This window comes from Budorcas taxicolor, chromosome 6, assembly GCF_023091745.1.
Source record: "Budorcas taxicolor isolate Tak-1 chromosome 6, Takin1.1, whole genome shotgun sequence".
NCBI classification, from domain to species: Eukaryota; Metazoa; Chordata; class Mammalia; order Artiodactyla; family Bovidae; genus Budorcas; species Budorcas taxicolor.
The window spans coordinates 65657453-65801631 of NC_068915.1; positions in this window are offsets into that span (position 1 = coordinate 65657453).

Consider the following 144179-nt stretch of genomic DNA (forward strand, 5'->3'; position numbering starts at 1 on the left):
AGACCCAGGAAAAAATTTTTTTTTTTCTGTCTACATAATTTAGCTGAAGGGTCTCTTTCAGAATAGAGCCATCACCAGAGATACCTGCAGAGAACGTGGTCTAGATGTGGTGGAGGAGACTTGGCAGGGTTCAAAGATCAGAGTCCACTCCCTTTCTCATTACCTCTGTATGGACCAACAAATATTTATTCACCAAACATTTGCTTTTCCATCAACATATCAAACCACCTTCTGCAGCATCCTTTTTTCTCTTTGGCTGAAGACAGTAAATAAGGTGAGAATTTTGGCTATTTGGGTGAGTAACCCAGTTTTCCTAGGTCTTTCCTGCAAATACACGCTATGAAACTTTTACTTTATTTTCTCCATTAACCTCATGTCAATTTAACTCTTAGATCTCATGTCAATTGAATTCTTAGATCAGCCCAAAGAACTTAGGCTGAGTGAAAGTCACTCAGTCGTGTTTAACTCTTTGGAGAATTCCATAGAATTCTCTAGGCCAGAATACTGGAGTGGGTAGACTTTCCCTTCCCCAGGGGATTTCCCAACCTGGGGATCAAACCCAGGTCTCCTGCATTAAAGGATTCTTCACCAACTAAGCCACCAGGGATGCAACTTAGAAGGGTAGAGGAAATTTTTTTCTCTCCAACAGATCCAAGGCACTTCTAATGTACTGAGTATGTATGATTTCTCCTGGGTAGTCCTGTCTACTTCTTTCCTTATGACATACTACCTCACTGCAGGAGGCATTTGGCTCCCTCCATGGGTTCTACATTTTGCCTCCTGTTACTTGCAATTTCATCAATTTATGTTTAAATTTTAATCCCATTCTCAAGAGGCCATTTATTTCCCTTCTGGTATTCCCTCTGTAATCTGGGTGCTTTGTCAGTGCATGAATCACCAGCTCTGTTTAGGGTGTTATGCCTCAGCCAATCTGGCTTCTTCTAAAAATGCTTCATTTGACTATAATATCCACCCAACCTTTATATTTTAACTCAACTGTGCAAGAATCCTTTCCATGTAGCATGTGCCCATATATTATCTAACCATAGATGTGACCATAGAGGAACAACTAGCAAACCATTGGCCCCAGATGATTTTATCCACAGGCTGGGCTACCCATTAGATTTCTTTCCTTGGAATTTGAAGTTTGAATATTTAGAGACACTGAGACATCAGTTTAGCGGGTAGGGGATGCAGATTCAGTAAGCAGAGATAAGTGAGCATAAAGTCAGAGAAACCAGAGTGAAGGCCTGCAAAATCTAGTTGGTGGGCTCCTGGAGATAACCCATTTTTTTCTTTTATTATATAAGGCCTATTTTTTCACCATTTGTAGATTTTTGTGAAGATGCAACCTCCCCCTTCACTTGAGTAAGCTTGAGTGGACGTCTGTTCCTTATCAACCGGAGATAACTGAAGGATCCAAAGAACCCAAATTATCACCCGTTCAATTATCCTGTTGTGTTTGTGTATGTGGTGTGTGGATTTTTTTGCTATACATTTTTGTATATTTTGAATACTTCTATACCTTACAAAAATAAAAATTATTATATGTATGTTTAATTAAATGAGCAGAAATACCAAATAGTACAATCATTGTAATAAATAATAAAATTTTACTCTTTATTTTTGTTGTTGCTCTGGGGTTTTTGTTCATTAGTTTATTTTTTATGCTTTAAAAATATAATGTCACTTGGTACCATTTATAGCATATTAAAATATTTTTTAGAAACCCTGAGCTTCTCCTAAGTTGACAGAATAGAGTTTGTTTTATATGTCAGTTCTTTTGTGTTTTATTAATACTTGTCTATTAAGTAATCAATGGCTAGAAACAACCTAACTGCAAAGCCTGCACCACCCTAAACAGGCATAAGTGATGGCCTATAATTGAAATCACAGTAATTAAAAAATGATAAAAGGAAAAAGAGATGTCCTATAACCAAATCCTAAAGTCAACAATTTCCTGATATCTATAAACCTTGAGCAGTTTCTTTTAAAACAAGAATATTCTAAAGCAAATATCTTTGGGTAGCATAGGATCTGTCAGTCTGACTAGTTTTAAATTATTATTTCAACACTTCAATTAAAAATACAATCTCACTCCCAGTAAGTTCATGTAAATAAATCTGTGTCAAAAGTAAAATGTAGAGTAATCAAAGCAATTGTCTACTTGATGCCATATATTTGGATACCTAAAGTTAGGTATAGAAAACATCTACCAGATAACCAACATTGTCACTTTATATTCAGAGTGTTATATAAAAGTATCTCCATGTATACTGAAATTGTAAAAAAGAAAAAAAAAATTAGTGTAAATGTAATTCTACTGCTTATCTCATTTATTCATTGGTATATTATTTCAACAATTACTATAATGAAAGGGATTCTCAGTGTGTGGTCCCTGGACCAACTGAATCAGTATCACTTAAAAACTCAGTTCAGTTCAGTCGCTCAATCGTGTCTGACTCTTCGCAACCCCATGAATTGCAGCACGCCAGGCCTCCCTGTCCGTCACCAACTCCCGGAGTTCACTCAGACTCATGTCCATCAAGTCAGTAATGCCATCCCATCATCTCATCCTCTGTCGTCCCCTTCTCCTCCTGCCCCCAATCCCTCCTAGCATCAGAGTCTTTTCCAATGAGTCAACTCTTCTCATGAGGTGGCCAAAGTACTGGAGTTTCAGCTTTAGCATCATTCCTTCCAAAGAAATCCCAGGGCTGATCTCCTTCAGAACTTAAAAACTAGTTCAAGATAAAAATTCTGTCTCTACCTCAAACTTAACTGAAGTAGAAACTGTGGGGTCAGAGTTCAGAAATGTTTTTTTTTTTTTAAACAAGCCTTTCAAACATTACTATGTAGCCAACATTTGTGAAGCATTGCTCTTGGAGAAAGATTGCTGAGTAATGCATATTGTACCAAAATATAGAACATCGCATAATTTACAATGATGCTAAAGCTGAAGCTCTAGTACTTTGGCCACCTCATGCGAAGAGTTCACTCACTGGAAAAGAGTCTGATGCTGTGAGGGATTGGGGGCAGGAGGAGAAGGGGATGACCGAGGATGAGATGGCTGGATGGCATCACCGACTCGAGGGACGTGAGTCTGAGTGAACTCCAGGAGATGGTGATGGACAAGGAGGCCTGGCATGCTGCGATTCATGGGGTCGCAAAGAGTCGGACACGACTAAGCGACTGAACTGAACTTAACTGAACTGATGAGGTCATCTCCCCCCAGAAAAACTCATTTTTTGGAGTTCATTTGATGTTTCTAGATTGAGTGCTGCTCTGATGGTGTACAGCTGCCCTTCACATCATGATCTGTGTGACTGGTCCCTCCACAGATGGAGAGATGGCACAGTTCAAATGACAAAACACTGAAGCTGGTGTGAGCAGCACTTCATGAGCTCCATTCTTCACCTCTCAGTGAGGCACAGTTTTCAACAACAACAACAAACTGTGACACACAGATGAGACATCATGTCATGTCTCAGTTTATTCTTGTTCAAAATTTTGATGCTAAGCCTGCTTCATGTTGGGCTTCCCTGACAGCTCAGATGGTAAAGAATCCACCTACAATGAAGGAGACCCCGTTGTGTTTTTTTTAATATAAATTTATTTATTTTAATTGGAGGCTAATTACTTTACAATATTGTATTGGTTTTGCCGTACATCGACACGAATCCACCACGAGTGTACCCATGTTCCCCATCCTGAACCCCTCTCCCACCTCCTTCCCCATCCCATCCCTCTGGGTCATCCCAGTGCACCAGCCCCAAGCATCCTATATCATGCATCGAGCCTAGACTGGCGATTCATTTCACATATGATATTATACAGGTTTCAATGCCATTCTCCCAAATCATCCCACCCTCGCCCTCTCCCACAGAGTCCAAAAGACTGTTCTTTACATCTGTGTCTCTTTTGCTGTCTCGCATATAGGGTTATCATTACCATCTTTCTAAATTCCATATATATGCGTTAGTATACTGTATTGGTGTTTTTCTTTCTGGCTTACTTCACTCTGTATAATTGGCTCCAGTTTCATCCACTTCATTAGAACTGATTCAAATGTATTCTTTTTAATGGCTGAGTAATACTCCATTGTGTATATGTACCACAGCTTTCTTATCCATTCATCTGTCGATGGACATCTAGGTTGCTTCCATGTCCTGGCTATTATAAACAGTGCTGCAATGAACGTTGGGGTACACATGTGTCTTTCAATTCTGGTTTCCTCAGTGTGTATGCCCAGCAGTAGGATTGCTGGGTCATATGGCAGTTCTAGTTCCAGTTTTTTAAGGAATAGGAGACCCCGTTTTGATTCCTGGGTCAGGAAGATCCCCTGGAGAAGGGATAGGCTACCCACGTCAGTATTCTTGGGCTTCCCTTGTGGCTCAGCTGGTAAAAAAATCCACCCGCAATGTGGGAGACCTAGGTTCAATCCCTGGGTTGGGAAGATCTCCTGGAGATCTTTGCTACCCACTCCAATACTCTGGCCTAGAGATTCCATGGACTATATAGGCCATGGGGTCGCAAAGAGTTGGACACAACTGAGGTCTTTCATTTTGAATCTATACACTCTTTCACTCTGAATCCATACATGTTAATTTGTGTTCAACTATCAGGTATATATGCTGTGTGTGTCTGTGATGTATGTATGTTCCTTATGTATGGATTTACTAAGAGTTCTTTTCTGTCTTAAACATTTGGTAAGATAAAAAAAAAATACTTCATGTGACTTTTCATTGTTTCTGTTTTGAGGATATTTTAGAATAATAATTAATTTAAGGGAGTGATTGAGTACATTACAATAATCTATAATAGCATTCAAATAAGCCTTGGAATTTCTACTTTCTCTCAATAACAGTTTGGTGAGGACAGGATTTGGCTGCAGATTCCAACACTCCATATGTTTGATTTAGAATATTTTCCATGTTGTCATTATTTTTTCACAGATGCACAGATGAAAGGCAAAGTAGATTAAGCTGCCATAAAATACTAAGCTGTATTTTACAACAACCACACAATGACTACCAATGAATCCCTGCTGAAAATTTTTATGGGCAGGCCCTTCCTTTCTGGCTCTCTATTTTGGTAGCATATAAAGAAAGTGTTGGCAGCCACCCAGAGAAATTTTTCAGCATCTTATCCTATCTCTAATAAAGCCTATACTTTGATCAACTCGACAAGAAAGTTAACTTATGCTTTTGCTTTGAAGCACACATAAAGTAAAACTTTATAACATTCCAGTTCAAAAGTACTTAATTTGCTTTCACACATATTGTTTGCCTATGCTGGATTTGTACAAAGGAACTGAAGTCACGGTCCTTGTTCTTAAAAATCTTATAAGGGTCCCAAATCAAAGTAAGAACAATGAATTCCAAATGCCTTATACATTAAAGGGAGCTTCACAACAATCCTGTAAGATAGGTGTTATTATTATCCTCATTTTAGAGAAGAGAAAATTAATTTTCCTAAATATATATAACTAACTTTGCAGAGTTGAGATTTCTATCCAAGTATTCTCATTTTAAGGCTCATTCTTTTTTCTCTACTCTACATTTCAACTTAACTGATGCCATCACTCTTCCTGTTTTTCACAGCACCAAAGATGAGCAGTGAGCTGGGTCTGGATACCAGCATGAGGTAGTAATAGTTCTTGGGTATGTCTGACTCTCCAAATGTTACTTCTGGAGGTATAGAGTCTAAAATATTCAATGAAAACATACACAATTATATAACTTAAGCATGATCTAATCCAGTCTACCTACTGAACTCACAGTGGACATTGTAATCAAGCCCAGCTTAATTAACTAGACAGGAAGACTTCTTTCACAAAGAACACATGTTTCAAATCATGATGTGCACTTTAAATATCTTACTATATTGTTCATCAATTCTATCTCAAAAAAGTTTTAAAAAACCCAGAAATTTATATCCTCAAATCCTTAATTCACAAGGAGATAATGGTGGTCTTTACCAGAGCTTCCAGGTTAACATATGAAATGAAAACTGCTATGCTTAGTCTAGTCTAAAGCTTATGTCCTCAGGTTTATGGTTAAACTGGGCTTCCCTGGTGGCTCAAATGGTAAAGAATCTGTCTGCAATACAGGAGAACCAGGTTTGATCTTTGGGTCCAAAAGATCCTCCGAAGAAGGAAATGATAACCCACTCCAGTATTCTTGCCTGGGAAATCCCATGGACAGAGGAGCCTGGTGGGCTACATACAGTCCATGGGGTCACAAAGAGTTGGACACAGCTGAGGGACTAACTCTTCACTTCATAGTTAAACTGAGTACACTACAAATCCATGGTAAAGCCTTTAGTATTATATGAATATTAAGTTATATGGCCTCTAGAATTTATTCTCAACTCACAGCTTCTTTGTTTTGTTGTAGAAGAAAATAATAATGGTATCATAAAATAAATTCTTTATGAGAATTTCCAAAAATAAGTCCTCCTCTGATTCAAGTAACCTTCCATCCTTCCTTGTCTTAGAGTAGAGAATTTCAACAAGAGATTAGAAGCAGAATTTAGGCCTCATCGGATTGAGCCATAAGTTGTGGTTTTGGGGATAGAAGTATTGAGTATGGACAATATTATTCTATTTAGATACTTTAATCAGAAACTTTATTTGGAGGTGAACACCCACAAAATAGGCATGAGTTTATTCAAGAATAATCAAATGTAAGAAATGTCACATTTTGAAACAAATTACCCTGGCTCACCACCTTTCACAGGCATTTTGCAGCTATCCCCCACTGAAATCCTGCCAAATTGCAGAGTATATTTGCATATAGGAAACTGATCGCCAGCATCCTTTAATCCTCACAGTCCAAGAATCTCATTTTTTTTGCCTAGATCAGGCTATCCACCTCTCTCATCTCTCTGCCTATAACCTAGTGCTGTGCTGTGTAGTATAATGACCATTATCTCCATACAAATATTAAGTGCTGGTAAGAATTAGGTGTTCTGTAAGAACAAACAAACAAGTTAAAAAAAAAAACAAAAACTTTCATTTCAAAAACATCCTACAGAAATTAGTCTTAAGTATGTCATTAAAATTTTTATATTGATCACATGTTGAAGCAATAATATTTTGATATATCAAGTTAACTGAAATCTATTATTAAAATTATGTTTACTCTTTCACTTTACTTTTTTAAAAAGATCATCACTAAAATATTTAAAACTACCTGTGTGATTCATATTACATTTCTGTTGGACAATGCTGCTCTAAGATAATTTCAGCTAAACTGTTGAAGAACTTGTAATGCCCTGGATTATTACTCATTTTAGAGTGTTACACTACACAAAGAGAATCAGTTATCACACATCCTCTCACCCCTAGAAGAACATAGAAAGACACAATTTCGGCTGTCCCAGGAGAGGCAAAGAGAGAAAAACACTTATCTCTCTTTTTTTCTTGAAGAACTGAGAGAAGTACACAGGATTTCTCAGTTAGAAGTGTCTCAGAACTATCAGCAACACTGTGAGACTGAAACAAGGATTCAAGGTAAGAAAACTAGTTTCTCCCTGTGTTACAATAAATTATGTGGCTTAGCATTTCTGTTCCAAGTGACTCTGGGTTTCAATTTCCATGTCTCAAACATGGAACAAGTCATTAAGCTGTTTCCTCTCCAGATCTCCCGTATTCAACGAAAACCATGACTTTAAACAGAGAAATAACCAGACTGTCATAAAGAGAACCAGGTTTTAATCTTATAACCTCAAAGAAAGTTTAACTTTCTATCCTATTTCTATTTCTAACAAGTTACCACACACCACATCTAGATATATTGGGTAGGTGGATTATGGCAAAACTAAATTAATAGACCATTGGTCATGACCCAGTTAGTTTCATTATCCATAAAAGGCTTCCTTCTGTTTCATTTACGTTTTAATCTCCTTCACATGAAAGAGGGCTCCGCTTTGTACCTGACTCACTGGATATCATTTCAACCCAGTGATCGTCACATCTCTGGTTCTACCTGTGAATTCTGTGCCCCCTTGGGTCTCACTGGAGAAAGCAATGGCACCCCACTCCAGTACTCTTGCCTGGAAAATCCCATGGATGGAGGAGCCTGGTAGGGTGCAGTCCATGGGGTCGCTAGAAGTTGGACACGACTGAGCGACTTCACTTTCACTTTTCACTTTCCTGCATTGGAGATGGAAATGGCAACCCACTCCAGTGTTCTCGCCTGGAGAATCCCAGGGACGGTGGAGCCTGATGGGCTGCCATCTATGGGGTTGCACAGAGTCGACATGACTGAAGCGACTTAGCAGCAGCAGCAGCAGCCTGGGTCTCATAAAATGGTATGATGTTTGTGATCTGGGTGTTGAGAAGCACAATGTTATGATCTGTGCCGAAGTTAAATAGTATGGAAAATGACTCTTCCCTGAGATGGATGCTTTTCTTTACAACTAAATCTGATGATAATTTTAATTGCCATCAATACAAAGTCAATACTCACTTTTTGAGAAACAGAAATGGCTTTTCATTATAATTAGAAATGCTTGAAAAGTTTGATCTTAATTGATGTCTACAGTCTTTTAACTTATGCCTGAAAAAATATGCCAGAAACCAATATCTTGACTACATTTCACAAGATCTAGGTAAAGGTTTTGATTTTAATTTGTTTTCAGTGCTTAATTTTCCAGAAAACATTACATTTTTAAACTGATATCCCATATTGAAAACTAAACCAAAATTGGCATGCTGCTGCTGCTGCTGCGGCGGCGGCGGCGGCGGCGGCGGCGGCGGCGGCGGCGCTTCAGTCATGTCCGACTCTGTGCGACGCCATAGACAGCAGCCAACCAGGCTCCTCCGTCCCTGGGATTCTCCAGGCAAGAACACTGGAGTGGGTTGCCATTTCTTTCTCCAATGACTTAGCTGCAATTCAACAAAGTAAGATGCTACCTAGAAATTTCCTACTCAGGATCTCTACAAAAGATATATGGCTCTCCATTAAATTAAACTGTCTTTTTATTTCTTCTGGCAAGTTTGTATAACTGGATAGTTGCATTAGTTTGTTTATTCATGTTTGATTTATCAACTCTAATGTAACTTTAATTCTAAAGATGTTTATTTTTAGATATTGCATTTTTCTATTAAAATATTAAGGTCAGAGGTTATTAGTATTTAATAATAAAGAGAGGTAGCACAAGAAAAATCTTCAATTTCAGGAGAGACTAATATCATCTTGAAAAAACTCTTCTGTCTTGGAGTATATTAGAGAATAGGAGTGATTATACAAAGGCCTCCTCTAGCTATATTTAAGAATCAGGTGGGTGATTGGGTTTAAGAATAATCTTGAAGAAAAATATTTTAAATCTGTCCTCCATTGCTCACATTCCATAGTTTTTTAATATCAAAAATATGAAAAATACACTATGCTGTGTCCAAACAAAAACTAACTAAACAGTATTTTAGTCAATAGATTGATGAATTATGCAATTTTATCTGAAACAAATAATATTTTTATTAAAGCTTCTAAATAGAATAATCTCTACTTTCTATTCAATATTTACTAACTGTTGCATCTGCCCCTAATCCTCTGATGAAATTATTTACAATAAGACCACCAAGTCACCATAACAGAAGTCTGGCTGCTCTTGATCCCCTTAAAGGTAGTATTCTCTGCAGAAATATCAGCAAGGTGAGTTTCTCTAGCTTCCTGACAATCAAGTTTAGAATGCCTTAGAATCTTAATAATTGCCAAAGCTTTTGGCAAAGTCTTGCATCCCCAAATTCCTGAGCACTGGAGCTATTTTTAATTTTATTTCTCCAGAAGATAAGAAAGCCATGCTGCTACCACAACATTCTAAAATCATGAGCTACTCTGAGAGAATACCTGCTCTCAGTATAAATACTGGCAGTTTTGTCTTCACCTGTGTCAGTTCAGTTCAGTTCAGTTGCTCAGTCGTGTCCGACTCTTTGCAACCCCATGAATCGCAGCACGCCAGGCCTCCCTGTCCATCACCAACTCCCGGAGTTCACTCAGACTCACGTCCATCCAGTCAGTGATGCCATCCTGCCATCTTATCCTCTGTCGTCCCCTTCTCCTCCTGCACCCAATTCCTCCCAGCATCAGAGTCTTTTCCAATCAGCCAACTCTTTGCATGAGGTGGCCAAAGTACTAGAGCTTCAGCTTTAGCATCATTCCTTCCAAAGAAATCCCAGGGTTGATTTCCTTCAGAATGGACTGGTTGGATCTCCTTGCAGTCCAAGGGACCCTCCAGAGTCTTCTCCAACACCACAGTTCAAAAGCATTAATTCTTCGGCGCTCAGCCTTCTTCACAGTCCAACTCTCACATCCATACATGACCACAGGAAAAACCATAGCCTTGACTAGACGGACCTTAGTTGGCAAAGTAATGTCTCTGCTTTTGAATATACTATGTAGGTTGGTTATAACTTTCCTTCCAAGGAGTAAATGTCTTTTAATTTCATGGCTACAGTCACCATCTGCAGTGATTTTGGAGCACAAAAAAATAAAGTCTGACACTGTTCCCACTGTTTCCCCATCTATTTCCCATGAAGTGATGGGACCGGATGCCATGATCTTCATTTTCTGAATGTTGAGATTTAAGCCAACTTTTTTGCTCTCCTCTTTCATTTTCATCAAGAGGCTTTTTAGCTCCTCTTCACTTTCTGCCATAAGGGTGGTGTCATCTGCATATCTGAGGTTATTGATATTTCTCCCGGCAATCATGATTCCAGCTTGTGCTTCTTCCAGTCCAGCATGTCTCATGATGTGCTCTGCATATAAGTTAAAAAAGCAGGGTGACAATATACAGCCTTGACATACTCCTTTTCTTATTTGGAACCAGTCTGTTATTCCATGTCCAGTTCTAACTGTTGCTTCCTGACCTGCATACAGATTTCTCAAGAGGCAGGTCAGGTGGTCTGGTATTCCCATCTCTTTCAGAATTTTCCACAGTTTAATGTGATCCACACAGTCAAAGGCTTTGGCATAGTCAATAAAGCAGAAATAGATGTTTTTCTGGAACTCTCTTGCTTTTTCGATGATCCAGCGGATGTTGGCAATTTGATCTCTGGTTCCTCTGCCTTTTCTAAAACCAAGTTGAACATCAGGGAGTTCACGGTTCATGTATTGCTGAAGCCTGGCTTGGAGAATTTTGAGCATGACTTTACTAGCATGTGAGATGAGTGCAATTGTGCGGTAGTTTGAGCATTCTTTGGCATTGCCTTTCTTTGGGATTGGAAGGAAAACTGACCTTTTCCAGTCCTGCGGCCACTGCTGAGTTTTCCAAATTTGCTGGCATACTGAGTGCAGCACTTTCACAGCATCATCTTTCAGGATTTGAAACAGCTCAACTGAAATTCCATCACCTCCACTAGCTTTGTTCATAGTGATGCTTTCGAAGGCCCACTTGACTTCACATTCCAGAATGTCTAGCTCTAGATTAGTGATCACATCATCATGATTATCTGGGTCGTGAAGATCTTTTTTGTACAGTTCTTCCGTGTATTCTTGCCACCTCTTCTTAATATCTTCTGCTTCTTTAGGTCCGTACCATTTCTGTCCTTTATCAAGCCCATCTTTGCATGAAATGTTCCCTTGGTATCTCTAATTTTCTTGACGAGATCTCTAGTCTTTCCCATTCTGTTCTTTTCCTCTATTTCTTTGCACTGATCGCTAAAGAAGGCTTTCTTATCTCTTCTTGCTATTCTTTGGAACTCTGCATTCAGATGCTTATATCTTTCCTTTTCTCCTTTGCTTTTTGCCTCTCTTCTTTTCACAGCTACTTGTAAGCCCTCCCCAGACAGCCACTTTGCTTTTTTGCATTTCTTTTCTACGGGGATGGTCTTGATCCCTGTCTCCTGTATAATGTCACAAACCTCATTCCATAGTTCATCAGGCACTCTATTTATCAGATCTAGGCCCTTAAATCTATTTCTCACTTCCACTGTATAATCATAAGGGATTTGATTTAGGTCATACCTGAATGGTCTAGTGGTTTTCCCTATTTTCTTCAATTTGAGTCTGAATTTGGCAATAAGGAACTCATGATCTGAGCCACAGTCAGCTCCTGGTCTTGTTTTTGTTGACTGTATAGAGCTTCTCCATCTTTGGTTGCACAGAATATAATCAGTCTGATTTCTGTGTTGATCATCTGGTGATGTCCATGTGTAGAGTCTTCTCTTGTGTTGTTGGAAGAGGGTGTTTGCTATGACCAGTGCATTTTCTTGGCAAAACTATTAGTCTTTGCCCTGCTTCATTCCGCATTCCAAGGCCAAATTTACCTGTTACTCCAGGTGTTTCTTGACTTCCTACTTTTGCATTCCAGTCCCCTGTAATGAAAAGGACATCTTTTTTGGGTGTTAGTTCTAAAAGTCTTGTAGGTCTTCATAAAACCACTCAACTTCAGTTTCTTCAGCGTTACTGGTTGGGGCATAGACTTGGATAACTGTGTAAGAGTGTATAATTCCACTTGTTGAACCTTTATCTATGGCTTTATCTAGCCATAGATAAAGATGTTGCCTCAACAACAATGTCAAAAGGATTTACTATAGTACACCCAGTACAATATTGCCATTGTCACCTTTTGAATAAGAACCATCAGTGAACAATGAGAAGTCAACTTTACCCAATGAAATTTCTGGTAGATCATTATGAAGAGTCAGGAAGTGATCCACCAGAGTTAAGCAGTTGTGATATACTCGTTTGGTGGCAGAGGAGAGAAAAGTAGCCAAGCTGAGGTTATTAAAATGTAAAATAGTTATCTGAGGATTGGTTAATAAGAAAAACTTCATGGGAGGTAAAGTGGCTGGCTGAGAAATGTTCAGTATGTTGAAAATTCAGGAGAGTTTCTACTGCATGAGGTACAAAAATGATTAAAGGGGACAGCAATTTTCTCTTTGGTCTTAACCAAAAGGGCAGGGGCTGTAATGTCTCTGAAGTAAGTGGAGTATCCCTGTACTACAGGGCCCAGTGATTGAGTATAATACCCTATGGACTGATAGTGGTCTCCTTTGTTTTAGGGTATGTACTCAAAAGTATTCCCTTTCTTTTAACATATAAAAAGGGAAAAGGTATCTAATAATTGGGATACCCAGGACAAGTGGGTTCATCAAACTCTCCTTTAAGGCCCTGTAGGCTATGTCATTCAATTCTTCCCATAAAATTGGATCAGACTTGTTATTGTTGAGTTAAACATATAGAGGTTTAACTGTAAGAGAAAAATTTGGAATCTAATTTTGGCAATAACCTACCAGCCTAACAAAAACTCACAGTTGGCATTGTTTTGAGTTTGGGGAAACAGGACACCATGAAGTCTATCTGGATCTAGGTGTAGACTTTGTTCTAAATTTGCCCTAAATATCAAACCTGGGTTTGGGCAAATAGCAATTTTTCCTTGGTGGTGTTTTAATTTTTAAGATTAAAAGTTAGCAAGTAGATGCAGCCTTCCTGTGAAGAAGTTTGAGAAGGAAAGCAAAAAAGCACAACAAAGTAGAACCTCTAAAGAACTCTTTGTCATCTGGGTTAGCCTTCAGGATTTGCAAGAAATAAGAACTCTCAGTAAAACCCTGAGGCACTACTGTTTCCTTCCAAAATGAAAGCAAAAAGGTATTATCTAGATTCATCAACTGGAATACTAAAGACTGCGCTGCATGAATCAATTTAAAGAATTTACTTCCAGTAGGAATGCATATTAGTAACATATAAGGATTAGGAATAACAGGCTATCAAAGGACAACAGTGTTACTCATTGCTTAGAGGTCCTGGACAAACCTCCATTATCAGCCCTTAGGTTTTCTCACAGGTAAAATGGGAGTGTGTGTGTGCGTAGGTGGGCAGTGATTTCATTTCAGAGCCTTCATTTATTGGAGTTGAAGAAAAAATATTTTTGTGATTTTCTTTGGCGATAACTCATTTAAAGCTCCAATAGATGCAAAGAGCCGACTCACTGGAAAAGGCCCTGATGCTGGGAAAGATTGACGGCAAGAGGAAAAGGGGGCGACAGAGGATGAGATGGTTGGATGGCATCACTGTCTCAATAGACATGAGATTGAGCAAACTCCAGGAGATAGTGAAGGACAGGGAAGGCTAGCATGCTGTAGTCCATGGGGTCATAAAGAATGGAACATGACTGACAGAGAAGGCAATGGCACCCCACTCCAGTGTTCTTGCCTGGAAAATCCATGGACGGAGGAGCCTGGCGTGTTGCAGTCCACGGGGTCGCAAAGAGTTGAACACGTCTCAACTATTGAACAACAACATCTAAAGTACAAGAGCGTTAGTTTACCAGATGAACTAAACCTGAAGTGGACATAATTTCCCATTTTACCCTGCTCCTTTTCAGTAAAGGGGGAAAGGTCCCAGTCCATTTCATTAATAAATATAGAGTTAAAAGTTACTTGGGTGGAATCAGCATTTGAAAGAAGATCAGAATTTTCTTTAAAAATAAACTGAGGTCAACTGTAACAATCATGACTATATTCATCAGACTTTTGTGTGCAGGCCTGAATTTTGTCCCAATCACCATGCTTTGGAAAAGCTCCAGGAATTTCTTGATGAAATCACTCAGTGCTTGCCTAAGCATGATTTTATAAGTTAGTCAGCTGGCCTCCCAGTTTTAATTCCAGAGACCTTTCAGAACTTTCCCAATTAGTGGTTTTCATTAAGTGCTAGGCTTGGTCTTACAGACTAATGTATGAATTAGTTGATATAAGTCTGAGAAAAGAAACTGATAAGTTTGAGTGACTGTGTTAAATTCCTCAGAAATCTGTGAGAATCTTCTATTACTTTGGGAAAATCTTTGACTATGGCTTATAGCTCAGCTTTAGTCTGGGAAATATAAGAAATTAAGAGTTTAGTCTCTGGAGCCTCAAAAGGATTAACTTTAAATGAATAGGTTCTGACAATTCAGGGAAAAGGGAATGGGGTAAGCTCCAAGAAAAGGAGAAGCTTGGTGAGATAGTTTGGAAGTCGTTATGGGACAATAATGAAGGCACAGGTGGTGTAGAAAGGAAAGAAGATGGTGTCAGTGATGGTTTCAGGCCGAGAGAGAGAAGATGCTGCTGGAGACAGAGCTTGAGACAAAGAAGCCACGAAAGGCCAATCTGAGGCATCAGGACTCATTTTACCTTTCTTTAATCATTTGTTTGCCTCAGTTAATATTAACACCTTATTTTGCAAAGAAGCAATTTTGGACTCTTGATAATGTTAAGAAGTCTCAAAATACCAATCACAATAAGCATTCTACTCAGTTCTGGAAATTTTTGAGTTACTGTGGTTCAATTTAGTATTAAAGAAATTAAGTTTGAGGATTACAAAATTCCCCATAGTGACCAGTGATATTCTAAATTGCATTTGGTCAGGTTGGTCCATTTAGTTAGAAATGCACATAAGGAAGGTTCACAGTTTTTAAGCATAATATTAGCCAGAGACTTTGTGGTGGGATGGGTGGGTGGGGTCCTCAAAATATTTAGATAACTGGGGCTCCATTTTCAGGGTTTTTTTCTTCTAGAGTAAAAACAATTTTCAAACAGCTCAAACAGCTTACAGCACAAATGATTCTGTTCCAACAGCTTGCAAGTCAACCCAAGCCAGTCCTAAGAAGACAGCTTGGTCCAGGAAGAGCCAAGGCGAAAGCTGTTTTGGTTTTTTTTTCTCAGTCTGCAGAGAATAGTCTTTCCAAAGGAATAGTCTGAAGGCTGAAATACTCAGCACAGTTTCTTTTGAAGCAGTTCCTTCCTAAAGGAATTGGGCCAACAGCAATTCCAACCACTATCAGTTGAAACAGTCTGATCTCAAAATCAGATGGAAATGCCAAACCAGTACTAGGACACAGAAAGTCAAAACCCTTAAATAGACCCCAAATAACACCTGGAGAGCTTCAAACACAAACAGGTTGTAAACTTAGATCCAGGAGAAACGCATACGTTTGAACCCCAGGGTTGGTAAGAAAAGCAATGAGTGACAAAGGGTTCAGATCTGCTCACCAATCCCAGGGCCCTCAGGGGTCTTCTCTAGTTCCCAAACGGGTGACCAAAGTGCTGACCTGAAACAAATAGACAGTCAGATTTTTCCCCAGCAATGGGGGGGTTTATGCAGGATCAGCAGAGAATTGTAATTCAGGTTCTGCAACGTGGCAAGCCACGTGCATGTTCCCACAGGGCAAGGGAAGGAGCACACTTTATAGAGGGAAAGAGGAAGTTCAGAGAGCTCTAGTAAATAAAGAGTCTGCGGTTTCACTGGCTGAGTCCTTGCCAGGAAAGAAGATGAGTCTTTCCTCTCCCTGTTGGGCTCTGCTTTCACAGCACATGAGAGCTCCCCCTTCTGCTTTTTTGACTCTGTTTAGTGAAGGTTTCTCATTATTATTATTTTCTTTTTATTTTCCTTTTTTCCTTCGTTTTATTTAACAGCAGACAGAAAATCAAGGATTTCTGGTTAAAGTTAACAGAATCAAAGAAAGAAAGTGAAGTTGTTCAGTCGTGTTCAACCTTTTGGGACCCCATGGACTGTAGCCTACCAGGCTCCTCTGTCCATGGGATTTTCCAGGCAAGAGTACTGAAGTGGGTTGCCATTTCTTTCTCCCTGAGATCTTCCCAACCCAGGGATCACACACACTGCTCTACTATTCATTTATCCCTAGAAATAAAGTACTGTCAAACTGGAAACTGTATACATATATATAAACTACTAAATTTTGAGTTGCCAAACTTTTCTAATTTGATAGATAAAGAATGGAATTTCATGTTAATGTTCATTTTGGAGTAAGGTTAAACACTATACTTTTTTTTTCTCCTGTAAAATATTTACTGGCTTACTTTTCCATGTTTGAAAAGAGTTGCTGATATTCCTTCTTATGAAAACATTTCATGATTAAATAAACCTTGTCAATTATGTTGGAAACACTCCATTCTGCCTGTTACCAGAACTAATCACTAGTTTTTTCTTACATATTCTTTCAGAAATCTTCTATCCTTATAGAACCAAATCTGTGTGTGCCAATTTCATATGAGATGTATACTCTTTAATATACAGAGGAGCTTACAATTCTTCAGTATTTGCTTATATCATCAAAAAAATTTTCATTTATAATAAATATATTTCAGAATATTTTTCCATGTCAAAACATATTGAAATCACTCTTTTTAAAAGCTGATAACATTGCCTTTGTATGCATGTAATATTTCATTTTAAAAGTTCCTTTATCCCTGATTGTTTCTGGTCTTTTAATATTGTACATATCACACTGTACTTATATTTTTTTAATGTATACAAGACATCTGTAGGAAATTATTGGGTTGAAAGATATGTACAGTTAGACTCTTGAGAGTTCTTATCAGGTGGTTAATCAAGAAAAAGTCCCAATTTACATTCCATTAACAGTAAGGGAGTACCTGTGTTAATCAAACATTTTCACTTTTGCCAACATAATAGACCAAAAATGGAACATCATCATAATGTTAATTTACACATCTTTGATTATGACTGAAGTTGGGCATGTTTCAAATTTTTATAAGGCATTTGTGTTTCTTTTCTTATAGACTATCTGTACATAAACTTTGCTGGTTTTATGTATATTTGTATATATGTATATGTGTTTCTATAAAATATACATTATAGTTTTATTTACATGCTTCATATTTCAAAACTTTTGTTCACTTGATCTTTTGTGGTGTGATAAATGTAGATAGATCAAAGGAACAGAATGGAGAGCGCAGAAATAGAAGCAAGTGCATGTGGGGATTTAGCGAATAGCTAAATGTGGCATTTCACTTCAATAGGAAAAAGATGGATTATTTTTCTTTCTTAAAGTGTTCAGAATGACTGCTAGTCACTAGGAACAAATAGAGCTATATTTCAACATTATCATTTTTAACAAAATATATTTTAGATATATCAAAGTAGAAAATATGACAATGTCATAGGAGATAGAAAAAGATGAGCATATTTATTCATTATATTAGAGTTGGTTATGACTTTCTTTATGAGAAACACTAGAGAGGAAAGGACTACAAAGGAAAATATTGTTAAATATTTTAATAATATTTAACAATTTAGAGAAAGCTATAGAGGAAAATGGGTTCCCTGGTGGCTCAGATGATAAAGAATCTGCCTGCAATTCAGGAGACCTGGGTTTGATCCCTGAGGCAGAAAGGTCCCCTGGAGAAGGGAATGGCTACCCACTACAGTATTCTTGCCTGGAGAATTCCATGGACAGAAGAGCCTGGTGGGTTACAGTCCATGGGATCGCAAAGAGTCAAACACATCTGGGTGACTAATGCTTTTACAGAGGAAAACATTGTTAAAGTTGTATATAACAAAATTATTAAATATCAGTCCAGGAAAAATATTATGAAAAGATAAACATAGCAAGTGATAAACTAAAAATAGGGCTATGTTTCCTAAAGATATAAAACATTTCTACACATTAGAAGAAAAACATATGTAAAGAACAGACTTTTGGACTCTGTGGGAGAGGGAGAGGGTGGGATGATTTGGGAGAATGGCATTGAAACATGTATACTATCGTGTAAGAAATGAATTGCTAGTCTAGGTTTGATACAGGATACAGGATGCTTGGGGCTGGTGCACTGGGATGACCCAGAGAGATGATACGGGGATGGAGGTGGGAGGGGGGTTCAGGGTTGGGAACTCATGTACACCTGTGGTGGATTCATGTCAGTGTATGGCAAAACCAATACAGTATTGTAAAGTAAAAAAATAAAAAAAATAACAACAAGAAAGAAAAACTCAGTAACCCTACAGATACATGTATAGATTACATAAAGAAGAAATACCACCAATTTATAAACCTCTTTCATAATCAATAGGATGCTCTTTAAAACAAAAATTTGATGCCATCATTATCTCCCAAGATTAAAAAAGTGAAAATATTTATGAACATTCATCTAAAAATTTCAAATCCTGGTGAAAATTGGCTACGTCTGTTTGCAGAACAATTTGGCAATCACAAAATTGTAAGGGCAGATATCTTCTGATTTAGAAATTTTACTTCTTGGAATTTATTCTTATGTATACATGTGCACACAAATGTATGCACTGACATTTATTAACAATGTTGTTTTCTTTCAATATGTTGTTAGTGAGGAAATTAAAGCATTGACCTATAGGCAGGGAAGATTCCTGTTTGTGTTGGTATGTGGGACTCAGACCTAAATTGGAATGGAAAACTTGTTTCATTGCATTATGTGTTCAAATGTTACCATTTGAATTTATTTAATTATCAATAATTCAGGTAATAATAGGACTTTTACTTTTTAATCCTGGTAATTCATATTATGATGGGGTTTCACCAGTATCAGTTGGACTGATAATCCAGGAGTACTGAAATTTTAGCCTATACTATATCACCCTTCTCATGAGGCTATACACAATGAACAATGACAAATGGGAGAAAGAAGCGTTGGGCAAAAGCTATCTTTGTTCTAAACCTCAAAGCTTGTAATCATTTTATATTGAGACTTCTGAAGTTTAACCTGTCAACTTCTCTATTTCAAACTCTCCTCCCACACATACCTCCTCAACCTAAGGCAGATTTTCAGTATTATCACATTCTAATTTCATGGCAGGAAGATGTAGAAGATATTCAAAGAAAGTAAAGTATCCTCCAGGGTTGTTGAAATGGCCAAGTTCCTGAACTCTGAGTCGAGGAGGCATAAGAGAGATTTCAAAGGGAGCTAGCCATTTAACCTGCAGATTAACTTCACTCATTGCTTGTTGTGGCCTTTTCAGTTTCTGACATCTGATAAGCAGATTTCTCCTCTAGAAGAAAAAGAAGAGTGTGAGAGTAGAATCATGAAATCTTCCTTTTCCCCCAGAAACGACAGAGCTAACAGCTCTTAAGTCTATATTGCAGATTCATTCCCATATTCAGAGGCCCAGACTACTTTTCTAACTCAGCTAAATTTCTTAGTTTGACTATCCCACCATCTCAAAATTAACTTGTCCCAAACTGAACCTATAATTTTCTCTTAAATCTTTTCCTCTTGCTATGATAATCCCTATCCTGGTTAAGAACCCGCCAGAAGCCTAGACACTTAAGGTAAAAATGTCATGGTGGTCCTCCAAGCATCACTGAACCAAGGCAAGAGAAACATCTATTCTGATCCATCCACTCCAGTATTCTTGCCTGGAAAATTCCATGGACAGCAGAGACTAGTGGGCAACAGTCCATAGGGTCACAAAGAGTCAGACACAACTGAGCGACTGAGTACACACATCTTTAAAAAAAATTCCGGGTTCTCTTTCTTATGCACAAATATTCTCTCTCTCTCTCTCAGGGAAGTCATGGGCATCTTGTCTTCCTGGGTCTGGCACACAGATTGGCACAAGGTGAATTGTTCCACTAATATCTTTTCTCTTGGCTAGTACCCTTCAGTTTCCATGACAATGTTTCACAGATCTTTTGCCCTATATTCTTGAAATCAAAGGGAATTACTTCTGAATGATGGGAAGGTGTGAGAACTGTGTCACTACTAACTTCAGAAAGGGGCCTTGCCAACGAGAATAATGAGGATTTAAGCTGTGGACATGCTAAGGTGAATGAAAAGACAAATTAATGAACTTGTCAAACTGTTCCTTCAGTAGGCATGGGTACAATGGATTCTTGCAATAACTTCTCAGGCTAAGCATCCATTTTCATGTTCTCTTCATGTTCCAATTTGTAGTTCCAGAGGTGCTCAAGCATTAGTATCATATTGCTAACTGTTCAGTGGAGACTGTGGAACATTTATCAATGTTAAGAATTCTTAGTATTAAATTTGTATGAGTTAAGGTCTGGAGGAAACAGGCATGAAATATGATATCGATTCTTCATATTGGCAACCAGGTAGACATTAAATGCTAGAATTGATCTTAAATAGAATATTCTCTATAATTTACGTTTCACATCTTAATTTTAATAGATGATTGGGTTGCTTTAGGTGAAAAAAATCTTTCCCGAAAATATGAAAAGTAATTTTTAAGTTTATAATTTTATCAAAAATATATTAAATTACATATACTTTGAGCACAATTACATTTTAGCTTTTAATCCCATAAGCCATTATTTTCTTGAAAAAATGCTGACAAAAACACTCAGATATGCACTATATAGTAATTAGTTATCATTGATATTTTACCAACATTATTATATAAAACTCATAGATTAGCCCTATAGTTAATCAGTCATTACAGATTTATATTTTTCAAGATGAGAGGACAGGATGTGTTTTAATTACTGGATTGTCAACTTAAATAAATTTTTAAAACTTGTGATTATGTTGACCTACATTGACTCATGAACTGGGACCTAAAGGTCAGAGGCCAGTCTGTTCTTTCTAGTCCCCTTCTATTCTCTCACTAACCCCTCATCAAGTCTTGCAGGTCCAACTCCTTATTGCTTCTTGAATCCTTCCTCTCTCTTTATCTACACACTCATGAATTTAACTTGGATGATAATAACAGTTCTTGACATTTCGTTTCTGCTACTCTCATCCTAATCAAATCTATTTTCCCCAATACCAAGAGTGTCTTTCCATACACACATCAAATAAGTGATGTCACTACTTTGCTTTAAATACTTAAACACCTTAAGACATTATGCTAAGTGAGCTGTCAGGTGAAGAAAGACAAATACTGTATGATATCACTTATACATGGCACAGAAAACAGCTGAACTTATAAAAACAGGGTAGAACAGTGGTGACCAGGGGTTGGGGAGTAGGGGAACATACTTGCAACTTGTGAACAAATGGGTCCTAGAGGTCTAATGCACAGCATAGTGATTACAGATAACAATGTTGTTGTTGTTGTTGTTTAGTTGCTAAGAATGCTGGAGTGGGTTGCACTCTAGAGCCTGGGAGCCATCATTACCAAGCCCACCTGCCACAACTACTGAGGCCTGACTGCCCATGCACCTTGACTAGATAAAAGCCCACACAGCAACAAAGATCCAACACAGTGGAAAATAAATAAAATGCAAAAATAAATAAAACTAAGTTAATAAACCTTTCTAAAAGACATCATGATTACTAGGAATCAGGTGCAAATAGATGTAAGAAAAAAATATGACAAACCTGTGTGGCGTGGCATGGTGTGCTCAGTCATGTCCATATCTGTGCAACCCCATGGACTATAACCCGCCAGGCTTCTCTGTCCATGGAATTCTCCAGGCAAGCCTACTGGAGTGGGTTGCCATGTCCTACTCCAGGGGATCTTCCTGATACAGGGACTGGGCCCGTGTCTCTTTCATCTCTTGCACTGGCAGATGGATTCTTTACCACTGTACCACACGGGAATCCCATGGCAAACATAGACAGTGTATTAAAAAACAAAGACATCAGTTTGCCAACAAAGGTACACATAGTCATAGCTATGGTTTTTCCAATAGTCATGTACAGATGTGAGTGTTGAACCATAAAGAAAACTGAGCACCAAAGAACTGATGCTTTCTAATTGTGGTGGTGGAGAAGATTCTTGAGAGTCCCTTGGACTGCATGGAGGTCAAACTAGTCAATCCTTAAGGAAAGCACCACTGAATATTCATTGGAAGGACTGATTCTGAAGCTGAAAATTGAGGGCAGGAGGAGAAGGGGGTGACAGAAGATGAGATGGTTGGATGGCATCATTGACTTAATGGACATGAGTTTAAGCAAACTCCAGGAGATAGCGAAGGACAGGAAGCCTGGCATGCTGCACGCCATGGGTCATAAAGAGTCAGTTATGACTTCGCAACTGAACAAAAACAAACCAATTTCCACTGTAGCAATTGTGGCTGTGGTCATAGTGGATGATGGAACTATCTTCTGTCATTTTTCTCATATTCATTATTCTTGATAATGCTAGATTCTGCCCCCAACCCCCAAAGTCTCTATTTTTTACAACAGTTTAGTTTCACAGCAAAGTTGAGCAGAAAGTACATTTCCTATATACTCCCTGACCACACACATGCATAGCCTCCCTAGTTATCAACAAACCTCACCAGAGTGGTACATTTGTTATAATCAGTGAATCTACATTGATATATTATTACCACCCAGAGTCCATAGTTTACATGAGAGCTCACTCTTGGTGTTGTACATTCTAGGGGGTTTACAAACATACAGTGAGAAGTATCCAGCTTTCTAGTATATGGAGTAATTTCATTATCTAAAAATCCTCTGTGCTTTGTCTCCTCTACACCGTCTCTTCCCGAATCCCTGGCAATAACTGATCTTTCTACTCTCTGCATTGCTTTGCCGTTATAGAATGTCATACAGTTGAAATCATACAGTATGTAGCCTTTTCTGATCGGCTTCTTTCATTTAGTAATATGTATTTAAGGTTCCTACATGTCTTTTCGTGGCTTGATTTCTTATTTCCTTTTTAGTCCTGAATAGTATTCCATTTTGTAGAATTACCATAGTTTTTAATCTGCCTGCAATGCAGGAGACCTGGGTTCGATTCCTGGGTTGGGAGGATTCCCCTAGAGAAGGGAAAGGCTATCCACTCCAATATGCTGTCCTGGAGAATCCCATGGACTGTGTAGTCCATGGGGTCACCAAGAGTTGGACACGACTGAGTGACTTTCACTCACCATAGTTTATTTATCCATTCACTTACTGAAAGACATTTTGGCTACTCCCAGGTTGTGAATAATGCTGCTATAAACATTTGTGTGCAAGTTTGTGTGAGCATGCTGTCATCTCATGTGGGCAGTAACCAAGGGATTGTGACTTCTGAATCATATGGTCACAGTAAGTTTAGTGTAAGGTTCCCCCTAAGTCTGGGTCTCCTTTCATTTCTAAATCTCAGGCTTGCTTCCACTGAAACTCTAGCATTTTGTCAATTACAGTTTAGATTTCTGCTCTAGTAAACTGTGATTTTCTGTGTCTTCTTGTCTATCCTTCTAATTTTGGGGGTAACAATTTGCCCTATGACCTCAGTTCTCTGATGGATCTAAGAGTAGTGGATATTCAGTTTCTTCAGCTTTTGATTTGTTTTTAGAACAGAGTGACAACTTCCATGTTCCTCAGATGCCAGACCTAAGTATTGATTTTCTTGATGTGTCCTAGTATCTCTTACCTTTACGCATTTATCCAAGTTCCACTATACATCTGGGCTTCTGTGCACTCACTGCTACCATCTGCATTAATCTACACTGGGTGACAAGGGTTTCTTTTTTTTGTTGTTCATTTCACTTGAAGAAGGAATCTACATACTCAGAGTCTGCATAAGGCATCAGGACACATTCCTTAACAACAACAACAACAACAACAACAACAAAAAACAGAAACTCAATCCCAATTAGCTTAAGCTAAAACAGAAACTTATTGGCTTATTTAATAAGCAAATATACATTGTGTTCTTGTTTTGGACTTGGCTGGATCCAAAGGTTCAAATATTTTCAAGAAGCTGCCGTCATTTCATCCTCAAATGGACTATTCATATCTTAACAAAGATGCATGGTCTGGTTTGCTGTCTCCTTATACCAAGCATTCCTGCCACAGAAATAGAATATTCCCTTCACTATTAACACCTATATTAATCCTTGAAAAGTTTTGGAGTAGTTAATGTTCCTAACAGTAAGGGCTATTCTTACAGGTCAACCTGAATTATTTTTTTCTTCTGTAGCCAGGAATCTCTTCATAAAGAAGAGGAACTCACCCAAAGGAAGGAATATAGGCAAGATATAAAGGTCACAGACAAAGTCCATGGTTTGTAACCAAGAGAGTCTCAAAAAATATTTATATAAAGACTTTTGGCAATAAAAATATATGACTGAAATGACCCCTAACTTCATTTTTTTAATTTAGTTTTTGCACATAGAGTTCAAATTCACTTAAAATTTATTTTCTCATACCTAGTTTGAAGTGTCTACAACAGCTTCTAGCAAATACAAATTCCATTAACAGTTAGGAAAATGGAATGTAAATTAACAACAGGTGCACTTGAAGCAATTTTCCCTGAATTATCTTTAATATGATTCTGATATTGTTTTTACAATTAAAAAGTTTCAAAGGAAAAAATTCTTGCCAAAAGAGAATAACTTTAAAACATTTTGAAGGTTGTTTATTGCTATAGAAACAATCATAACACCTGCTATTTAAAGAAACACTAACTTTTGCAAGCCTATCTGTCTCGAATGTGAATTAATACTCTTTCCATTATGTATGAAATCTTGATAAGAACTGCTTGTATTTGCCTAATTCTGTTTTAAAGCATTCAGACCACTTTTGAAAACATTATCAATAAATGCCTCACCTTGGAGTGTTGTGGATATGATTATTTTCACCAGTATAGAAAAACTGGAACAATAGGAGAATTCCTTATCAGCCTTTATACTTATCAAACCATAGAAAAGACTGAAAGGAGGAAGAGATACCATCCCCAGATGTGTCTTCAGTCCTCTGCTTGGCCGTACTTCACTGACTCATTCATTCACCAAATACGTATGTGGGGACAGCCTCTAAGCAGGCACTGCAGTAGATACTACACTTCTCTGCATACTTTGCAATTGTCTTCCCTATTTCTCCTGAGCTAGTAACGTAACTGGGCTTCTCTAATGGCTCAGGGGTAAAGAATCTGCCTGCAGTGCAAGAGATGTGGGTTCAATCCTTGGGTCAGGAAGATCGCCTGGGGAAGGAAGTGGCAACCCACAGTGGTACTCTTGCCTGGGAAATCCCATGGACTTGGCAGGAACCTGGCAGGCTACAGTCCTTGGTGTTGCAAAGAGTTGGGCATGACTTAGAGACTAAACAGCATTAATAATAAAAGTATTATTATCCTTGCCACAATTTTCTTTCCTTTATGCTTCTATTGTGTTTATGATTTCATTTTAAAATTTGGCAACATGCAAAACCATAAGTAGATAATTACAGTATTCACAGAAAGCTAAAAGTTGACTAGTCATTCTAGGCATGGTCTATACCACAAAATTTCTAAAACAAAACTAGTGGTATGTAGAAGTAGCTTTTATATGGAACACATCTTGATTTATTACAAAATTCTAAAATGCAACCGTTACATATCATGATTTCAAAAATCAGCAATGGAATCAAGCAGATAACTTATGAAAAAAGAAACAAAAATAGACAGATAAAATTTTAAAAATTCAACCTTGTTAATGATGAAAGGAAAGCCAAGTAAAATAAGATGCAGCTTGTATGTATGAAATTGGCATTTACAAAAAGTTAATGTCATGTTATGTGGAGACAATGGTGTGATAGGTCTCTTATATACTGCTGATGAATACATTTTTTGGTAAAACAATTTAGCACATGAATTGTGGAATTTAGTATTTTTATAGGCTTTGTTTCAGAAATTTTACTATGAAGATGAAATCCCAAGGAAACAATGAGGAATAGGGGCAAAGATTATGTAAAGAATTCTCACTGTAGCATTATTAGAGCAGTGATTAAGGTGAAGGTATTTTACACTGTCACCATGAGGGAATAGTAAATTATATTATGATATATTCATGTACACAATGGAGAATTTTTTCCCTCAAAATTTGTTTATGAGTAATTATTATGTACATGAAAAATCCTTACCATACAATATTGTGATCAAATTGGACCAAGGCTACAGTACAGCTATAGATACAGAAGTAAAAATACAGATTTGCAAAAAAAGTAGCAAAATGTCATTATAATTAATAATGAGATGATTCTTTATGGTTATTTCCTTCTTTATATGTTCCTGAGTATTACGAGTTTTCTTCAGTGATTGCTGTTGTTCAATCGCTAAGTCATGTCCAACTCTTTGTGACACCATGGACTACAGCACACCAGGCTTCCCTGTCCTTCACTATCTTCCAGAGTTGCTCAAACTCATGTACACTGTGTAAATGATGCCATCCAACCATCTCATCTTCTGTTGCCCTCACTCTTTCCCGGAATAAGGGTCTTTTCGAAAGGGTTGGCTCTTTGCTTCAGGTGGCCAAAGTATTAGAACTTCAGCTTCAGCATCAGCCCTTCCAATGAATATTCAGGGTTGATTTCCTATAAGATTAACTGGTTTGGTCTCCTTGTAGTCCAAGAGATATTCAAGAGTCTTCTCCAGCACCACAATTTGAAAGCATCAATTCTTCAGCTTTCAGCCTTCTTTATGGTCCACCTCTCACACCCATACATGACTGGAAAATCCATAGCTTTGATTATATGGACCTTTGTTGGCAAATGTTGTGCGTGTGTTAATTGCTCAATTACATCTGACTCTTTGCAACCCCATGGACTGTAGTTATATTATGTTCCTCTGCCCTTGGAATTCTACAGGCAAGAATACTGGAGTGCGTGGCTATTCCCTTCTCCAGGGGATCATCCCAACTCTGGCATCAAACCAGGGTCTCCTGGATTGCAGGCAGATTCTTTACCATCTGAGCCACAGTGCTTCCAAAGTGTGTTGGCAAAGTGATGTCTCTGCTTTTCAATACACTGTCTAGGTTTGTCATGGTGTTTCTTCCAAGTAACAAGTGCCTTTCAATATCATGGCTGCAGTCATCATCTGCAGTGATTTTAGAGCCCAAGAAAATATAATCTACCACTGTTTCCATTTCCATTGTTTCTCCATCTATTTGCTAAGAAGTGATGGGATTGAATGCCATAATCTTAGTTTTTTGAATGTTGAGTTTTAAGCCAGCTTTTTCTTCTATGATTACTTATTTGTTTTTAAAATAAAATGCAGTAAAATTTATTTTAAAGGTAACAAGATTTCCGGTTCAGGAGAGCTGATAAAATGCAAACACTTTTCTTCTCTTACCTTAAGATCTTCAACAAAGGTCAATAAAGAGTAAAAAATATATAGATGACTATAATAAAATGAGATAAGAGCTTCAGCAGACAGATTTACCAAACATGGACAAACAGAAGAGGACCCACCCACCCTAGAATTAAGGAAGAATCCAGAAAAGCAGGGAGCTGACCTTCTAAATACAATATCTCAGTGTTAATTTTTAGAAAAGTCAGAACAGTCCCCGTTTATCCTGACTTCTAAATAAAGCAAAATCACCCAAACTGTTGGGGTTAGGAAGAAGAGGACTTCATTCTAATGAAACTGAAGTGTCTGTGGGCAAACTGAGATAAGTGGGTATTTGCCTCAAAAGCAAAATTATTCAAATTCTACTATTCAGAAAAATTCCAGTTCTCTGCTCAATTATTCAAAACAAAGTCTGCCAGTTCACAGGCCCCAATCACACACCTTACATTGACAATCATTCTCACTATGAAAGAAATATGCTAGAAACTGAAGAAAAATCTGTAGCAAGGGAAAGATCAAGCTAAACAAATTTGAAAAAGTTACCAAAGGAAAAAGATCAGTTATCAGGGAATTGAAGTGAGCTTTTTAAAAAACAAAGAATTTTAACACTAGTACACAGATGTGAAAAGATTTTCTAATCCCCAAAATGAGAACAGAAAATATTGCTAGATACTCATTTATCATTCCCAGGTGACTTAGGGGTGAGGAATCCACCTGCCAATGCAGGAGACGCAGGAGATGTGGGTTTGATCCCTGGGTCGGGAAGATCCCCTGGAGGAGGAAGTGACAACCCACTCCAGGATTCTTCTCTGGAAAATCCCATGGGCAGAGGAGCCTGGTGGGCTACAGTCCATGGGGTCACAAAGAATTTGGGAAGACTGCGCATGCACAGCATCCATCATACAAAGATATGCAGAGACAAAGGCTGAAATAAATTAATCAAGAAATATCAATGCAAGTTTATGATGCAGAGCTACAAGAAAAATTAGCAAACAGAAAAGCAATAGAAAATAGTAAAAAGAAAGTTATGACCAACCTAGATCGCATATTGCAAAGCAGAGACATTACTTTGCCAACAAAGGTCCATCTAGTCAAGGGTATGGTTTTTCCAGTAGTCATGTATAGATGTGAGAGTTGGACTGTGAAGAAAGCTGAGCGCCGAAGAATTGATGCTTTTGAACTGTGGTGTTGGAGAAGACTCTTGAGAGTCCCTTGGACTGCAAGAAGATCCAACCAGTCCATTCTAAAGGAGATCAGTCCAGGGTGTTCTTCGGAAGGAATGATGCTAAAGCTGAAACTGCAATACTTTGGCCACCTCATGCAAAGAGGTGACTCATTGGAAAAGACTCTGATGCTGGGAGGGATTGGGGGCAGGAGGAGAAGGGGACGACAGAGGATGAGATGGCTGGATGGCATCACTGACTCGATGGACGTAAATTTGAGTGAACTCTGGGAGTTGGTGATGGGCAGGGAGGCTGGCGTGCTCCAATTCATGGGGTCGCAGAGTCAGACACGACTGAGCGACTGAACTGAACTGAAATGAAAACGGTTCTAATGAAAGAGAAACTGAATATGGAAGGAAATTGTGTGGGAGACTACTTTTTTTTTTTGCTAAGCCCTCTCCAGTACTCTTGCCTGGAAAATCCCATGGATGGAGGAGCCTGGTGGGCTGCAGTCCATGGGGTCTCGAAGAGTTGGACACGACTGAGCGACTTCACTTTCACTTTTCACTTTCATGCGTTGGAGAAGGCAATGGCAACCCACTCCAGTGTTCTTGCCTGGAGAATCCCAGGGATGGGGGAGCCTGGTGGGCTGCTGTCTATGGGGTCACACAGAGTCGGACACGATTGAAGTGACTTAGCAGCAGCAGCAGCAGCAGCTACATGGCTAGAGTTTTAAAAACCATGTAATTGTACTACTTTGTTACAAATAAAAAATAATGTTAAAAACAGGGAGAAATCTGTTTCAAAATGTTCCTTCTCAAAATAACAAGATTTCCAAACAACAGTCAGGTTTCTAAATTCACACTTGTTTTAACTCTCATTCTGAGTAGTGAAAACTACTCAGAAATGAAGAATCATCTCTGAAGTTTTAATGGAAATGATTAATTTTGTTGTTGTCACTGAAATTCTTTAGCCAAATATGTACTTGGTGTGAGTTAAATATTGGGATTTAACTTTGGAATTTCAGTGCTTTAGATAAAGCTATGTCTTTGAATGAAAATCTTGAAGCATCTTGCTAAATATCTCCTCTGCCATCGTTAAAGACATGGTATGTGGTGAGGTCTGGCTGCTCGCTGCTCAAAATGCCAATAGACAGGCCAAGCTGGTTGAAATGAAAGTTTGCTTTATTTCAAGTGCTGGCAACTCAGCTGGGAGGGGGAGGGCGAACATCTATCTAAAGGCAGCGGGGGGGAAAGAGGGGGGGACTGCATGCAGAAACAGCACAGTCATCTGTAATAGTCATCTTCCAATTGGTCATCAGCTGTCTGACCAGTGTCATCTTCGTTTTAGGTACAGTCAATCTTCAGTTCCAGGGTCTATTTGTTCCCATTTCTTGTGGCCAGTTCTCAGAATCGTGGCAGCTCATGTCCTGGGTATAGTCTAGTCAACATGTAGTTAACTTCTCCATTTGGTGTTTTAGTGTCTACAGGATAGCTCACAGGATATGGTTCAGAATATTATCTAAAGGTCTTTGACTACGCTTAATGACTACATTATTATTACTTAGTCTCCTTTGACTGTTTTCCTTTGTTTCCTCATTTCTCACTTCTCTGATTAAACTTTTTCTTTAACTAGTTTACCACAGACAAAAGGAAGACAGCAGACATGGGGCAGGTTAGAGGGTCAAGGACCATAGGATCCTGCTTCATTTCAGCAGTGCCAACAAAAATTAAAACTTGCTTTGAAATGTTGATTTTTTTCCATTATTTCTCCTCTGTCTTTTCTACAAAGAACCTATTTGCATCCAAACCAAGTGTTCACACTGAAAGGCATTGGTGATTCTCTCCTCTCAAGCTGCCTTCCCTAGCCTTTAGACTAATAATGTTCCTTGGCTCAACGCCAGGAACTTCCTGCTGAGATCAGGTACTTTGACAGCCAGGATTCTTCAACCAATCCAGACTACAAAACAGCCTTAGAACAAGTTGGTCCAGCTCTGCACTGCCTAGAGAGCAGGTGTTACAGCAACATTTTCCCAGCCTAAACTGGAAAAGAGCTTGGTGGGGTCAAGGTTCTGAAAGGAAGTCAGTTGACTAGAGCATTTGGGGCAAAGGGGAGAATAGTGGCTCAAAACCTAACCAATTAGTGCACAAGTCTGTGAATGTTTCTCTGATGTGATCCCCAAAGACTGTCCAGGTGAAAAAGCTCATTGGAAAAGGTAAAAGGAAATGATTGATTAAATGATTACATCAAAATTGAAAAAAATCACCTGTCAGAAATATCGTGAACAAATACAAAGAGCAAACGCTAAAGTAAGAAAATAGTTGCAGGACATAGGACTGAAAATAACTGGTATTTTATGATTATCAGAAGTCTTAGATTTTAAAAAGATAAGAATGTCAGTCAAACAAACAGAGGCTTCCCTGGGAGCTGGGTAGTAAAGCATCTTTCTGTCCATGCAGGAGACAGGGGTTCCATCCCTCATCTGGGAAGATCCCTCATGCTGAGGAGCAATTAATTGCATATGCCACAACTACTGAGCCTGTGCTCTAGAGCCCAAGAGCCGCGTCTACTGAACCCACAGGCAGCAAATACTGAAGCCAGCACTCCCTACATCCTGTGACCCACAACAAGAGAAGCCACCATAACAAGAACCCCACACACCACAAGTAGAGAGCAGCCCCTGCTCGCTGCAACTAGAGAGAAGCCCATGCAGCAACTAAGACTCAGCATGACCAAAAATAAAAATATCTTTATATTTAAAAAAACAGATGAAGGAAACTAACGGACAATACATATGTACACATAGTCATATAATACAAAATTATCTTACTTTAAAATGTCTTATACTATTAACAATCAAAGAAATGAAAATTAACATACAAATGGCATGAAACCTCTCAGGTTTCAACTGTGCTTTTTAAAAAATGAGATTACTAAGTGGAACTCAAGTGTATTGAACTCCACATAATACTGGAACTGATATGTAAAACTGGTGGAAGCTGACAAAGTTTTTCTGGAAAAGGATTATTAATATACATATCAATATATAACTAAAGTTTCAAATTTTTATACCTAGTAAATTTTTTCTTTTAAGATTCTTCTTAAAAATACCAAAAGTGAAGCTTCAAGATTTGTGTATAAGATTTCCTCATACAGTATTATTTCTAATAGGAACAAATGAGGAATTTATAGGTCTAACAGAAGATAAATGTTTAAATTGATTCTGCATAGGAGATCCTGAAATCACACAAGCTTTCCAAGCATGAGAAAATGCATTTAGCTAATAAAAGTTTTACTTCTTAGAATAGTCAAAGGTGTCAAATAAATACTCAAAGTCCTTAGAACAGTGCCTGGTACATAATGATAACGAACAACCATTATTATTTAATAATTATGGCAACCCACTCCAGTGTTCTTGCCTGGAGAATCCCAGGGATGGGGAGCCTGGTGGGCTGCCATCTATGGGGTCACACAGAGCTGGACACTACTAAAGTGACTTAGCAGTAGCAGTAGCAGTAAATATTAGTATTAAAAGAACTTATTCACTGACAAACTTGAAACAGAAATTTTCACCACCTTTTACCACTAATTAGATAGAATGGCAGAGAAGCAAATAGTTGTGAGGATAAAGGCTTTGAAATCAGGCATAATGGAAATACTTTTACAGAGATCACATATTTACTGGGGAAATTTAAGAAATAAAGCATTTAAAGTACATTTAAGCATCACAGTTCTCAAATGAAATGTTCATTGTCATTATTATTAATCACTATGATTACCAGCAAAAGATACTATAAATAAACACACTAAATGTATTTAGTTTTAATTTTGAAAAATGTAGAAAATAATATATAAATATACAAATAGAATAAGAAAATGAACTCCTATGCACACAATTTTAAGTTTTAAGAGTTTCAACAAGTGGCCATTTTCATTTCACTTATGCCTCCCTGCTCCCAATATGCACACTGGATTATTTTGAAGCAAGTTCTAAGTAGCAGTTTACTTAAAAGTGTCTCAGGGTATATTTCTAAATTACGAGCATTCTCTTACTTGCAATACAACCAAAATATCATTGTTATATCTAAAACAAAATTCCTTAAAATCATCACATGTTCAGGCCAGTCAGTGTTCAAATTCCCAATTGTCTCGTATATATATTTTTTGAATCAAAATCCAAGGAAGGTCCATACATTGCAATTTGCAATTATTTTGTCTCAAGTTTCACTTTATATGTTCCCACCCACTCCCTCTTTTTTTTCTCCATCTCTCTTTTTTTTTTCCTTGTCAATTATTTGCAGAGGAAACTGGATATTTGTCCAAGAGTTTCCCAGTCTTGATTTTGCTTAGCGCATATCCATGGTGTTGTCCAAAACGTTTCTCTCATTATTTTTTGTAAATCGGTAGTTAGAACGACATTCAACTCTGGGAATTTTTTTGGCAAGAGTGGTCCAGAGATAGTCTCTGTACTCTCACCAGTAGGTATATATCGTCTGAGTTCCTCTTTTTTTGTGTGATATAGTAGTCACTAATTACTCTGCTCAGATCCATTCTTCACTGGTTATATTCTAACTCATTTTTTTCTTTACTCATTAGCTAGAATAATATGAAAAGAGACTTCTTGCCATTTGTTTATCCATTAGTTGAGTTCATAGAGAAGAGGCAAGATGAATACTAAAATTTTTTAGTCCAGCCTTTGGAAAAAATGAGATGGTTTCCTAAATTCTCCAAAGGGAGTCTTTAATTCCATTTTAGAGGTTTCTAATTCTCATAGAGGGATGTTTATTATGCTATCACAGGTACCGAGCAGCACATACCTGCTGGTCTCCCCTCATTGGAGGTCTGGATGCCAGCTCTACAGGACTCCAAGATCAAAGACGCCAGTGCCATCCAAGCAGTGCCCTTTCTTTAGAGGTCTAAGTATCAGTTCTGCTTCCTCCCTTTTCATGCTTTCAAGTTCTCATAACTGCAGATTATTCACCCCTTTGTATCTCTAGTCATAGGTGTTGTTTTTCGCTGTAGTTACTACCTGTGTGACACATAAGTGTTCCCATTTTCATCTAGTTATACAATTTCATTCTTAAAATATTTAAATCTCAGAACAATCTGGAATCAAACCTGTGGAGATGGTCATAAATAAAATCAGCTTTATCTATTATTACTGTGGTTAACCAGCTAGTCCAGCATCATTTATTAAAAAGTCCAAGTTCTCCTGGATATTATTTGTTCTTCCAAATGAACTGTATTACCAACAAGTTAAGCTTCAGACAAAGCATTTACTGTGTGATTAAGTGAAGTGAAAGTGAAGTCGCTCAGTCGTGTCCGACTCTTTGCGGCCTCTGTAGCCTACCAGGCTCCTCTGTCCATGGGATTCTCCAGGCAAGAGTACTGGAGTGGGTTGCCATTTCCTTCTCCAGAGGATCTTCCCAACCCAGGGATCAAACCTGGGTCTCCCGCATTGTAGGCAGATGCTTTACCATCTGAGCCACCAGGGAGGTCAGTGGGGAACAAGTTCTTGTTGTTGGAGTGAAGAAATGTTGCTGTTGTGACACTCAAAGAAACTGGAGGCAAAGCATCTTGTAGATGTTTTGGAAAGTTAGCATTCTTCATTTCCTTTTCTGAGTTTCTGTTTGTTATAGTGTGCCCTGCCGGCAGAGACTCACAGAAGCCATGGAGCAAACAGAACTGTAGTCAACAGAGGCCCAGACTGCAAATCTGGTCAGTTATACAAGTGTGGATTTTGAAGCTGAAAATAAATAAATTAGAGTTCAATAACAGGTTATTTTTTTTCTCTTTCAAAACTGTTGCCATGAATAGCATTCTGTTTATACTTTTTCATGTATTTGTCAGTGCGTTTTGAGATCGATTTCTAGAAAGGAGATCTCTGGATCAAAAGATAAATGGCAAATATAGCTAAATTCTCCTTCAGGGAATGTTACCATTTTCCATTCCCAATAGCAGTCTATGAAAGTGCTTGTTTTCCCTCAACCTCATCAACATTTAGTCTACTTTGGGATTTTTGTCAATCTGATTGATGAGAAACAGTATCTCAGCTTAGCTGTAATTAGCACATTCTCTTATGGAAAGTTATGAATAATTTCATATATAAGAGCTATTTGCATTTCTTCTTCTGTGAACTATCTGTTCATATCTCTTTTGTAAATTGGCCTTTTATCTACTTTCAGAAGACTTTTATTTTTTAACTTTTTATGCTGAAATATAGTTGATTAACAATGTTGTGTTAGTTTCAAGTGTACAGCAAAGTGATTCAGTTGTATGTACACATGTATCTATTCTTTTTCAAATTATTTTCCCACTCTGCTCAATACTATGTAACAACCTAAGTGAGCGGAAGGCTTTTTTAGGGATAGTAACTCTTTAAAATGACATAATTTTCAAATACTTTTCTCCTATTTGTCATTGTAATTTTTACTTTATTGGATTGTTTTGCACTGTAAAAGTTATTTCTTTATATCATTAAGTTTATCAGCATTTTTTCTCATTGTATATTGATTTTGACTTATGAAACTTTTGTCACTCAAAAAAATTTTCTCCATGTTTTCTTGATTTATATTTTCTTTTCTTCTTGTATTTAGAGATCCAAACCAGTTGGAATTTATTCTGTATTAACTGTCAGAAGCAGACACAATTGTATCTATTTTCCTTGTGAGTGACTAGTTATCTCAACACTATTCATTAAAAACGCATCTTCTCCCCACTGTTTAAATGCTACATTTGTCATATATTAAATTTCTACATAAAAAGTCTATTTATGGATTTCCTATTCCATTATATTGGTCTGGCTTCTATTTATACATGATGGCACAGTGCTTTACAAATAAAGATTATGAAAAATGTTTCAATAACTAAGAGAGACAGTCACTATCTTCTAGGATATTCATGTGTCCTGATTATTATTTGCTCTGCTAAATGAATTTTATAATTAACTTGCCAAGTCCTAAAGAAATACAGTTTACTAATATTTCCTGAAAAAGCTTTAATGCTAAAATTATCTCAGGGAAGATTAAACTCGATGACATTGAGGTTCTCTGTCCTAGACCGTGGCATGTGTTTTCATTCGTTCATACAGACACACATACATATGCTGTACATTTTTCAACATATAGCTGTTCTATGAGCTCATTATTTTTCCTTGATAAGTGGAATTGTCTCAACCACATTATTTTTTCAAATGTTGACTCTATGATTTTATAATCTGATCTCACCTGGAATTCTTTTATTGTTTGTAGTTACTCCATCAGTTTTTTCCCCCATTTTCCACATACACAATTCTGTCATCTGCAAATAGGAGTTAACTCTTTCCAACTCCTATGCTTCTAATTGCATTTTTACTGACTAATTGTATATGCTACTTCCTGTAAATTAAAATTTTAAATAATAATAGAAGCTGAGAACATACGTGCTTTTTGCTTTAATCAGAATGTCCCCAGTGTTTTTCAGTTACGTAAGATGCTGACTTTGGGATCCAGGGTTGTAGGAGTGTGTGTGTCTGTGTATGTGTGTTCACACACATGAATATTTGTATCATTTTTAAAATGAAAAAAATTATACATTGTTAAATATCATCATACATCTTTGAACCTGAGGATATCATTTACCTTCCTAGTTCCACTGATATAATGGGTTATGTAAATGTCAATATTTAACTCTCATTGCACATTGCATTCCTGGAATAAATCCACATGATCACTGTGTATTACTTCCATATTTATACTGAGATTGAATTTTAGGTACATTCTTTTTAATTTAAGGGTCTATAACTCATTTATTTCCTAAAATGAATTTGGAATTTTCATTTTTTCCTGTTTAAATAGTTTAAATAGATTGAGGATTTTCTTATTTTCAAAGTTTGGCCAAATTCTCAACTGGGCCTATTCAAGGTTTTCTTTCCTTATTTTTTATTGGAGTCATCTCTTTATTCTGAGGTAATTGGTATGTTTATATATCCTTTAGAATAAATGAACTTTGATAAATTATATTTTGCTAGAAAATTTCATTTCATCTAGATTTTTAAAAATATTGAATAAAAATGTATATAAATGTAAATAATATATATAAACAGAATATAAATAATCTGTTATATTTTTAATTTGAATAAAACATTGCCACTTCTAAATTTCAGTATTTGTGTCCTCTTCCACACGTTTAAAAATTAATATGATTATTTATTGATTAGTGATCTCATTGTGCTGATCATTTCAAATGAGTGGGTTCACTTTTGGATTATTAGTTCTTAATGATATTTCATTATGTTTCAGTTTTAGAGTTGATTTAAATCTTCTGATTTGAGTTTTATATAATTCTTTCTAAAGTTTCTTGTTTACTGAGCTGCAAGGTGTTTAATTCACTTTTCACTTTTATTTTTATAAATATTTAATCTAAAAATTGTCATCTAATACCTAATTTATCTGTATCTCATCAATTCTGATACATTGTGTTCTCTTGAATTTTGAGGAAGGTCTGAAATTTTGGATTCTACTTCCTCTTGAAACTGAGCAGGACCCTATGATCCTTGACCCCCACCCCCGCCCCCACCCCCATGAACTCTGCTTGCCTTTGCCTGTGGAAACCTTTAGTCAAAGAACACGTTTAATCAGAGAAGTGAGAAATACTGAAACAAAGGAAACCAGTCAAAAGGGATTAAATAACAAACATAATGTAAACATAGTCACTAAACATAGTCAGGGACCTTTAGTTCTTTCTCAAGGGTTGTAGATAATATTCTGAGCCATATCCTGTGAGCTGTCTTATAGATACCAAAACACCAGGTGGAAAAGTTAACTATGAGGACCAGACTGTACCCAGGACATGAGCTTCCACAATTCAGAGAATTGACCGCAAAGAAATGGGAACAAATGGACCCTAGAACCGAAGATTGTTTAACTGTACCTAAAACAGTCAAGATGATGCAGGTCAAACCACCGATGACCAATTTGAAGATGATGTTAGCGATGACAGTGCTGTTTCTGCATGTACTACCCCTCCACTCTGTCTATAAAAGCTGACACCCCCTGCTTATCATGGGTGAGTCTGCCTTTGGACAGATGTTTGCCACTCTCCCCAACCCTCACCCCAGTTGCCAGCATCTGAAATAAAGCAAATGTTCCTTTCCACCAACCTGACATGTTCATTGGCTTTTAAGCAGTGAGTAGCCAGACCCCAAAAAACAGACTCTTTCAGTAACACTCTTTGACCCATGAGCTATGTGATAGTTAATTTCATGTGCCCAGATATTTGGTCAAGTCAATGGCACCCCACTCCAGTATTCTTGCCTGGAAAATCCCATGGACGGAGGAGCCTGGTAGGCTGCAGTCCATGGGGTCGCGAAGAGTCAGACACAACTGAGCGACTTCATTTTCACTTTTCACGCTCATGCATTGGAAAAGGAAATGGCAACCCACTCCAGTGTTCTTGCCTGGAGAATCCCAGGGACGGAGGAGCCTGGTGGGCTGCCATCTTTAGGGTCGCACAGAGTCGGACATGACTGAAGCGACTTAGCAGCAGCAGCAGCAGCATCATGGTAGGTCTGAGAGGGTGTTTACAGTGAGATTAACATTTGAAATTCGAAATTCGTAGATTGAATAAAACTGACTGCCCTCCCTAATATGTGTGCCCTCATCAAATCAGTTGAAAGTGTGAAAAGAATAAAAAGCTGACCTTCCTGCAAATAAAAACTCATCTTGTTGTTTGAGCTGGGACACTGGCCCCTGGAATCAGAGTGAAATATCTGCTTGCCTTGGGTCTAGAGCCTGCTTGACTTTCAGACTGCAAATTACATCATTAGCTCTGCTGGTTCTCAGGCTGTTGGAATTTGACAGGGATTACACTTTTGCTTTCCTGGGTCTCCAGCTTGTCCACTCACCCTTCAGATCTTGGAACTTAGCCTTCATCATTGCATGAGCCAAACTATTCAGTTCAGTTCAGTTCAGCCGCTCATTCATGTCCGACTCTTTGTGACCCCATATACTGCAGCAAGCCAGGTTTGGCTGTCTATCACCAACTCCTGGAGCCTACTCAAACTCATGTCCATTGAGCCTGTGATGCCATCCAACCATCTCATCCTCTGTCGTCCCCTTCTCCTCCTGCCTTCAATCTTTCCTGGCATCAGGATCTTTTCCAATAAGTCAGTTCTTCGCATCAAGTGGCCAAAATTTGGAGTTTCAGCTTCAGCATCAGTCCTTCCAATGACTATTTAGGAATGCTTTCTTTTAGGATAGACTGGTTGGATCTCCTTTTTATACCAAGGAACCAATATATACCTGATAATAAAACTCATACACACACACACACACACACACACACACACACCCCAGGTGGGCAGGGCTTTCTGTTTAAAATTTGAGTTTTTGTTTGTTTTGCTTTTAATTGCAATATGGTCATAGAATTTATATTACTACAATCATGCACACATACACACACACAATCTTCCTGTTTCTATAACCATACTATTTTGGGAGAAAACAGGGAACTTGAACTGCTTTGGTGTAAGAGGTATGTTAATCTCCTTCTTACTGTGAATGCTTCCTATTTGTCCTTGAATTTCCAATGGCTTCTGGTGTTGCTACGGTGTTGCTTACTGCCCTAAACTGTTTGCCTGCACAGAACTGCTAAATCAGAGAGAAATAAATTTCAATTTTCTTTAAGCTTAGCCTTATTTTATCTAACTACAGACAAATTCACCAAGTTTATAAAGTTTATCTCTGAAGAGAGATTGGCTTAGTGACTGGTAACTTTACAAAACGGTCAGTTCCAACTAATACAAATAAAGTGTGGCATGCGTTTTGGACTAACTCATCAAAGAAGATATTTCTTTTTGTTACTTTGCCACTCTCTTTCCCACAATCATTTCAAATGCTAATAATTCTGTGCTACAGACTATGTAATTATATTGCATTCTGAAGAGATTTTTAGTACAATCCAATAAATTCATAATTTTAAATGAGTAAAATATACAAAACATTTGTCTTGGTATATTCAGGCTACTATAACAAAATCCCAGAGACTGAGTGGCTTATAAACAGCAGCAATGCATCTCTCATGGTTCTAGAGGCTGAGATGTCCGAGACCAAGCTGCTGTTAAATTCAGCATCTGATGAAATCCTGCTTTCAGATTTAAATATAGGTTCTTCTGATTAAGTTCTCACATGTCAGAAAGGCAAGTAAACTCTTTGGGATCTCTTTTCTAAGGGCACTAACCCCATTTATGAGAGTTTCATCATCATAATCTAATCATTTCCCCAAGATCCCACTGCCAAATACCATTACATTGGGAATTAAGTTTCAAAATGAATTTTGGAGAAATACTAACATTCACTATGATAGCAGTCTATTAATTAAAGAACTATCACAGTCTTGTTGTGGCAAAGAAGCTTGTGTAATGCAATGAAGCTATGAGCCATGCTGTGCAGGGCCACCCAAGACAAACTAGTCATAGGGGAGAGTTTTGACAAAATGTGGCACACTGGAAGAGAAAGCAGCAAACGACTCCAATATTCTTGCCAAGAGAATCCCATGAACAGTATGAACACAGAACAAGATATGACACCAGAAGTTGAGCTCCCCAGGTTGGAAGATGTCCAATATGCTACTGGGGAAGAGTGAGAGAAAATAACCAATAGCTCCAGAAAGAATGAAGCAGTTGGGCCAAATGCAAACGACACTCGGCTATAGATGTATCTGGTGGTAAAAGTAAACTCTAATGCTGCAGAGACCAATACTGTATAGGAACCTGGAATGTTCGGACTATGAATCAAGGTAACTTGAATGTGGTCAAGCAGGAGATGGCAAGAGTGAACATCAAAATAAGTGAGTTAAAATGGACAGGAGAGGGCAAATTTAATTCAGATAATCACTATATATACGACTGAGGGGAAGAATCCCAAAGAAGAAATAGAGTAGCCATCATTGCCAATAAAAGAATGTGAAATACAGTACTTGGGTGCAATCTCAAAAGTGACAATGATCTTGGTTCACTTTCAAAGAAAACCATTCAACATCACAGTAATCTAGGTCTCCAGGCAAGAATACTGAAGTGGCTTGCCATGCCCTTCTCCAGGGGATCTTCCAGATTCAGGGATGGGACTCATATCTCTTGCATCTCTTGTCTTACAGGCAGATTCTTTACCTATTGAGCATCAGGGAAGCCCATAAGACCATTTAGAACTAACACACACAAAGATATACTTTTCTTCATAGAGGACTGGAATGCAAGAGTAGAAAATCAAGAGATACCTGGAGTATTGAGGCAAGATTGAGTTTGGAGTACAAAATGAAGCAGGAAAAAGGCTAACAGAGTTTTGTCAAAAGAAGACACTGGTCACAGCAAACACCATTTTCCAACAATATAAGAGATGACTACATATGGACATCACTAGATGGTCAACACCAAAATCAGATTATTTATATTTTTTGCAGCCAGAGATGGAGAAGCTGTATACAGTCCACAAAACCAAGACCGGGAGCTGACTGTGCTCAGATCATGAACTCTTTATTGCCAAATTCAGACTTAAATTGAAGAAAGTAGGGAAAACCACTAGACCATTCAGTTACGATCTAAATAAATCCCTATGAGTATACAGTGGAAGTGACAAATAAATTCAAGGGATTAGATCTGATAAACAGAGTGCCTGAATATATGGATGGAAGCTCATAATGTTGCATGGGAGGCAGTGACCAAAACAATCTCAAAGAAAAAGAAATGCAAGAAGGCAAAGTGGCTGTCTGAGGAGGCTTTAAAATAGCTGAGAAAAGAAGAGAAGCAAAAGGCAAGGGAAAAAGGGAAAGATACACCCAACTGAATGCAGAGTTCCAGAAAATAGTAAGGAAAGATAAGAAAGCCTTCTTAAATGAACAATGTAGAGAAATAGAGGAAAATAACAGAATGGGAAAGACTATAGATCTCAAGAAAATTGGCAATATCAAGGGAATATTTCATGAAAGAATAGGCATGATAAAGGACAGAAATGGTAAGGACCTAAGAAAAACAGAAGAGATTAGGAAGAGATGCCAAGAATAAACAAACAAAACTATATAAAAAAGGTTTTAATGACCCAGATAACCATGATGGTGTGGCCACTCACCTAGAGCCAGACGTCCTACATTGTGAAGTCAAGTGGGCCTTAGGAAGCATTTAAACAAATAAAGCTAGTGGAAGTGATGGAAATTCAGCTGTGCTATGTCAAATCCTAAAAGATGTGCTGTTAAAGTGCTACACTCAATATGTCAGCAAATTTTGAAACTCAGCAGTGGCCACAGAACTGGAAAATATGTTTTCACTCCAATTTCAAAGAAGGACAATGCTGAAAACATTCTAACCACCATAAAATGGCACCTGTTTCACATGCCAGTAGGGTTATGCTCAAAATTCTTCAATCTAGTCTTCAGCAGCATGTGAAATAAGAACTTCCAGATGTACAAGCCTGGTTTTGAAGAAGCAGAGGAGCCAGAGATCAAATTGCCAACACATATTGGATCATAGAAAAAGCAAGGGAATTCCAGAAAAACATCTCCTTCTGCTTCATTTACTATATGAAAGCCTTTGACTGTGTGTATCACAATAAACTATGGAAAATTCTTTAAAAGATGGGAATACCAGAACACCTAACCAGTCTCCTGAGAAACTTGTATGCTGGTCAAGAAGCAATAGTCAGAACCAGACATGGAAACAACGGACTGATTCAAAATTGGGAAAGGCGTATGTTAAGGCTGTATATTGTCACCCTGTTAATTTAACTTATATGCAGAGTATTTTGTGCGAAATACTGGGTTGGATGAATTACAAGGTAGAATCAAGATTGCCAGGAGAATATCAACCTCACATACACAGATGATACCACTCTAACGGCAGAAAGCAAATAGGAACTACAGAGCTTCTTGATAAAGGTGAAAGAAGAGAGTGAAAAAGCTGACTTAAAACTCAATATTCCAAAAACTAAAATCATGGCATCCATTCCCACCACTTCATAGCAAATAAATGGGGACAAAGTGGAAGCAGTAGTAGATTTTATTTCCTTGGGCTCCAAAATCGTTGGATGGTAACTGTAGCCATGAAAATAAAAAGATACTTGCTCCTTAGAAGGAAAGCTATGACAAACCTAGACAGCATATTAAAAAGCAGAGACATCACTGTGCCAACAAAGGTCCATATAGTCAAAGCTATGATTTTTCCAGTAGTCATGTATGGATGAGAGAATTGGACCATAAAGAAGGCTGAGCACCAAAGAATCTACACTTTCGAGCTGTGGTGCTGGAGAAGACTTTTGAGAATCTCTTGGACAGCAAGGAGATCAGACCAGTCAATCCTAAGGATATCAACCCTGAGTATTCATTGGAAGGACTGATGCTGAAGTTGAAGCTCCAATACTTTGGCCACATGATGTGGTGAGCCAACTCATTGGAAAAGACCCTGTTGCTGGGAAAGTTTGAAGACAAAAGGGGAAAAGGGTGGTGGAGGATGAGATAGTTGGACAGCATCACCTACTCAATGGACTTGAATTTGATCAAACTCTGGGAGATAAGGAAGGACAGGGAAGCCTGGCATGTTGCAGTCTGTGGGGCAGCAGAGTCAGACACAGCTTAGTGACTGTACAACAACAGAATTATGTGACATAATTAAAGACAAAGCAAATAATCTTGCTTAAAATTTTTATGTAATATACCAGAATAGTTGTGTAAAATATAAAATTCCTCTTTGCCCAATTCTCTTGGAAACTGCCTTTTAAAGGATACTAATAGCATTTTTTTTTTTTTTACAGAAGCGAAAAGTGAAAGTATTAGTCACTCAGTCCTGTCCAACTCTGCAATCCCATGGACTGCAGCCTGCCAGACTCCTCTATCCATGAGACTCTCCAAGCAAGAATTACTGGAGTGGGATGCCATTTCCTTCTCCAGGGGATCTTCCTGACTCAGAGATCAAACAGAGTTCTCCCGCATTGCAGGCAGACACTTTACTGTCTGAGCTACCCGGTTTCTTCATTTGTCAGGTAATAACTCAAAAATTGAACACTGAAGTTGGATAATATTTAGCAAATAAAGAAACTCTATTTTTTCCTGTTAGTTTGATTCTTTAATTAGTCAAGTTGTAATGCTGTTTGTCCCAACATAGTAAAGCTAAATTATTATTATTTTTAAATTTATGGAATAATTATCATGCTCAACAAATCATTCTATGTTGTCAGATTAGGAAAGTAACAAACTTATTCGTATTTAAGTTATAATAAAAGAGTATGTCAAGACTGCTTATTTAACTGATATGCCAAGTACATCATGAGAAACGCTGGGCTGGAAGAAATACAAGCTGGGATCAAGAGAAATATGATAACCTGGGAGAAATATCAATAACCTCAGATATGCAGATGACACCACCCTTATGGCAGAAAGTGAAGAGGAGCTAAAAAGCCTCTTGATGAAAGTGAAAGTGGAGAGTGAAAAAGTTGGCTTAAAGCTCAACATTCAGAAAACGAAGATTATGGCATCCGGTCCCATCACTTCATGAAAAATAGATGGGGAAACAGAGGAAACAGTGGCTGACTATTTTGGGGGGCTCCAAAATCACTGCAGATGGTTATTTCAGTCCTGAAATTAAAAGACACTTGCTCCTTGGAGGGAAAGTTATGACCAACCTAGATAGCATATTCAAAAGCAGAGACATTACTTTGCCAACCAAGGTCCGTGTAGTCAAGGCTATGGTTTTTCCAGTGGTCACGTATGGATGTGAGAGTTGGACTGTGAAGCAGGCTGAGTGCCAAAGAATTGATGCTTTTGAACTGTGGTGTCGGAGAAGACTCTTGAGAGTCCCTTGGACTGCAAGGAGATCCAATCAGTCCATCTTAAAGGAGATTAGCCCTGGGTGTTCATTGGAAGGACTGATCAGTTTCAGCTGAAGCTGAAACTCCAATACTTTGGCCACTTCATGCGAAGAGTTGACTCATTGGAAAAGACCCTGATGCTGGGAGGGACCGGAGGCAGGAGAAGAAGGGGACGACAGAGGATGAAATGGCTGGATGGCATCACCGACTTGATGGACATGAGTTTGGGTGAACTCCGGGAGTTGGTGATGGACAAGGAGGCCTGGCGTGCTGCAATTCATGGGGTCGCAACAAATTGGACATGACTGAGCTACTGAACAGAACTGAACTGACTGTGAAAATACATTGAAGATTAATTTTCATTCATATCTGAAGTGTGTAGCTTGTTACTTGTAATTATAAGTAACTTCTAAAAAATAAGTTTACAGTCAGTGGGCTTCCCTGGTGGTTCAGAGGTAAGGAATTCACCTGCAGTGCAGAAGATGCAGGAGATGCAGGTTCAATCCCTGGGTCAGGAACACCCTCTGGAGAAAGGCATGGCAACCCACTCCAGGATTCTTGCTGGGAAAATCCCATAGACAGAAGAGCCTGGCAGGCTACTGTAAACATGGTCGCAAAAAGTCAGACATAACTGAAGCAACTGGGTATTCACTTACAGTCAGAAGCCATTCTATTCCACTGGGGATAACAGCTTTTAGTCCTTTTCAGTATCATTAGAGAGTAATTTTTAGAGCTATCGGAACAACATTTTCTTGATATCACAATTTAGAGAATGCATGAAGTAAACAAACTTTGGCAGGATGTCATATAATCCTAGCCAGCATTCTCATTAAGTGATGTAAAAATTGAAATGTCTTTATTGCTAAAGTCCTAAGAGTTAAAAACTCAGATTCACAAATTATTTAGTAGGTAGGGGAGGTACATATATAAAGAAAAAGAAAGAAATTGGTGTGGATTTAAGGTTTTCCTAGCGTATGCCTTTTACACATATTAACATGTGAATTTATTTCATTGAGATAAAAAGGTGTGTGGTCAAAGGTAATGCACTGGAAATTGTAACATAACTGAAAGCCTATCTTAACCTAAAGTAAGCAAAAAAAAAATTTAAATGTCGGTCTTTAATATACATGCTGCTGCTTCTTCTAAGTTGCTTCAGACATGTCCAACTCTGTGCGACCCCATAGACAGCAGCCCACCAGGCTCCTCTGTCCTTGGGATTCTCCAGGCAAGAATACTGGAGTGGGTTGCCATGTCCTTCTCCATATTATACAGCTTATGAATGTTTAGTTATTTCCTTTAAAAGTTTGATCATTCTATAATCAATGAAATTGTGTGTGTTTAAAATACTTTTATGAATATCCATGACTTCTTAACTGATTTAACATGCATGTTCCTTTTGCTTTCCTTATTTTGGGAAAAATAAAGTTCTGAATACACCCATAGAAGTTTGTTTTATATCACTCAGCATGTGTTGCAGCAGATAAAGTTTAAAAGCTGCTTAATTTTAATATTGCTTCCATGGTAATATAGAGGAGTCATATCATAAATGTGTTTAATTTAATCAGATTCAGCTTATAGGCTTGGAGACAGAAACAGGAGGACACGAAAATGGAAAGAGGCATGGGGCGAGATTAAAGAGACTGGAACAAAGATACAGAATGACAGACACATACAAAAACATAGTGAATACAGAGCAGAAAAATCCATCTATTGTTCTCTCAGTAAGTCTACGTGTTTCTGAGTGTTTTTTTGGTTTCACTTTGCTCTCATAAAAGGACATGCCCTCATACTCTATGGAGGTATATTGTGTAATTATATTTGTCATGTATATGTCTTGGTTAATGTGTGTTACCGTGTATATACTTTATATAACAGACCACATTAAATGGATACTGAATTTTATGTGCAATTTAAGATACTTTTGAAAATATGACTTTTACCTTATGGGCTTATTTTAGGGCTCACTCTTACAATATGATGAAGTCCCTTCTCCACCCCATTCATATGACCAAAGCTCCAAACAGCAATCTTAAAAATAATTTTTTGGAGATTATTCAAATTTTGAATTAGGAATAATCATTGTATTACTAGAATTAAATCATTGTCAAAACTCTTGACATTCCTATTTGGTCTCTTTCACCTATTTAGTTTCTTTTCACCTTTCATCTCTTAACCATTCATTAAAAGGCTGATATAATCCTCCTTCTCACCCTCATCAATACTTCCATCATGCATTTATTCATTTAACCAGTTAAAAATTCATAATTGCTTATTAAGCATTTAGCATAACCCATTAGCAAACAAAACTTGTAAATCAGGTATTATTTTCCTCAGCTTTATAATAAGAAAATTAGGAGTCAGAAGCCAGACAGCTAAGGGGCAGAATTACGCTGTGAATACAAATCTTTCTGAATTGGAAGTCCATACTATTTTAGGAAGTTGCTTTTTATGCAAAAATCTAGAAAGAAAAATATTTAAATAGAGTGACAGAACATTGTTTTCAAAACTGTATTTGTATTTCTGTATTGGTATCACATTTACCATTTAAATGTCCTCATTTATGAAGTAGTTATAAAACTCTTCCAAATGTATTATCTAATAAAAATATCTGTGTACTTTTTGTTGGTAGTGGTATATTTGTCAGACACCCATCAGTTATGGTTGTGTCTGATTGGAATATCTTTCATTTCAAGAAAATGTGAAATGTTTCCATGGAGATCAGCTTGAGATAGCCCAGTGACGAACTTCTTAGCTGTAATTTCGCATTGGTTTCTATGGTTTCCAGATAGGAGAAGAAAATGAAGTTGCAGATTTTTTTTTGGGGGGGTAATGTAAAAGGTTATTGGAAAATTACAGATAACTGCTCAAATTAATGTACCCCCCCCACTAAGGAAAGCAACTGCTGTTATTGCAAAACGTGAAAGATTTTATGGTGTAGGTCGAACATCTATGCTATTTTCTATGCTTGTAACAAATGAGGAACTAACATGATACTTAAACAATTCTAAATTTAGCAGAAATTTCCCTTAAAAGGGGGAATTTTCTACTGAAATCTGTTTTAACAATGGCTGTTAAGAACTAGCTTGTCATCTCCACTTCATTTTTTCTTACGTCACATCGTTGAAGATGGCACACATTGCATCTGTTACATCAATTAATGATGAGTGAAAATTTTAGCACAGAGATATCTCTTTACTTATTGTTTATACTTTTTGGATAGCTTCTGTCATTTCTATTAATTAGTAAATGCTGGACCTCATATTCAAATCACATTAAAGTGGGTGTGTGCACATAAATTAGACTGATCACACACACACACACCACCCTTTCAGTCCTGTTCTCCAGCCTGACTCTAACTTACCAATTTTCCCAATAGCTGGCATGCAGCCACTCCAGTTATTTATCAATTTACCATCATCTCAAGGGATGAGATCAGGGTTGTCTTTTCTTAGAAGCATGTGAAATTCTAATGGGACAGTAGACCAAAGGCCGAGAGATGTGGGTTCTATCTCTATCTTCAATTTTGGATGACATCCAAACTTAACCAACCCATGGCTAATCACGGATATACATTTATTCAATAGGATACATGACAAGCTTATGTATTCTATAAATTTCAAATAAGAAAAATATTCAATGCTTCAACAACTATACGAGCATGTAGAAATAGAAAGCTTTAATTATTCTAGCTTATTATTCATACTTGAGCCCAGTATCAAAGTATAGTCTTACTAGCCCAGTTTTTCAAAATAAAGAGAGAATGTGTCAGAATGAAGTTCTCCTCCTTTGATGGCAGCAAGCAAATATATTCAGTAATTTCCAAGTAATATATTCCTCATAATAATATTTACAAGATGGTGGAGTAGAAGAATGTGTGCTCATATTCTCCTGTGAGAACACAAAAATTGCAACTAGCTGCTGAACAGTCATCGATAGGAAGATGTTGCAACCCACCAAAAAAAGATACCCCATGTCCAAAGACAACAATGAGACAGTAGGAATCACATTAAAAGGATGTTAAAATCAAACCCCATACCCACCAGAGACTCTTGGAGGACACAAACAAAACCTCATACGCACCAAGAACCAGGGGAAAGGAGCAGTAACTCCCACAAAAGACTGAGCCAGACTTGCCTGTAAGTGTTTGAAGGTCTCCTGTGGAGGCGTGGGTCAGCAGTGGCCTGCCACAGTACAGGAGAACTGGCAACAGCAGTCCTAGGAGGGTCGGTGTGCTGGCATAAGTCCTTTGGGAGGAGGGCGCCATTAGCCCTACCATAGAGCCTGAAGCACTATCATAGAGCTGCCAGGTGGGAAACTCATAAACTGGAGAACAATTATACTAAAGATGTTGTCACATACCTGGAGTAACAGGCAAGTTGGCTTGGATTATAAAATGAAGCAGAGTAAGGGTTAACAGAGTTTTGCCAAGAGAACGCTCTGGTCATAGCAAACCTGCACTTCCAACAACACGAGAGCTGACTCTGCACATGGACATCATCAGATGGTCAATACTGAAATCAGATTGCTTATTATCTTTGCAGCCGAAAATGGAAAAGCTCCATACAGTCAGCAAAAAACAAGACCTGGAGCTGACTGTGGCTCAGATCATGAGCTCCTTGTTGTAAAATTCAGACTTAAATTGAAGAAAGTAGCAAAAACCACTAGGCCATTCAGGTATGATCTATATCGATCACTTACGATCATACAGTGGAGATGACAAATAGATTCAGGGATTAGATCTGATAGACAGAGTGCCTGAAGAACTATGGACAGAGCTTCATAACATTCTAAAGGAGGCAGTGACCAAAATTATCACAAAGAAAAAGAAATGCAAGAAGGAAAAAATGGTTGTCTGAGGAGGCCTTACAAATAACTGAGAAAAAGAAGTGAAAGGCAAAGGAGAAAGGGAAAGATATACCTAACTGAATGCAGCATTTGGGAGATAAGTAAGAAGAGATAAGAAAGCCTTCTTTGGTGAATAGTGCAAAGAAATAGAGCAAAATAACAGAGTGGAAAAGACTAGACAGAAATAGCAAGGATCTAACAGAAGCAGAAGAGATCAAGAAGTGCAACAATACATAGAACTATACAAAAAGGTCTTAATGACCCAGATAACCACAATGGTGGGGTCATTCACCTAAAGCCAGCCATTCTGGAGTGTGAAATCAAGTGGGCCTTAGGAAGCATTATTATGAACAAAGCTAATGGAAGTGATGGAATTCCAGCTGAGCTATTTCAAATCACAAAAGATGATGCTGTTAAAGTGTTGCACTCATGCCAGCAAATTTGGAAAACTCAGCAGTGGCCACAATACTGGAAAAAGTCAGTTTTCATTCCAATCTCAAAGAAAGGCAATGCCAAAGAATGTGCAAGTGAAAGTGAAAGTCACTCAGTCATGTCTGACTCTGCAACCCCATGGACTGTAGCCTGCCAAGATCCTCTGTCCATGGAATTCTCCATGCAGGAATACTGGAGTGGGTAGTATACCCCTTCTCCAGGAGATCTTCCCCATCCAGGAATTGAACCCATGTCTCCTGTATTGCAGGCAGATTTCTTATCATTTGAGCTACCAGGAAAGCCTAACAATACTGGAGCGGGTAGTATATCCCTTATCCAGGGGATTTTCCCCACCTAGGGTTCAAACTAGGGTCTCCTGCGTTGCAGACAGATTCTTTAACAGCTGAGCCACCAAGAATGTTCAATCTACCTTAACAACTGTGCTCATTTTACATGCTAGCAAGATAATGCTCAAAATTCAAGTTAGGTTTCAACAGTAGGTGAACCAAGAACTTCCAGATGTAAAAGTTGGATTTAGAACAGGCAGAGAACAAATTGCCAACATCCATTAGATCATAAGAAAAGCAAAGGAATTCCAGAAAAAGATTAACTTCTCTTTCATTGGCTAAACTAAAGCCTTTAACTGTGTGGATCACAACAAACTCTGGGAAATTCTTAAAGAGATGGTAGTAGCAGTCCACCTTACCTGCCTCCAGAGAAACCTGTATGCAGGTGAAGAAGCAACAGTTAGAACAGACATGGAACAACAGACTGGTTCAAAATTGGGAAAGGAGTTTGTTAAGGTTGTATATTTTCACCCTGCTTATTCAACTTCTATGTAGAGTACATTATGTGAAGCACCAGGCTGGATGAATCAGACGCTGGAATGAAGATTGTCAGGAGAAATATCAAAACCCTCAGATATACAGATGATACCACTCTAATGGCAGAAAGCAGAGATGAACTAAAGAGCATTTTATGAGGGTGAAAGTGAAAATATTAGTCACTCAGTTGTGTCTGACTCTTTGCAACCCCATGGACTGTAGCCTGCCAGCATCCTCTGTCCATGAATTCTCCAGGCAAGAATACTGGCGTGGGCAGCCATTCCTTTCTCCAGGGGATCTTCCCATGCCAGGGATCAAACCCAGGTCTACCGTGTTGCAGGCAGATTCTTTACCACCTGAGCCATCAAAGAGGAGGGTGAAAAAGCTGATTTAAAACTCAACATTAAAAAAACTAAGGTCATGGCATTCGGTTCCATCACTTCATGCAAATAGATGGGGAAAAAATGATAACAGTGGCTGATTTTATTTTGTTGGGTTCCAAAATCACTGTGTATGCTGACTGCAGCCATGAAATTAAAAGACGCTTGTTCCATGGAAGAAAAGCTATGACAAACCTATTAAAAAGCAGAGATATCATTTTGCTGATGGTTTTCCAGTAGTCATGTATGGATGTGAGAGGTGGACCATAAAGAAGGCTGAGTGCCAAAGAATTGATGTTTTTGAATTGTGGTGCTGGAGAGAACTCCAAGAGTCCCCTGTACAGCGAAGATCAAACCAGTCAATCCTAAAGGAAATCAACCCTGAATATTCATTGGGAGCCCTGATGTTGAAGCTGAAGCTCCAATACTTTGGCCACCTGATGTGAAGAGCTGACTCATTGGAAAAGACCCTGATGCAGGAAAGATGGAAGGCAATAGGAGAAGAAAGCAGCAGAGGATGAGATGGTTGGATGGCCTCACCGATTCAATGGACGTGAGTTTGAGCAAACTCTGGAAGATAGTGAAGGTCAGGGAAGCCTGGAGTGCTTCAGTCCATGGGGTCTCAGAGTTGGACATGACCTAGCGACTGAACAAAAACAGCAACATTTTAATAATATAAATTAATCTTCCAAGGAGTGTATGTGATACTATAAAAAAATACATTGTGGCTGAAAATTTTATAAATGTCTTCAAAAATTAGTTTTAGGACATGTGAATAATAAAACAGCCTGAATTTGATGTTTTATGTCTGATCAGATTATAATAATCCAGTGGGAAAAGACAGAAATAGCAAAAAATTCAATATTTCAATTTCTTGTAAGAGACCAGTGGTCACAAATTTTAATACGACTGAGCAACTTCACTTTCACTTTTCATTTTCATGCATTGGAGAAGAAAATGGCGGCCCACTCCAGTGTTCTTGCCTGGAGAATCCCAGGGATGGGGGAGCCTGGTGGGCTGCCATCTATGGGGTCACGCGGAGCTGGACATGACTGAAGTGACTTAGCAGCAGCAGCAGCAAAGCTTATTTATATGTATGAAAGTGAAAGTGAAGTTACTTAATTGTGTCCAACTCTTTGCAACCCTATGAATGGTAAGCCTACCAGGCTCCTCCATCCATGGGATTTTCCAGGCAAGAACACTGGAGTGGGTTGCCATTTCCTTTTCCAGGGTATCTTCCTGACCTAGGGATTGAACCTGATCTCCTGTCGACTAAAGTTCATCTAGTCAAGGCTATGGTTTTTCCAGTAGTCATGTATGGATGTGAGAGTTGGACTGTGAAGAAGGCTGAGTGCCGAAGAACTGATGCTTTTGAACTGTGGTGTTGGAGAAGACTCTTGAGAGTCCCTTGGACTGCAAGGAGATCCAACCAGTCCATTCTGAAGGAGATCAACCCTGGGATTTCTTTGGAAGGAATGATGCTAAAGCTGAAATTCTAGTACTTTGGCCAATTCATGCAAAGAGTTGACTCATTGGAAAAGACCCTGATGCTGGGAGGGATTGGGGGCAGGAGGAAAAGGGGATGACAGAGGATGAGATGGCTGGATGGCATCACTGACTCAATGGACGCGAGTCTTAGTGAACTCCAGGAGTTGGTGATGGACAGGGAGGCCTGGCGTGCTGCGATTCATGGGGTCGCAAAGAGTCGGACATGACTGAGCGACTGAACTGAACTGAACTAAATTCCTGCATTGTAGGCAGACGCTTTAACATCTGAGCCACCAGAGAAGTCCATTTATGTGTACAGACATTCTTTAAAATAAATTTTAACAACATGTATGCATGTGTGTATATCGATATAGATGTGTGTCTGTATCTGTATAACTAAATATGCATACTCCACATCCCCACACATAGACATTCCCATTTATGCGTGCCCATAGTTATATATGCATACATAAGCCTAAAGAGATAGCCTTTCATTCTCATTTCAAATTAGAAAATATTCAAGGTGAACATAAAGTAATTGCCATTTTAAAATATAGTATCCATTGCATACCTCATGTATTCCTTATACCTGCTTCCTTGTTGATATGTGTATGTGTTTGTGTTGATACATGTTTTGGACACTCAGTCATGTCTGATTCTTTGTGACCCCATGGACTGTAGCCCACCAGGCTCCTCTGTCCATGGAATTCTCCAAGCAAGAATACTGGATACTGGAGTGTGTTGCCATTTCCTCCTCCACCTTGTTGATATACTCTCTTGATAATGTTTTTCACCCCCATGGTTTTCACAACAATCTGATAACTCCCTATCTTCTCTAGCTCCAGCTTGAGTCCTTCTTTGGAATGTCCAAGCCATACACTTTAAGAAACACTGAGAGACAGTGTAACTTGGAAGTAAAATAACATATTCTAAAGTTTGACTCCAGGTTCCACTGTTTACACATTGTAGGTTTGGGAAAGTCTCATGTCACTTCAAAATCTAGGATTTATAGGTTCATAAGCCATTTGAATGAGGAAGAAAGAATTCAGATCTGGTTCTACAAAATATGTTGGCCCTACCTGAAAGCAGACAGCTTCAGCAATACAGTTTAATTACCAATTGTCCCTGAAGAAGGGAAATCTTCTTGGTAGGTAGTACATGAACTAGTACACAGAGCTGTTGCTTAGCTGGAGGTACAAGTGTGCACCTGGTCATGGATACCACCTAATGGTTTGGTAAGCTGGTCAGGGAATTAGAAGCAACACTATTGGAAAATTAGTGACAAGTCTGGGAATGGATTATGTAACAGATTTCTCTAAATGAGCACAGAATAGGAAGATATTCAGGTCCCGAATAAATGCTCACCAAAAAAATACTTATCAGAAGTGTATCTATCTTAATGCTCAGGTGGACAAGATGATCCCTTCTTGTGGCTATCACACTCAGCCACCCTGTGCTTTCACAGTGGCTCAGAGACAAAGTGGTCATCACAGCAGGTAGGGAGACTGTCTGTGCTCAACAACGTGGACTTGCACTCATCAAGGTTAGTCTGGCTATAGTCACTGTTGAGTGCCCGATCTGTCAAATGAACAGACCCACACTGCACCTTTACTGGACACTAATTCCTTAGAGGAAAGGAAGGAGTCAGCTAGCTATCAGTGCTAGGTTGTTTTCATTAGACATCTTCATCATGAAACAGGCAACATTTTGTTCTCATTTGAATACACACTTACTAACAATGTAAGTTTACCTCTTCTCCCTGTGACTTTTCTGTGAATACCATCATCCATTAACTTACAAAGTGTCTTACTTAGTACCATGGTATGTAACACAGCACTGATTCTGACCAAGAAGCTTACTTTACAGCAAATGTAGTATAGTAATGGGTTTATGCTTCTGGGAGTCAGTAATATTATGTTTCCCATCACTTATGAAATGGTTATGGGACACTTTTGAAGTGTTAGTGACTGAAACAACTGGGCCACACTATCTTGCCAGCTGAAGTAATGTCTCCCAAGATGCTGGACTTGCTTTAAATAACCAACAAATATACGGTACTATTTCCCACAGTTGAGATTCACAGGCCTGGAAATCAAGAGGTGGAGATTAGAGTTGCTTTTCCACAATCACCCCTAGTATTACACTAGAGAAGCACTTGTTTCCTGTCCCTGTAACTGTAGAGTTTTGCTGGTCTAGAAGTCTAAGTTTCTAGTAGAGATCACAGCAATGGTTCCACTAAACTGGAAGTTGAGGGTGCCACCCTGCCACAGATAAAGGGTCTTTGTGGTGTCCTCTTTTGAGGATAGGATTAGTGTATTAGTTTTAAGAGAGACAGTTGTATTGTGTTAGGTGAAAGCTTATTTTTGCTACTGTCTTTATTTGAAATACAAGTACTGCCATGAACAGCAAGTTGACAAGTGGTGGATTATCATAGCTTTTTAAATGTCAACTTAGCTAGGATTGAACTTTTTCCAGAATTCCCTCCCGTCTATGGTTTCAGGTTAGGACTGGTTATAAGAGAGACAGATGCATGAGATAGGGTTAGTAGATGTGAACCAGCATCCATTTTACACTTGGAAGATGGGTGTAGAGCAAATCCTGAATGATGATGCTGTAAAAGTGCTGCACTCAATATGCCAGCAAATTTGGAAAACTCAGCAGTGGCTGAGCAAAATGGCTGTCTGAGGAGGCCTTACAAATAGCTGTGAAAAGAAGAGAAACGAAAAGCAGAGGAGAAAAGGAAAGATATAAGCATCTGAATGCAGAGTTCCAAAGAATAGTAAGGAGAGATAAGAAAGCCTTCCTGAGCGATCAATGCAAAGAAATAGAGGAAAACAGCAGAATGGGAAAGACTAGAGATCTCTTCAAGAAAATTAGAGATACCAAGGGAACATTTCATGCAAAGATGGGCTCGATAAAGGACAGAAATGGTATGGACCTAACAGAAGCAGACGATATTAAAAAGAGGTGGCAAGAATACACAGAACTGTATAAAAAAGATTTTCATGACAAAGATAATCAAGATGGTGTGATCACTCACCTAGAGCCAGACATCCTGGAATGTCAAGTGGGTCTTAGAAAACATCACTGCAAAGAAAGCTAGTGGAGGTGATGGAATTCCAGTTGAGCTATTTCAAATCCTGAAAGATTTGAAAAAGTCAAATCTGCACTCAATAAGCCACCAAATTTGGAAAACTCAGCAGTGGCCACAGGAATGGAAAATGTGTTTTCATTCCAATCCCAAAGAAAGGCAATGCCAAAGAATGCTCAGACTACAGCACAATTGCACTCATCTCACACGCTAGTAAAGTAATGCTCAAAATTCTCCAAACCAGGCTCTAGCAATACATGAACTGTGAACTTCAGATGTTTAAGCTGGTCTCAGAAAAGGCAGAGGAACCAGAGATCAAATTGCCAACATCCGCTGGATCATGGAAAAAGCAAGAGAGTTCCAGAAAAACATCTATTTCTGCTTTATTGACTATGCCAAAGCCTTTGACTGTGTGGATCACAATAAACTGTGGAAAATTCTGAAAGAGATGGGAATACCAGACCACCTGACCTGCCTCTTGAGAAACCTGTATGCAGGTCAGGAAGTAACAGTTAGAACTGGACATGGAACAACAGACTGGTTCCAAATAGGAAAAGGAGTACATCAAGGCTGTATATTGTCACCCTGCTTATTTAACTTATATGTAGAGTACATCATGAGAAATGCTGGGCTGGAGGAAGCACAAGCTGGAATCAAGATTGCAGGGAGAAATATCAATAACCTCAGATATGCAGATGACACCACCCTTATGGCAGAAAGTGAAGAACTAAAGAGCCTCTTGATGAAAGTGAAAGAGGAGAGTGAAAAAGTTGGCTTAAAGCTCAACATTCAGAAAATGACGATCATGGCATCCAGTCCTATCACTTCATGGGAAATAGATGGGGAAACAGTGGAAACAGTGGATGACTTTATTTTGGGGGGCTCCACAATCACTGCAGATGGTGATTTCAGCCATGAAATTAAAAGATGCTTACTCCTTGGAAGGAAAGTTATGACCAACCTAGATAGTATATTAAAAAGCAGAAACATTACTTTGCCAACAAAGTTCCATCTAGTCAAGGCTATGGTTTTTCCAGTGGTCATGTATGGATGTGAGAGTTGGACTATAAAGAAAGCTGAGCGCCAAAGAATTGATGCTTTTCAACTGTGGTTTTGGAGAACTCTTGAGAGTCCCTTGGACTGCAAGGAGATCCAACCAGTCCATCCTAAAGGAAACCAGTCCTGAGTATTCACTGGAGGCACTGATGTTGAAGATGAAACTCCAATACTTTGGCCACCTGCTGCAAAGAGCTGACACATTTGAAAAGACCCTGATCTGGGAAAGATTGAGGGTAGTAGGAAACTGGTCGACAGAGGATGAGATGGTTGGATGGCATTACCGACTCAATGGATATGAATTTGGGTGGACCCTGGGAGTTGGTGATGGACAGGGAGGCCTGGTGTGCTGTGGTTCATGGGGTTGCAAAGAGTCGGACACGACTGAGCAACTGAAGTGGCCCTGCAGTGTGGCAGCTTGTGTATGCTGTTACTGATCTTCTGGCTTGATTGATAAGAAACAGCACCTGGGCCTGTAACTCTTAAACACCTGCCTGTTTTTCTCCAGCTCTTTGAGTCCTGGGCCAGGTGAATGTGTAATTCCACTGTGAAGGGCTCTAGCTTCTCCCATAAGGCATCCTTCTCATTTCAACTAAGAGACAGTAAGAAAGAGGCACAGTTTCCAGTTCATAGCCATGGTTCCAGTGCATCCTTCTCAATTCCTGTTGGCCCCAGCACTCCCTTAATTGATGTTTAGCTTTCCTCCTTTACTGAGAACTTGTTGAGTACTAAAGACAACAGCCTTGTAAAAACTTCTTTTCTAGCTCTAGAATCTATACTATTCACACTGCTTCTGTCTCTCTGATTCAATCCTGATATAATCATTAATAGTGTGAAGAATATACAAAACTTTCTACATATGATTAAGGTAAATGATAGAAAAATGGCAAAAAGGAACATATAGAAAGTTTATATACACAAAAAAATCCCAAACACAAAAAGCTAACACAAGATGTTTGACCTCATCAATTATCAGGAAAACATGAAGTATGAGCTATGATTTCATGCTCATCAAAGTAGAAAATATTAAAATGTATGAAAACTCGAAGAGTGAGTTTGGATGTGAAACAAGAAGTTGTACATATCATTGCTTAGAATATAAACTAACCACTTTGGGGTTACATTAGTTTACATTAACTTAGTAACACTAACAAAACTGAAAATGGGCATTCCTCAAAGACCTATAAGCAACACACCTCGGAAAGATTCTAGAAAACGCTCAAATAGTAATAATGGGGAAGAATGTGTCCTTTATCCAGAGAATAATGATACTAATATGTATTTGAGCCTGAGGAACAGTACACTTACCTTGGAGTTGATCATCCAGGAGTAGGAGGTGGTCTAGTCACTCTAGTAAGAGGTAGGAAGTCTCTCATAAGATAGTTTCAGTGATGCTTGCCTTGAGGCAATCATGCCCTTGTAAATTTCCCTTCCCTTTTGCACGGCCTTGATTTAGTGTTTCACTTCTAATAAACAAAATATGGCGCAGGTGATGGAATGTTACTTGAAGATTAGGTTACAAAAAGACTGAAGCTTCTGTCCTGGACACCCTCTCTTATTCTGTTACATTGTAAGCTCTATGGAGACCAACATGACAAGAAACTGATGTGTCCAGCCACAGTCCAGTCAGGCCCTCAGACCAGTCAACAGCCATATGAGTGAATTTGGATATGGATCCTCCCTCAGTTGTGTCTTAAAATAATAGCAGCCTTGTCTGATACTTTGAAGCAGTCTAGGATCCTGGACCTGGGATATCCAGCTAGGTCATACCCAGATTCTTGACCCACAGCAACTGTGAGATAAAAAATGTTAGTCGTTTCAAATCACTAAATTTTAAAGCACTTTGTAAAGTAGCAACAGATACTAATAAAATCTCCGGTAATCACTGCAAATCCACAGTGGTAAACAAATGCATTATTTTCAGACTAAGGAGGATTTTGAATTATCTCAAATCAGTCATTAATTCAACCAGTAATTACTGAAGACCTAATTTATCAGGCCCTGTTGTAGGGTTAAAGTTATGAAAAAAAACAAGTTCCTAACCTATGCTTTTATGGAGTTTTATACACAGACAACACCACAAGAGAAGACTCTACACATGGACATCACCAGATGGTCAACACAGAAATCAGATTGATTATATTCTTTGCAGCCAAAGATGGAGAAGCTAAGCAAAAACAAGACCAGGAGCTGACTGTGGCTCAGATCATGAACTCCTTATTGCCAAATTCAGACTTAAACTGAAGGAAGTAGGGAAAACCACTAGACCATTCAGGTACAACCTGAATCAAATACCTTATGACTATACAGTGGAAGTGAGAAATAGTTTTAAGGGCCTAGATCTGATAGATAGAGTGCCTAATGAACTACAGATGGAGGTTCGTGACACTGTGCAGGAGACAGGGATCAAGACCATCCCCATGGAAAAGAAATGCAAAAAAGCAAAATGGCTGTCTGAGGAGGCCTTATAAATAGCTGTGAAAAGAACAGAAGCAAAAAGCAAAAGAGAAAAGGAAAGATATAAGCATCTGAATGCACAGTTCCAAAGAATAGCAAGGAGAGATAAGAAAGCCTTCCTCAGCGATCAATGCAAAGAAATAGAGGAAAACAACAGAATGGGAAAGACTAGAGATCTCTTCAAGAAAATTAGAGACACCAAGGGAACAAACAAACACACTAGTATTTAGTTACATTTATGACTAGCATATTCAAAAGCAGAGATATTACTTTGCCAACAAAGGTCCGTCTACTCAAGGCTATGGTTTTTCCAGTGGTCATGTATGGATGTGAGAGTTGGACTGTGAAGAAAGCTGAGCACCAAAGAATTGATGCTTTTGAACTGTGGTGTTGGAGACAATTCTTGAGAGTCCTTTGGACTGCAAGGAGATCCAAACAGTCCATTCTGAAGGAGATCAGCCCTGGGATTTCTTTGAAGGCAATGATGCTGAAGCTGAGACTCCAGTACTCTGGCCACCTCATGCGAAGAGTTGACTCATTGGAAAAGACTCTGATGCTGGGAGGGATTGGGGGCAGGAGGAGAAGGTTATGACAGAGGATGATAGATGGCTGGATGGCATCACTAACTCGATGGACACGAGTCTGAGTGAACTCCAGTAGTTGGTGATGGACAGGGAGGCCTGGCATGCTGCAATTCATGGAATTGCAAAGAGTCGGACATGACTGAGCAACTGAACTGAACTGAACTAATAAACAGACAATTAACAATAAAATAAATCCTATGTGTCAGATGATGAAAATCCTATAGAGAAAAATAAAGCAAGTAGACAGGATAAACAAAGCCTGGTCTAAGCAGGGTTCGCAATTTTCAAAAGTGTAGTCAGAGACCTTCTCTGAAAAGACAGTATGCAAACAAAACCAAGAAAATGTGTGATGGAGTGAGTCATACAGGGTCTGGAGGAAATGTGTTCCAGGAAGAGAGAAGAGCAAATGCAGAAGTCTTGATGCAGGGGTGAAACTGAGCAGTGCAGCATCGAAGGGTTCTGGGTACTCTGGAGGGAAGGGGGGAGCTGCAGGGTTTTGAAGAAAGGAGTAATATCACTGCGTTCTGATTTGTCACTCAGTCGTGTCCGACTCTTTGTGGCCCCATGGACTGCAGCCTGCCAGGCTCCTCCATCCATGGGGATTCTCCAGGCAAGAATATTGGAGTGGGTTGCTATGCCCTCCCCGAGATGTTCTTGACCCGGGGATTGAACCCAGGTCTCCTGCATTGCAGACAGTCTTTACTATCTGAGCCACCACAGAAGCCCAACTAGACTAATGTTTTAAAATGATCATTCTTGCTGTTGTCCTTAAAACAGTGTGTGACTGGGTTGGGGGGCAGTGCAGGGCAGGCTTGGGGATCATCAAGTGTAAAGAAAAGGAGACAGGCTAGGAAGTTTTTATAATAATCCCAGTGAAAGTATGTTCATTCAGATCAGGGAAGGAAAAATGGTCAATTATGAATTGTTTTAAAGTAAGATTTCATAGGATTTGCCAGACAATTAAATTTGTAAAGTGTATGTGTGTGCTCAGATGCTCATTTACATCCTACTCTTTTCCGACCCTGTGGACTGTAGCCCAGCAGGCTTCTCTGTCCATGATATTCTTCCAGCAAGAATATGGGAGTGGGTTGCTATTTCTCCCTCCAGGGATCTTCCAGACTCAGGGATGAAACCCAAATCTCCTGCAGCTCCTGGATTTGGCAGGGAGATTCTTTACCACTAGTGCCACCTGGGAAGCCCCTTTGTAAAGTACCTATGTATGTATATCTGCTGAAGGATATGTAAATTATTAAACCAGAAAAGTACATGTTTCATTAATTCCACTTTCAAATATTTATTCTTCATAATGCCCTGGAATCTATACATACCACTACTGCCTCGCTTTCACGCACAATAATGACTATTTTCAATGACTTTTCAACAGTTTCACATGCATTTTATTTCTTCAATTATGCTATATTTTAATGAGCAGCAGAGTGCTTAAAGAACAAGTTGACCTGGAAACAATTCTGTTTTACAGTAACTGTGATGGCTACTCTTCATTCCACTCTTGTGGGGTGACTCTTCCAACAGGGGAACGGCCCCACTGTATGCCAATCTGTGTGACTAGAAATACCCATGTAACAAGACAGAAAGAGGTTCCAGTGGCTAGTAGGATATCACCATATTTGTCATGAAAATCTGGTGAGTGTTTTGAGTGACTCTGTCTAATTTGTTGAATCCTTCGGATCCTGAGACTACTTAGTGCATTTCTGACCAAGGGAAACATCATGAAGGTAGGACGGAATTGAAGTTGATTGAAGCTGCCGGTTTATTTCCTTCTGAAGAAACCTGCAAAAACAAAAAATGGACAATGAAATCTGACCTACATTTAGTTCTTCCCAGTTTGAAGGTTTTACCCACACTATCTCCTGCAGTGTGTTCAGGGAGCTGAGTTTTGATATCATGATGTCTGTATCTGAGTCTTAGCTCTGACACTGACCAGCCATATGAACTTGGGCAGTTCATATAGTTCTTTTTGCCTTAATTTCTTCAATGGCAAACTGAGACAAAAATGTCCAGCTGATAAAATGGCTTAGATTTCCAACATGCCACACTAGTCCAATGACCTGCCTATGTCTACAGTAAAACTCTAGTTTCAGTCAGAATTACAAGGCATTCACAAGTATGTCATATCTCATTTTTTCCTTGTTCCTTTCCTCTCTTCTAAACCTCCTCCTCATTTCTTCACCTCTACCTGTAATTCTCGCCTTGCACTTTTCTACAGGGCAACTTCTATTTACCTTTAAATCCTGGTCTAAAAGCCATCGGTTCTATGAAGTCTTCTTGAAACCCCTCTAGGCTGAATAAGCCCCTCTTCTCTGGGCTTCTACACGTCTTACAACCCTTCTTTCATACCATCTGGCATGATGCATTGGTTTAATCATTTTAAAAAACAAACTGAATCAATATAGTGAAAATGAGCATACTTACCCAAAACAGTCTATAGATTCAATGCAATCCTATCAAGCTACCAACAGTATTTTTCACAGAGCTAGAACAAATTATTTCACAATTTGTATGGAAATACAAAAAACCTTGAATAGCCAAAGCAATCTTGAGAAAGAAGAATGGAACTGGAGGAATCAGCTTGCCTGACTTCAGGCTCTACTACAAAGCCACAGTCATCAAGACAGTATGGTACTGGCACAAAGACAGACATATAGATCAATGGAACAAAATAGAAAGCCCAGAGATAAATCCACACACCTATGGACACCTTATCTTTGACAAAGGAGGCAAGAATATACAATGAATTAAAGACAATCTCTTTAACAAGTGGTGCTGGGAAAATTGGTCAACCACTTGTAAAAGAATGAAACTAAAACACTTTCTAATACCATACACAAAAATAAACTCAAAATGAATTAAAGATCTAAACGTAAGACCAGAAACTATACAACCCCTAGAGGAGAACATAGGCAAAACACTCTCCAACATAAATTACAGCAGGATCCTCTATGACCCACCTCCCAGAATACTGGAAATAAAAGCAAAAATAAATGAATAGGACCTAGTTAAACTTAAAAGCTTCTGCACAACAAAGAAAACTATAAGCAAGGTGAAAAGACAGCCTTCAGAATGGGAGAAAATAACAGCAAATGAAGCAACTGACAAACAACTAATCTCAAAAATATACAAGCAACTCCTACAGCTCAATTCCAGAAAAATAAATGACCCAATCAAAAAATGGGCCAAATAACTAAATAGACATTTCTCCAAAGAAGACATACAGATGGCTAACAAACACATGAAAAGATGCTCAACATCACTCATTATCAGAGAAATGCAAATCAAAACCACAATGAAGTATCATTTCATGCCAGTCAGAATGTCTGCTATCCAAAAGTCTACAAGCAATAAATGCTGCAGAGGGTGTGGAGGAAAGGGAACCCTCTTACACTGTTGGTGGGAATGCAAACTAGTACAGCCACTTTGGAGAACAGTGTGGAGATTCCTTAAAAAACTGGAAACAGAACTGCCTTATGACCCAGCAATCCCACTGCTGGGCATACACATCGAGGAAACCAGAATTGAAAGAGACATGTGTACCCCAATGTTCATCACAGCATTGTTTATAATAGCCAGGACACAGAAGCAACCTAGATGCCCATCAGCAGATGAATGGATAAGAAAGCTGTGGTACACATACACAATGCAGTATTACTCAGCCATTAAAAAGAATACATTTGAATCAGTTCTAATGAGGTGGATGAAACTGGAGCCTATTATACAGAGTGAAATAAGCCAGAAAGAAAAACACCAATAGAGTATACTAACACATATATATGAAATTGAGAAAGATGGTAATGATAACCCTGTATGCGAGACAGCAAAAGAGACCAGATGTATACAACAGTCTTTTGGACTCTGTGGGAGAGGGAAAGGATGGGATGATTTGGGAGAATGGCACTGAAACATGTATAATATCATATAAGAAATGAATCGCCAGTCCAGGTTTGATGCATGATACTGGATGCTTGGGGCTGGTGCACTGGGACGACCCAGAGGGACGGTATGGGGAGGAAGGAGGGAGGGGCGTTCAGGATGGGGAACACGTGGCGGATTCATGATGATGTATGGCAAAACCAATGCAATATTGTAAAGTAATTAACCTCCAATTAAAATAAATTTATATTAAAAAAAGAAACTCTGAGGGAAAAGTATTTTAAACTAGTATGTACTATAATAATAATCAAAGAAAGAATAGATTTAGAGTAGTGGCAATCACTTGAAATTTTTTCTAGTACTTGGACTTAACAGTTGGAGCCTCACCTTTAACTGGATTAAATTTAACAACAGATATTTTGAAACTGACTATTTAGTCCTTTGATCTTCATTTTAAAACTTTCTAGAAAGTAGAGACCAATTTCCCTTTTCTTTCATTCGCTGTTTTGGTAGGGCTACAGTTGGCTCCACTGTAAATTTGTGATGTTAAGGCGTGATTATTGTGATACAGTAAAAAATATACATTTCAGTCTTCATCCATAGATCCTGACCAGAGCTCCTAAAACCTTTGTAATTTCTCAAGCAATAAAGATGTGATGAGCATAAAAAAATTAATTTCTTTAGTTTTAGGTTCACAAAAAATTGAATAGAAAGTATAAAGTCTCCATATAATTTCTGACTCCATACATGCATGCCTTTACCATCCTGTACCAGCATAGCACATTTGCTATATATGTTGCAATGAACCTACAGTCCTTTATCATATATGTCTTTTGCAAATATTTTCTTCCAGCCTATGGCTTGTCTTGTCATTATCTTAAAGAATTATCTTTATATTCTCCTCCAGTAATCTGAAAATCTTCAAGAGCAAAGAATTAATTTTGCATACCCAGTAGCTGACACGAAAATTAAGAAAGAACATTTTTGAGTCAATCTGAAATATAAATAAACATTGGTATTCTCGTAAGAAGTTAAAACCAACTGAGAACCAAGACCCCAAGTCATGGAATCAGATGTATATGACCATAATAGCCCTAATAATTCTAATTTTTCAAACAGATAGTTACACTGAACAAGAGATATAGAAGCAGAAATGCATGGAGGAGTCCTTTCTGTTAATTTCTCTTCTCTGTGCAAGCTGTCAAACAGTGCTCAGTCTCTAGCAATGACATACGTTAACTGAACCCCAATGCAGGCGACATGCATACAAAAGGGCCTGAGGTCAGTACTTGTGAACTTTTAACTATTCACTGAGATTTTCCAACTCAAATTATTTTATTCCCAACTTAGAAAACAAGACCCTAAGGTTCTCTTTTATCTCCTACCAGATGGTAAAGTGGTACTCTTCGTGACTGTGACAAACAGGGTCAAAACAGAACCAAATGCATTTCCTCTGATGTTTCAAGCATTCATAGCTTGTTTTTTTTTTTCTGTTAGTCATGACTCTCTTCACCAAAAAGCACTGCAGTTTTAATCTGAATGGCATTCAGAGAGTTGGTTGAAGGTGAAATGGATCAGAGTATGACAGGTGCAGCCTTAATCCAATACAAAAGCACTTGCGCCATACACAGCTTTCAGTCTTTAAGAAGGCACGGAACCAGAGCATAATTCGTGATAACAGGGATCTCCTGTGGGTCATCAACTCATGCCTGCTGCTTTATGACAAATTGGTTTCATTATTCCTATCCTCTCAATGTTAAGTTGAAACTCAAATACTTTGTCTCTAGTGACACTTGGTTGGATCCCTTTGCTGCTTAGTTCATCCTTTGGCTATCAACAGATCTGTGACACTTTTTTCCATCTAGTCTAAATTTTCTTGTACCAGTAACTGTCCATTATTAAGAATTTCATATTAGGAATGCTTTTTGTAGCTTTATGTAGTTACAGTCATTTCATTCTATAATAAAAAAACTGCCACCTTTTAATTCCTTTTTTGTTTTTGCTTGTAAGCATCAGCTAAATCAGAATCAGTTGCTTTCATATCTACCTTTGATCTATTTTTGTTTATAAAACACATGTAAGAGCTGGAGGCCTACTGATTAGAGAAATTTTCCATCTTGCTAAACTCCACATGACTTACTTTTACAATAAATTTTGTGTTATCTAAGAGCCTTAAGCCTATTACCAAAAGAACTGAAGCTATAGATTCTCATAACTGTATGAAAGCATAAAAAAGGAAAATTCAATAATATAATGCAGGTAAAGAAAATGCTTCTCAAAGTAGATGCTTTTTGATGAAAATGAACTATAAAGGGAAGGAAGAAGACAGATTTTTCTAGGCAATAAGAACAAAGTAAAGGTTCTCTCATGCCTGTGGCAATAAAAGAAAAAAAGATACGTTCTGAATAAATATAAATAGTTAAAGAGAGTGAGATATCCTGCGAGGATGAAAAGGAAAGATGGATTGTCCCATCTATTTTATACAGTAAAGCAGAAGCACAATTCAGAAAAAAATAACTAATAGTGGACCTCAATCTGACTATAATAAGGAGGTATATAAATTTGAAACTTCACTGGTAACAATAACAATTTTAAATAACTACAGCCCATAAAAAGAAGTAAAGCAATAACATAGGAAAGAAACTAGTATTTTATTGCATATATGCCTGTTTGCCAAATATTATGCCAAAATTTTGCACATCTGCAAAAAGAGTGTGAGATGGTGATTATCTCCATCTTACACACAAGAACAAATGACAGGGCAAGATGTGAAATCAAGTCCTTTGATTTTAAATACTGTGCATTTTCAACTATGCCATGTTTTCTTAAAGTACATTCAATTCTGAGTATTGGAAACAAACATACGTACAAAGAAACAAAAGCTAGCCTGGTTACCAGAGATGGGTCTTCAGTTGAAAATGGGCCACTTCAGCTTACTATACATACATGTATTTCTAGAGTGATTCCTGGTGTGATAGGACCTGGGCGAGTGGTACCATCCCTACTGTTTATTGTAGCTCTGATAGAGGGAGGTGATGACAGAGCACTGTCACAAGGGAGGAGACAGTTTAGGGAAGGTCACTGGGTACCCTGAATCCACAGAGGAGAGGTACATTTCACCCTGGGGTTCTAGAAATGGTTTGAGAGGAAAAGACATCTAGGCTTGATCTTGAAGGATGATTAAGAAACATAAAAAACAGAACTGGTAGGAAAAAAATGTAGACCAAGTACCACAAGCAAAAGCACAGAGAGGTGAAATAGTATGGGAGCAAGGCAGTCTGATGAGCTCAGCAACACTAAGTAATAAGTACTAAAACAGCAAATATCATGGATGAGCCTGGAGGGATGAGAAAAGAACAGCAGTGGATACTGAAGACTTTACATGCCTTGCTGTGGCATCTGGACTCAATTCTATAGGTCAGTCTTTCCCATTGTTGAGGAAACAGTGCTCAAACACAAAGCCTTTCCTATAATTTAACAAGAATTCTTAATTCTGTGATTTGCTCCTTTATAATAATACAATATAAATAAATACAAGAAAATAATATGAGAATTGTCTGATGTAGCTTATCAATTTCTAGTACCAGTGTTTATCCTTGTTTTGCATTTCGTTTGCATTAGTGTACATTTATCTGTCCTGGGCTAATATGAAAAGAATAGAGGCAGGTTTTATATTTAAATAATGCACTGATTTCAGGGACAGAATAAAGAATTAGATGAATAGAGTCACATCACAGCTTACCATATAGCACAGGCACTTGAAAATAATGAACACAAGGCCACTGAAAGCAATGTTTTAGTTTCAGGACAATATTAACTGTCTTACTGAGCTATATTGCAAATTTGAATTTTATTTGTTGAATAGTTTGGTTCATTTTTAATTTGAAAATTTGTTTTGGTTTCATAGTTATGTTAAACTTTAAACATAAATTAGAATTTGATTTTATGTTTATACATAAATACATGTGATATTACAATCAAATAATTTAAGCAGATAGCAGTTGAGATAAAATGATTTCTTTCCTCTTTAAAAAGATTCCATATGTAATCCACAATTGAGAAACATTCTATTGATGGGGAGAAACTACCTATTGGTTTAATCAGGAAAATTTTAAGATGGGGGAAAATCTGGAGGAAAAAGCACTTTACAAAATAGTTTAGGTAAAAAAACGGTAAGAAAACAGCAAAAGTGGCAGAAAAGTTGAGAGTTAGTTGTTTCTTTCAATGGTTTACTAAAAAGACGATGAGGATCTGAATTAAGTACTGACAACAGAGACAGAGAGGAGATAAAACTGAGACATATTAGGGGAAAAAATCATACTGACAATGATGACCCTGTATGCAAGACAGCAAAAAAGACACAGATGTGTATAGCGGACTTTTGGACTCAGAGGGAGAGGGAGAGGGTGGGATGATTTGGGAGAATGGCATTGAAACATGTATACTATCATGTAAGAATCGAATCACCAGTCTATGTCCAATGCAGGATACAGCATGCTTGGGGCTGGTGCACGGGGATGACCCAGAGGGCTGTTGTGGGGAGGGAGGTGGGAGGGGGGTTCATGTTTGGGATCGCATGTACACCCGTGGTGGATTCATGTCAATGTATGGCAAAACCAATACAGTATTATAAAGTAAAATAAAAAGTTAAAAAAAAAAGAAAAGAAAATAAGTTACTCTAAGTAAATTGTGTATTCTATTCACTTAGCTTTTAGGTTAAGATTATGCCCGAAACTGTCTCAATTTCTGTTAAAACTCAGCAGACATTGACACTGTAGCTTTTAGCTGATCCCATGGAATTAGAATTTGGGTGATCTAGATACAGAATGCAGAAAGGTCAAAGCAGACATAATTGAGGTGTACTAGGAATGACATATCTAGATATCTGAGTAGATGAAAGAGGAAGAATCCTAAAAGGATTTTACTGCATCATCCTAAAATTAAAAAAAAAAAAAAGAATTTCACCCAGCCTAAGAATAGCCTGACATGGGTCAATAAATGACCTGCTTAACTTTGGTATAAGGCTTTCTATCTAATTTCAGGAAGAAAATTGGAAACTGTATTGTACTTCTCAAATGTGCCCAGACAGGACTATTAAGTATCTCAAAAGGAGACAATCCTCAAGAAGCAATTAATACCAGGGTTTCCCAACTTGGACACTACTGACATTGTGGCCCAAATAATTCTTTGCTGTAGGAGGATGTCTTGTGTGTGGCAGCGTGTTTAGTAGCATCTCTGTCTCTGTACACTACATACCAGTAGCACCTCTTTTCCTTTAGCTGTGACACCAAAGTCTATCTCCAGACATTGCCCAATGTCACTTGTGGGGCAAAATAATTCTTGAGTACCACTGTCGTATGCAGAGTCAAGCATCTTCCATCACTACTGTCACAGTCTTCTAAACAGCACTGTTCTATTCAATATAGAAGGCTTAAATTATAAGAAAATACATTCTGTACTATGAGATGCATGTAAGTTGCCCATCAAAACTTTTTTCCTGAAATAATCTCAATTTTTCAAAATATTCTGTACAGTATAATTTAGATGAATCATTTAATCTATCTAGGTATCTGCTTCTTCATCCATAAAATTAAAAAGTGGAACTAATTTGGCTTTTCCCAAACCCACCTTAGTTATTTGGAATCTTCATTACAAAATGTAGATTCCTGGGCCCCATGTCAAATATATTGTAACAGAGTATCCAGAGAAGAAGCCTGAGAATCTGTATTTTTGAAAACAAGTTCTCTGGAGAATCTTGTCATCAGACAAGTTTATGGAACACTGAATCAGATAATCTCTAAGGTCCTATTCAGCCCTAACACTCTAGACCTTTCCAAAGAGAAAAACATTTTAGAAAGACCATTTATTCTTTTAGGCCACTGAAAGAGTACAGTAGTAATTGAATTCACCACCACGGTAATTTAGAAAGCAGTACCTGAGTGACCTGAAAGAGTTATACGGAACCCCTGGGAATGGGTTAGTCAACGAAACATTTGGTAGCATTTAAAAACATTAAAAGCACTAGCAACACGCGTGTTCTGCTGTATAACGAATAATAATCTTTCAAAGCTAAGGCTCCTAGACTCCATTACTCAACTGCAACACTTTTATTTCCACCTTTTATTTCTACTCTGCTACTCTTCATCGACAGCTTCAGAACGTTGACACAAAATAAGAAACAGTAAAAAGGTAATCGTCTTGAAATGAAAATGCACCGAATCGGCACTGTCTTCATTCATTTATGTATTTCTCAGAAAATTAGGCTGCTCAAGGAGGGATTAAGTATACACGATGTGGTGTCACCCATCAGAGCTACTTAAGCCTTCAGCCTTTTTGTAACAGGAGATCTGGGAACCCTGCATGAAGCAGTGCCACTGATGGAAATGCTGAACAACAGTTCTACTTCATATGTAATGATATCGCCTCCTCAGTTACTCAATCGATGGATGGTGCATCCATTTGTTTAAGGGTGTGGATTATGTCACTTTATTAAGCCCAAAAGTGACAAAAACGGATGTCACCTGAACAAACACAAAGGCAGATTACAGTGGTGGATTATTGTGCAGGAGGGAGAAATGATAGACTAGACAACTTGCCAGTCAATGCCCTCAAATGGCAAATGGTTCTTGAAGAGTGAAGGGATAGAAGGTATGTATTCTCCCTCGGGTACTTCTTCTCACAGCCAAAGTGAACAGACTATTTCTATCTTATATAGAATGCTGAAAGGATTCAATTCTATCCATCCTCAGAATAACCACAGTGTTCATTCAGACAATTCTTTTTATGTAACTGATTACATTAATGTGCTTCACTCCTGAAGTGCCCATTATATTTTCTTGAGTCACAAAGCACTCTCAACTATCCTCATTTTCTCCCTGATAGTTATGTACAACAGAACAAAACTGTTACCGAGTTTGGGGGCTCTTCTCCACACCACACTACAAGTCAATGGTATGACTGTTCTCTGTTAAACTTTATCTTGTTTTTTTATTAAACTTTAGCGTGTTGCGATTTCCTCCTCCAGGGGATCTTCCCAACCCAGGGATCAACTCCAAGTCTGCCACATTGCAGGCAGATTCTTTACTGCTAAGCCACCAGGGTAGCCCTTAAACTCTAGTAGATCCAGCAAAGTTCCATGTTATTTTTACATTACGATCCATTTCAAACATTGGAAATAAGTGACCTTGTTATTTCAGGCAATATATTAATGTCAGAAAGAAGGCTGCTGTGCTTACTCCCAAAGATTTTATATTAAGTGCATTCCAAGGCCTGTAGGTTGTTGTAGAGTCAGGTCCAGCTAAAAGTCTATGGATTCAGTAAATCGAAACATCTGGAGAAATGTGTAGCGTTTATCCAACTTAATATTGGAAAAGAAAGAGTGTTTTTTTTTTTAAAGAAAAAGAACGTGGTTTTAATAAATTCCAGAAACTTTGAAAGTTTTATCTAGAAAATGAGCCACTGAGAGACACTAGGAACATGAGTTATGGGGGTCAACGTTGCACCTTAGACGTTACTCTGGTGTGGGGAAGAGTTTGCAAGGGAATAATGCAAATGTTAATGATGAATAATTAGAACTTGGACAGTTCACCCAATCAAGATCTTAAAACATGCCAGTCCCTTGTTTTTGCAGTCTTCAAATTTCTGTATCCAATCCTTTGCTCTGGAGGGCTAGACAATTCTTTTGGTTGTAAAGGCATGTAGAGATAAGCATCCACCTGCCAATGTAACTCTCAGAACTTGACATAGAAACTGGAATGTGAGAATTTATTTTCTAAACTTTAAAAGAAGAATATTCCAGTCCAGTGACTGGAATACATAATATATCTTTTAACTCAACTTGCCTGACACTGATTTCAGTAGTAAAGTGACCTTCTATCAGCATTTCCCCAAAGATATGCCTATTTCAGTAGCTCTGTTTGATGCTAGTGAGTGTTATTTCTTTAAACGACTTCAGTGTCATCTAAGTCTGGTAAATATGCAGGTAATAAAGTTGAACTCTTTTTTACTGAAGTATTTCCCAAACCTGAATGGTGTTAATGCATACAGTGATTCTCTGAGAGGAACGCCATGTGGAGATTTCCAAACTTAGCTGAGCCAGCATGCTTTCTTCCTCTGGAGCATATTTCCATATTAGTGTTTTCCAGAACACACTTTGGGGAACACCAAAGGATGTCTCTGGTTCTCAATGCTGTTACATCACTATATTCATTTTAAATGGTTTAATAGCTCCAGGAGGCATCTTGCAAACTAAATCACTTCCTTGTGGGGACTTGCAACATATGACTCAGGGAATACAGAGTGTGTGGTAAGCCTGGGGGTATCTTAACACACTCAGCAATTAACTCTAGCCTTCACTGTGTGAGTCTGACTTCTGCAGTTTTAATATTTTGTGTGTATGTTTTTCTCCTTTCTACATCTACCTTTATTCATTAAACACTCTATGAGCAGAAAGACTGCATGATTCTTAAATGGCCATTAGAGTTGCACCAATGACCTCTCTGCATAATGTGAAACTTTCATTTAAATCTTGAAATAAAAACATGCAAGGTATTCCTGTCTTTAAGTATTTATTCATATTCACATAAAAGTAGACAAAAATTAAAATATTAATATTTAACTTTTAGATATCAACCACATTTTAATTTTGAAAGTGTCTCTACTGGTCAAAAACTAGGGCAGTAATGGTCTATTCCAGAAGTTAATTCGGATCAAATCCACATTTAGATTGGAATATTGAGTGCTGCAAAATAATCCTGTCATCCTTGTTTCTGAAAAATCCAGATTTTATTTCCTACTTGGACTACCTCTGTCCTGCTAAACTCTGTTCAAAATATATCTGCAAATAAAACCTTTAAGAATAAGACTTTTGTTATTGCCATCACCTGGGCAACTTATGGAGCATTTGCAGAGAAATGTCATTTGATGAGAAGAGCACTTCACAGCCCTCAAGTAGTAACTGTGATGACTTTGCAAGTTGTTTTTTTACCAGTTCTTTCAGTATAATTTATTTTTTTATTTTTGCTTTCATAAAATTTTGGAAACTTTTAACAAGATGCTGGTATTCTACTTTTTCTTCCTTTCCATTTAGAATTCATTATTTGGAAGTGAGAAAGACTTTGGCCAGAGGGGCTGACTTTAGTAAACTGATTTTTTTCCCCTTGTAGATGCCTCAGAAGACAAGTAAGACAGGATGCATTTTGCCAAACCTTGGGGCAGGGTGCCTGCTTTAGTGAACTGATATTTTGTTTTAGTTTTTCTTTTAAATCCCTGAGGGAAAGAGGCTAAAGAAGAAAGCAAGTCTGAAGGAGGTTACCCATCTAAATACATGCAACAGAAATTCAAAACATAGATTCTTGTTTTGAAATCTTAAGGTTTCCAATTAGAATTCTGGTTTCAAAGAGGTTACTTTCACTTTCTTTTTCTTTAATCTAACGGAGTCTAACATTTCACAGACTAAATGGGCATTCTTAAACTAACTTGGCATAATTTAAATCATTTGAACATTTGTTAACTTGAAAAATAAGATTAATATGCAAATAGGCCATAATTTGATTATACATATAATTTATGTGGGCTTTCTTGTGGCTCAGCTGGCAAAGAGTCTGACTGCAATGCGGGAGACCTGGGTTTGATTCCTGGGTTGGGAAGATCCCATGGAGAAGGGAAAGGCTACCCACTCCAGAATTCTGGCCTGGAGAATTCCATGAACTCTATAGTCCATGGGTTGCAAAGAGTCAGACAGGACTGAGTGACTTTCACTTTCACAGTTTATATATAGCTTAGAACCTAGCTGATGAGGATCTGTGGACCTCTTATATAGACTATGTATTTTATTACAGTCATTGAATCCAAACCATAAGATCTGAAAGACCCAGATATCACTTTAAATTGATATTTAATGCTTAAATTAGCTTTAAAAAGCTCAATTAGCTTTTGGTGACTGGTCATTCGGTGACTTAGTACTATAAATAAATGTTGAGGAAAAACATGGGTAGAAATAGGAAAACAGAGTAGAGTAAATACAGAGATTAAGCTACTCCTTTCCTGAATTCACATTTTAACTGAGGGAGAATCAAACACATGTATGTATTTTTCTAATGTAAGTGAAGTTGCTCAGTCGTGTCTGACTCTTTGCAACCCCATGGACTGTAGCCCACCAGTCTCCTCGGTCCACGAGATTTTCCAGGCATGAATACTGGAGTGGGTTGCCACTTCCTTCTCCATGTAATGTCAGCTAGTTACAAAAGAGGCACAAAGATCAAAGTAGAGAAACAGGTATGAATCCTTTGCCCTCCCTTAGATCAGCACACTGAATAAACAATGGGATACTGTTACCAGAAGAAGGTGGAATGCATACTGAATGGGCAAGGGCAAAGCAAAACAGCAAACAAACAAAACCAAAACAAAAAAATATCTCCACTATACTGAGAGAAAAAATTGATCCAAATACAAGTCCATTGGAAAGGGAGTGGAAACACAGCAATGCAGTCACTAAATGACAGGGATCCATTGACTAGATTCTCTCCAGCTTTTTCCATCTATAACATTTTATTTCTATTATCAAAAGTTTCAAATAAATATGTTGCACTGGCACAGAGAAGTCAGTAAAAGGAGCAATTGAGACTGTGTGAGGATGGGAGCATGTACACTCTTCTTTCTGCCGCTTATTTACAGAACTGAAAATTTCCATTTCAGGATTTTTGCATAATGAAATGATCCTCTAGAAAATCCTAAATAGTAGTATGACTATTTTATGCTTAAATATGATTCAATTAAGTTCCTATTATGTGACTGCAGCCTGCTACACACTGGAGTTACAAAAATGGATCAGAAAGGTCCATTCTTCCCATGAACGCTCAGTGGGAAAGACAGATAACGATAAGGTTTCAATATGAAAAGTTCTATAATAGATATGATCAAGACGCTAAGCCACCAAAAAAAAAAGGCATCTACGTCAGCCAAAGAGCTCAGTACAAGCTTTCTGGAGTAATGGATGAGTGAGCTAAAATTCATAAAGAAGCTCAATTAGATGTAAAGGAATGGTGGTGGAAAGCTTTATTGAGGGTTTTTCTCCAACTAGCAAAACTAAAATTTAGTTTTCAAACATTTCCTCTTCAAAGGTGATCTTCAGGTCTGATCATGTACAGATTAAGAGAACCTCCTTTAATGTCAAATTTATAACAACAGCACCAGTAATGGGAGCACAAAAACATCATACCGGAATGAAGCTGCTTCTGACTTTTTGCCAATTCTATAATACATTTTCATCTAGACTGAACATCATATTGTAATCATCATAAAAACTTGTTAATGTTTCTGAGAAATAATAGCAGATAAGCCTGAGAGACTTGAGAACAAATGTAGGCAATTTATAAGACTGGATAGACACAAAATAATTAGAATTAAGATTGTTAGAATCTAATTGTTTTGAATTAATAATATCCAAAGTGAAGCCAGCTCCTGCTTTTACTTCATAGTTCATGATTTTGCAGGGTCACCTATAACTTCATAATTTATATTAAAGAGCCAGAAAGAATAACTAAGAAAATCTTGCAATTGATACTGGGATAATAAATGATAGCCATGCTTCCTTCATAGGAACTTGCTCCATCCAGGACTGAATTTAAGCTAGATTGTGAACGTATTCCCTTCAAGTATGCCTAACATCCAAAGTCACACATTAGGTGAGTGCCTACAAATGGTTATTTGTCAAAATACTGGGAAAACCCAAAATTACTGATACAACCTACACCCAGCAGCTAGATGATGCTGGGGATTTCCTACATAAAACATTCATTTATTTGACTGTAGAAAACAGTCCCAGAACAACAACAAAACGTGCTGTGCTTAGTTGCTCAGTCATGTCCAGGTCTTTCTGATCCCACAGACTGTAGCTCGCCAGGCTCCTCTGTCCATGTGGATTCTCCAGGCAAGAATACTGGAGTGGGTTGCCATGCCCTCCTCCAGGGGATCTTCCCAACCCAGGGATTGAACCCAGGTCTCCTACATTGCAGGATTATTTACCGTCTGAGTCACCAGAGAAGCCTTAAGCCAAAACTGTGATTTACATTATGTGAACTGCATATATATGTGAAGGGCTTCCAAGGTGGTGCTGTGGTGTGCTGTGCTTTAGTGGCTCAGTCGCATCCAACTCTTTGTGACCCCATGGGTTGTTAGCCTGCCAGGCTCCTCTATCCACGGAATTCTCCAGGCAAGAATACTGGAGTGGGTAGCCATTCACTTCTCCAGGGGATCTTCCCAACCCAGGGATCAAACCCAGGTCTCCCTCATTGCAGGTAGATTCTTTACAGTCTGAGCCACCAGGGAAGCCCACCTGCCAATGCAGGGGACATAAGTGATGTGGGTTCGATCTCTGGGTCAGGAAGATCCCCTGGAGGAGGGCATGGCAACCCACTCCAGTATTCTTGCCTGGAGAGTCCCATGGACAGAGGAGCCTGGTGGACTACAGTCCATAGTGTTGCACAGAGTCGGACATGACTGAAGCAACTTAGCATACATGCACACACACAATGTAAGAATGTATAGAAGGACACAATTCCATGGAAAAAAGATCTATTTTCAGACAATTAACAAACCCTGAAAAATCCCTGAGTTTCCAGTTTTTTCCCTTGTACCCCACCCGGTTTCCCCTCATTTAATATAAATAGATATTACAAAGAGCAATAATGGCTCTCCTGTATCTAAAATGATATAGTAAATCCCTTTTCTTGACTTTTCTGCTACAATAAAATCCAACGATGCACCCCTCTTCTGAATACCTTCTCTTCCATTAGCTTCTATAATATCTCTTAAGTTTTCTTTCTATTTCTATGGCTATTTCTTCTTTACAAACTCATTGTTCTCTAATAGGTCCTTTGTGAAGGAGTACTTCAAGGATCTATATGCTCTTTCTTTCTCACTAGGTACTCCTAGGCACACTAATAAACATACCATCAATGGGCAATTAGATGACTCCCAAATTATGTCTCCACATATAAGCTATCTTCTTAAATACAGGGCAATACATTGAACTGCCTTCTTAACATCTCTCCTAAGATAATTCTAATTCAAAGATATTATGAAATAATCCAAAAATAATTTGATGTCTACAAAATCAACAGGTGTAAGTGTATTCCCTTCCACACTCAAACCTGGTCTTTATTAATGCTTCCTAACCTAGCAAAGATTACTTCCACACATGTGGTGGAGCAACTTAAACTTACAAATGATTCTTGACACCTTCAACTCCCTTGAAACATTTAATACAGCACTGGATTCTTTTAAATTTTCATCTTAAAAACATCTCAAATCCATTAATTTTTTTCTATCCAAACTGCCTCTATCACAGCTCAACTTTTCTTCATAAATGGTGAATGATTTCCATAAATGGTGTCTCTACAATGCCTCTGCCATCCCACATTCTCTATCTATTCTCCCAACTGTTCAGAAGTGATTTCTTTTTGCTTGAGATTTTTTTGTGATGTTGTCTGCCCCAGTTTTATTGAGGTATAAATGACATATGGCATTGCATAAATTTAAGTTATATAGTGTGACAATTCGATGTATGTATACTTTGCAAAATGAACTACAACAATGAAGGTTGTTAACACATCCATCACCTCACATAGTTGTCACTGTGTGTGTGTGTGTGACAGAGAGAGAGAGAGAGACAGAAAGAGAGAGAGATGAGGGCATTTAGGAATCAAGATTGCCAGGAGAAATATCAATAACCTTAGATATGCAGATGACACCACCCTTATGGCAGAAAGTGAAGACGAACTCTAAAGCTTCTTGATGAAAGTGAAAGAGGAGAGTGGAAAAAGTTGGCTTAAAGCTCAACATTCAGAAAACGAAGATCATGGCATCCAGTCCCATCACTTCATGGGAAATAGATGGGGAAACAGTGGAAACAGTGTCAGACTTTATTTTGGGGGGCTCCAAAATCACTGCAGATAGTGACTGCAGCCATGAAATTAAAAGACGCTTACTCCTTGAAGCAAAGTTATGACCAACCTAGATAGCATATTCAAAAGCAGAGACATTATTTTGCCGACTAAGGCCCGTCTAGTCAAGACTATGGTTTTTCCTGTGGTCATGTATGGATGTGAAAGTTGGACTGTGAAGAAAGCTGAGCGCCAAAGAATTGATGCTTTTGAACTGTGGTGTTGGAGAAGACTCTTGAGAGTCCCTTGGACTGCAAGGAGATCCAACCAGTCCATTCTGAAGGAGATTAGCCCTGGGATTTCTTTGGAAGGAATGATGCTAAAGCTGAAACTCCAGTACTTGGGCCACCTCATGCGAAGAGTTGACTCATTGGAAAAGTCTCTGATGCTGGGAGGGATTGGGAGCAGGGTGAGAAGGGGACGACAGAGGATGAGATGGCTGGATGGCATCACTGACTTGATGGACGTGAGTCTTAGTGAACTCCTGGAGTTGGTGATGGACAGGGAGGCCTGGTGTGCTGCGATTCATGGGGTCACAAAGAGTCGGACACGACTGAGTGACTGAACTCAACTGAACTTCAAATTTCAAGTTTACAGTATAGAATTGTTAGTATACACAACAAGCTATCAATTAGAGTTTCAAAACTTATAACTGGAAATTTGCATCCTTGAATACACATCTCTCTATTTCCCCCATCCATGCCTGACAACTACCAATCTACTCTCTGCTACTATGAGTTCAGTTGTGTGTGTGTGTGTGTGTATGTGGGTTTCCAGTTTCCACTTATAAGTGAGATTATGGAGTATTTGTTTTTCTCTCTCTGACTTATTTCATTCAGCATAATGCAGTCTAGGTTTATCCATGTTGGCCCAAATGGCAGAATTTCCTTTTTTGTTATAGCTGAACATACGCCACATTTTACTTACCTATTAATTTGTCAATGGAAGGATTATTTCCACATTTTGGCTACTGTGAATAATGCTACAATAAACATACGGGTACAAATATCTCTTCAAAATACTAATTTTGTTTCCTTTGGATGTGTACCCAGAAATGGGATTTACTGGATCATATGACATTTCTATTTTTATTTTTTGAGGAACCTCTATAGTGTTTTCCAACCCAATTTATATTCCCACCATCAGTGCACTAGTGTTCCCTTTTCTCCATATCTTCCAAGACCCATGGTATCTGTTGCCTTTTTGATAGTAGCCATCCTAACATGGGGCTTCCCTTGTGGCTCAGACGGTAAAGCGTCTGCCTACAATGCAGGAGACCTGGGTTTGATCCCTGGGTCGGGAAGATCCCCTGGAGAAGGAAATGGCAACCCATTCCAGTACTCTTGCCTGGAAAATCCCATGGATGGAAAATCCCATGGACGGAGATTCCTGGTAGGCTACAGTCCATGGGGTCGCAAAGAGTCGGACATGACTGAACAACTTCGCTCTCATCCTAACATGTGTGAGGTGATATTTCATTGTGGTTTTGATTTGCATTTTCCTGAGTAGCGATTTTGAACACGTTTTCATGTACCTACTGACCATCTGTACATCTTCTTTGGATAAATGTCTATTCTGATTCCTTGCCCATTTTTTAATTGGGTTATTTATTTGCTATTGAATTGCATGAATTCTTTATATATCCTGTATATTAATCCCTTATCCTGTATATTATCCCTTATATATATATCCCTTAGATATATGGTTCTCAAATATTTTCTCCTATTCCACAAGTAGCCTTTTCATTTTGTTCCTTTTGCTTTACAGAATCTTTTTACTTTGATATAGCTCTTTTTTTTATTTTGTTGCCTGTGGCTAGGTGTCAAAATTTTAAAAATCATTGCCAAGACCAACAACTTGGAGCTTCTTCCATATGTTTTCTTATAGGAGAGTTTCATGATTTCAGGTCTTACACTTAAGTCTGTAATCCATTTCAAGTTAAATTTTATGAATGATATAAAATAGCATTCTAGTTTAATTCTTTAGCATGTGAATATACAATTTTCCCAATACCATTTATTGAAGAGATTATCTTTTCCCCAGTGTGTGTTTTCTGTGCCCTTGTTAAAATTATTTGACCATATATGTGCAGGTATATTTCTGGCTTCTCTGCTCATTTCCCCTGATCTTATGTGTCTGTTTTTATGCCGGTACATATTGTTTTGATTACTACAGGTTTATAATACAGTTCAAAATAAGTGAGGGTGATGCATCCAGTTTTGTTCTTTCTCAAGATTGCTTTTGGTAATTATGGTCCTTATAGTTCCATAAAAATTTTAAGATTATTTTTCTATTTTTTTTGAAAAATACTATCCAGTATTTTTTGAAAATACTATTGGGAGGGATTGCATAGACTATATATATCACTTGGTAGTGTGGACATTTTTATAATATTAAGTTCTTCCAATCCATAAACGTGATATCTTTCCTTTTATCTGTGTCTTTCTCAATTTCTTTGATCAATGTCACAGTTTTCAGAGGTCTTTCACCTCTTTAGTTAAATTTATTCCTAGATATTTTATCGTTTTTAATGATATCATAAATGGAATTGTCTTATTTCTTTTACCGATAGTTCATTATTAATATATAGAAATGCAATTGATTTTTGCATGTTGATTTCATATCCTGCAACTTTACTGAAAAAAAAAATTAGGGTGTATTCTACAGTATTTTCTACATGAAGTACCATGTTATCTGAAAATACAGACAATTTTACTTCTTGGTTTCCAACTTGGATGCCTTTAATTTATTTACATTTCCTGTCACATTGCTTTGGCTAAGACTTCTAATACTATGTTAAATAAAAGTGGCAAAAGAGTGCACCCTTGAATTGTTCCCGATCATGGAGGAAAAACTTTTAGCTTTTCACCTCTGAGTATGATAGCTGCGGGCTTCTCATACATGGTCTCTATTATTTTGAGAAAGTTATGAGCAACCTAGATAGCATATTCAAAAGCAGAGACATTACTTTGCCAACAAAGGTCCATCTAGTCAAGGCTATGGTTTTTCCAGTGGTCATGTGTGGATGTGAGAGTTGGACTGTGAAGAAAGCTGAGTGGCGAAGAATTGATGCTTTTGAACTGTGGTGTTGGAGAAAACTCTTGAGAGTCCCTTGGACTGCAAGGAGATCCAACCAGTCCATGTAAAGGAGATCAGCCCTGGGTGTTCACTGGAAGGACTGATGCTAAAGCTGAAACTGCAATAGTTTGGCCACCTCATGTGAAGAGTTGACTCATTGGAAAAGACCCTGATGCTGGGAGGGACTGGGGGCAGGAGGAAAAGGGGACTACAGAGGATGAGATGGCTGGATGGCATCACTGACTCAATGGACATGAATTTGAGTAAACTCCGGGAGTTGGTGATGGACATGGAGGCCTGGCGTGCTGCGATTCATGGGGTTGCAGGGAGTCAGACAGGATTGAGCGACTGAACTGAACTCATGCTATACTCCATTTTTTGAGAGTTTTTGTCATAAAATGTTTTCAAATTTTGTCAAATGCTTTTTCTGCATCTATTGAAGTGATCATATGATTTTCATCTTTCATTTTGTTAATGTTCTGTATCACATTTTTTTGGTTGTATATGTTGAACCCTCCTTCACAAGTGATCTTCTAAAAGCAGAAACATGACTGTATCACATCCACACTGACAAATCTTTATTAGACTTTCAGATGATTTACTTTTCAAATGTTTAAATAAAAACACTATAACACATATGTAAATAATTTAACCTCAGTTTATATCCTAGGGGATGTTAGCATTTGAATTGTATCAATCAGAAATGCATGGGCTTCCTAGGTGGCACTAGTGGTAAAGAATCCACCTACCAACACAGGAGACATAAGAGATGCGGGTTCGATCCCTGGGTTGCAAAGATTCCCTGGGGGAGGACATGGCAACCTGCTCCAGTATTCTTGCCTGGAGAATCCCATGGACAGAGGAGCCTGGCGGGCTACAGTCCATAGGGTCACAAAAAGTCAGACATGACAGAAGTGCTTAGCATGCGTGCAGTCAGAAATGTACATTTCAGGAATAGTTACATATGCACCCGGCACATAACCATAGAAATATATATCAGAGGGCTTATTTAGAATGAAATATATTAGAAATAATTTTTAAATGAAAATATGAGTTAGACAGTGACTGCTGCCATGATATTAAAAGACACTTGCTCATAAGAAAAGGTATGACAAACCCAGACAGTGTATTAAAAAGCAGAGACATTACTTTGCCAACAAAGGCCTGCAGAGTCAAAGCTATAGTTTTCCCAGTAGTCATGTATAGATGTGAGACTTGGACCAGAAAGAAGACTGCCAAAGAATTAATGCTTTTGAACTGTGCCACTGGAGAAGACCCTTGAGAGTCCCTTGGACAGCAAGAAGATCAAACCAGTCAATCTTAAAGGAAATCAATCCTGTTTACTCATTGGAAGGACTGATGCTGAAGCTGAAGTTCCAATACTTTGGTCATCTGATGCAAAGAACTTACTCATTGGAAAAGAACCTGATGCTGGGAAAGATGGAGGGCAGGAGGATAAGTGAGTGATACAAGGTGAGATGGTTGGATGGAGTAACTGACTCAACGGACATGAATTTGAGTAAACTCCAGGAGATGGTGAAGGACAAGAAAGCCTGACAGGCTGCAGTCCATAGGATCTCAAAACGTTGGACACAACTTAACAAGTGAACCACCACAACAAGATACACGGTTCACTGGAAATGTTATATTAAGTCTAATAATACTCTTGCATTGATGAAGAATGAAATTCTGACACACACAGTAGCCTGATAAACTGGAAATAGTCCTTTAATTTTAGAGTTCTATTTGTCCTGACTCTTATCTACTATATACAGAATTTTATTATCTAGTTAAACTATCTGGTTGCCTTTAAAAAGAATATCATCACCCTTGTTTTAATGTAAGACATGTGCCAAAGTGTCTAAGGACATTGCCCTGAATTTCTGTTCTTTATAGCTTATTTCTATTCATTCCATATATGAGAATATTAAGTTAAAGAATTTCTTTCATCATAATACCATCTATGTGAACAACCTACTCAAACTATTTGTGAATACAAATATTTACCAAAGGAACCTGACAATGATGAAAGACCAAACTTGTTTTAGGTCAGAACACAGTATCAATAGTCATTTATTGTTTTTAAGATAAAGACTTACATTGGATGTGACTATCCCAGTCTGCTCAGGTTGCCATGAAAAATACCACAAACTGCCTGACTTAAGCAGAATTTTATTTTCTCACAGTTCTGGAGGTTGGAAATTCTAAGATCAAGGGCAAGTAGGGTTTGTTTTCTGGTGTGGGCCCTGTTCCTGGCTTACAGACATCTACCCCCTTGTGTCCTCCATGGCAGACAGAGAACAAGCTCTGCTATTTTTTTCCTCTTCATATACATATACTTTTATTTTTTCTCTCTCTCTTCTTTTTCCTCTTTGACCAGTTTGTTGCCATGCATGTGAGTGCATCTGCTCGGTAATGTCCTACTCTTCGTGACCCCATCGATTGTAGCCTGCTAGGCTCCTCTGTTCATGGAATTTTCCAGGCAAGAATACTGAAGTGGATTGACATTTCCTACTCCGGGGAATCTTTCCAACCCAAGGGTTGAATCTGTGTCTCTTGCGTCTCCTGGATTTGGAGGCAGATTCTTTATCAACTGGCCATCTGGGAAGTCCTTCTTATAAGGACACCAGCCTTATCATGTGAGGGCCCCACCCTTATAACCTGATTTAACCTTTCTTACCTCACAGGTCCTGTCTCCAAAAACAGTCAAGTTCGGGCTTTCATGGGGCACAAGTACTCAGTTCATAACAATGACCTATAAGGCTAGTATGATATTTGATTATTTAATCAGCAACATCTCACATCACTGCTTTATCAACATCTGTTCACTGCTTGCATTCCAGTTACAAATAGACTTCTTTCATTTTTTTGAAACTTCTATTCATTCTCTCTACTGAGTTACCTGATTTTTCTCCTCTTAATTCAGGTAGCCAGTTTTAACTCATCCTTCTGTTATAAACTCAAAGTATTCTCAGAGAGGCCTTTATATTTTCTCATTGACTGTTTCAACTACTTAAAAACAAACAAAAATTAGCTCTACGATATGACTCATTTGGAATTTTATTGAAGCACATGTGTATATGTGTAATCAGTGGTGGTGGAGTTCATGGCAGGCCATTTAGTGAATATTTGTATGTCTACTTTAGAATCTACTTCTTATGCCAACATTTTCTTATAACTTCCATTAGAAAATGTGAAAGTTAATTATTACTATCATTTTAGAGCATATGAAACAGATTTTATGCTATGCTGTTATCTGTAAATTTGATTATTTATTGAAATACCAGTAAAAAATTGGACACATTCTCTGGCCTCAAAGAGCTTACATAGGCCAGTGGGAAATAAAATCATTAGACAACCACAGTCAGATATGATTTTGATATATGATGGATCCTACAAAAATATAAAGTATTAATAACTTAAAAGTTATTTTAAATTGGTGGGTAGGAAAGATGTCTGAGCAAAAGACATTTATGGTAAGACCAGAAAATGACTAGAAATGTTCCAGTAGAAGACAGGCAAGGAAATTCTAAGAAGGCTCAACACACATGGAAGCCTAAGGTGGAAACTCAAAGTTCAGTGTGACTCAAGGATTGTGAAGTGAGGGAAACTAGCACGTGAAAGTTAAAAAATCGTTGGTAGAAGCCAGTAATGCAGAACTGTGCATGCCTCAAGGGGGATTTTGAATTTAATTTATAAGTACAATATTTTATTTTATAATGTAACCATTTGCTATAATATTGTTCCCCCCTAAATGGGGTACTATTCAATCAGAATTCAGTGAAAATTTTCATACAGCAATTAAATATACTGCTATCTAATGTTCTAAGTTGAGAGTTATAGCACACAAAATATCTAGAGAAGGGGGTGGCTGTTAGGGCCCTTGAAGACAATCAATCTCTTTCTTTTTCTCAAGAAAGCCATTATCTCAGCCATTTATTAATATTTGCCAGGAATTAGATAACAAGTCCATTCATGTCTCTGCATTCAGGCAAAAGCCTCAACATACAACAGTTTGTATGTGTTTTCTGATGAAACATTAATATATTCTCATCTCCAGTAGAGATAACAAAGCTGAAACTACATGAAGGAAAGAATAATGAAACATTCTACCTCAGCAAAAGAAAAGGAAATTATAAAAATAGCTGCATATTGAGTCAAAATCTCTTTCACAGAGTGTTTTTAATTGATTCATATTTTCAGTAATATGGCAGGATACATGAAAATGTATACAATTCAAAGCAAAGGTTTAGTGATGAAGGAACTCAGTCAAATAAGCACAGGAGGTTGGACAGCATTTATTCTAAGATCTTTTCCCCAAAAAGTGAATTTGAATTTCAGTTTTTACAGTTTAACTGTGTATGAAAACTAATATTCAAAGCCCAAACCTGTCCCAGGCAGATATTTATCTTTTTACAACTGAGATTCTAAAAGGTTTTATATTCAGGGAAAGGGTAGGCCAGAAATATTCCACATTGCTGAAAACTAAAAGAAAACTCTCTTAAATCTGGAAACTAGAGGGTACTGGTTAAAAATGGTGATTAATATTTTAGAACGACAAACTGGTTTCCTGCAGGTTTATAGCTCAATTTCACATGGTTTGGGTAGTCTGAAAGCCCACAAACAGGATATAATTTAGAGAGCCTAGACTCACACAAGTAATTATAAATCCTTTCTGGAAGAACACACATCTCTCCCAGATCTCAGAGGTTTTTCACCATTAAAAGTCTAAAGAAAATGAGCAGTTCATAAACAAGTACAAATCACAAAGGAAACAAGGAATCACAGGCAAGAACCACAAGAAATGACAGAAGAAAATGACTCATGAGTACTTCAGATGAGGGAATTATCAGAGTCTCCATGGTAAACATATTTATAACACTCAAAGAATTTTTTTGAATCTTCAAATATATACTGTGAACAAGAAACTATATACTGTAGAATGACTAAGGAGATTTGAAAAGAAAACAAAAAGAATTTCTAGAAATATAAATGATTAAAAACCCAACATATGGATTTAATGGCAGTTAGTCACAATTCAAGAGAAAATCAGTGAACAAGAAGATAACTATGAAGAAATCATTCAGAATTTAGCAGAGAGAAACAAAGAAAACCATATGTAGAAAGGTTTTTAATCTGTTCAGATGCCTAGAAGAGAACTCAGAACCACACTGTGAGTGTACAAGCAGTAAAATGTAGTAGAATACATCCTCCAACTTGGCCTCCCAGAAATTTTCTCCTTCTTTTGACCCTTAAAACCACTCTGACCCTTAATTTATCAGTCACTTGAGCTGCTTGCAAATTAAACACAGGAAAACTTCTTGGACGGCAGGTGAGTTACTTATATAGCAAACTAAGTACTCTCTTAGCAGGGCCTTAGCCTTTTCTCAATAAGACCTTTTTTTTTTTTTTTTTCTTTTAATTAGAGCTTTCCTTATGGCTCAGCTAAAAAAAAAAAAAAAGCTGGTTTTAGAAAAGGCAGAGGAACCAGAGATCAAATTGCCATAATCTGCTGGATCATCAAAAAAGCAAGAGAGTTCCAGAAAAACATCTATTTCTGCTTTATTGACTATGCCAAAGCCTTTAACTACATGGATCACAACAAACTCTGGAAAATTCTTCAAGAGATGGGAATACCAGACCACCTGACCTGCCTCTTGAGAAACGTGTATGCAGCTCAGGAAGCAACAGTTAGAACTGGACACGGAACAACAAACTGGTTCCAAATAGGAAAAGGAGTACGTCAAGGCAGTATATTGTCACCCTGCTTATTTAACTTCTATGCAGAGTACATTATGAGAAATGCTGGGCTGGATGAAGCACAAGCTGGAATCAAGATTGCCCGGGGAAATATCAATAACTTTAGATATGCAGATGACACCACCCTTATGGCAGAAAGTGAAGAGGAGCTAAAAAGCGTCTTGATGAAAGTGAAAGAGGAGAGCAAAAAAGTTGGCTTAAAGCTCACAGAAAACGAAGATCATGGCATCTGGTTCCATCACTTCATGGCAAACAGATGGGGAAACAGTAAAAACAGTGTCAGACTTTATCTTTTTGGGCTCCAAAATCACTGCAGATGGTGACTGCAGCCATGAAATTAAAAGACGCTTACTCCTTAGAAGGAAGGTCATGACCAACCTAGATAGCATATTAAAAAGCAGAGACATTATGTTGTCCACAAAGGTCCATCTAGTCAAGGCTATGGTTTTTCCAGTGGTCATGCATAGATGTGAGAGTTGGACTATAAAGAAAGTTGAGCACCAAAGAATTGATATTTTTGAACTGTGGTGTTGGAGAAGACTCTTGAGAGGCCCTTGGACTGCAAGGAGATCCAACCAGTCCATCCTAAAGGAGATCGGTCCTGGGTGTTCACTGGTAGGACTGATGAAGCAATACTTCGGCCACCTGATGAAAAGAGCTGCCTCATTTGAAAAGACCCTGATGCTGGGAAAGATTGAGGGCAGGAGGAGAAGGGGTCGACAGAGGATGAGATGGTTGGATCGCATCACTGACTCAATGGACATAGGTTTGGGGGGACTCTGGGAGTTGGTGATGGACAGGGAGGCCTGGTGTGCTGCGATTCATGGGGTTGCAAAGAGTCGGACACAACTGAACGACTGAACTGAACTGAACTGTGGCTCAGCTGGTAAAGAATCCTCCCACAATGCAAGAGGCCTAGGTTCGATCCCTGGGTTGGAACGATCCCCTAGAGAAGGGAAAGGCTACTCACTCTAGTATTCTGGCCAGGAGAATTCCAAGGACTATGGTCCATAAGGTCGCAAAGAGTTGGACATGACTGAGAGACTTTCACTTTCACTTTTTTTTTTTTAAGTGATGAGAAACAGCTTTAAAAGAACACTATGCCCACAGAAGCCAGATTTCCCTGAAAAATAGCCCTTCTTTCTATTTGCACAACTTGCTTGTCAGCAGAACCAGTAGCAGGGAAGCACCTAAATGGTAGCATCTGGAGTGCAATATAGTTCCCTGCTGTTTTCATGTGGCCATGGTATCCATTAAAGATCTGGCACAGCTACCAGAGGCACATTAGAAATGGCCTTTACCAAATACACAGTCTCCTCTTCCTTCCACATACAGATTACATTCCTTTAATGGGTCAATCATTCCAACTGTGTTCTCCTGGTCCCAAAGAGGGGAGAGAGATGAACTGTTCCTGTTTGCGTTTTCATACCACTGCTTCTGGCTGAGAAGTATGAATAGAATTAAGGCTGAGAATGCATTTTCCAGAAACTATTAGTTCCTTTTAGTTTTACGTCTGAAACCAGAATGCTCGGACTTAATATCCCAAGCAGTTTGAAACTCAAAGGTTCATTGCTTTGCTCCAGGGAAATATAGATCTCTGCTGGCCAACATGATGAATTGCTTTCTGTTATGCCCTTCTTAGACCTTTGGAAGCATTCGGGATTAAAAATCGAGAGCACCCAGGAGAGATCAGAAATTCTAACTATAGGTCAAATTTGTTGAGAAGAGTGAAATATAAAAGACCTAAAAATTCCATCATTTATTAAGGCACCTTACTGATATCTCTAATCATGACTATCATATATTTATCTACTGTCTATTCTTTTAGACTATCTTGCTGAGACTCCACATAACCACATGAATAGTATGATCCTGGGTGCAGGATTCAGGAATTTCTAGTCTCAACTCTGCAACTTTAGTAACTATGTGACCTTGGGCAGGTTGTAAACTTTCCTTGCTTAATTTTCCTAATATATAAAAAAGGATAATAATAACTGTTGCAGTCTTAGGGGAAAGAATTTATAAGAGGTTTAATTAGCATAGAAATAGGTGACAATGGAATACAGTGTCCAACAGAGAACAAGAAGGCTTTTAGCTCTATAGTTACACATTCTAAACTTTATTAATAAGGCCTGCCCTCTGATATTTTCCCACTTAATAATAAACTTACTAATAATAGGTAGTTTTCAACTCATATTTGAATTACTAGCACCTACGGAGTATCTTGAATATAAAAGTTTTCAATAAATCCTTGCTGAGTGAATAAATTCTGATAGAGTTAAGTCAGTAAGTGTCCAACTATAACACCTTAACAGAGATGACAAGGAAGTGGGGATATATACATCACAGTTTTCATGCCACCTCAGGAAAATGGAAACATATACATATAGACATATATAACAGCTTGCTTCAGTTTCCTTTTCTATAAAGGTTATAATTTCATGAGCTTAAAAAACATGTCCCATTTCCCCCTTTTTGTGCATGTGATCCTTTATATTAAATAGTCTTGGAGGAGACCCAAGGACAGAATCTTATTCCTACCAACAGTGACTCAGGTGGTCTAGTTGGACTTCAAATTGTCTTTGATATATTTTCTAAAGGACTACAACATTTAAATCTTCAAGCACAAAATAAGGTCTTTCATTCTGCTCCTGACGATTTCTATCAGAGTTCATGAACATGATCTTAATTCAATCAAATTTCACGCTAACTTAATCAGACTCTATGTGTACCTCAGTAATTATGTCTCCACCCCTGCCAAATCATAGGAACTTAGGAGGCAAGAAATCCAGCCCAAGGCAGGAATGAGGTGTACACTCTATACGATTTCTTAAATGGAAAATCAACCTTTCAATTATATGAACTAAATATGAAGCAATCAGAGAATTAAAATATCATTTATATTTGAAGTTACACCCATATATGGGTGTATAAATAAAATATATTAATATATGCATATACACATAGAAACAAAATAGATAAATGACTAATGACATCAGCAACAAATTGATTCTCTATTCAAGTTATACTTGAGTGACTATATGAATGTCTTCACATTCAGTCTGAATATAATTTGGCTACACAAAGAAGGTAATTCAAACACTTGTGGTATGTTAGGGAAGACAAAATTGTTTGGAGATAAAAATATGGCCAATGATAATATCTCAGGTCAGCCTCACTCAGGAGTAGGTAACCATCTACATAATTGATCTGAAGTAGTCTAAAAGATTACCTTTCCAAAAAATGTTTCCTTTTTCCAGCTGCTGCTATGTCAGAATTCTTCAGCATTTTTTTCTTACTATTTAGGATCTTTAAGTGTATATATTAAGGCAATGAGCATTTTTAAAATTTCCTCTTTGCTTTGATGATCATCAAATTCAATAACAATTATTTAAAGATTAAAAACAATATTGCCACATCAAATGTACACACTGATGTTCAGATAAACTAATTTCAGAAATGTTGACATGCAAAAATTCAAAAAATAATGTTTTTTTTTTCACTTAAAGAAATGTCAAGGAATAGAACAGCAGTCAGCTATATTATGTGCTTAAGTGGAGTGATCACAATCCAGTACCTTATTTTCATTTGCACAGAAGGTCTTTTTTTTTTTCCAACAACGTATGCAGGTTGTTCAGGTTTCAGATGTTCAGGATGATTTATTGCCAGTGCCTCCTTAGTGCACTATTTAGAGTACCTGACTCAAGGACACCGAAATTACCTAATGACTCTGTGTCGTGAACTTTAAGTAAGATTGTTTTTAAAACTTTGGACTATTGAGACCACTACACAAGGCATAGACTTAAATGTTCACAGAAGCTAAAAAAAATAATGGAAACATGGCAAAGGGTCTAAAGATTTTCATACGAATTAGGCAGAACATTTTTACATTTCAACAAAAATAAATGTGGTGGTGGTTTGGTCGACTCTTGCAACTCCACGGACTGAAGCCCACCAGGCTCCTCTGTCCATGAGTTTTCCCAGGCAATAATACTGGAATGGGTTGCCATTTCCTTCTCCTGGGGATCGTCCTGACCCAGGGATCAAACCCATTGTCTCTTGCGTTGCAGGTGGATTCTTTTACCACTAAGCCATGAGGGAAGCCCCCCAAATATATGTATTCTCCATTTCCTTGTAACATATGACATACAATGTTGATTTTTACACTGTTAGATTTTCCATTCTAGATAGAAAAATATTTATATACTGTTACAAAGAAAACCCATGGTGTAAGCATGATTCAAATTCAGAACTGACACTAAGTTTTAGTGCTGGGGAAAAATAGGCTATGCTGGAAACCATGGTAAAGTAATGAAATCAAATCCTTTCCACAAATGGAAACTTTGTTTCACTGTTGCCTTGTTAGGACTTGAGATGGTTTTCCAGATCTCATTTTTTTTTTAAGAGAAGCTGAACATCCAGATTATGAATGTGAAATATTCTGACTTTCAAGAGTAGGTATAATTTTTAAAAATAAGGCGTAGGGCAAACAAAACGCATTTGAGGGCCATATTCAGTCTATGGACTGCCTCCGTAAGATCCTATCTAGAGGAATGTTGCTATTGTCTATATGCTTGCCTCCCCCAAAATTTCATGTTGAAATCCTAACCCCCAAATATAACAGTATTATAAGATGGAGCATTTTGGAGGTGCTTAAATCATGAAAGTGGAGCACTCATGAATGGGATTAGTATCTTATAAAAGAGGCTCCAGAGAGATCCTCAGCCCTTTCAGTATTTGAGGACATAGCAAGAAGCTTGCAGTCTGCAATCCAGAAGAAGGTCCTTACCCAACAATGCTTGTACCCTGATCTCTTACTTTTGACCTCTATAACTGTGAGAAATAAATCTCAGAACTTTTGTCTCCAGAACTATTGTTTACAAGCTACTCCACGTGTGACACTTTGTTATAGCAACCCAAATGAACTGAGACGGATGTTTCAGTCAGACAACGAGTAAACTTAATTTCATAATCCTGAGAAGGCTATATTTCCTATAGTAACTGGAAACATGTACCCTCCTAATTCCCTCATCCAGTTTTTCTCTTTGAACTGACCTGGATATTTGCTCTTAAGCATTGCTCTTTCAGGAATCTAGCCCATTAACAGTTTCTAAAAAGTCTGTTACAGATTCGGTTAGGTTATGTTTTTCATGGCTGTTTTTCAGTTAAAGCTTTCACCTATTATTGTTTTCCATAGTTCAAATAGCCAATAATCCCTTCTTGAAAGATGCCTCCAATTTTGGCATATGATTTTCTTTAAAAATGCATCCTTCCTTACTTGCATTGGCTAACCATACAATTATAACTCATTATTTTAGAACTCAATTCTTCTATTAATGGCTACTTTCAAAGATTCTGCCCTGGATTTTAAATTTGCCTGACCATGTCCTCATATGCAGAGAAATTATACTAACTCCCCATTAGTCTATACTAGTACTGCTCCAGTGCTTTAGTTTTATTAATTTTTGATGCCTATCACCAATTTTCCACTCTAAATCTTTTGTAGATAGTCTTATGGCTGCTACTGCTGCTAAGTTGCTTCAGTCGTGTCCGACTCTGTGCGACCCCATAGACAGCAGCCCACCAGGCTCCTGGCTCCCCCATCCCTGGGATTCTCCAGGCAAGAACACTGGAGGGGGTTGCCATTTCCTTCTCCAATGCGTGAAAGTGAAGTCGCTCGATCGTGTCTGATTCTTCACGACCCCATGGACTGCAGCCTACCAAACTCCTCCATCCATGGGATTTTCCAGGCAAGAGTGCTGGAGTGGGTTGCCAGTGCCTTCTCCAGATAGTCTTATTATGTTTGCACAAAATAGAATACTTGACTTTAGGAGGAAGGTGATGTCTATCTTACCCTTTTTCCACTGGTAGACTATTATCTCTTTCTCCAAATTCTATGTGAACTATGGTTTGCTGGACTGATGGCTATAGAGAGTTATCGATGACTTTTCTTTCCTCCTTCTTTGTTATATACCCTACTATTCTTTCACATCTCCACCTATTTTGAAAGCTCCATTTTTACCTGAGCCTCTCCTCTTCTCAAATCTTATCACTGGTGAGTAAAAACAGTAGCTGATAATAAACTCTCTTGAAAGGGACTACTTTTCCTAAGGTTGATCTTGACTCCAAAAGGAAAACAGTTAAATGCATCAGAGATTTAACTACATGTAAAATTTACACTTTGACTATTCAATTCACATAGCAATTTATTCACTCAGAAACACAAGGCATCATATAATAAGACACGTTATTTTTACTTGGAAATATAAAGAGGTACCACTTACTGTCAAATATGCAACTGATGTTTCTATATCTTTGAAATAAAATTAGACTTCTGCAACTTTTAATATTCTGATTTGTTACCTCAATTACAAAATTAGCCCAACTCTAGATATTATACGTGACACTGCTTGATACTTAAAAATACACAGCAAATATACAAGGTTTTCTAGTCATTCTTTATTACTATTAAAGAAAATGACTAAGAAAAGATAAGCTATATTCTTTATAGGAAAGTACAAAGAGGACTTCCAGTATGTTATGCAAAGCCTACCTTATAAGACTGTATTTTGCAAACCAGAGTACTGGGCCCTCTGGAGCCAAATTTTAGCACTATAGTCATGTATTGTTAAAGGGATCATCTCTATTCAGTTTGGTGCTCTAATGCAATTGCAAAAAGTCACTGTACTTTAGGATGACTTTAAATCTTTCATCACGGAAATCATAATGTCCACTATTCAGAATCCTACATTTCCCTCAAACAGACTGCACATGACTGTGCACTACTTTTATTAGCATAATCTCTTACTGTTCTGTGATAAATACGTTATTTAAATGCTTTGGTCTAATTGGGTCATATTGCAATGAAGAGCACCCTGCATTATGTATTGATGTATAATACAAAGCTCCTGAATAATGTCATTTTCTCCACATACAAAGTAAAATCTGTTACAGCAGCAAGATACAGAGAGAGCCAAAACCTTCCATTATTTATGAGGTCTGCAAAAACAGTAGATGGGGTTCAATGGGGAAAAAGTAAGACAAATTAGAACAGAACTTTAGAGATAGATTTTGGCTCAACACAAGGAAGAGAATTATGAACATTAAAGCTATCTTTTGAGGAAACAAGAACCTTGGGAGGTAGTGAGATCCCTGTTTTCTGAGGTATTAAAAGAAGCCTGAAGTTGATGGAAAATCCAAGCACTAAACAGGACAATGGCTATCATTATTTCCAAGTTGTTGGCAAAAGACAAGACGCAATTATTGGCAATTTTAGAAAAGCAACTCCTGCAGCTCAATTCCAGAAAAATAAACGACTCAATCAAAAAATGGGCCAAATAACTAAATAGACATTTCTCCAAAGAAGACATATGGATGGCTAACAAACACATGAAAAGATGCTCAACATCACTCATTATCAGAGAAATGCAAATCAAAACCACAATGAGGTACCATTTCACGCCAGTCAGAATGGCTGCGATCCAAAAGTCTACAAGCAATAAATGCTGGAGAGGATGTGGAGGAAAGGAAACCTCTTACACTGTTGGTGGGAATGCAAACTAGTACAGCCACTATGGAGAACAGTGCGGAGATTCCTTAAAAAACTGGAAACAGAACTGCCTTATGACCCAGCAATCCCACTGCTGGGCATACACACTGAGGAAACCAGAATTGAAAGAGACATGTGTACCCCAATGTTCATCACAGCACTGTTTATAATAGCCAGGACACGGAATCAACCTAGATGGCCATCAGCAGATGAGTGGATAAGAAAGCTGTGGTACATATATACAATGGAGTATTACTTAGCCATTAAAAAGAATACATTTGAATCAGTTCTAATGAGGTGGATGAAACTGGAGCCGATTATACAGAGTGAAGTAAGCCGGAAAGAAAAACACCAATACAGTATACTAACACATATATATGAAATTTAGAAAGATGGTAATGATAACCCTATATGTGAGACAGCAAAAGAGACACAGACGTAAAGAACAGACTTTTGGACTCTGTGGGAGAGGAAGAGGGTGGGATGATTTGGGAGAATGCATTGAAACATGTATAATATCATATAAGAAACGAATCACCAGTCTAGGTTCGATGCAGGGTGCAGGATGCTTGGGGCTGGTGCACTGGATGACCCGGAGGGATGGTGTGGTGGGGGAGGTGGGAGGGGGTTTGGGATTGGGAACACGTGTACACCCGTTGCAGATTCATGTTGATATGTGGCAAAACCAATACAATATTGTAAAGTAAATAATAATAAAAATAAAGGAAAGACAGTAGAATGTTTATTTTAACTGGAGAAAATTTATCCAAAGATATATTTACTTTCCATTAGGAATTCTCCTGTGCCCTGAAGATAAAACAGTGCTACAAGAGAAAACAATGTGAAACCTTGTTGCAGGGACACAAAAAACGAGTGAGTGAGTGCAATAGTATAGTTTATCACAGACTATATACTTGTATTTAAAAATCAAGACTAGATGAGATCATCAAATGAGTGCAGCAAAAGAAGTAAAATTATTAAGAACTGAGCCCAGGCTCATTTTATCATTAGAAGGATGACCAGATGAAGAAAAACTGATAAAAGAGACTAAGAAAAAGCTACCACTAAATAACAAAAGAGAAGAGTGTATTCAACTGGAAACTAAGTATAGAAGGAATTTCAAGGAGAAGAGACTTATTATTTGTGCCAATTGTCAATAATAAGCTAATGGGAACTGACAAATGACAACTGGATTTAGGAATTCAGAAGCCTTTGGACTTAACACAAGGCAACTTCAGCGTGAAATAAGAGTGATAGCTTGAATGTGATGGTTTTAAGAAAATGTGGAAGAAGTGCAATTGAATACAACCAGTATGGATTACTCATGAGAAATTCTGCTTTTAACAAAGAACAGATAAAAGAGTCAGTAACTGAAGGGTAAACTGAGGTAAAGAGAATGGGTGCCCATGTGCATGCATGCACATGTGTTTTAAATAACAGGAAATACTAGAATTTATGTCTTCTAATTAGGAATGATCCAGTAGAGAGAGAGTGAGAGAGGAAAATACTAATGCAGGAAAGAAAGGGGAAATTTGCTAGAACAAGGTTCTTAACTAGACAAGAGCAGAGGGATCCTGGGTACAAACGGAGGAATTGGCTCCAGAATGGCACACAGAAAGTTCATCTGTATCATTAGAATGAAGAAGAATATGTGGATAACAGATGCTGGCAGGGAAAAACTTCAGTTTTCTCAAGAAATGAACAGGGCTGTAAAGGAAGAAGCAGTAGACTAGGAAAAACAGTATATCATGGTAGAGCAAGACACTGCAGGGCTTTAGTTCCTGGGTTCAGTCCTAAAATAGCCATTGCCTAAAAGATATGCAGAGTACATCATGAGAAACACTAGGCTGGATGAAGCACAAGCTGGAATCAAGATCGCTGGGAGAAATATCACTAACCTCAGGTATGCAGATGACACCACCCATGTAGCAGAAAGTGAAGAAGAACTAAAGAGCCTCTTGATGAAAGTGAAAAAGGAGAGTAAAAAAGTTGGCTTAAAACTCAACATTCAGAAAACTGAGATCATGGCATTTAGTCCCATCACTTCATGGCAAATAGATGGGGAAACAGTGACAGACGTTATTTTGGGGGGCTCCAAAATCACAGCAGATGGTGATTGCAGCCAGGAAATTAAAAGATACTTGCTCGTTGGAAGAAATGTTATGACCAACCCACATAGCATACTATAAAGCAGAGACATTACTTTGCCAACAAAGGTCCATCCAGTCAAAGCTTTGGTTTTTCCAGTAGTCATGTATGGATGTGAGAGTTGGACTCTAAAGAAAGCTGAGTGCCAAAGAATTGATGCTTTTGAACTGTGGTGTTGGAGAAGACTCTTGAGAGTCCCTTGGACTGCAAGGAGATCCAACCAGTCCATTCTGAAGGAGATCAGTCCTGAATATTCATTGGAAGGATTGCTGTTGAAGCTGAGACCCCAATACTTTGGCCACGTCATGCGAAGAGCTGACTCATTTGAAAAGACCTTCATGCTGGGAAAGATTGAAGACAGAAGGGGAGGACAGAGGATGAGATGGTTGGATGGTATCACGGACTCAATGGACATGACTTTGAGTAAACTCCAGGAGTTGGCAATGGACAGGGAGGCCTGGTGTCCTGCAGTCCATGGGATCGCAAAGAGTCGGACACAACTGAGTGACTGGACCGAACTGAACTGAACTGCATAGTAAATTACCAAAGTGTTAGTCTTGCCATCATTCCTACTCTTTGGGACCCCATAGTACAGCTATAGGCCCACCAGGCTCCTCTGTTCATGGAAATCTCTAGGGTAGAATATTGGAATGGGTAGCTATTCCCTTCTCCAGGAGGTCTTCCTAACCCAGGGATCAAACTTGTGTCTCCTGCATTGCAGGAAGATTCTTTACTATCTGAGCCACAGCGTTTCTTTTAAACCTCCATTTCTTCAATGGCAGATGAAGATAATACTGGAACCAAATGAATATAGCTGAAAAGGATTAAATAACACAGCATCTATTTTTCAATATATTCTCAACAAAATATAAGCTCTGTGAGGACATGAATTTCCATCATTTTTCCTTTTTTATGTTATATTCCTAGTTCTTAAATGTCCAAGACTTAGTAGGCACAGAACTAATAATGAATAAATAACACCTGAAAAGTGCTTACATAGTACCTGACACAGATAAGTATTCAAAAAGGGTGACCTATTACTATTAAGACCAGTTACTAACTTTAAGACTATCTTCACTGATTCAGAGTGAAATGATTCCTTCCCACAACAAAGACAAGGGACCTTCCCTGTGGTTAAAGTGGCTATGAGGTGAGGGGAGAGCAGGTGTGAGAGACATGATCTAAAACTCAAATTCTGTAATAGAATGAAAAAGTCCAGATTCTTTCTCGGGAGTATCCATGAACATGGCTAAAACCTTTCCTATCACTATCCTTGCAGTTTGTATTTCTTCTAAAGGGATTTACAAAATCTGCTATTTTCATTAATTTTTCTCTCTCAATATAAAGTACCTATGACAATAACATGCGTTTGACAAAGCAAGTTGTCTGAATTCTCTATGCTATCAGTATTTTCTCCTAGTAACACCATCAGTTCAGTTCAGTTTAGTTCAGTCGCTCAGTCATGTCCGACTCTTTGCGACCCCATGAATCGCAGCACGCCAGGCCTCCCTGTCCATCACCAACTCCCAGAGCTCACTCAGACTCACGTCCATCGAGTCAGTGATGCCATCCAGCCATCTCATCCTCTGTCGTCCCCCCAGTCCCTGCCAGCATCAGAGTCTCTTCCAATGAGTCAACTCTTCACATGAGGTGGCCAAAGTACTGGAGTTTCAGCTTCAGCATCATTCCCTCCAAAGAAATCCCAAGGCTAATCTCCTTCAGAATGCACTGGTTGGACCTCCTTGCAGTCCAAGGGACTCTCAAGAGTCTTCTCCAACACCACACTTCAAACGCATCAATTCTTCAGCACTCAGCTTTCTTCACAGTCCAACTCTCACATCCATACATGACCACAGGAAAAAACATAGCCTTGACTAGACGGACCTTTGTTGGCCAAGTAATGTCTTTGCTTTTGAATATGCTATCTAGGTTGGTCATAACTTTCCTTCCAAGGAGTAAGCGTCTTTTAACTTCATGGCTGCAATCACCATCTGCAGTGATTTTGGAGCCCAAAATAATAAAGTCTGACACTGTTTCCACTGTTTCCCCATCTATTTGCCATGAAGTCATGGGACCAGATGCCATGATCTTCGTTTTCTGAATGTTGAGCTTTAAGCCAACTTTTTCACTCTCCTATTTCACTTTCATCAAGAGGCTTTAGTTCCTCTTCACTTTCTGCCATAAGGGTGGTGTCATCTGCATATCTGAGGTTATTGATATTTCTCCGGGCAATCTTGATTCCAGCTTGTGCTTCTTCCAGCCCAGCGTTACTCATTATATAGTCTGCATATCAGTTAAATAAGCAGGGTGACAATATACAGCCTTGACGTACTCCTTTTCTTATTTGGAACCAGTCTGTTGTTCCATGTCCAGTTCTAACTGTTGCTTCCTGAGCTGCATACAGGTTTCTCAAGAGGCAGGTCAGGTGGTCTGGTACATCCATCTCTTTCAGAATTTTCCACAGTTTATTGTGATCCACACAGTCAAAGGCTTTGGCATAGTCAATAAAGCAGAAATAGATGTTTTTCTGGAATTCTCCTGCTTTTTCGATGATCCACCAGATGTTGGCAATTGATCTCTGGTTCCTCTGCCTTTTCTAAAACCAGCTTGAACATCTGGAAGTTCACAGTTCACGTATTGCTGAAGCCTGGCTTGGAGAATTTTGAGCATTACTTTACTAGCGTGTGAGATGAGTGCAATTGTGTGGTAGTTTGAGCATTCTTTGGCATTGCCTTTCTTTGGGATTGGAATGCCATAGTTACGGGTAAATGCGTGCAGATCTTAAGTTTCATTATTTTTCATGACTACCCTACCAAAATATTTGTTGACTAGCAGAACAAGAAAAATAAGCACTATATATCAATTGCAATTATGAATGACATACTTAAACAGCTTGCCACTGTTACACTCAAATTTAAAAACGTGTGGTGTTAATGTGTGAGATGAAGCATATAGAATTAGTAGACATTTTTAAATATCACTTACATAACCATTCACTTAAGAAGCCAGAAGTATTTATTGGATAACCAATGCTACTACCTATATTTCATCTAAAATTTATGTCAAGTCTGTGATTATAAATTTATTTACATTATCACATCTAATTCTTACATTACCCAAAGAGGCAATGTTATTCCCAGATCACATATAAAAATGTAATAAGCATGATTAGGGTCAACAATTTACTCCTGGTTACATGGCTCAACCTTGGTAAATCCAATAATCAAACAGCTTTCACTAAAGCCAAAACTCATGTGCTATATCTGTGACCATTATGTTCTGTGTTGTCACGTTCTGAACTAAAGAGTAGATTATGAGATATAGAAATGAATGACACAGTCTCTGCCTCACCGTGTTGACACAGTCTCTGCCTCACCGTGTGACAGGGGGACAAAGAACATAAAACCAAAAATTTCAGAACCAATATGATAAATTACTCTAAGGAAAAAATACAGAATTATTCAGGCATACAATCTCTGGCAGAATTTGGATGGTTCCCTAAGAATTAAAACATCAGATCTGTGATTACCTATATCTGAAACATAAATACAACCCTAATTGTTTTGACTTTTTTTCTTTGTCTTCAGGTTAGCATGCTTACACTCTTTTGCTCCCATTTATCATCTAGTTGAACAACTGCAAAATCTTTGTTCATACATTACTAAGTAATTTGGAGGCAATCCATACTCATCTTCTCTATAAAATTAATAAAATTAAAATAGTGCATTACCATAACTCCATATCATTTTTATTATGTGAAGTCAATGTCTTCATTTATTACACTTAGGAAAATAAACTTATAAACCATATGAAAATATTTTTACTGTTAATTATCCTTGCAAAGGACATGTTATAGCTTATGATTAATTTCAATATGATAGAGAAAGGATGACTATTATCATTTTGAAATTAGAAACAGTCACCACCGTAACAGCTAGATTTACTTATCAATAGCTCAGATCATATGTTCAACCATATAGCTAGAACAGACTTTCTATTATTAAATGGTGGGCAGCAGGGAAAAGAGGGAGACATAAAGGAAACATCCTGAGGAAGCAAAAGTAATAGCTACTACAGTCCAGTCCTTGGATGCCTAATATTTAATATACTTCTTTCTTCCCACATTTATCTCAGGAGTAAGCACAGACCCAAACTAAGCCAACCAGATTCTTCCCTCCAGAAATGTTAGCGTCTGGAAAAACACACACACAGAGGAACCAAAATTAGAGCTGAGATTCTGATGACAGTGCATTGGAGATTCAGTCAGCATCACCTACTGTAGACAAAAAGAGAACTGCTCTAGTTTCTGAACACCTCAAGTCTTGGTTTTCAAGTCTTCCCTTCAATCCTTTCCTACATATTCTGTGTTCAGTTCAGTTCAGTCACTCGGTCGTTTCTGACTCTTTGCGACCACATGGACTACAGCATGCCAGGCTTCCCTGTCCATCACCAGTTCTGTGTTCAACTTAGTTCTTTTTAACTACTAAAACAGTTATAAGTTCTAACCTGGTACCTCAAGTGGGATTCAGGAAAAGTCTAGGGAACCCAAGGCCTTGGTCCACTACATTCCTTGTTCCACTGTGAAGCGAAACAGAATATGAAAGATGATTTGTGTGGAATATTCTGACAATATTAAAACATTCAGGAAATCGATGAATAATGGATCTGACAGAAACATTACAGGTAGAAAAACAAAACCAAATTCAAAATATGTATTTTTGAGGTTGTAGACTGTTGGCATTTTAAAATGAAAGAAATTCAAAGTAGTTGACCCATAACTAGGTAGTTGGCTGATCTCCTAGAAATATCATTTCATATTAGGTGATGTTTATCAACAATTTGGGAAAATTAGGCACTCTCAGTGGATGTAGCCAGGTCAGTCTTGGTAAGGGGGAAGTCCATTTTATTGAGCACACCAGCATCTCCATACTCATTCTATTTTTCCACTTTGTAAATGAGCCTACTGAATAAACCCCGAGTTGACAAAGGAAGCAGAATGACTGCACCTACAAAGTAGGTCATTCTATTTACCTTTCTTTGAAGCAGGGTGAAAAGTCACATATACTGGGCATCAGTTTGGTGGCTCAGATGGTAAAGCTTTTGCCTACAATGCGGGAGACCCAGGTTCGGTTCCTGGGTTGGGAAGATTCCTGGAAAAGGAAATGGCAACCCACTCCAGTACCCTTGCCTGGAAAATCCCATGGATGGAGGAGCCTGGTAGGCTACAGTCCATGAGGTCGCAAAGAGTTGGACACGACTGAGCGACTTCACTTCAATGAAGTCACTCACGTTTTCTGTGCAAATAATATGAAACAAGCTAAAAAATAAATTACCAATTTACTTAACTAGGAAGGTTAGAAATGCTACCTATATCAGACATAGAGTGATAAGATAGAAATGCCAGGTCTCAGAATTTGTTAGCTTTTCTTCTCTCCTTAGTTTCCTCATTCTTTTATCTTTTCTACTAATGGTTGGAATCCTCTCTTTGGGAGAGAACATGACTGAGACAATATCATAATTTTTCTTCTATTTCCCAGTGTTTGTATATAGTATTTCATTCAGTGTTAAAAATGTCCTCATTGTAATCACAGCCAGATATCCGGTACCTTACAAGCCTCCTACACTATCAAATTACTTGGAGAATAGCAGTCCCCTCAGAACCTCATGGAATACAGGAGTGGTAAAGTACAAAGATGGTACTAGTATTAGCAAAACTGATACTCGGTAGACAAAAATCTAACTGTGGATTAAAAAACATACTACACTGCAAAGTATAAAGTACCATATAACTTTAGGCTTACTCTCACATCCGTCCATGACTACTGGAAAAGCCATAGCTTTGACTATACAGACCTTTGACAAATGATGTCTCTGCTTTTTAATACACTGTTTAGTTTTGTCATAGCTATTCTTCCAGGGAGCAAGCGTCTTTTAATTTTGTGGCTGCAGTCACTGTCTGCATTGATTTTGGAGGCCAAGAAAATGAAATGTGGAAGGACTGATGCCGAAGCTGAACTCCAACACTTTGGCCACCTGATGAGATGAGCTGACTCACTGGAAAAAAAACCTGATGCTGGGAAAGATTGAAATCAAGAGGAGAAGGGGGTGATAGAGAATGAGATGGTTGGATGGCATCACTGTTGTTGTGAACAACAAAAGCCATATAAATTTAGGCTTAGGTAGGAGAAGGCAGTAGCACCCCACTCCAGTACTCTTGCCTAGAGAATCCCATGGATGGAGGAGCCGGGTAGGCTGCAGTCCATGGGGTCACTAAGAGTTGGACACTAATGAGCGACTTCACTTTCACTTTTCATTTTCATGCATTGGAGGAAATGGCAACCCATTCCAGTGTTCTTGCCTGGGGAATCCCAGGGACGGGGAGCATAGTGGGCTGCCATCTATGTGGTCGCACAGAGTTGGACACGACTGAAGTGACTTTGCAGCAGCAGCAGCAGTAAAGATGATTAGCATCACCGACTCAATGGACATGAATCTGAGCAAACTCCAGGAGATAGTGGAGGACAGAGGAGCTGCTGTGCTGCAATTTATGGAGTTGCAAAGAGTCAGACTCAGCTTAGCAACTGAACAACAACAGTAAAGACTAAATAGACTTATACAAGTAAAACGAGCTATGAGAATCAAGTGAGTGATCTATTTCTATATACTAAAAACCAACTGGAGTGAAATTTTCAACTCCAAGATCTACATTAGATATATAAGGATCAGTCAGGCCATGACAGGCTGTAATTCTCATGACTCAATAGGTATCTTATCCATATGCATTTCCTTCTCCAGGGGCTCTTCCTGACCCAGGGATCGAACCCAGGTCTCCTGCATTGCAGGCAGTTACCATCTGAGCCACCACAGAAGCCCAATATAATATGCTTATTTAGGTACATGAAAAGAATTTGGCATAAAATTGTAAACATAAAAGAAATTTAAAATATTGCAATAAATTTTCAGAATCTATTACTCTGATTTTTAAAAATATATTTCAGTAGCAAAAATCATCAGTTAAGGCACATATTTTATCACTTTATGTCCATTGCTTGTGCAGCTTTTTGATCCTCCAATTAGTAGAGTGTCACTTACATGCCCATCAAATGAGTGGATGATACACTGTTAAGGAAAGTTATACCCATCACTGAGATGGAAAAAACTACCAAAGGTGTAGAACTAACAGAATGCTGCTTTCTTGAGAAATCCAGCCCCTTTCTGGGATTTGTGTGGAAATTCCTCCACAGTTAAATTTTTAAAAATCAGATTTCTTCTTCTTACTCCATACTTAAAGTCCATTTGCTGTCCCTTCATCACCACATTCTACCCGAGTTACAGCAACAGCAAATATGTTAAGATAATAATCATAGAGAAAGGAAAAAAGAAAGCCTTGTGTGGAGGGTTCTTCACTTAACCACATGGATGGAGCAGAAGAGGGGTGGCCTGTGAGAAAAGAGCCTGTTACTACACAGCAACCCTGCCGAAAAGGAAACAGGCTTTCCCATCTACCAATCTGATTAACACTTCCTCTTCTAGAAACAAATAAAGAAAATAAATAGGAAAAAATTCACTTTTATACCAATTCTTAACACTGGGGAGAAAAATAGAAATAATGTATGTAAAGTGCCTACCAAAGTGACCACACACAATAAACACTTACTAGATGGAAGCAGTTAGATCTTTTTGAAATTCAAAATTGTTCATTAGTTTTATTTTCATGGTTAAGAGAAAATACACATTCCTTGAAGAAAAATTTTAAAATGCAAGAGAACAAAAAGAATAAAGCTAAAAACTGATGAATTCCCGCTAAATGGACTACTTAGTCATAATCACTGGTATAACATGGGTACATATCTTGTCAATCATATTCTTTGTAAACTGTATTTTGCATCTAAATATACATTTTCTAATGTCAATATCACCATCATTTTAATGTCCATGTACCCATGCAGTATATCCTTTTACAGATGTAACTTTATTTGAACACTTTATTTCAATACTCTCATTACTGAGCACTGATATCTATGCCTTTTTTTCTAATAAGTGACTCTGTGATAGGCATGCCAAGCCATGCATGCTAAGTCTCTTCAGCTATGTCCCACTCTTTGTGACACTGTCCATGGGATTTCCCAGGCAAGAATACTGGAGTGGGTTGGTGACAGACATCAGTTCAGTTCAGTTCAGTTCAGTCGCTCAGTCGTGTCTGACTCTTTGCGACCCCATGAATCGCAGCACGCCAGGCCTCCCTGTCCATCACCAACTCCCGGAGTTCACCCAGACTCACGTCCATCAAGTCAGTGATGCCATCCAGCCATCTCATCCTCTGTCCTCCCCTTCTCCTCCTGCCCCCAATCCCTCCCAGCATCAGAGTCTTTTCCAATGAGTCAACTCTTTGCATGAGGTAGCCAAAGAACTGGAGTTTCAGCTTTAGCATCATTCCTTCCAAAGAAATCCCAGGGCTGATCTCTTTCAGAATGGACTGGTTGGATCTCCTTGCAGTCCAAGGGACTCTCAAGAGTCTTCTCCAACACCACAGTTCAAAAGCATCAATTCTTCAGCACTCAGCTTTCTTCACAGTCCAACTCTCACATCCATTCATGACTACTGGAAAAACCATAGCCTTGATTAGACAGACCTTTGTTGGCCAAGTAATGTCTCTGCTTTTGAATATGCTAGACATAAAGGTAACTAAATACTAGTGTGTTTGATTGTTTGGGGGAAATAAATCCTCCAAATTAATTGGGTAGCTATAACTACAATTATTTTTTTCATCTATAATAGTCATTTGTTCAATATCTGTCTGGCAAGTAAATTTTTGAGAACTTCAGCTATATTTTCTCTTTTCCCTTCCTCCATTTTACTGAGATAATCTGGCTCCATAATTCTTCCCCTCAGGGTTTACAACTGAGTCGAAAGCAGAAGCAACCTAAGAAGCCTGTCCTTTATAAAAAGCCTAAAACCACTAAGGAGACTATATGCGATACCCTACGGTGGAAAACATTAAGGTAAGGATACCTGCTTGTAGAAAAAGCTGTCTGTAGCCATGAAATTAAAAGACGCTTGCTCCTTGGAGGAAAAGTTATGACCAACCTAGACAGCATATTAAAAAGCAGAGACATTGCAAACAAAAGCCCGTCTAGTCAAAGCTATGGTTTTTCCAGTAGTCATGTATGGATATGAGAGTTGGACTCTAAAGAAAGCTGAGTGCCAAAGAATTGATGCTTTTGAACTGTGGTGTTGGAGAAGACTCTTGAGAGTCCCTTGGACTGCAAGGAGATCCAACCGGTCCATCCTAAAGGAAATCAGTCCTGAATATTCATTGGAAGGACTGATGCCGAAACTGAAACTCCAATCCTTTTGCCACCTGATGCGAAGAACTGACTCCTTGGAAAAGACTGTGATGCTAGGAAAGATTGAAGGCAGGAGGAGAAGGGGAGGACAGAGGATGAGATGGTTGGATGGCATCACCGACTCAATGGACATGAGTTTGAGTAAACTCCAGGAGCTGGAGATGGACAGGGTGGCCTGGCGTGCTGCAGTTCATGGGGTCGCAAAGAGTCAGACATGACTGAGCGACGAGGTACCTTTGGTTTTATAGACCATAGTTGGTCCCCAAGGTGGCAATATCTAAGAGGGTATTGTTGCAAGATAGCATATCTTATAAACTTGAATCCTCGAAAAATATATGAAAACAGATAACGTTTCTGGATTTCAAGTGTTTGCTGTGGGCTTGGAAAAGATGATGATACTAACAATCATGACAAAGAGACCAGTCAGAAATCTTCTTCCATTTTCTAATAAGTGCAAATTCTCCTTTTTGATGTTAGGAGGGAACAACGTGCATGAGTACTCAGTCATGTCCAACTCTTTGTGATCACATGGACCTGGCCCATCAGGCTCCTCTGTCCACGGGATTGATTCTCCAGGCAAAAATACTGGAGTGGGTTGCCATTTCCTCCTCCAGTGGACCTTCCCAACCCAGGGATCAAACGTCTCCTGCATGGCAGATGGATTCTTTACCACTGAGTCATCTGGGAAGCCTTAGGAGGAAGTGGGAGACCAATAAAAACTGACAAGGTATTTCCTAGCTGAATGTCTGAAACATTCATTTATTAAACTGAATTAGAAAGTAAAAATACAATGAGAATATTGGTGGAGTATTGAGGGGATATATTAATTGTAGTTTGGGGAATACCAAAGAGACTTCATTGAAGAGAAACCATCTGAGATGAAAATCCTAGAGGGCAGTGTCTGGCTGAGCCAGACCTCAATATAAGTAGAACTCAGTGCCTGCTCAGCAGGACTTCATTAAACTGCAGGGAAGCCAGAAATAAATTCTGAAATTACTTTCACACCCTGCACTGGCTCTATGTACTTGGTATTCTCTTTATTTTTCTTTCCCAGGATTTTAGTTTACTCTAGTTTTAGTGGCTTCAACCTAGCCAGTTCCTGACCACCCAGGTAATTCCATCACTCAAAGTGTATCTTTCTCTCTCCAAGACTCTTGAATGGCTTTTTAGTCCTGACATGTGTGACCTGTGATCCCCAATTCCTTTTTTTTTTTAACTTTATCCCTCCTGCTTTTTAAAAACTACTGTGCTAAGAATATTTAACATGAGATCTACCCTCTTAACACATCTTTATGTGTACCACACAATATTGTTTAAATATGATATCAACTCTATTCTACAGCTATCTCTCTTGTAGCTTAGGACTTAAGAGACAAGGCTTTCAACAAATTGAGCTGGGCACTTGGACTTAGAGAGAATATGCCTAAATTGTGAAAACAGCACAAACAAAAGCCCAGGAAAGAAAAGTAAAGGAAAAGTTATAGAACAACATTGTAGAACAAAGTATCCGATAAGAAAGAAGCCCCCAATTCCCTAGTTTAACACGTTCCATATTCTTGGTCACTTACATTCAGTCTAGTTATATTTAAATCAATATAAATGAAACCAAGAAAGGCTGGAGAGTACATAATAAAAACTGAAATGAAAAACCAATTTTATTTCTGCTGCTGCTAAGTCGCTTCAGTCGTGTCCAACTCTGTGTGACCCCATAGACGGCAGCCCACCAGGTTCCCCCGTCCCTGGGATTCTCCAGGCAAGAATACTGGAGTGGGTTGCCATTTCCTTCTCCAATGTATGAAAGTGAAAAGTGAAAGGGAAGTCGCTCAGTCGTGTCCAACTCTTCGCGACCCCATGGACTGCAGCCTACCAGGCTCCTCTGTCCATGGGATTTTCCAGGCAAGAGCACTGGAGTGGGGTGCCATTGCCTTCTCTGAATTTTATTTCTATGTCATATAATAAAAACATTATACATAACAGGATAGCAAAAGACAAAAGTTGCCTTTTGAGAGTTTTGATGAGATTAACCTGTCCTTGAAAAGATTGCTCTATTTTTTAATGAGATTTTTAAATACCAAAGAGTCATTTCTTAGCTAAAACAATCCATATCAAGTGAAATGGCTGTTTTTAAGAGTCAAAAACCTAAAATAAGGAGTCAGAATTTCAAAACAGAATTTCTAACCAGCATGCTCTGACCTAAATGATACTTTTTAGGATCCTAAGAATCACCAGGATTGATTGATTCTTGTCATGTTAATTAATAAAACTTACTAACAAAGTCACAAAAAATAATCTGTTAGTAATCTATTAATAAATTCATATTGTTCCAATATGATCTAAATTTCAAATTGATCCAGTATGTTCCAACTCTAATAATAAATTCATATTGTTCTAATTTACTGAAATGATGTTTCTCCCCCCCCCCCAAAAAAAAGTAATACATTCATGGAGAACATGATTTTGCCTATTCCCAGGTGGTGCTAGTAGTAAAGAACTGCAACCAACGCAAGAGAGACGTAAGAAATTTGGGTTCGATCCCTGGGTCTGGAAGATCCCCTGGAGGAGGAAATGGCAACCCACTCCAGAATTCTTGCCTGGAGAATCCCAGGGACAGAGAAGCCTGGTGGGCTACAATCCATCAGGTAGCAAAGAGTCGGACTTGACTGAAGTGACTTAGCACACATGCAAGTGCAAAGCAGAGAGAAGTGTTGACCTACATCAGCCCATGAATGATCCATGGAACAAAATTATTTATCCTCAGGATTGCAGAGAGACTTCAGTGTGGAGGCTACCATTTCTAATAAGCACTACGCTGACTCAGCTAGTTTCCCCAAATTTCTATTTTCTGCTTTGGGTCCTAAGTCATCTCTGATGTGTTCTAACTTAGTATTCGATTTCTGAACTTCACAAAGTTTTTTACTGGGAAGCAAAAATAAGTTGAAGTTTAGTTAGAAAAACTTTACAGGACTCCATTTCACGCCCTGTGAATCCAATCAACTCTCAAAAATTAGGTGGATGATTAGCTAGTGTATGGATTATCAAAGCCATTTACCTCTCTTCCTCTGATTGCCTCTCCTTTAACTATTCAAATGTCTACTTGCATTTCTACCAGATAAGACCAAAATACAGAAAGGTCCAAAATAAGTAAACAAGACAACTGAATCAAAAAACAGATCAATACTGTGCCTCTCCTACCTGTTATGTAACTACTGTTAAAAAACAATCATTACAAAAAGCAAAATCTCACAACAGACAAACAGGTTTAAAAACTGTGTTCTCTGGGAATGTTGAAATTGTTTACTGAATAAGAAGACCCTTTTGAGTTATCTGTCAATTTCATTGATCTAACACTGTTTACCACTACTCTGAAAACTCTAGAATGAACTATTGCCAGTGGGCATATATTACTGTTCACAGCTTTAATAATGTCATGATCCTGAAACACTGGGGAAAACTACATAAAAAGAAATAACACAATGTGTTTCATCTAATCCAAGGGGGGAAACAACTGTCATTCAGATGAACCACTGAAGCTTAACCTCCTCACTTTTTCCTCTAAATATTAAGCTGAGCAAAGGGAGACTTGCCAGTTTTCAGTGTTAGTGTTGTTGTTGTTGTTTTCCTCTCTCTCTGTAAACCCTGAACTGGTTTCTGTAAACTGGTTGTAACTATACTCTAGGGGAACTGCTTTTATACATCCAATTAAAGGGCATCCTACTAGTAGAAGTTCAGGTTTAGCAAGTGTAAAAGTGACACTTCTTGGAACTTTAAAGAAACATGAGGAAAGTGAGACCCTCTGTCGAACTGTCTCTTAGTAACTATAATAAACAAAGGTTATCATATATTTTGCGTCTAAAAACTATTTTTTTAGGTTTGTTTTAAAAGAGGTAGCAATAATATATATTGGTTTGGACCAATACTATATCTTAAAATCAGATATACTTTTGGTGAAAAGATGTAATGTCTTTAACTTTTATGTCTGTCATCTAAGCATACCTTTATACATTGTCTACTTAAAATCAGGAAACATTGGAACATTTGAGGCAGAAACAGAGTAAACAATTTATCGGTCTTAGGTGTGCTCTTTCCAATTCTATTAACTTACTCTGCAAATATTTATTAAATTCTGGCCTAAGGCTAAGCTCTATAGATGACTCATAGTTTGTACCCTAAATGCATGGATTTATTTCATGTGGAGGGGGCAGCTAAATAGCTCTTGAAGAGACAGATTCCTGAGTCTTCTAGGTATATATCTAACATTTGTAGTGTTTTGAATAATATTTTGATCAGCAGTTTGGTGACTTCATGTTCAAAATTCATATTACACATATTATTTTATCATTGCTATGCTTGTATTATGCTTGACCTTAAAGCTCTGTAGCTAAGATGGTAAAGTGTCTGCCTACAATGTGGGAGACCCGGGTTTGATTCCTGGGTTAGGAAGATCCCCTGGAGAAGAAAATGGCAACCCACTCCAGTATCATGCCTGGAAAATCCCATGGACTGAGGAGCCTGGTAGGCTACAGTCCATGAGGTCACAAAGAGTCGGACACGACTGAGCAACTTCACTTTATGCTTGTCTTATTTTTGCTCCTCTTTCACAGTCACTACTTGATCCCAGATCAAGACTGTGCCATTTCGGAAAAAGACAAACAGGGTCACCCCAAACTATATTCTCTGCCTTTGGTATCCCACTTCCCAATACATTTTAATTATTTTCAGCCCATGTCTGTTCTAGTTCCCTATATCCTCCTGGAATTTATAATAAGCTCAGACTCTTACTATTCCTAACAAATCTGTCCAAAGAAAGCAATGCATTATCAGTCTCAATAGGGTCTGCTGAGACAAAGTCTACCAGATGAGCTCTGGGCACATGCCTGACCATCTATCATGGTTCCATCTACCATGTGGAACCATCTATTATGCCCCCACTCTGTTTATTAAAACACCCTATTTTTGTGTGGGAGACCTGGGTTCAATCCCTGGGTTTGGGAGATCCCATGGAGAAGGGAAAGGCTACTCACTCCAATATTCTGGCTTGGGGAATTCCATGGACTGTGTAGTCCATGGGGTTGCAAAGAGTCAGACATGACTGAGCGACTTTCAATTTTCACTGTCATTCTTGTTGCTTATTAAGCATCACGCCCTAGCTTATTCTCATTTTTCTGTTCTTTTTTTCCCCTGAATGTCCTCAGTGAGAGTGGAATTTCATTGTACAAAAACAGTTCAGTTTGCTTCAGAAGGATACTTCATCTCACCCTCAGTCCAATGGGAGGGGGGAAAAAAAGGGAAAAGTGTTAGTCTCTCAGTTGTGTGAAACTCTATACTATGTATCAATTAATTACTGAGTTTTTTGAGTAAAAATGCTTCCCCAGTGGCTCAGCAGTAAAGAATCTGCCTGCAACGCAGGAGACATCGGAGATGTTGGTCTGATCCCTGCATAGGGAGGATCCCCTGGAGTAGGTAGTGGCAATCCACTGCAGTATTCTTACTGGGAAAATCCCACAGAGGAGTTTAGCAAGCGACAGTCCATGGAGTCACTAAGAGTCTGACAAACTGTGTGACTGAGCACCTTTTCAAGTAGAAACAGTATCAGGAAATACATATAATATTTTATAATTCCAACAAAATGATACTATTTTGAACAAGAGTGGTGGATTTTAAGTAGATCTGTAGGTGAGTCTTGACTCACCTGCAGATATACATTTGTCTCTTCTACTTCGTGGTAGATAGGATAATCTAGTGAATGACACTGGGAAGTTCCTCTAGACTGCTTTGCAGTTAGGTAGCTAGGACCAAGTAGCTCTCCTTCTTCCAAATTAAAACTCGCAAGGGGACCGGGAGCTTCCTAGATCCCAAAGGGCTGGGCATCTGGCTTTCTAACACTCAATTAAATGCCCAGCACCTAAGCCCAAATTGTCCATTTCTTCCCATGCAAAGCTGTTCTCACATTTTCCCTATTGAAAGAAAACAACAACTGTTAAGAGTCCCTCTCCTGGAATCCAAACCCACAGAGCATTACAGCTGCACTCGTACCCAAGCATTCCTTTCCATAGGACTCTGAAAGAACAAGGGACCTCTCTATCTGCTGACCGTCCTGCCTGAATTCCAGCTTGTACCCAGGAATGGTTACTGGTATCACCCAAGTCTTTAGACACTGCAAGCAAAAATGATATGACAATTAACAGCTGTTTTCAACTTTGACTTTAGAACATACCAATGAAATGCAACAACACTGTTCAAATGCATACAAAGAGCACCTCAAATTCCCACAATACTTCAGCTATCACAAAGATCCAATGAAACATGCCTGATTAACTTCCAGAAGTAGGTTTCAACATGAGAGTCAGAACTCCTGTGTATTCTTGATAGACCAGGGATCCTTTAGGAGGGCAAATACTTTGCTTAGAATCTTCCAGTTTCCCCCAATCAGATTGCCTAAGACTGTGACCTTCAGATATTTAAACAAGAATCTAGTAAGGGTCTTGAATCTATACTGACCCAGAGAAATGTCATTGAAGTTGCTTCTATATTTTTTGAACCAGGTGATTTTGCAAGACATTCCCAAGACCTATTGTTCCTATCCCAGATTCTAAGAAGCCAAAGAGAATATGATTTATTAGACATTGTAATCTTTAATATATTGCATGCATGCATGGTATGCATGTATCATAAGTCACTTCAGGCATGTCTGACTCTTCACAGCCCCATGCACTGTAGCCTGCGAGGCTCCTCTGTCCATGGGATTCTCCAGGCAAGAATACTGGAGAGGGTTGCCATTTCCTCCTCCAGGGGATCTTTCCATCCAGGGATCAAACCCACGTCTCTTACATCTCCTGCATTGGCAGGCAAGTTCTTTACCACTAGTACCACCTGGGAAGCCCCATGTTTTAATATATCGCATAACCCAAATGAAGCATTTGGCACTGCCGTCACCCAAATCAGATTTTAAATACTCTAACATCCATTGCTCTACCAGATATCAACGAGTTAGAGTCACTTTGGAAGTTTAGTGAATTTTCTAACCTTCACTATCCCATCTGACATAGGCAGTTGAGAAGGCTGAGGAACAACCCAGACCCTAAATTAAGTACTTAGTACTTTCGTTGCCTCTGAGTTCCCCATTTGTTTTCTTAACATAAAAGTATTGGGGCCTTTGCCAGGAAGATCAAAGAACTCATACAAAATGTGCCTCAGGAAGCTCTGAATATATCCCTTGTATGCACAGGTCTTTAGAGCTTAGAGCAGATATATTTATTCTAAGCACTGTGAGTTCCATACATGATGTTACTAGAGACAGCCCTTTTCTGAATATAGTTCTTTCCTACTTTAAGAGGACCTCTCAATAGAAAACAACCAGCATAGGAGTTACCTCTGTATTAGAGTTGAGAGCTGAACATAGGCAAAACACTCTCCAACATAAATCACAGCAGGATCTTCTATGACCCACCTCCCAGCATACTGGAAATAAAAGCAAAAATAAACAAATGGGACCTAATTAAAAGCTTCTTCACAACAAAAGAAACTATAAGCAAGATGGAAAGACAGCCTTCAGAATGGGAGAAAATAACAGCAAATGTAGCAACTGACAAACAACTAATCTCAAAAATATACAAGCCACTCCTGCAGCTCATCCAGAAAAATAAATGACCCAATCAAAAAATGGGCCAAAGAACTAAATAGACATTTCTCCAAAGAAGACATACGGATGGCTAACAAACACATGAAAAGATGCTCAACATCACTCATTATCAGAGAAATGCAAATCAAAACCACAATGAGGTACCATTTCATGCCAGTCAGAATGGCTGCGATCCAAAAGTCTACAAGCAATAGATGCTGGAGAGGGTGTGGAGAAAAGGGAACCTTCTTACACTGTTGGTGGGAATGCAAACTAGTACAGCCACTATGGAGAACAGTGTGGAAATTCCTTAAAAAACCGGAAATAGAACTGCCTTATGACCCAGCAATCCCACTGCTGGGCATACACACCAAGGAAACCAGATTTGAAAGAGACACATGTATACCAATGTTCATCACAGCACTGTTTATAATAGCCAGGACATGGAAGCAACCTAGATGTCCATCAGCAGATGAATGGATAAGAAAGCTGTGGTACCTATACACAATGGATTACTCAGCCATTAAAAAGAACACATTTGAATCAGTTCTAATGAGGTGGATTAAACTGGAGCCTATTATACAGAGTGAAGTAAGCCAGAAAGAAAACCACCAATACTGTATACTAACACATACATATGGAATTTAGAAAGATGGTAACGATAACCCTGTATACGAGATGGCAAGAGAGACACAGATGTATAGAACAGTCTTTTGGACTCTGTGGGAGAGGAAAAGGCTGAGACGATTTGGGGAAATGGCACTGAAACATGTATAATATCATATATGAAATGAATCTCCAGTCCAGGTTCGATACAGGATGCTTGGGGCTGGTGCACTGGGATGACTCGGAGGGATGGTACAGGGAGGGAGGTGGGAGGAGGGTTCAGGATGGGGAACACGTGTACGCCCGTGGCAGATTCATGTTGATGTGTGGCAGAACCAATACAATATTGTAAAGTAATTAGCCTCCAATTAAAATAAATAAATTTAAATTTTAAAAAAAAAAGAGTTCAGTTTGAGATGGTTTCCATTCATTTGCTTAGAACAAACCAGGCAGATTTGTCAGTCTAAGAGCCAGTGCTCAGATGAAGAGGAGAATCCCAGGAGCTCAAATGATTGTTGTTGCTGTTTAATCGCTAAAGTCGTGTCCAACTCTTTTGTGACCCCCATGAACTATATAGCCTGCCAGTTTCCTCGGTTCATAGAATTTCCCAGTCAAGAATACTGGAGTGGGTTAAGATCTTCTTCTCCAGGGGATCTTCTTGACCCAGGGATCAAATCTGCTTCTCCTACACTGCAGGCGGATTCTTTACTACTGAGCCACCAGGGAAGCTCAAATGATTGTTAGGGTTATATTATGTGATTTTGGCTACATGTTACACGGATAAGTCTATTAGTTTAAAGAAGATATGCAGGAGTAGACAAGGGAATTAGGTTGAATGTGCATGAAACACCTTGGAAGGTGTCCTTCAATATGACAAAAACTTGCTAATTTTAGCTAATTTCTATGGCTTCTTTCATGGAATGAGTAAAATGGTTTTATGGAAGTGCTGACATTGAAAAAATCATGCATAATAGAAAATTTTGCAGGATATTTTAAAATGTCCTTTTTCGAGGCACATGGCTTTAATTATAAGTCAAATATTCACCCCACCCTCATGCCCAGAAACATTACTATCATTTTATATGTTAGTCAAGCAACAAAAAAATGAATTACAGTTTGCAATCTATTTAACGGAGAAGGGAATGGCAACCCACTCCAGTATTCTTGCCTGGGAAATTCCATGTACAGAAGAGCCTGGTGGGCTACAGTCCATGGGGATGCAAAGTGTTGGACACAACTCAGTGACTGAACAACAACCATCTATTTAAGGGATTCCTACTTTGAGTTAGTTCTTCAAAGGTTAGCCACAAGAGCTTCTAACCCCAGGAGAGGCTGAAAACTAGGCTGTCACATTTACAAAATGCCCCACGCTTGGGTTATTTTGTAAAGCTGTGGAAAAGGAAATTGGGGGAAAATGGGACTTGCTTAAATTATCCCCACAACTATCTGTAGTGAAGTTACTGGAACTTCAGGGATCGATGAGCTGAAAAACTTAGTCCTATAAAACTGTGAAGGGATTACACCTCAGGGGAATTCTGGTAAGGCTTAAAAATAGGCTTCCAGAGCAAAAAGGTACCTGGAGAAGTTTATCTTCCATTCCCACAAGCACAAGAAAGATGAATTTTAAATGGTTTTGAATCACCTACAATAAAGGAGAATCCATAAACTTTCTTAGCAACCAATAACTGTGGCAAACAACTTTCTACATCATTATGTTCTGTCTTGGAGAAGCCAAATCATTCATTTTCCTCTTAAAATTAAGGAATTTTCCAGATTTCACATAGGAGTTCCTTTCAATTTTGTGATTCTATGGATTCTAACTTAACAATTTTGAGAAAACCCCTGGAGTCAAGTCTGTAAGTACTGTTGGGCTGTGTTGTGCTGGTAATTTCTTTATTCCCTATTCCTTGTATAATAAGAGAGCGGAGAAAAATTGACCCAGAGAGTCATTGGGGAAAAAAATGTCTAGAAGAAGGCTTTCTAGATAAAACATCTTATATATACTTATACTAAAAAATTATTCATTGTTTATCTAAAATTCAAATTTAACCAGGTCTCCTGTATTTTGAGGGCTTCCCAGATGGCTCAGTGGTAAAGAATCTGTCTGCCAAGCAGGAGACACAGGTTGGGAAGATCCCCTGGAGAAGGAAATGACAATTTCCTCCAGTATTCTTGCCTGGGAAACCACTCGGACAGAGGGCTACAGTCTATGGGGCCGCAAAGACTCAGACATGACTCAGCGAGTGAACATAACAAACTACTTCAACTTAAGTTCCACTCAATGATGATATTAACGATGTGACCTTTACTTCGGTACTTCTAGAGATGGAAGTTTCACTACCTTCTAGGTTAGACCATCAGATTTTCAGTTACTGAAAATTTATACCATGTTCCACCTTTCATGGTGCCTCTTTTGAGGTAACTTTTCTACTGGTTCTAAATATGCTGTGTAGAGAAAAGGGATTCTATGTTTCAAGCACCTACTTCTAGGAGAAGATGGAATTCAAATAAAACCATGATGTTATAACTTCTTGCTTCATGTGTTAACATCATGACATCCATACCTAGAGTTAGAATCCTGTCCAACTTTCCTTAACTACAAATAAAATTTCCTGCTTCTTGTATTTAGCACTTTTCTCAAATTGTAGCTCATTCTGAGCTCTGTTTGGTGTTCTTTCATGATGCTGTGTGGTTAATTGAGCCTCTTTTCATCTTTTCTCTGGGTCTTTATTAAAAATATGAGTTCAATTACGGTTCCTTGCCCAGTTACTGTGCTTCCCATTTCTTCATCAAATATTTTATTTCATTAGTTTCAATAATTTTAAGATTCTCATCTGACTTGAGCCAGTGTTCCTTTAAGAATCTGAGACAATGCAATCATTTCTTTACATTTTCTCCCACTATCCCCTTCTCCAAATGTTTAGCATTTATAAATATAGTACAAATCTTTATTCTCAGATAAGTTGGACACTTTCTGTCCATTTTCTTTCTTTCCTCAGTGCTTTCAAATCACAATCATTCTTGCTCTTTGTCAAAAAATTAAACCTCATTTACTTCACTGATTTCTCTACTTTCTAATATATAAAGCTGTCCACAAAGTCAAGTACTCATTATAGTTTACACCCCCCTCACTTAAAAAAATTTCAGAATGAGACTTTCTTAAGCCATCTTGCCTATGAATCTTGCCTTTGTGCTACCTTGGAGGTCTCTGTTAGAAAAATATCATTACACTCCTTCCAAAAAAACTCAAGACGTTACATGTTAACCAAATAATATACTCCAAAACCTATGTATGTAAGACTATGTTATAGCTTGTAAAGATCTTTCACACCCATTATCCTATTTCACCTCCATTACAATCCTACAAGATAAATACATCAAGAATTCTGGTTTCTTTTTCACAGATAGGACTACTAAAATTAAGAATGGTGAAATCAAAGGTTATATGGCAAACAAATGGAAGATGTAGGAGCTAAGCCTAGATTTTTTAAGACTTCAAATATTACAATGGGATATTACTCAGCCACAAAAAAAGAATGAAATAATGCCATTTGTTGCAACATGGATGGACCTAATGATTATCATACTAAGTGAAGTGATCCAGACAGAGAAAGACAAATATCATGATATGCTTATATGTGGAATCTAAAAAGGATAATACAAATGAACTTATTTACAAAACAGAAATAAGACTCATAGACATAAAAAACAAACTTATGGTTACTAAAAGGGATGGTGGGACAAATTAGGAGTTTGGGATTAAAAGATACACACTACTACATATAAAATAGATGAAAATCAACAAGGACCTACTGCATACCAAGGGGAACTACACTCAATATCTTGTAATAACCTGTTATGGGAAAAGAATGTAAAAAAAGGAATATATATATATAGTTAACTTGGTGTACCCTTGGAACTAATGCCTGAAATATGGTTGTAAAACAACTATATTTCAATAATTTTTAATTTAAAAAAGACTTCAAATATTTTAATGATGTCATTTTTGTTTCCTTCTTTTTGTCTTTTATGTTTTCATTTATCTTCTTGCAATGTCCTCTTTCTCCCCATATTTCCAGCCACTTTGTAGATTTTCATAGATAAGATCTTTTATATGTTTTTACTCTTTTATGCTTCTATTAGATGTTGTTTCAAAAAAATAAAAGAAAAAAAAAACTTCCATGTCTTCATGTAATCTTTAAATATTTGAAGGAATAGGAAGATACAAGGTCTTTACCAGATGTCGTGAATAGCCTTATATTTTGATCACCTAGAGTCCTGATCTTTTTCTTCTGCTCCCTTTATATTTCTAATTCTTCATACAGCATGAATGCTTAATCAATACAGAGAGGTAGGTGCAAGCATGCACATATCCACGTGTACATACACACACACACACACACACACACATCTCAGAGGCATTGTCTGTGCCTTTCTAATTTGCCTCATAAGAAATACTTGCTTGGTTCAATTTCAATCTTCTTGTCATTGTGTATTCATCTTATTTCTTTGCCACTATTTTATGTTACATGGGTTTATGCTGGTCCTTAATGTACTGGCCCTAAATATGCCCTTGCAATCATTCTCCTTTTATTCATCTAAATTGTAACAGATTATCTATATTTTAATACACCATTTTAATATTTCATGTTCTAATAACCAACCAAGTCAAACGACAAGATGCATGGCTTAGGGCCTTAATTGGAAAAATAAAATCACAATGCTAATGACTGACTTTCCCTATCATGAAAAATAAAAGGAAAAGTAAGAGGAATACCCTTCCATATTTTCATGTAACCATCATCGGTTAGATCTGTTTGTTGCTGCTGTTGTTGCTCCTTTTAATACATGTGGATTTAAACTGTGTAGCTCCCCTAGCTTCAGTACTGAACCAGAATAACATTCTATCTAATTACTGTAATACATATTTATATACGTTAAGATAGTCTAATGGCTGTAACAAATATACTCCAAAATATAGTATGAGTGAAGCATATTGAAAAGCAGAGACATTACTTTGCCAACAAAGGTCCGTCTAGTCAAGGCTATGGTTTTTCCAGTGGTCATGTATGGATGTGAGAGTTGGACTGTGAAGAAAGCTGAGCGCCGAAGAATTGATGCTTTTTGAACTGTGGTATTGGAGAAGACTCTTGAGAGTCCCTTGGACTGCAAGGAGATCCAACCAGTCCTTTCTGAAGGAGATCAGCCCTGGGATTTCTTTGGAGGGAATGATGCTAAAGCTGCAACTCCAGTACTTTGGGCACCTCATGCGAAGTGTTGACTCATTGGAAAAGACTCTGATGCTGGGAGGGATTGGGGGCAGGAGGAGAAGGGGACGACAGAGGATGAGATGGCTGGATGGCATCACTGACTCGATGGACCTGAGTTTGAGTGAACTCCGGGAGATGGTGATGGACAGGGAGGCCTGGCGTGCTGTGATTCATGGGGTCGCAAAGAGTTGGACACGACTGAGCAACTGAACTGAACTGAACTGACTGAAGCATATTAGAAATTTGTTTCTTGTTCACATTAAAGCACTGGATGGGTAAACAGTAGAGCTGACCTCCCATGCAAAATGGAGTCTCAATTCCAGGCTGTTGAAAAGGGTCATAAACAGGGAAGCACAAACATGAGAAGTTTAATTTCATTTTCAAGTGAGTAGGTGGCATGTTTCACTTTTGCTCCCATTCCACTTGGTGGCACTCAGTCACATGGCATGCCTATTCACAAGCAAGTTTGGCAAACACTACCAGTGTGACTAGAAAGATGATTAAAACATGGATTTTGATCAGCGACCAGCAATGTCTATAACAGTACCATTAGCTACATGTGAAATTTGAGGTTAATTTGATGATACTCCTCTAATCATATGACAAACTTTTAAAAGTATTTCTTATTTGCCTATTAGCCTGTCATAAGATACCAAACTTGTAGCCTTGCAGATTTCAGAAGGAAACTTCCACTTTGCTTTCTGTAGTTCACCAGAAAAGTTGCCGTGTGCGAAGAAATACATCACCTGTTTTCCTTTAGGCGGATCAACCTGGGGAAAGTGACATGTAATATGTATCTTTAAGTGTATCTTTCCTGGATAGAATCATCTTCCTACTGAAAAATTACTACTAAAAATATATAGTTGATTTCAGTGCAAATTATGGAACATTTATAAAATAACATGTTTCCTTTAGGAAATGAACAATTTTTCAATAAAAGCAACTTTAAGAGAGTCCTTCTTTAAAGGTATGTATATGCAAAGTTCAGTTCAGTTCAGTCACTCAGTCGTGCCCGACTCCCTGTAACTCCATGGACTGTAGAACGCCAGGCTTCCCTGTCCATCACCAACTCCCAGAGTTTACTCAAACTCATATCCATTGAGTCTATGATGCCATCCAGCCATCTCATCCTCTATCATCCCCTACTACTCCCGCGTTCAATCTTTCCCAGCATCAGGGTCTTTTCAAATAAGTCAGTTCTTTGCATCAGGTAGCCAAAGTATTAGAGATTCAGCTTCAACATCAGTCCTTCCAATGAATATTCAGGACTGATTTCCTTTAGGATGGACCAGTTGGATCTCCCTGCAGTCCAAGGGACTCTCAAGAGTCTTCTCCAACATCACAATTCAAAAGCATCGATTCTTCAGTGGTCAGCTTTGTTTATAGTCCAACTTTCACATCCATACATGACTACTGGAAAAACCATAGCTTTGACTAGACGGACCTTTGTTGGCAAAGTAATGTCTCTGCTTTTTAACATGCTATCTAGGTTGGTCATAACGTTTCTTCCAAGGAGCAAGCGTTTTTTAATTTCATCGCTGCAGTCACCATCTGCATTGATTTTGGAGCCCAAAAAAATAAAGTCAGCCACTGTTTCTTCTGTTTTCCCATCTATTTCCCATGAAGTGATGGGACCAGACGCCATGATCTTGTTTTTCTGAATGTTGAGCTTTAAGCCAACTTTTTCACTCTCCTTTCACTTTCAAGAGGGTCTTTAGTTCTTCTTCACTTTCTGCCATAAGGGTGGTGTCATCTGCATATCTGAGGTCATTGATATTTCTCCTGGCAATCTTGATTCCAGCTTGTGCTTCCTCCAGCCTAGTGTTTCTCATGATGTACTCTGCAGGGTGACAATATACAGCCTTGACGTACTTCTTTTCCTATTTGGAACCAGTCTGTTGTTCCATGTACAGTTCTAACTGTTGCTTCCTGACCTGCATACAGATTTCTCAATAGGCAGGTCAGGTGGTCTGGTATTTCCCTCTCCTTCAGAATTTTCCACAGTTTGTTGTGATTCACACAGTCAAAGGCTTTGGTATAGTCAATAAAGCAGAAATAGAAGTTTTTCTGGAAATCTCTTGGTTTTTCAATGACCCAACGGATGTTAGCAATTTGATCTCTGGGTTTTTTCGCCTATTCTAAAACCAGCTTGAACATCTGGAAGTTCACAGTTCATATACTGTTGAAGCCTGGCTTGGAGAATTTTGAGCACTATTTTGCTAGTGTGTGAGAAAAGTGTTTGTGCAGTAGTTTGAGCATTCTTTGGCATTGCCTTTCTTTGGGACTGGAATGAAAACTGATCTTTTTCAGTCCCGTGGCCACTGCTGAGTTTTCCAAATTGGTTGGCATATTGAGTGCAGCACTATGCTCAATATTCACAGCATCCTCTTTTAGGATTTGAAATAGCTCAACTGAATTCCATCACCTCCACTAGTTTTATTCAGTGATGCTTCCTGAAGCCCACTTGACTTCACATTCCATGATGTCTGGCTCTAGGTGAGTGATCACATCATTGTGGTTATCTGGGTCATGAAGATCTTTTTTGTATAGTTCTTCTGTGTATTCTTGGAACCTCTTCTTAGTATCTTCTGCTTGTTAGGTCCATACCATTTCTGTCCTTTATTGAGCCCATCTTTGCATGAAATGTTCCCTTGGTGTCTCTAATTTTCTTGAAGAGATCTCTAGTCATTCCCATTCTACTGTTTTCCTCTATTTATTTGCACTGATCACTGAGGAAGGCTTTCTTATCTATCCTTGCTATTCTTTGGAACTCTGCATCCAAATGGATATATCTTTCCATTTCTCCTTTGCTTTTCACTTATTTTCACAGCTATTTGTAAGGCCTCCTCAGACAACCTTTCTTTTCTTTTTGCATTTGCTTTTGCATTGCTTTTTTGCATTTCTTTTTTTGGGGGATGGTCTTGCTCCCTGTCTCTTGTACAATGTCACAAACCTCCATCCATAGTTCATGAGGCACCCTATTATAATAGTCCCTTAAATCTATTTCTCATTTCCACTGTGTAAAGGATTTGATTTAGGTCATACCTGAATGGTCTAGTGGTTTTCCCTACTTTCTTCAATTTAAGTCTGAATTTGGCAATAAGGAGTTCACGATCTGAGCCACAGTCAGCTCCCTGTCTTGTTTTGCTGGCTGTATAGTTTCTTTATTTTTCACAGCAAAGAATATAATCAATCTGATTTCAGTACTGACCATCTGATGATGTCCATGTGTCATAGCAGACACCCTCTTTGCTGTGTGAAGTTATAGTTATACTAACAAATGATGATATGTTACAAAATTGTTGGCAATGAATGATTTCAAAGATTGTACTATAAGTTTTGTCAGCCATTTTTTATAACTGTGTATTACTGATATACTGACTGCCATTGAATTCTTTCACTGAAGAGATATCAGCATGAGTTATGATTTCCTACAGTAGTTATATTTTAGACATTAGGGAATTTGGATGCATTGGTAAAACCAATTCTGCCAATCCTATCATTCTTCTATTTATTAGTATATAAATTTGGTTTTTTAAAATGTCATTGAGAGGCATATAAACTATTCAGATAGTGAATAAAAATTATCTCCATTTGGGCTAAGGGTAGACTTCTTTTAAATGATAAATGGTCAATTAATGTAGAATAAGTATGAGTGAATTTATGCTTATTAAAGTGAAATTATGCAGACTCTGTTTAGATATCAATAGAAACCATGACAGTCACATTATGGCTTCCAATGTGATCATTAACCATCCTACCTGCTAGCAATTCTAATACAGCCTTTCCCTATTTATAGTGTACAGTTTGTATATCTTAGATCTGACTTCCCCATGCCACTCTTCAGTGCTAACCAAGAAAATTTCAGAGCTTAGCCTTTGAAATTAAAGACTGCCCTGACTCTAGTAAAAGAAATCTCAGCAAAGTAAGAGAACGGACACATTCTGCCTTCACTTACAACTGCAGAAATGCAGATTCAGTTCTGCTTAAACAATAAATTAAGAACTTAAAAATTTTACTTTCTTGTTTACGTGAGAGGAAGTAATCATGTTCTTCTCTAAATTCTCACAGTATGTTATTAGAAACTTTAAAATGATCTATTCTGGCTTATAATTATTTAATAGTTACTCTGTTACTATACTGTAATCACCTTGAAATCATGTTTGGTATCTGGACTTTTTTTAATCCTCTGTGAAATATCCTATACATAGCAGAAATGCAAATCTAATGTTGAAAATGTTATTTAATTTTAAGAAATATTTAATTTCAAAATAATATATTATTTTCATTAGGATGTTCTCCCACAACTAGAAAAATTAGTTTATTGCATAATAATAAAAATTCATAAAACAGCACAGTATTCACTTTCAGTAGAATACTTCATAGCTCACTGATTCATTTTCACCATAACCCTGGCTATGTGTGGGCTAGAAGTGGACCTTTCATACGAGGCATCTGGTATATTATTTGCTGTGCTGTTGTCAATTTATTGGCATCCTACTTTGAATAGCTTACAGCTTTTTTTGAGCCTCTGAGAATTTTGTTTTTTAATTGGGGGTTAGATCCAAGATTTTGCTTCACTTTGCCTTTTAGATTTAGTGTACGGAGAGAGAGAGAGTGATAAAACCTTAGCTCAAGGCTTTAAGCTCGTAACATAAATGGGAAATTAAAATGAAACAAGAAAGGGGATAGAAGGGAAGCAAGCAAATTTTAAACCTCAACTACACAGATTAAGTGGTTAACTAATAACATGTCATCATTCTTTACTAGAGTCTATCTGTGTGGAAAGAAGAAAGGCAAAGCAAGAATCAGAGGAAAGTTAATACATTAGATATTAGCAAGAGCCAGACATTCTGCTGAGTGATTTACATGAATTATTTTATTCCATTCTAACAACAGATAGAATCATTTTCCTTCTTTTCATTGTTGAAGAAACTGAGGCACTAGGGATTTAAGTATACCTACAAGGTGAGTAGACAAGCCAGGTTCACAGTTCATCCCATCAGTTCCTCAAGTTTATGATCTCTCTACTATAGTATGCTGAAAAACTCAAGTACAAATCAATATTGACATTTTCACTGTCACTGTGCTTTTTTTTATTACTTCTCTCTGACATTCTTTAATTGGGTGACTTTAATTCACTAACTGCAAGCTCTAAACATTATGAATAATCACATAATCAAAGCATAATCCTAGGTCACAGAGTGAAAAGCACTTTCTGAAATACTTTCCCATCTTGAGGAAACAGGATGAAGTTAAAGAAGCCTCAAAGAGGCTTAGGGTCTGGTTGCAGAGTCAGGCTCAATGAAATTTATAGAAAACCAGGAGATAGGGGGAAAAGCCTCAAACTGGGGCAGCTGAAGAAGCCCAGACACTCTAATCATCTCAGTAGATTAAAGTTTAGGTAGTGAGCAGAGTTGGAGGGTCACCTTATTGAAACCCTCTTCAAACACAGTTTATCCCTCAACTTCAGAACTTGCTTTGCACATGAGATGTCTGAATAACTCTTAGAACCTACGCATTTCTCAGTAGAACAAAGAAAAAGAACTGATTAGAAATTTAAATTTCAGAAAAATTCAAAATTGCAAAAGATAGACTTCTTCCCAAAATAGTGTGCAGTGGCTTCCAGTGTCTTATTAAGCCCCTTACAAAGGGGCACTGGAACCTGTGCCAGAATGGACTGTTTGAAAACATCCAGAAAGTTGTACAAGTGAGAATAAATAAAGAGAAAAATTATGTCATTCTCAAATTATTCAATGATCTTGTATGTACTCAGTAACCTTCTCCAGGTGATCTTCCCGACTCAGGGATTGAACTTGCATCTCCTGCATTGGCAGGATTCTTTACCACTTAGCCACCCTTGTGAAAAATACAAGAGCATAAGGCTCAGCAGTAAAGAATCTGCCTGCAGTGCAGGAGCCACAGGAGACACAAGTTTGATCCCTGGATCGGGAAGATCCCCTGGAGGGGGAAATGGCAACCCGCTTCTGTATTCTTGCCTGGGAAATCCCTTGGGCAGAGGAGACTTGCAGGCTACAGTCCGTGAGGTCACAAAACAGTCAGACATGACTTAGTAACTAAACAATACCAACATTCTTTACAAAGTTCACTGGAATACTCTAAATAGAGTGGGACTCCAATAAAACAAACAAAAGCAAAACAAAACAAAAAACTAAACTGACTCTTCTTACCTTCTGCTGGAAGTACAAAGGATTAATAAGACAGTAAATTCAATAAAGGTTACTGAGACCTACAAGATCATTGAATAATTTGAGAATCGACATAATTTCTCTCTTTACTTATTCTCACTTGCACAACTTTCTGGATGTTTTCAAACAGTCCATTCTGGCATGGGTACCAGTGCAGAAGAAACCACATGGACAGAGGAGACTGATGGGGTTGCAAAGAGTCAGACATGACTAAAGTGACTTAGCAAAGCATGACAGACTTTAAGCATCTTTCAATGTAATGGAAAACCAAGAACACAAAAATGTTCTCATTACTATAAGTAGTTCTCTTAGACGTGGCATACATATGTGTCACCATCTGTGTGAAGTAGACCACAGATTCCATATCTGTCTTATCTATGCCATAAATTTGGAGGCTCTGTTCTGTGATACTTCAGATATCTCAATGTTGCCGAAAGTCCCTCCCTTGTTTTACCTACTCATTTGGCTGTCTTTCCTCCTCCAAACACTGTAAGCTTCAAAAACGAAGGACCATTATTTCTACCTATTAATTTAGCTATTCTACCTATTAATTAATTTACCTGTAAATTAATATAAGTGCTCAAAACTACTTATATAAGTGCTCAAAAACTATTTTTTAATGAATGACTGAATAAAATGAATACAATGTCTTCAGAGTCACTTTGACATGTTCACAATCACTTCAAATTTTGCCCTTTTAAAAACAAAGTCTTTTTCATAGCATGTTAGCGTCTCTTGGCTGACAAGTGACAAGAGTTCCTTGCGTAACAGGGATTATTAAATGAGTATTTCTGATAGAAAAAAATGCAAAATGAGGGCAAATTTGATTTGGAAAACTTCTTGATTGAACTTTTCATCAAAAATCCCTTTGGTGGTACCATTTCACAGTCACACCTCATTCATTCTTTCCACATATGGAATTAAAGCTCCCATCCTAAGTGCTGAAAGGAGAACAGTAACAGTTACCTCACTCTCAGGAATTTTACAATCCACAGGTATAGAAATCAATTAAAGCAACAAATAAGAGTTACAAACCATGATTAAATGCTAAAGTAAAGCAGAGTAGTGACAGGAAATTCTGATCTAGTCCCAGATAGAAACTAGATCAGGGTAGAATTCCAGATCTTTCAACTGTCTGCATTTCAAAAGGCAATTGCACTGTTTCTGCAAGATTGATTGCTAGCTACTCAGCTTAAAATAATTCTCTGTCTAATCTGATGACTTGCTTTTTGCTTACTGCTTTTGGCTTATACAGAAGAGTAAGTTAGGTAGCGCATCTCTAAAAGGTAAAAATTTAGATGCAACAGCCCATCACAGAAAGCCAACCAGAATTACTATAGTTGAAGGCTAGGAATCTGAATTTTAACAGGTCTGTCAATTAAGTTTTCCACATACTAAAAGTAGATCCACTACCATATGCTGACTTAAAAATCACCTCTGAGTTTCATATCTAGTTGTTCTTGTTGAGGTTCTTCTGCTCTGAATTCAAGTCAAATACGGATTTCTAATTATTCTTTAACAAGATGTCATAAATACAACAGGAAAATGTGAAGTCAAAGTCATGAGAGGCACTTTGAAAACTGTACCAGACAGAATTCAGTCACTCTCATCAAAGAAAGTAATATCAGTTAGCATAGATGATTCCTTCTGACAGAAATTACTTTTCCAGAAGAAAACATAAACTGTATTTGGCAGAAACATTCTTTGAAGTTTTCAGTGAATCCTTAAGTATTTTTGACTCCATGTTATAGCTTGTATGTAAATGGACAAATTAAGACACAACATAAGAAGCAAAGAAGGGTGATCACCTGCAGCAGTCTTTTTAGCAATACCAGGACTGGGTTTGGAATATGAAGATCTGGTGGTTGCTCTACCATTTACTTTTTTATATTAGGGAGATCATTTAATCCCATCTGAGCTTCAGATTCTCTAATCTGATATGCAGACAATAGTATCTTAGCTCAGCTCACACTTGCAGAAAAGAGAATCAACTGAATGTATAAACAGTATAAAACCTGAAGTATTATTTAAATGTAGAAGCTGAATAATAATCACTGTCACAAATATTTATTATCAAGGTCAAATACTTAGGATAATGGAATATGGAGAGATCTCTGTTGATTAACCACATGTGTGTGTGCCAAGTCACTTCAGTTGTTTCCAACTCTTTGTGATCCTATGGACCGTAGTCTGCCAGGCTCCTCTATCCAAGGGATTTTCCAGGCAAGAATACTGGAGTGAGCTACCGTGCCTTCCTCTAGAGGATCATCCCAACCCAGGGATAGAATCCACATCTCCTGCATTGGCAGGTGGGTTCTTTACCATTAGTGCCACTGGGGAAGTTCATAAACTAAGCCTAGGAAACAGAAATCATGAAGTATGTCTCCCTTACACTACCAAAATAGATGTCAAGTGTTTAATACACTTTAAGAACACAGTTTCTTCTATTTTTAAATAGAAATGAGAGATTCTGTCTTTCAAGGAAAAGGCCACTAACATGAACTAGATCCTGTCCACAAAAACAACATGGGATGCTTCAAAAATGAGAAGGAAGGATTAAAAGAGCCCAGAATATAGCATGTAAACTACAAGAAACATCTAGGGAGACAAAAGATAACATGAAGGAGGTGCAGGTGGAGAGAAGACTGTGGAGGGATAGGGAAAAATATCTATTTATGTGTTATTTTTCTTCCTTATGATGAAACTTTTGCCCAACCCCATCATAGGCAGGAAAACAGAAGCACAGTGCAAAATTGGAACAAAAATAGAAAAACTTACACGAAATGAAATTTTATTACAAGGAATGTCTTCCCTTATAAAAATTTTAAAAATCCTAGATTTTCCACAATCATATTCTTTTTAAAAACAGTTAATATCTATGTCACATAAATTCTTACAGAAAAAAAAAATGATGCTACCAACTTATATTATGGAACTATCTGCAGCCATGAAATTAATAAAAGATGCTTGCTCCTTGCGAGAATAGATATGACCAACCTAGATAGCATGTTAAAAAATAGAGACATGACTTTGCCAACAAAAGTCCATCTAATCAAAGCTATGGTTTTTCCCTTAGTCATGTATGCAAGTAACAGCTGGGCTATAAAGAAAACTGAGCACTGAAGAATTGATGCTTCTGAACTGTGGTGTTGGAGAAGACTCTTGAGAGTCCACTGGACAGCAAGGAGATCCAACCAATCAATCCTAAAGGAAATCAGTCCTGAATATTCATTGGCAAGATTGATGCTGAAGCTGAAACTTCAATACTTTGGCCACCTGATGCAAAGGACTGACTCATTGGAGTAGACCCTGATGCTGGGAAAGATTGAAGGCAGAAGGAGAAGGGGACAACAGAGGAAGAGGTGGTTGGATGGCATCACCGACTTGATAGAGATGAGTTTGAGCAAGCTCCGGGAATTAATTAGGGACAGTGAAGCCTGGCACACTGCAGTCCATGGGGTTGCAAAGAGTCAGACACAACTGAGCGACTGAACTGAACTGAAAATACATATTCTAAAACAGGATAAGAAAAGTATTTATGAAAGAAAACAGATTATTAGATAACAATCAGTTCAGTTCAGTTACTTCCATTGCTTCCCCATCTATTTGCCATGAGGTGATAGGACTGGATGCCACAATCTTAAGTTTTCTGAAGTTAAGTTTTAAGCCAACCTTTTCACTCTCCTCTTTCACTTTCCTCAAGAGGTTCTTTAGTTCTTCTTTGCTTTCTGCTGTGAAGGTGGTGTCATCTGCATATCTGAGGTTATTGATATTTCTCCTGGCAATCTCACCTCCAGCTTGTGCTTCATCCAGCCCAGTATTTCGCATGATATCCTCTGCATATAAGTTAAATAATCAGGATGATAACATATAGCCTTGACGTACCCTTTCCCAATCTGGAACCAGTCTGTTGTTCCATGCCAGTTCTAACTGTTGCTTCCTGACCTGCATACAGATTTCTCAGGAGGCAGGTCAGGTGGCCTGGTATTCCCATCTCTTCCAGAATTTTCCACAGTTTATTGTGATCCACACAGTCAAAGGCTTTGGCATAGGCAATAAAGCAGAAGTAAATGTTTTTCTGGAACTTTCTTGCTTTTTCTATGATCCAACAGATGTTGGAAATTTGATCTCTTGTTCTTCTGCCTTTTTTAAATCCAGCTTGAACCTCTGAAGCCCACAGTTTACATACTGTACAATATACTAGTATATTAAAAATAATACCTTAGAGTTCAATAGAACTAGAAAGAGCCTCACTCCTAATTTACATGACAGAAACAAAAATAAGACAAACAGCAAATTAAAAATTATCTTTAATCCACCAAAGAACTGAGGTCTCAACACAAATAGTTACAGGAATACCTTAAATATATTGATGGTTTGGATCCAGACCACCAGGCAAGCAAGACGACAACAGAGTATATCTCTCTTGTGTTAAGAGAAAACAACACAAGCAGACAAAAACTTGCCAACAAAGAATTCTATACCAAACAAAAATATCACATTACAAGTGAAGTCACATACTATAAGTGCATGGGCTTGTATCTGGGTTTTTTATCCTGTTCCATTCACTATACATCTGTTTTTGCACCAGTACCATACTTTCTTGATTACTGTAAGTTTGTAGTATAGTCTGAAGTTGGGAAGCTTGACTCTTGCAGCTCTATTCTTTTTTCCCAAGACTGCTTTGGTTATTTGCAGTATTCTGTGTTTCCACAGAAATCGTAAATTTTTTTCTTCTAGTTCATAAAAAATGCCTTTGAAGCAAAAAGAGCACTCATTTATTGAGAGTGGGAATTCAAAATGATATAGACACTTTGGAAAATGGTTTGGCATGTTTTCATAAAGTTAAACATATATTTACCATATGATCCCACAAGTGTTAGACTAAACAAAACAGAATATTACTAACAATATACAAATTTTGAAAGACACTATTAATAAACTGGGCTTCCCTGGTGGCTCAGGGGGTAAAGAATATGCCCGCAATGCAGGAGACCTGGGTTTGAACCCTGGATTGGGAAGATCCCCTAGAGGAGGGCATGGCAACCCACTCCAGTAGTCTTGCCTGGAGAATTCCATGGGCAGAGAAGCCTGGCAGGCTACAGTCCACGGGATCACAGAGAGTCAGACATGACTGAGAAAATTTTACTTGATCTAGAGAATCCCATGGACGGAGGAGCCTGGTAGGCTGCAGTCCATGGGGTCGCTAAGAGTCAGACACAACTGAGCGACTTCCCTTTCACTTTTCACTTTCATGCCTTGGAGAAGGAAATGGCAACCCACTCCAGTGTTCTTGCCTGGAGAATCCCAGGGACAGGGGAGCCTGGTGGGCTGCCATCTATGGGTCACACAGAGTCGAACATGACTGAAGCGACTTAGCAGCAGCAGCAGATGACATTTATGAAACTTTACACCTAATCATTTTTTAAAAATCATATATTGTAACATAAAACTAGTCATTTAAAGGGTTCATATCACAAATATTATAGTAAGTTCAGTCCTTCAGTCGCATCTGACTCTTTGTGACCCATGGACTGTAGCACTTAGGGATTCTCTGTCCATCACCAACTTACAGAGCTTACTCAAACTCATATCCATCGAATCGGTGATGCCATCCAACCATCTCATCCTCTGTCATCCCTTTCTTCTCCTGCCTTCAATCTTTCCCAGCATCAGGGTCTTTTCCAAGGAGTCAGTTCTTTGTATCAGGTGACCAAAGTATTGGAACTTCAGCTTCAGCATCAGTCCTTCCAATGAATATTCAGGACTGATTTCCTTTAATGGACTGGTTTGATCACCTTCCAGTCCAAGGGACGCTCAAGAGTCTCTCCAACATGACAGCTCAAAGGCATTAATTCTTTGGTGTTCAGCCTTCATATTTATGGTCCAACTCTCATATCTATACATGACTACTGGAAAAAACACAGCTTTGACTACATGGACCTTTGTCAGCAAAGTAATGTCTCTGCTTGTTAACGTGCTTTGTCGTAACTTTTCTTTGTAAGGTTGTCATAGCTTTTCTCTCAAGCAGCAAGTGTCTTTTAATTTCATGGCTGCAGTCACCATCTGCAGTTATTTTGGAACCCAAAACATAATGTCTCTCACTGTTTCCATTGTTTTCCCACCTATTTGCCATGAAGTGATGGGACTGGATGCCATGATCCTCATTTTTTGAATGTTGAGTTTTAAGGCAGCTTTTTCACTCTCCTCTTTCACTTTCCTCAAGAAGCTCTTTAAATCCTCTTCTCTTTCTGCCATAAATGTGGTGTCATCTGCATATCTGAGGTTATTGATGTTTCTCCTGGCAATGTTGATTCCAGCTTGTGCTTCATCTAGTCCAGCATTTTGCATGATGTACTCTGCATATAAGTTAAATAAGCAGGGTGACAATATACAGCCTTGACATACTCCTTTCCCAATCTGGAACCAGTCTGTTGTCCTATGTCCAGTTCTAACTGTTGCTTCTTGACCTGCATACAGATTTCTCAGGAGGCTGGGAAGGTGGTCTGGTATTCCCATCTCTTGAAGAGTTTTCCACAGTTTGTTGTGATCCACATAACCAAAGGATTTGATGTAGTCAATAAAGCAGAAGTAGATGTTTTTCTAGAACTCTCATGCTTTTTCCATGATCCAATGGATGTTGGCAATTTGAGCTCTGGTTCCTCATGAGTACAATACAATTAACTAAAAAACATTATAATAAAATGTTATAAAATTAAATAATTAATGTTATAAAATTAAATAGCCCTATATATACTAGGGTGCCAGGGTCCAGCCCCCACAGGATCCAGGGGAACCTGAAGGAGAAACGGCGTCGGCAGATGATTTAGAGAGAGATAAGGAAAGAATGTTGTAGACAAGAAAATAGAGGAGAGAAAGAGGCTGATATTCTTTGGTTTACACAGAAAGCTAATAAAGTCTTAGAAGCTCAGGCAGGAAAGTGAATGCAGAGAGCCTCTGTGTTCCAAGGGATCAGTCTGAAAAAGAGAGGGAGGGAGAGGGAGAAAGAAAGAAAGAAAGACAGAAAAAAAGGAAAAACACAGGGTAACCAAGCTTCTTCGGTGAGCGAGGCCCATTATTTTATTTTTAAAAAGGGACTTTTATACCTTAATTTGTATATAGAGGGGAATGAAAGATGCAAAGTCATACAGAGTCAGCCCAAACATTACATCTGTTTGTCTTTATCAAAACCAGGATTTTTTCTGCATACCTTTCCCATGAACAATATTGTGTACATTATCTTCTGGCCTTGGAGGTCTGTGAACATTTTATGACCCTCTTTTGATAAAGGCTGCTCAACCAGGAAATTTATTTTCCCTTGAAATGTTTTTCTTAATATTTCTCATCTATGTCAGCCTCAAAAAAATGTTAAACAGAGTTACATTTCTCAGGGAGCAAAGGTGCAGTGAGTTACAACAAAGAAAGAACCAATTAGCTCAAAAGTCTGATGTGGTTAATTTCAAGGCTACACTTGTTTTTCTTACATTCCAACTATGTTAACTAATGCACTCCCAGGTGCACAGTGGATAAGAGATATGGGGAACTTGGCAACAAGCATTAGCCCAATAATGAAATCCTACATCAGCACTACTCTAATAATTTTTAACTCTTTGAAAGGGTCTATGTTTTAGGCCTCCAGTGCCTCTCAAAGTTGGGAGGCTGTGAATAATCATATGTGTAGCTGCCAAGAGTCTGGATGAACCTGCCAAGCAAGCTAGAATGCTAACAGAGGGGGTTTGACCTGAAATATTCCTCTCATGTCCAGGAGACTTATTAGCTAGAGCCCTAAGTTGATTTTCTCCAGAGAAAGGTGGTCGGGGGAGAGCCCCCTGTTAATGTCAGGAGAGTTGGTGAAAGGCACAAAATAGTAAGACAGACAGATTCTGGTTTGGGGTTAGATGCTCGAGCAGTCTAGGGAGCCCCTTGAGTCCTGAAGCCTTGCTTAACAGTTCTTTTCCACATGACCTCTTCATGGGTGGGATCTCGCTGGCTCCCGGCACTAGGGAAATTGCATTTGTAACTTAATAACTCCCCACAAAGACTACTATAGGATAAACTGCTTTACTGACAGTTTTACCAAACACATAAAAAAAAACCATTAGAAACCCTGCCAAAGCAATATTACAATGAGAGGAAGAAAGACATCTCTGCTCATTTTTTGACTCCAGAATTATCTTGAAATCAAAAGTAGATTAAGACATTATTAGAGGAAAAAAAACTACATAAAAATCAACATTTAATACTTTAACAATATATCAGTCAAATTTAGAAATATATAAAAAGGAAAATAAATCATATATAAATGGATTTTATATTTGAAACCAACCAATGTAATGCACAATTATAAGATAATAAAGTAAAAAAAAATTATGTCAATAGCTAAAGACAAAGCAAACAGACTGGTAAAAAGCTAACAGAGCCCCAGAATCTGAGTATAGACTCTGCACATAAGATATTTGATTAATTGCTAAACTGCATGCTCAGGTTAGAGCTGGGAGGCTAGACAAAAAGAGGAAAAAAGAAAAATGAAGTAAGAGAAAAGGAAGTAGAAGAACAAGGAGAGAATAGGCAGTAGCAGCAGCTAGAAGCTAAGAAAAAATCAGCTGCTGCTGAACATTGAAGGAGAAATAGATTTCAAAATTTGATTCCAAACAAATTAACTTATAAGGGCTTTCTCCATTTTTTCCAATGAACAAAATCATAATCACCATCATCATCAGGGAAAGAAAAAAAGGAGTTTCTGAGTAATTAAAGCATATTACTTATAATGTCCACTTTTCTACCAAAAATTAGTAGGCAAGCAATAAAACAACAATAAAAGCAGGAAACTGTGACCCCTGTTCATGAAATATTCATCTAATACAATCTGACTTTGAACAAGCACAGATGCTATACATACCACGCAAAGATGCTAGACATACCACGCAAAGAATTCAAGGCAGCTATTACAAACATGTTCAAAGAATTAAAGAGAGATATGGTAAATAATTCACCTTCCAATGCAGGAAATGTGGAGCACACAGGTTTGATACTTCGGTGGGGAAGATCCCCTGGAGAAGGAAATGGCAACCCATTCCAGCATTCTTGCCTGGGCAATCCCATGGACAGAAGAGTCTGGCAGGCTACAGTCCATGGGGTCACAATGAGTCAGACAGGACTTAGTGACTAAATACCACCATTCAAAACTTAAAGGAAAACATACTTCAATGTGTGAACAGACATGGAATCTTAGCAGAGAAATAGAAACTATAAAAAGAATGAGATGGAAATTCTGGATTGAAAAGTAAACTGAAATTTAAATTTTACTAAATGTGGTCAACACTAGTCGAAGAAGAATCAATGAATTTGAAAGTAGATCATTAGAATGAATACAATTTGAATAGACAAAAACTTTAGAAAATAAATAAAGGCTCACAGACTCTGAGTATTCACTCAGAAAGTGAAAAGTCATTCAGTCGTATCTGGCTCTTTGTGACCCCATGGACTGTAGCCCACCAGGCTCCTTTGTCCATGGAATTCTCCAGGCAAGAATACTGAAGTGTATAGCTAGCTATTCCCTTCTCCAGGAGATCTTCCCAACCCAGGATCAAACTCAGGTCTCCTGCATTGCATGCAGATTCTTTACTGTCTGAGCCATCAGGGATGCCCCAGAAACTTTGGGGTAACATCAAATGACTCAATGTACCAGGAGAATAGAGACAAAAAATGAAAGAGAAATATTTCAAGAAATAAGGGCTGTAATCTTCATAAACAACATAAAGGAAAAAAGAAAGAAAAAAGTAATATTAGCTTACATATCCAAGAAATTTAACAAACTCCCAGTAGGGTAAACACAAAGAAAATCATACTCAGGTACTGCACAGTCAACTTCTGAAAGCTACAGGTTAAAAAAAAAAAAGCTCTGGAAGCAGGGGAAAAATTGACAAAGTACAAAGATGTTGATAGTGATTCAATCAACAATGAGTTTTATATCAAAAACAGTGGATTCCAGAAAAGAATGATGTATCCGAAGTACAAAAGAAAAAACAATTCAGCTAAGAACTAATCTATATCCAGTGAAACTATTCTTCCAAAATAAAGTTGAAAAACATAGATGTCCATCAGCAGATGAATGAATAAGAAAGCTGTGGTACATATACACAATGGAGTATTACTCAGCCATTAAAAAGAATACATTCGAATCAGTTCTAACGAGGTGGATTAAACTGGAGCCTATTATACAGAGTGAAATAAGCCAGAAAGAAAAACACCAATACAGTATACTAACACATATATATGGAATTTAGAAAGATGGTAATGATAACCCTGTATGTGAGACAGCAAAAGAGACACATGTATAGAACAGTCTTTTGGACTCTGTGGGAGAGGGAGAGGGTGGGATGATTTGGGAGAATGGCATTAAAACATGTATAATATCATATATGAAACAAATCACCAGTCCAGGTTCGATGCATGATACTGGATGCTTGGGGCTGGTGCACTGGGACGACCCAGAGGGATGGTATGGGGAGGGAGAGAGAGGGGGGTTCAGGATGGGGAACACATGTATACCTGTGGTGAATTCATGTTCATGTATGGGAAAACCAATACAATATTGTAAAGTGGTTGACCTTCAATTGGAATAAATAAATTTTTATTAAAAAAGAAAGAAAAACATTTTTAATGAGTTAGCAGCAGATGTTCACTAAAAGAAATGCTAAAGGAAGTCTGAAGGATTAAAAAGAAATGATATATAAGATACACAAGAAGAAATATAAACTGTACATATATGTATAGTATGTATACATCTAACTGTGTATGTGTACACATATATGAATGCATGCATACATGTGTATGTACATATAGATACATTTTCTTCTTTTAATTTCTTTAAAAAACATTATATTGAGTATAAGAAGTGATAAAGAATGTTCATACTGCATGATCCCATTTATATGATATTCTAGAAAAAGCAAAACTTATCCTTAACAACAGAAAAGAGAACATTAGTTGTCTGGAGCTGGAGACAAAAGGAAGAAATTGACTGCAATGGGTCACAAGGGTAGTTTCTGATGTGATGGAAATTTTCTATATTTTCATTGTGATGGTAAGCACACAGATGTATATACCTGCCAAAATTTTCATACTGTATCCTCAGCATGAGTACATTTTACTGTATATAAATAATAGCTTATTAACTTTGATTAAGATATATATAAAGCAAAAAACTACTAAATTTGACAAAACATGCAGATTTTCTGTTCGATGAAGAATACTGTAAACAAAGTTAAAAGATATTAAAGACTAGATGTTTCAAAGTATTAATTGAGAATACATAAGAAGCTCCTAAAAATTGTCAAGGAAAACACAAGAAACCCAAAAGAAAGAATAAACAAAGGGTACATATGTGAAAAAGGGGCTCATCTTCACTATTAAGTAATACAAATTTCAAAGTACCAATTTTCCAAGTGACAAAAATCAGGAAGTTGCATAGTACAAATCTTAGAAAGTATAAGGGTGAAGTTAAGCTTCCAGGTTTTACTGCTAGGCCTATAAACTATTTCAGAAAAGCAATCAGGAAGTACTTAGTAAAATTATATGCACATGTGACCTACAGAATCCTCTTGGTAATACAAAGTGTCAATCATAAGAGATAAGATGAGTAAAATGTGGCATATGCATGAGATGAACTCAAGGCAACAATCAGAAGAATAAAATTAGATGAATAGTAATAAGAGTATTAATAAATCACAAGAAAAAACAGGGCTCACCAGAAAACCTATTAAATAGAATAAGTAAGTAAGTGAAAGTCATTCAGTCATGTCCGACTCTTTGCAACCCCATGGACTGAGTGACTGACTTTCATTTATTCTCTAGGCCAGAATACTGGAGTAGGTAGTCTTTCCCTTCATCCAGGAAATCTTCTCAACCCAGCCATCAGACCCAGTCTCCAACATTGCAGGCGGATTCTTCACCAGTTGAGCCACAAAAACAGCCCAAGAATACTGGAGTGGGAAGCCTATCCCTCCTCCAGTGGATCTTCCTGACCCAGGAATTGAACTGGGGTGTCCTGCATTGCAGGTGGATTCTTCACCAACTGAGCCATCAGGGAAGCCCATTGGTCATAATTTATGTAAACTAAAAACACATGAACACATACATACAGAGTAACACTATACAATTTCAAATATACATTCAGCAAAATCTAACATGAATAAGAGCAGAGAGGAAGGCCAGCAGAGACAAGGAATCGAGTAAAGGTAGTAAAAGAAGAAAGACTTTACACACATTGCTATTTCAAAGTTAATTAATTTGTAGTTACCTAACTGATGAACTTGTTTCTTTCCTACCTAATGCTAAAGTGACCTAGAATGGTTCTGACAGTTTGAATCTTAAGCACTTCATTTCTTTTTTTTAACTCATAAAATTATTTGTTACATTTGAAACCTATTTATAAAATCATATTTTTTTAAAAAAATCAAGTGTTTTTTAAAATAGGTTTATGAAATAAAACACAAGCCTTCTACTGTTTCTGCCCTGTTCCTGATTCTCACTCCTCTGAGTACACTATTTTGATAATTCTAGTGCTTCTTTTACCTTTTCCATGCTTTTAATTTAGCACTTTATTTATGAGAGTTCTATTAAGTTTTAATTTTACTTCTTCAAGTTTTAGAACAAGCTTAACTAACAACAGCAACAATTATAATAAATACAATTATGTTCCAGTTGATAATAAAATAGAGCAGTTTTGTTTGCTATTGCTCTGAACACTCATATCCACATACAAACACACAAACTCATGTCAATTTCACAAATATTTTAATTTTCTAGGCTGTTACGGAAACTAGACTATATAATATAGCAATGAGATTTTATATGTGTATGTTTATGTGTATACACATTTAACTCAATGCCCAGCACAAAATAAGTACTTAGTACTGCACAGTGATATGTGAAGAACATAAACTATAGATAGAGCTCCATTTAGACCTCCATTAATTTTAAAAAGTAGTGTGCAGAATCAGGACACATCTTTAAATATTTTAGACTATATCAATCTTCTAAATCCTCTTTTACAAAATTTTTCTCTAAATTAATGACTATTATGATGAATAAACACCTTTAACAGCCAAGATTTAAAAGTTTTTTCAATAAAATCATTAACTTGAATTATTTATCTAGAATTCTCTATATTCCATTAATAACATAATGTGGCAAATCACACAAAGGTAACGTCAGAGAGTCCCATTACAAACACCTATGGCTCTTAATCCTCATCCCTTGATAGTACTGTGGAATGAGAACTATGCTTCAGGGTAGTTTCCAAAAGCAAACAATTCAATTCTGATTACATTAAGGGAGAGCAGATAAGGATAACATTTTACTGATGATAAAGTTGTCAGCAATGACTGAGTCACAAAGGACATTCAGCTCAACTTTTATCAAAGATCCAATTAAATTAGAACAATGTCTCTCTAGGCATTCTGCTTAACTGTCTTTCCATATTTAAATTTAGCTATAGGATATATCTGCACTACATTTTCCAAACATTCTGTTTCCTAATGGATCATCTTTTCTGTAATGCCTACTATTGGTCGTTTGGTTACATTCTTTATTGGGGCAGTTCTCAGTTTAGTAGTCAACTTTAGTTAGAGAAAGGTATTTAAATTTTCAATTTGTTTCTGTCTTCCAATTCATACCATATTAATCTGTTCAGGCCGCTGTAACAGAAAATACATAGACTGGATTGCTTGAACAATAGAATTTCTCACTTCTGGAGGCTGCAAAGTTTAAGATCAAAGTGCTGGCAGATTTGGTTCCTGGTGAGAGTTCTCTTCCTGGCTTGCAGTATATCATAGATCACTGTGTCCTCACAGAGAGCTCTAGTCTCTTCCCTTTCTTATATTAATTATATTGATAATCCTCTAACATCTAACACTGTTCCCACTATGGAATCTCCACTCTCATGACTTCATCTAAACTAATGACCTCCCAAAGGCTCCACCTCCCAATACCATCAAATGAATTTTGATGAATGAATTAACAAATGAATTTTGGGGAAACACAAACATTCAGTCCACAACACATACTTTGCAATTATATTTAATTTGAAGTCAACACAGAAATCTTAAACATATTTTTAAGTATCTTCTCATTATAATAGTTATCACTCTACATACTTTTATTGAGTATTTTAGAATGTTCTTATAATACTGGTATGCATCAGACTCACCTGGGGAAGCCTGTGCAACATAAAAGTGAGATCCAACCCAAACACACAAGTAGAGGCACAAATAAATTAAAACATTAACTTGGGTTTTCTATAGGTGAAAACTCTTGAAAGCAATATCTCCCTATATAAATAATCTAAGGAAGATACTGATAAGTTAAAAACAAATACCTCTTTAAATAAAACGTCTTTGCAAATTCATAATTAATTTCTGATTATTATTTGACTTTGATCTCTTTTGGAAATCTAACATAATTTTCAAGTTATATTCATCAAATATTAATGACTCACTATAATCATAACCTTATCAAAATCAGCAATATATTATTTGGAGATAGGTTTCATCAACAGGAAGAGACAGTGCTCTTAGAAAAGTAATGATGATTATATATCCACCAAGAGTTTTTTATAACATTCTGTTTTTTGTGTTTCTATATAGCCTCATGGGCTTCCCAGGTGGCTCAGTGTTAAAGAATCCACCTGACAATGCAGGTGATGCAGGAGATTCAGGTTTAATACCTGGGTCAGGAAGATTCCCTGGAGGAGGAAATGGCAACCCACTCCAATATTCTTGCCTGGAAAATCCCATGTATAAAGGAGCCTGGCAGGCTGTAGTCCATGGGGTCACAAAGAATCGGACATGACTGAGCAACTGAGCATGTATGCACACATACAGCCTCATGCTGTTTGCTACATTTCAGAAATACAAAAAAGCAAGGTAAGTTTTGGTTAAGGACAATAATAATCATAAACCATAGAACAGATTCATAAGTGAAAAAGACACCAAAGGTCAAAACTCCTCAGTCTGAGACTGAGGTTGAAGTAACTGAAGCTACTGCAAAAAAAGAAGACATGAATAAAGTGAACATAGGCATTTACTGAATTCTGGATGCCTAGAACATAAATCTAAAAAAAAAGTATACTCTTTGAAAGCACATTAGTGTTTCACAGATGAAGCAAAGCAGCCTGCCAACTACAAGCAAAATAGTTCCTAGAAAATTTAGATGAATTTGCATATTCTAGATAAGCATCAAATTATGAAGAAAAGGTAAAAGGTATTTAGGTCAAACCCTTACTCTGTGGCATTTGACATCATGCAAAATAATCATGCTTCCTCAGAGGCAGCAAGCACTTTAAAAGTTATAAAAAAAACAAAATCATGAATGAACTATCTATATGTCTTACATTAGAAATAATTTAATTTATAATAAATGATTTAATATATTTCAGATATAAAAATATATAAAAATGAAATATATATATATACACACACACACCAGAAAATCATTCTTGATCAAATTTCATTTACACAAGGTAATTAGCATCCTTCATTAGATGAAGAATGCAGATACAACATGGTCATAGAAGTCAAAATATGTTATTTTTGTTAGTTATCCTCTTTTTTCTTTTTCAGAAAGACTGGAATTGTGCCACAGAAAAGTGTCTATAATTTTCTATCAGACCCTGGGAGTCATCTATCAAAGCATAACTTGGTCCATTAATCCTGAGTAGAGCAAAAGTATGGAGTATTCTGTGATCACACAACATGTCTTGTTGCTTTATTGGTATTCATAGCTTCTCTCAAGTGTGTGGTAGACTAGAGATGGCCAGTCCTTATTATTCAAACCTGGATCACTGGCAGCTTTCCTCTCATTCATCTTCTGGGAAAACCCTGTGTCACAGTTAGAAGAAATAGTAACGTGCTCAAATTTCCTTCTGTAGTTTAGCCCAAGACCTGAGAATTCTGAATGGCATTTGGCCCAAGCCCAGAAATTTTATTCCACATTGATTTTTGCCTTTCCTGAACATTTTTTCATTTCAAAATCTGTACCAAAAAAACATCACTTCAAGATCAAGCACTGAAATCAATGCCAATGTCCCTGGACTCTCTTTTTGAAGCAAGTTCTTTGAATGTTTAGTGCTTTTCAAAACATTGACTGATTAAAATTTTTATGCTCTATTTTGAGACCATTTTCTCATTTTAACTCCTTTGAGTTGCTGTAATTTTATAAATAGTGTCCTTATTATGGTCTGTTTCTGGCTTTCCTCACAGACTTTGCCGAGAGTCCTGGAAAAGAGCAGCCTATTTTTGTGCTCTCTTGAGGAGGCTTGTTCCCTAGCCCTCCCTCATTGTGAGTTTGTTCCGGGCTGTTGGCTGCCTGATGTTTTGATGTCTCTCTCCATTAACTAACTCTTGCCTTTCAACCACCAAGCTTCAGTTCCTTGTTTACTGCCATCCTTTCACCGCTCTTGGCTTACTATTCTGTGTCAATAGAATCCTTGGCAACTTCCTGTGTCATTTCTTGCCACTCCTTCTTCACAGATTGCTTTTCACCAATTTGACTTTCCAAAGATAGCCTGTCAGCAATTCAAAGTGTGGATTTTTATCTCTGGTTTCAGAGACTGTGTTCATTATAATTATTAGTAAGAGTCAGAAGGCAGACACATAAAGGTAAGTAACCACCCACACTGTCCTGTCCAGGGTGCCTGAAATCCCAGATAAGAGGTTCATTTCTCTCATTTCAAAAATTGCAGCTTTGTTTTTAGGAGAGCTTAATCAAATTGTAAATACTGTCTTCTGTATACACTTAGGCTTTTTACATATACTGCTAAAGTGTTTACCATATTATATATTCTATTTCATATTTTATTGTCATAATTCATCATAGTTCATATATAATATCACAATTAATTTTATGTTTCTATGCATCTATGGGACTGTAAGCCATCTACATAGGAATGGTGTTCTAGACCTTATACGTTAGTGTTTAGTGTAGTATATGATGACAATAGGTCTAAATACATGGCTGTTGAGTTACCAGATACAAAAAATATGTGGAATAGGTGAAAAACTTCTACCACTAACTTCCAACACATTCATTTCAACTGTAAGAAGTATCAATTTGGGAACTGAGTCAGTTGATGCAACAGAAAATTCAAATAACAATGACTTAAACACAAAATGGTGACACTTGTCTCGCATAGTAAGTTCAAGGGAAGAAATTTACTGATATTGATTTGGAAGTTCAATTAAGTCATGGCTAAAATTTCAGCAATATTCCTAATCATTCAAGGTAACAAGGTTCCAGTCATCATGTGCACTTTCCAGAACAAGGAAGAAAGAAAAGGCCAGAAGGAAGACAAGATAAAACCAACATCAAGAATGCAGAAATTTTCCAGGAATTTCATTGGATTTCTGTTTATATTTCATTAGACAGAATTATGGCAGATTGTCTCCCATAGCAACAAGGAGAATGAAATAATGGGGAATTTGTGGAGTTTTTTTCTTTCTCTTGACTCCACAAGTAAGAAGAAGAAAATGAATACAGAACAAGTCACAAGAAATTGCTGTCACACAGGGGTACTGAGAAGTGCATGAGTGCTGGGGAAAAAGTCAATTTAAGTGAAAATGTAAAAGATTCAATGTAAATGAAAGAGGGCATATAAAGTCAGCTGATGGCAGCTTCACTATCCTGCCCGGCTGACAGAAATCAATCAGATCCACAAGCCTGAAAACCTGACTGAGGTATGGGATCTTCATGGAAATCCTAACACAATATTTATTTTTCATCAAGCCTTTTTATCGACTTTATAAATAAAGTAGTCCTGAGCATTTTCTAAATATCTGGCTCTGTGGGATGTTGAATAATATAACACAATACTTGCTTTATTTTTTTTTGCTTTATTTTTTTTTTAATTTTTATTTTTACTTCATTTTACTTTACAATACTGTATTGGTTTTGCCATACATTGACATGAATCCACCACAGGTGTACATGCGTTCCCAAACATGAACCCCCCTCCCACCTCCCACCCGATATCATCTCTCTGGATCATCCCTGTGCACCAGCCCCAAGCATCCTGTATCCTGCATCGAACACAGACTGGCGATTCGTTTCTTACATGATAGTATACATGTTTCAGTGCCATTCTCCCAAATCATCCCACCCTCTCCCTCTCCCTCTCCCTCTGAGTCCAAAAGTCTGCTCTACACATCTGTGTCTCTTTTGCTGTCTCACATACAGGGTCATCATTACCATCTTTCTAAATTCCATATATACGTGTTAGTATACTGTATTGGTGTTTTTCTTTCTGGCTTACTTCACTCTGTATAATCAGCTCCAGTTTCATCCATCTCATTAGAACTGATTCAAACGTATTCTTTTTAATGGCTGAGTAATACTCCATTGTGTATATGTACCACAGCTTTCTTATTCATTATCTGCTGATGGACATCTAGGTTGTTTCCATGTCTTGGCTATTATAAACAGTGCTGCAATGAACACTGGGGTACATGTGCCTCTTTCTGTTCTGGTTTCCTCAGTGTGTATGCCCAGCAGTGAGATTGCTGGGTCATAAGCCAGTTCTATTTGCAATTTTTTAAGGAATTTCCACACTGTTCTCCATAGTGGCTATACTAGTTTGCATTCCCACCAACAGTGTAAGAGGGTTCCCTTTCCTCCACACCCTCTCCAGCATTTATTGTTTGCAGACTTTTGGATTGCAGCCATTCTGACTGGTGTGAAGTGGTACCTCACTGTGGTCTTGATTTGCATTTCTCTAATAATGAGTGATGTTGAGCATCTTTTCATGTGTTTGTTAGCTATCTGTATGTCTTCTTTGGAGAAATGTCTATTTAGTTCTTTGGCCCATTTTTTGATTGGGTCGTTTATTTTTCTGGACTTGAGCTG